Raw genomic sequence first — 101,453 nt, 5'->3', positions numbered from 1 at the left:
TGATACTTTGCTGATGTTTTGTTTTCTTTCTCCTTGCCCTGTAAAAGTGAGATGGAGAGGAGAGAGGAGCTGCTTAGCCACTGGCTTCGGAGAGTTTGAGGGTGATTTGAAAAAAATTGCCTGCCACAAGTGGATATTCAGTGCATTCATTTTGGGAGTCCAACAGCTTGGAGGAAATGCCTATCTTTGAGGTGAGGTCAGGCGGAGGCGTACCATGGCTTACAGTTCACAGGTGAGTAGCAGTCCAGATCAGTGACAGATTGGTTGCCACTTTGACACCAGCTTCTTGCTATGGGTGAAAAAACAGGAAAACCAGGAGAAGCTGTTTTCAAATTATGGGGAAAGCCAGATACACAGTGCACAGCTCCTAGCCTGTGCAGCCAGCAGTGCCTTTGGCCTGTTAGGTGAGTACAAACACTTAGGACATCTCCGCAGGCGTCTGACTTTTCAGCTCCCCCCACACCATCCTGTGCTCCTTTTTAAGCTAGCCTCCTCGGTGCTGGTGTGCCAGCAGGGCTGCACAGCGTGAAGCAGTGCGTGCCGGTGCCTGCGGGCTGCCTGCAGGGAGCCCCTCGCTCTGCACGGTCCCCCAAGTCCCCAGCCACCACCTGCTGCTAATAAATGCAGTGCCAGCACAGTATCTTCCTTGCGCAGCATTAGGGCAAGTTTTGCCAGCAGAAGGGGAGTAATGAGTGTCTGAATTTTTTTTTCATGTCAGTTTGTTTAACGGATTCAGAGGGTCCTTGCAGTCTGATTGTATGAATTCAATGGGTTGAATGTTCTTTTTAACCATTCTGTTCAATGAAAAGATGATCTTTTTTTAAAGATATTTAATAAGATATTTTCTTCAAATCAGTACAAAAATTTTAAATACAAAATTATTTGCTTTCGACATATCTCATATATTCTGGAAACATACTGAAGTCACCAATGTCTGGTAAACTGTCCGTTCCTGTCAACGTTCCATAAAATTTCTGAGATCGAGCACCACATTACATCACTGGAGTCCTTAGTCAATGTTAGACTGCATTAAACTCTGCATTTAAATAATGGTAATGCCAGTTAAATCCAATTTTAGTTCTGCATGAAAAATTCTAGTTCATTTTGAATCAAAAGCAGTAGCATTAGCTAAGACATTGAAGAGTGATGAGTACTTAACTTTTTCAACTAATATAACAGTGTGTGATATGCAGCACTGTACAGGGAAACGCAGAAAAATACACTGTTATTTTTAAATTAATCTTAATACTTTTGAGGTGAGATTAGCACCATTGATGAACAGATAGTTCTTGCATAAAAGTAGCTTTCCCCACATATAGACAAGTTTGACGCCTGCAGATTCTCCTAGACAAATTGGTAACATACAAATACGGAGCAGAAATGAGCTTTTTCATGAAATGAAGTTCTTGGGTAAATTTGCATGATCAGTGTTGCTGCTAAAGTTATTGGCTGATCTCAAGCAACAAATTAGTTAATTAGCAAATGGCTACTGCTGCTTTGCTACTTATTGAAGAGTAAACTGACTTGATTTTGACTAAGTTGCAGAATACGTGTATCCTCTTAAAAGGCAAACAGATTGCAGGTTCTTAGCACAAGTACAGAAATCCAACCAAATATATACCACTTTGCTGTATTGCCATTTGTTGGCCAAATTGTCTTAATCACATGGCATAAAGGGAATATGAAACCCTTAGATGAAAATTTTGTCTCTGATCTACCTCAGCTATTTCAACTTTGTAAATGCATATCAAGGCTTTCTGAGCGCTATTGCACTTGGAGGCGAGTCCAATGTCTGCTGGAGCTGATGGCAGTGGTCTGAGCCCAAGAACTGCTGGAGAAGGCTCTCAGGAATTAGTTATGCCATTAATACATACTTTCCATCATACATGTTCAGGAGAAAACTGCAGGAAAATTTTATAGGGGGGAGAAGGGAAATAAAGATCTCCAGCTAAGAGAACCTTTGCTTGTCAGGCAGTCCTGCTGTAAAAAACAACAACAACAACAACAACAACAAAAAAAACAAATAAAAAGCCACTCAAATTCTTCCGTATAATTTGAGGCTGACTTACTCTATTTTAAGTTACTGTTTTCATCTTATAAGTATGATCAATGCATCAGTCAAATACACAACAGGAGTGAGTGACATACACTGATTTGAACCTTAGTACTGTATTATTGTGAATGAAATGAAGTAAGCATGGTATCACAGAAATATATAATGTACAGCTAATATGTCCCCATTGGGTACAAAACAACTGTTTATGAACCTGATACACATCTTTAAATATGTTCACCCCACCATTCTTTTTATAACTAGCTGTGCATAAAGTTAAACTTTGTATTTATTCTTTTTGTACAAGATGGTCCGAAACAGTCATTAAATGCATCTTTCATGGTATAAAAGATTGAAGCAGAGAAGAAAGGTTTTGATTTTTTTTTTTTTTTGGGGGGGGGGGGGGATGTCTGATTTTTGTTTTACATGGGATACAATAAATATCCTGAAAAAGATGAGTGAACATATTGCCCGGCATAGAGTCCTGCTGCCTGTTCGGATGGCATTTGAATGTAAACTTTGTCTCCGTGCATGAGCTGAACAACGGCGCTGCCGGAAGCTTGGTCCAGGAAGCCTTTCTTGTACTCGTCGTAGGTGTACATCAGGGGCTCGTTGTTCTTGAACAAGGCCACCCAGACGCTGGCCCCTTTACAGTGAATGTGGTAGGCGAAGTAGTAAATCCCGGGGATCTCGCAGGTGAAGATCCCCGTCTGCGGGTTGTAGTTCTGCCGGCCGTTGTAGAGGAGCTTGTCGAATTTCACGGGCACGCCGACCCGGGGGAAGGGAGTGAGAAGCTCCGCGGTGAAGGCGGGCATCTCGTAGACAACGCCGCCGTTCTTTCCCTTCTTGCCGGCGTAGCCGTAGGGGGGCTTCACACCATCGACCCCAGGCCCCACCTCGGGCAGATACTGTCCGACGGCCGGTGGCGTGGGCGGGATGACAACGGGGGGGCCGGGGGGCCCAGGGGGGCCAGGGGGCCCCTGGAGGCCGGGCTGCCCAGGGGGGCCGAGCGCACCGGGCTTCCCCGGGGGGCCCTGCAGCCCTGCCATGCCAGGCTTGCCCACGCCGGGGAAGCCGGGAGGGCCGGGCAGGCCGGGTTCACCCTTGGCCCCCGGCAGCCCTGGGGGGCCGATGGGGCCACTGGCTCCCGCGATGCCCGGGATCCCCGGGGGACCCTGGAGCCCCTGGGCACCGGGGAGCCCCGGCTCGCCCTTGGGCCCCACGAGCCCCGGGACGCCTGGCAGGCCCGGCAAGCCTTTGTGACCGGCTTCGCCCTTGGGCCCTGTGGGGCCCGGCAGCCCCCGAAGCCCGGGGGGCCCTACTTCCCCAGGAAAACCCGGCTTTCCTGGGAATCCCTGTAGGCCTGGCTCCCCCTTTGGGCCAATAGGTCCTTGCGGCCCCACAGCTCCGCCTTCTCCTTTGGGGCCCGGGAAGCCAACGGCACCCGGGGGACCCATGATTCCTGGCAATCCTGGCTGTCCCGGCTCCCCCGGAGGCCCTCCCATGCCCGGTGGCCCTGCGTGTCCTTTCTCCCCCTTAGGCCCCAGGGGACCAGGCAGGCCACCCAGGCCACGCTCGCCTTTAGGCCCGGGAAAGCCCGGTTTCCCAACACCGGGGAGGCCGGGGGGTCCCGGTAAGCCCGGCAAACCTTGCTCTCCTTTGCCACCTGGGAAGCCAGGTTGGCCAGGGATGCCGTCCTGGCCTGGCTTACCAACCCCTGGTAGGCCTGGGGGGCCTTGGATCCCTGGCACCCCTGGGGGCCCCTGTAGCCCCTGCTCCCCTGGGGGGCCTGGTTTACCTAGAGGTCCCTGGGGGCCTGGAAACCCAACCATTCCTGGCTTCCCAACCCCCGGCAGTCCTACTGGGCCTGGAGGACCAGGTAATCCGGGTGGACCTTTTAACCCTGGTAAACCTGGAATCCCAGCGCCTTTTTCTCCTTTTGGCCCTGGGATCCCAGGGACTCCTGGGGGCCCTTTCATCCCAGGCTCACCCTTTGGTCCTGGTTGTCCTGGTAGTCCTGGAGCACCTGCTTTTCCTATGCCAGGAAGTCCATGAGGTCCCGGTGGTCCTTGGGGCCCAGGTATTCCCATGGGCCCAACCTCTCCCTTTGGTCCCATCTCCCCTCTCTGTCCTGGGGGCCCCATGACTCCTGGTTTCCCAGGCATGCCAGGCAAACCTGGCTTCCCAATTCCTGGATATCCTTGTGGACCCGGTTTTCCTTTGGCTCCTGGCACTCCATGACCTGGTAATCCTGGTGGTCCTGGTGGCCCTCTTGGTCCAGGCTCACCGGGGGGACCTTGTTCGCCTCTCAGACCAAGTACAGGCATTTCTGGGTTGGGGAAGAAAAGAAAAAAAGGTGAGGGGAGACAAGAGGTTATTGTAATCTCATCTTTTGAAAAAACACAAAAGCAGTTTTGAATTGAATGTGCTTGTTGTGATACTTCTTGGATTTGTTGTAGCTGGGCATGTAGACCTGGCCAGCAGCTTACTGCCTGATGTTTCAGATTAAGAGGATCTTCCTACTGTTTTGCATACCACAAATTTACATGGATGCTTTTGTTTCTGTGAAATAATTATTTTGCATCATCTTTGCTTATTTTCTGCAGTGTAAAGCCATTTGCACTTTACTACCCCTTTCCACAGACCAGTTTTCAAGACAGCTTCTAGTAAGTGATGAAATGCAAAAAAAAAAAAAAACCCCAAACAAAAAAAAACACGGAAAAACCCAAACCCTAAACTTAAGGGCATTCTGCTTTTTGTCCCATATTAGTATAGGCTAATCTACTTTTAACATTTTAGAAGGACAAAGAAGCTGTTTGATGCTCTCCTGTTACATGAGGAGTTCTGGCATAAAAGTGCTTTTGCTGGAGGGGCTTATGTTAGCCTGATTGATTAAATAAGGTTATATCAGCAAGAAATTTATATGCAGATTTGACTGCATTTTCACCAAGGCTTTAGTTTACATAAAAATGCTGGTGGAAACATACAACCTTTACCCAGCATTGCTAAGCTACCAAAATTTTTTGGCCTAGCTGTGGCTAATTAGAGCTGTCTCTGAAACACTTCACAAAATATGTTGATTGTCCAAAACCACTTTTACTTGTCTATGTGAACACTTAGCATTTGGGGTCAGGGTAAGGGATCTGCTGCTTGGGAGTGGTTGTGTTGAGGGTTAGCTGGTTGCCTTTCAAACTGCAGATTTTTGTGTTAAGTGGAAAGTCTGGTTCTCCCTGCTCTAAAATGGACAAAGAAGCAAGAAATGTGGAGTCTGGGGGAAGGGGACAGCTGAGATTTCGGGGCAAGAGAATTAACTGTTCCTTGAGAGGCAGAAACCTCCCCTCTCTGCCCATTTTGTGTTTTATGCACATTGGAAACCTCCTTTGCTCACAGGATGGGCGGTTTTGACTACAGCGAGTTGTGTTTGTTCAGAACCTCCAAAAATAGACCCTGAATTCTTCCGTTTCCCACTGAGGCCAGTGGAGACTGTGGTTATTCCAAACCCTTAAAAAGGCAAAGAGTTAACCAGCAAGCCCAAGGTCACGGAGGCACTCACTGTCCCTGCCAGGATTTTAGGACAGTGAGAGTTCCTGATTGCCCTTCGTATTTTAAACTTTTTTTTGTTTTCTTAAAGATTCTAATAATTTTCAAACCACCTTTACTGAATACTGAAAATACTTGTACATGCAGGCTTGTGCAGTAATACACTGTACATATTTACATATTTATATACTCAATTACTCCCATACATAACCTACAGAAAGCTAACTTCAAACTCAGAAGAACACTTCTGTGTTTTTGTCTGGGAACCTGTGAATCAAAGGGTCTGGACAAAACTGTAATATTTCCATAAACTCCAAGGTGAAGTCTTGAGGCTCTTAGGTCTTATTTTGTGTCTGGTTGCTGCAGTACAGTGGCCAGCATCCACAGCCAGGGCCTTGGCCCGTCTGCCTGGGACATCATTTGTCCCTGTCAGAAGGGTATTCAGCAGGTGGGAGGATTTCTGAGGTTTCTCCTAGTCCCAGATGAGCACCTGAAAAAACCTTCCTCCCATGGCTCCTCAGGCACTTGGTCAGCCCTCCAAGTGGCTCGGTGTTATGTCAGGCTGGCAGCAGCCCTGATCCCCACTGCTTATTTAACCAGGGCAAGCAGTGCGGTGGGGAGATGCACATGAGCGTGCAGGGTTGGCGCTGGCCATGCCAAGCCTACCTTTTTCTTTCTTTGGAGCCATGTCCTTGCCGAGCAGAGGCATCTGTGGGACCTCCTTCATGTACTGAGGCAGATGGGGATACTCTTTCCCGTACTGCAAGTGCGGCACCTCCTTGCCCATGTGCTGCATTGGGATGCCTTCTTTGCCCAGCGGCATGTGAGGTACTTGTTGGCCGAGGGCTTGGTACTGGGGCACCTGGGGTGGCAGCTGCTTGATCCCATAATAGACACCGCCCTGAATGGATCTCACCAGCTCCAAGTAAATGGTGACAGCCACCGCCAGCAGCTGCACAGGGACTAGCAGCACAGCCATGACCTGCAAAAAAACACACCACCACCCACAGTTGGCAGAAAAGGTTTTTGCACTGTGCATTTCCCATGGTGACCAATGTGGCCTCATATTCTGCAGGAAACTGTGCCTGAAACTCTGCAGACTCTCTCTGGTTTGTGCGTCGTCCTTATGGCTACCCATCCAGTAGGCAGGCCTGCATCTGTTTGTATTGTAGACTCTTACTTGGATACTACCATTACCGCAAAGGTCCTTATCCATATTTAGTTTTATATTAAATCTGGTTCCTCTACTATTGTTGCCACCCCCACAGTTTGTTTCCGTTGTGCTGTGTGTCTCGGTAAAAATAAGAGCTGTGGGCGTGGGGGACTGGAAATTAAGAGCAATCTGGGCTGGGCTGCTTGGGGCACGCTGGAAGGAGCGGGAAGGAAACGAGTGGTCATGAGCTGCGTGTCTTAGCAGCGTGAGCAGCAACGTTCAGGCAGTAGAGAAGAGCTAATTGTGCCGACCCTTACCTACTGATTTCTAAATTTCTGATTCCTGCCGCACCCAGGTGAAGGGGGTAGCTCCCGGCTCTCAGAGCCCTTGCGGTACGCTGTTTGCCACCTCAGGAAGACACCACTGCGTTGCTTATGCCCTGCCGCAAGCCCACAGCAGTGGTTCCCTTTTTGTTTTCCCCCCACAGGACCCACTGCCTCCCACCCCCAACTGCGATTTGCTGCTCTCTCACTTGTGTCAGTACAGCAGCACACAGTTTGTGGAGCCCTGCAGCGAGCTCCCGCACAGGGGAGAGCGTTTAGAGGCACGTGGGGATCTCTTAAATGCTTTTTGCACAAGGAAAATAAATTATCAACCCCACTTCTGCTGTACTTTCCCTAGCAACGAAAGCTCAGTTTCTGCAGCTTCAATTTGCATCGTGGCTGCAGAACAGGCAGGGCTCTGAGTGTCACACACTTCTTGCCAGTTCTCCTAAGCTATACTTTAATCCTGTTATAACGTTCAGTCAGAAAAATAGGGCCACCTAGGGGCTGTCTGGTCCATCACTGCCTCATGGCAGGATCAGCTAACCCCGGGGTTTCTTGAGAGATGTTCGTTTAGGTCTCCTCTGCTGCAGGACCTGTCCTTTCCCCGGACAGTCTTCCAGAGCTTCACCAGCCTTTCTGCTACAACAGGGCCTTTTTCTTTCTCTTCCTTATCACAATTTAAGCTCGTCACTTCTTGTCCCAGTTAGTCTTCACTTTGCTTTCTGCACTAATGGCATTAATAACAGGTGAGCAGTAAATCAGCAACTGGGAACTGCCTAAAAAGTGCAGATTTGGGGGCAGGCTGAGGTAGCAGGCAGACTCTCTGTGTGTTACAGTTTGATTATCTCACAGTTTGTCCCACCACTTTAGCATGGTAGTCAAGTCACACTCTTTCAAAATGCACAGGTCTGATGCCATTCACTCCCCCTCCCCGCCTTCTGCCATTTAAAGATGTTTTAAATCCAAGTTGTACACCTGGGGAAAGGCCCCCCCACGTACGCTGGCAGAGCTTTGCCAAATGGCTTGTCAGGATTTGGCCCCAGCAGCTGCTGAGGGGTGACCTGGGGCCTGCTGAGCACAGGTGTAATGAGACAGCCCCGAGGATGCATTTATTATCCCATCCTCCCACAGGGTGCAGCTGAAGGTAGCATGCAGGAGATGAAAAAGCCCATTAATCTCTGCACAAAGCAGAGTATGTTCAGTCTCCTGCTCCCTCCATCTTGTTCCCAGTGCCTTCAGAGGTATCTTTTGCGGGAAACTTTCTTCCCTCTCTGCCATGGCTGAGGCCAGCCCCAGCATGAACTTGCCTGCCTGCAGGGCTGGCAGCAGCCCAGGTGCTGTGGCCTGGGTTCCCCTACCCAGAGAAAGCTGCAGCGGCAGGCCGGCCTCCTCCTCCTAACTTGGGGATTGCGGCAGGGCTGGGACTAGTGGGGCACGCAGAGAGCCTGGGGGCAGAAGGGCCTGAAGCTTGAGGCAGTTGCTGTGCACCTCAGGGCACTTGCAGGCAGTGGTGGCACCCCCATGGTGGTCAAAGGTGGCAGCAAGCATTGCTCTCCCTGCAAAGGGTTTGGTGACACATCCTTGGAAGAGCATAGGGGCAACACGGGAGAGGTAGGTGGCATTCGGGGAAGGAAGCGTAGTTATGGAGGAGGGGGCAGCAACTACCCTCTTTAATACCATGCGGTGTACGGTGTTTCTCCTGAAAGGACCTCAGCATATTTCAGGAGGGTGGGATTTCAGAGAGGGACATGCACCTGGTAGCAGAGGGTGTAAACAGGCCACAAGGCAATGGCAAAACTTGCTGAGCTCATGAAGTGAGTTGGTGACATTTCAGGAATCAAACCCAGGGTTCGTGACTCACATTTTCCACACTAACCACTGTACAGTTTGGCTCAAATACTGGGAGTTTTGCTGCTGAGTTTCACAGAGAAACCTTTTCTCTGTTTTCTGCTATCACTGAGATTGCTAACTGGATGGCACCATTAGCTTTCATGTAGATTTTCTCCTTATATTTTGCTCTTGCACCTGTACCATCTAGAGCTTCAAGTTTTCAGTTAATTTTGCCTTAACAAAGCATTTGGTGAATTTCTCACTCTTCTTTTAAAACATTTCTCCTTTATTTAGCTCTATGAAATATATTTCATCTCTCAACAGGAATTAGTGTATGATCATTACTGAAGATGTAAATGGATGCTAAATTAAAATTGTATAGGAAACCATGATTCTGATATTTTCCTATTTGTGTCTTTCAAAACGTTTTTTCCTCCAATAGATGTTGTAGCATCGCTGTTGTTCTTAAAATAACCAGAAGAAGGCAGATTCGCTAATCTTCTCAATAATGATCCTAAATCGATAAGGAAACTAGACAAAGATGAAATGTTGTTGTAACAGCAAAGAAGCTGAAATACTAGTGAATGAGCACTAGGTGGAGCACATGTTACACAATTGAATTTCCACAGTTTCGCTCCTAGGAATTTTAAGGTGTCGGATGTAACTAGCTGCTGTGTGGCGAGGAAGAACAGAGCCCAGATATAGAGGAATTTATAAGTGTAGATAAAACCCAAGCTCAGTTGTTCATCCTCGTTCAGTGAAGCATTTAAGTGCTTCATCTCCATTGAGTTTAATGTGTCTTTTAGCACAAAGCTGGATGTTTTGCTCAATTAGGGCCCTAGGATGAAGTATTTTTGTTTAAAACTCGATGGCAGTTGCTTGCAAGAGCAAAGGGCCTGTGGCTCAGCTGATAGGTGATAACTTGTTATCCTACTGTAGCTGCACCTTCTTTAGTTTTAGGCTATCTCTGCTCTCTCTTCTGTCAGCCTTTCTATTCCTTTGCTTACCATAACTAGTAATTGGCCACATCTTTGACTATCTGTATTTGGTTAGGGTACCGCTTGTCTCAATTTGCAGGGAAAATCTCAGCTACTGAAACATTTGCAGCTTTCTCTGCATCTGTTCTAAATGAAAAGCTTTGGCTGTGTGGAGAGAGAAAGGCAGTGAAAACTTATAATATATTAGAAGACATTGGGTAATTTGGGATTGTTATTGAAACCTAGAAATACAAAGGACAGGGTGGGTTTTGAAGAATGAGGATATTAAATTAATGTCTTGTCTGCTTTGCTGTTCTGGTGGCCAGTTATTTTTCTTTTTTTTTAAAAAAAGATAACTTCAGTGGAATAAATGGGGAGAGAAATAGGTAGAATTCCTTTGGATTTTGTTTTCTCTTTGTTTTTATTATAAAATGTGTTTTTTGTGTGCAAGTGGGAGCTGTTTAAAATAATTGAAAAAATTCCTATGGAGAGACACCAGTCTGTCCACAGTTCAGGGTGAACTCAACTTCCAAATGATAGTGACTGAACTCCTCTTACCCTGCCAAACATAATGCAACCCACCTGCAATTTAATGGACGTGACCATAGAGCACACTAGATGTTTTTGTGTGTGGAAATTTTGAGGGAAATTGGGCAAGACTTTTAAGAGATAGGAAGATTCCAGAAAATGGGATGATCTCACTGCATCTGTGTTTCCTTTAATGTTTTTTGACTCATCATAACGAAAACAGCGTGGCCTGGAAATGACAAATTGGTTCGAATCTATTGATTTTGGCCTGGCTGGTGCCTGCGACTAGCTTGGGTGGAAGGTGTGGGGTTATTTACTGAACAGCCTGGGACTAGATGGGACTTGGCCGACGTCTCTGTGGAAGTCGGAGCCTCTCTGGTGTCCTCGCATGAGCTGCCTGGGCCTGGGGATCTGCCGCAGGTCACTGGGAGACGGGTGGCAGTGTTCGGGTTTGGCCCTACAGCTGGTCTCTCCCTCCTGCCCCCAAAGGAAGGAGGGATCAGACAAAATTAGCCTCAATGAGAAATGTGCTCAGGTAACGTGTGAAGCTCCACACCATTACCACTAGCTGCCTTGCTGTGGTGGATCTAGCTGGAAGATCACTGTTGGTATAAGGCAAGCCTGCACGAGGGATTTCTAGGCTAGGCCTTCAGTGTTGCAGCTCTTTGCTTGTTTCATCCTAGTCAGCTTCTCTGAAAAGTTATTTATATATGTAGAGGGGGAAGTTGAAGAGTGTGTGTGTGTGTGTGTGTGTGTGTGTGTGTGTTTTTTCTGCCCTGCAGGTTGTTTCCGAAAGCCTAGGCGTGTAGCTGTAGTTTGAACACCTCACTAGAAGACTGTCAGCATCTTTAAATGCCTAAGATCTACTGAAACTCTTGTTCTTGGTTTTTGAAAGGAGCATATAGGACCCCTCCAATATTTAGGATCTACAGAACTCATAAATAGCAAAAATAGATTTTCAAGCGGTGACAGCACATAAGGAAAATACCAGAGTGTGGAGGAGAAAAATCTGTATTGAATATGCAGCCAGAGTATGACTTCCCACACCCTTCACCCTAATCCCAGCAATTTAGGGATCATCTCCAAACACGTTTGTGTAATATGATCCAGTGAGCTTTCAAAGGTATCTGTCAGCAGAGCAATAAACTAGCTTTGGAATGGGATTTTTCTGGGTTTCTGTCAGAAAGCGATGGGTATGTGTCTACATGTTTATGGCAGGTAAATAGGTGCATGCATGCACCTTTGGAGAAACCAAAGACTTGGAGAAAATAAAATCTTATCTTAACTCTTTGAATGTCTGAAGAAAGAGAAAAAGTTCACTGCCTCTTCACTTACTGCTTCGGAGACAGCATGTATCTCTTGCTCTAGCAGATGCAGTGTGACACGTCATTTTGCTCTGATGGTTCAGATTAAGATACAGCAAACATATTACTTTACCTAGGGTGGGGCAAGCAATTTGAAGGCAGAGAAAAAATAATCCTAAACCACAGTGCTCAGCTGGTTGTGTGTGAATGCATGTGGTTTGCTCTCTGGGTGAGAGAGACTGCTGGTCCCTGAAAAAAAGCATTTTTATGTATGAAGCTCAAGTGAGAACATTTCTCAATCATCTCTTTGGCAGAGCTTTTCTTCTGAGAAAATGAGAAAGGATCTCCCTCTGGCTATTTGCAGTTGTCAGTAGAAACTGAAGACAAAACAAAATGTACCAGTGATCATAATCCTTAAATTAGTGTGAAGGAATAATGGCTGTTTAAAGCTAACTGTGTAAAGAAGGTATGGAAACAGTGATGTTTGCCCACAGGGGGCTTGAAATCACAGGTGGTCTTGCAAAGCATGGAAGCCAGGCCTTGATTAACCAGGTGTTACAGGGAAGTAGGTGCTCTTCAACAAATTTTTGAGTTAAGTGAAATTTACTGTGCCTGCGAACCTCTGAGATATTCACCCTGAGATTAACTCTATAGGCTTCATTTACTATATCTTTTTAATCAGTGAATTGCTGTGTTTCCCAAAGATGCACGTGGCATGATGAGTAGATCTCAGTGACCTGAACTCCTCTACCCTGGAGTACCTTGCATGGGAGCTAGCTAAATCTGTGGGGACTCACTTCCCACTGCGCGGAGGGGATGGACTTGCTAGTGCTCAGGTTTCTGCATGGAAAATGACTGTTGCAAGACTCATGCAACAAATCATAGCAACTCTGCAGAGTCTGTGTCCAGAAGAAGGCTACTAAAAATGTTTGTTGCGAAAAAGCTAAATTTTCTATGATGTTTTTGACTTGAGAATATTGCTTTTGGCTTTAGATGCACAGTAGCCTCAGTGGGCATTTCCCTCACTATCCCCAAGCTCACAGACAGGTATGTGGCAGCGTGTGCTGAGTGCAAAAAAGTGCTTGTAAGAGGAAAGCTGTGAAGTCTTTTACAAGGTAATGACCATTTTTGCTGTTTTCATTCTTAGTATTACTTTGATAACAACCTGTATCGTTTCCGTTTTGTACAGTATTGTTCCCTTAAACCCCCTGTGTGTTATACATGCAAGCATGCCCACACGTGCATCTACTGCGAATTTCTTTGGTTACGGTCCCACAAGCTGAGAAGGCAATAGATCCACCACTAGGCATTTGTAAGGCATTTGTAGGCATTTTCTCCAAAGAAATTTAGCACAAGCTGATAGGAGCAGCTATAAAGAAGGAGCACTGGATCAAGGCGTTAGTTCATGTATTCCCACTTCACACCAATGAGTAGCTGGAGTGACTTCCATGGGGGGATGTCTTTATATATGAAAAGTCAAGAATGCGCTGTTTTCATTCTCACAAGTAGTACAGTAATGCATAAACAACTTGGGCAGTGATCTTCCTAGTAGCACACAGTTGTTCAGTTTTCAAAGACATAATTTCAAAACTTAATTTTAGTTAAAATTAATCTCTGCATCACTGAGCTTCTTTGAGGACTAATTTGTCAGTCACTGAGTACCTTCTGAAGGGATTTGAGGACACTCCATACTGCACGGAGACTGAACATTTAGGGGGAACTCATATTTCCAGAGGAGTGGAAAAACCCAACAACCTTCTACTGGCCAAATAATTTTGTATTTGCTCAGTACTTTGGTTGCCATTTAATACACATATTAACGTTTGAATGTAAAGCACTCTACTGTCTTTCTGTGCCAAACAAGATTTTATGTCACTTGGACGTATGTTTTCAAATTTGCAATCAAAATAATTAAACTCTTAGTTTAGGGATTTTCTTCTTGAAAGTTCAGCACTAATCCACATAAAACATGAAGTGAAGGCAAGAAAATGCAACTGGACACAGATTTCCTTTGTAAGTTGAGCACTTTCATAACACACAATAAGACTAGCTGCATTGATTTGATTTTATTTTCAACAATAAAGGCTGCAAGGATGGTGAGGAAGAGAGCAATCTCTGTGCTAGGGCTTAGTCATGCTTTCAGGAGAAAATGGTTGTTCTGTGCCTGACTTTAGCCCAAGCAAATTTGGGGTCCTTCATCATTTTACCTTTAACCATGCCTACAGCTGCATTGAAGGTAATAATACCTGTTTCTTTATGAGGCAGGTAGTTTGCCTTACTAATGGATCTGTAATGGTCTGTATATGCAGTAGGAAAGAGAGGTCATGGCAAACTAGGACTGATGGTAAAGGTAATCCTATGTTCTTGTCTCTTGTGAAATTTTTCCACAGAAATCAAGTTTCGTGTGTGTGTGTGTGTGTGTGTGTGTGTGTGTTTCCCCCCCACCCCGGCCCTCCTTCCTCCCCTTTTCACCATCCCCTCCAAGGAAACAAAGTAGTGTTGAATGTCTGTGTTCAATTTAGGTTACCAAGAAACAGCTATTATTCAGTATGTTAAAAGTAAATTAAATCATATTTTGCTCCAGGTCTAACAACTGTAACCGATTATTGTGTGGTATTTAGTAAATCTAAGACAGTCATAACAAGGATTGTCATAATAAACATTTTTAAATGCACACATGCATAAACCTGCTGCTAGTGGGGAATATTCAACATGTGGTGGATGCCTATTTCTAATTTTTTAAAATTCAAAATGGTGCCTAAAGTTACTTTCCTAGAGAAGTGTGAAAACATCTGAAATAAATGGTTTAATTAAAAAACAAACAAACTGATAAACAATAATCTAACTTTGGTTTCAGTGATAATTATATGGTCTTTTCTCGCAGTGCTGGGGGGATATCTCTATTTTTGGAAATGAATTTACAAATGGATAAAGCGACTGCCTCTACTGCAGTCTTCTCCAAATACATTTTTCATGTGCTCACATTGGATGGTCACCTAGCTATCCTTGTGAAAATGGCATCCCTAACTTCCTCTGCTTCTTACTTCCAAACAGCATATATATGCATGCATATCTCTGCCTCTACATATACATGAATATATTTGTCTGTCTGCATACACTTACAGATGTGTACATATATATGAAAACACAAATCTCAGGACTGGAGGCAACCAAGATGAGAAAGGAGAAATTAGGCCATGCAGACCTAATTATGCTGTCTTTAGTCTTCCTGCCATGGCCAGCCTGCTGTGAGCATCCCTATGTGCAGCCAGGCAGGCATCTCCATCTCTCTGGGCACGGTTAGTTTGGCATCTCCAGACTCGGTCCCTACCAATTAAACAAAAACATGGAGCTTGAGATCCACGATGGTATTCAGATGCCTGATTTGCACTGACCCTAGTAATTGATTTCCATTAGTCTCTTAAATGTCTTTGAGGATCTGTCCCAGAAACTGTTTGCTGGAAAATGCCTGAAAGCTGCTTGCAGTTGGACCGCAGGGAGCTGTGACAAGGACAAGCAAGTTGGGCAGAGCCGGCTGGGCGACTGCAGTCCCCAGGGCTGCAGCTCTTTTTTGCATGGTGGTATTTACTCGTTTGCACAAATTGGTGTTTGACCTTGGGGCGAGGAGGAAGGACCAGCCTAGCCAGTGGACTGTTGGCAGAAAAGCATGCAAGTTTAATTATGGGATTAGAATTAACTGTAGGTGAGATTTAGCAAATATCTGCCTTTGAATACACTTGCCTGTTCTCTGCCATACAGCAAGCACTTTTCGTCTGCCTGATGCTCTTTTCTGGGCAGTTTGCCTACGGTCTTGGTGGCAGCCGGCTTTAATGGAGGCCCTTGAATGACTGGCCACTAACTCCCTGTTTAGCTGTATGAGGCACATAAACCCGAATCCAATGATTTGGAACACACAAAGTGATCAAAGCGTGGCGCTGTCTGTCTGCTTATCAGCACGTAATTGCTCCTCTGGTGCCGTGCCTGGCACTGGCAGCCGAGGTGTTCAAGCGCAGGCTGTTTATTTAACGTGTGAACTGAACTGAGCTGAACTGAGGGCTCCTTCTCCAAAGCGATGTTGCTACTGTATCCTCCAGGAGAGGATCCCATGGGGCATGGTCACTTACACCGTCAGAGGAATTTGCTGTATCAGATGTGATGGGTTTGCTCTATGTGGCCCACTAGCAACGAGGCGCTTGCTAGCGTTTTCATGGAAATGCTTTTATAGTCAACCAGCAGTTTCCTGGGGGGCGTTGTTAGTTTGGGGATCGTTTGGATGAAAATGGCTCACATCTGCTGTCAGCTCCGTACCCCAAAATAAGTGCAAAGACAAACAACTGGAGGTGCACTTCAGACCGTAAACTGCTTGATCTAGTAGGCTGACCTCTAAGTGTTGATAACAAGCTATGGTGATTACTGGTTGCAAAACAGTGTGGACAAGGAACTGCAGGCGGTCTTTGGAAACCTCCTGTCTCAGCTCTCGCTCATCACTCTTGGTCTTACGCTGCCCCAAGACACATTTTGCTAGCAGCATGCAGTAGAAGTCCTTGCTGTTATTAAGGTACAACAGTTTGGGAACTGTATCACAGCATTTTACTATTCTAATACAAAGCACTGCATCTAGCACTCCTGCTAAAATTATGCTTACTGGTAAAAGCATAAACAGTTTCCATTTTGGTATCTCTCAGTCTAGCCAGCTACAGCTTTGTGAACAAGTCACAAACTAGCAAGTGGCTGTAAATGACAAGTGAATAATCTGATGTGGAAGTAAGCAAGGGCACAGTTTAATGTTATGCTTGATCCAGGTTAGCTGTGAATTGCTGCTAACGGAGGTGTGCTCTCTGCCTTTTTCTTCCCACTTCTCCATCCTTTGCAGTATATTCTGATGTTCGCACTGGCTCTGGTGATTGTTGTTCTGATGAAAGCCTTGTTTTGGTGGGTTAGCTTTCATGTGAGTAAATGAAATGCTCCATCTCATCAAAAGTATGGGAAGAGACAAAGGTGGGGGAAGGAGATTGTCACCTTCTGTGGCAATTAAATACAATTAAATATATCCTGAAACTTTACTGCAAATACTTAGAAGTGATAGAGAATCTTCTTCTAAAGAATATCTATCAGTTTTTACTGCTCAGAAAAATTCTAGTTGCTCATTTGATTAATCAAAGCATTGTACTGAAAGCCAAATATTACAATATATTATTTGTGAAGGTGCCTTGAGTCCTAAAGAGACACATGAGATCAACTCGGGCTATATATATTTTATCCTAATATAGACTGGTTTAGGGTTTTCTTTTGTGTCTCTAAGAAGACTGCTTAGAGGGGGAACACTGCATAAGCTAGTAGCTCTCATTACATTTAGGAAAGCTTACATGCATATGCAAAGATCCCATTCATTAACATCAGCAAGACACAAATAAGTACTAGAGTAAATACTTTTCTTAAACACACTTCTGTGAAGTGGCCAAAGAGGGCGGGGGGAACCCTCCTGATTATATATTATTGCTTTTAGTAATGACAATAATTTATCTTCCTTGCAACATCTGTAGCAATCATAAGGCTAGGAGTACAGGTATCCGTGGCTATAAAATTCATGTAGACTTCCCCCCCATCACCTCCTTCTGACTGGCTGAGCTATGCTTGGCACCAAACCTGAAGAGACTAGGCAAAAGGGGCCAGAAACTGGCTTTGTGCATCTTCAGCTTTTGAGGCTGTAACAAATATCGTTGCTGGTGCTGTGCGAGGCCTGACTCGCCGCACACAGCCTGTCCGCCGTTCTCAGGCAGGCTGGCACAAACCCAGATGGCAGAGCTATGTGCACACAGCTGCAGCACCTGCCCTTAACGACAAAGCACTGGAGAGATGCAGAGTGCCTATGTAGGTTAATGCCACCAGAAGAGCACAGTGCACAGGGGCTCCCTGCGGCAGTGTGGCATCCTGTGATGTTTGCTCTGGCATCTCTCAGGTCCCTGCTGTGGGCAGGAGGGCTGATCTGTTTGAAAGGGGTAAGTTTTAGTCTCTTTAGTATCAGTGATGAAACAGGGACTTCTCTGACATTTAGAGCTATAATTCCCTTCCTCTCCCCCCCTCTTTTTAGCAGTGCACGTATACTCATTCAGTTTAAGTGCTTTACAGAGGTCTAGAGGGAAGCAATTAACCCCTGACAAGGCATGAAGATCTCAAAATCGCCTTAAGAAAAGGGTTTGATTCTGGGCAACTAGCTCTTTGGTAGAGGTCTTTGTTACCGAGGAACTTGGTTTCCTCCGCCCCTTCACAGTGATCATACTTTAGACTTTGCAACCTGGACAGCTTTTGCTTGAACAGTCCTGGGAATTCTTCAGCAATAAAGCAAGAAATCTGTGCAGGAATCTGAAGTACTTGGCCTGATCCTCATTTGAAACAATTTATTGTTCTTTGTGACTCCAGTTGCGATCCCGGGGCCTTATGCTTTGCCTTCTTGCCATAAAATTTGCTTGATTGCCTCTTTCTGAAACTGGCAAAGCACAGCATTGTCTGTTCATTTTCTCACTTTGATGGTGTACAAAACATGTTCTCTTAGCTCTCTCCCTCATGCTGCTTCCTGACTTTTTTTTTTTTTCAAATAAAAGCAAAAGGCTTGGAGAGTATTTCAGAGATGAATTGATACCACTTACAATATTTCTGCTCACTGTGCTTTGATGAGCCTGTCAAGAGCAGCTTCTCTCCCCCTTATTTTCCTTTGCTGTGTTCTGACTTTACAGCTCCTCAGAACCCCAAAGCCCCAGTCCAAGGGAGATACGAAAACAATTTTAAAAAGTCTGCAAAATGTTTTTCTTGAAGGAAGAAAAAAAAAAAAACCAACCTCTCTCAGACAATTATTTTACAAGGGTATTTGCCATTAGAAAGAAAGATTCCTGCCCTTTGCACTCTTTCCCTACCTTTGATCAAACGGTGGAAGAAATTATCTTGCTTTAGAAGTTTAAATGTACTAGATTATTCCAACCAGATAGAAATCAGTGGAGGATGTTTTAAAATTATTTAGCATCAGTTATTTTGCTGTTTTATTGTCAAATGTTACAGATATTGTCATATTTGTTAGGATGTGCTGATCTTGGTCATGACCTGACACTGTTCCTTTCACACAAATCAAGCAGATGCTATCTCATGATCCTATTTCCTAAAAAAATAATTTTTTTCATGCTATTTGTCTCAATGAAGACAAAACAACAACAAACCCAAACACACATTCAGTTAAAACTATTTAAAACCTGGGCTTTTAATTTTTTTAAGGGCATTTGTTCTGTGGGCCAGATCATGGGCTGACAAACTGCAAGCTGCTGGATCTTTGACAGTGGATCTACAGATGCAAATATCTTATGATCTGTGTGCAATCACCGCCAAAAAATCTAGTATACTCCTCTATGCTGCCACCATGGCTGAACTGCATATGTACCGTGTCATCTCAGACAGATCTGCCCATAGAGACCTTCTATCTTTCCATCTTGCATGGCAGGTAAAAAATGGTTCTTATTCAAATACACTTAATCACATAACCACTTAACTAGTCAACAGGCAGAGAGACAAAGAGTGAAATCATTGGTACTTGTTAACATGTACAAACCCTACACAGAGGCAAGACCTCTTCTCAGTCTGCAGATGCAGAAATAAAGGTAGCTTGACACCACCAAACAACTTTCAAGCTGAGTTTTGAAACACACCACAGAGGTTTGAGTCAGTGAATACTAATAGCAAATGTTTGGCTTGTCTCTCCAAAGCACAGCAGAGAAAAAGAATAGTTCTGAAACACATACTTTTAAAAAAAGACAAAAAAAACCCCCACTTATCCTGGATCCGTGCAAATATACACTGTCACTTAAGTTTGTGTGAACTAAGAAATAAATCAAATTAGGGTCAGATTATTTTCACAGAATCTCACCGAAAAGAAATAAGTCAAAGATGCCATGAGACACAATCTGCTTCCTATATGTGATGCAATGTGCTCTGGTTAGAAGCATTTGGAATTACTGTAGTCTTCACCTTGGAATAACCCAACCAAGAGCTGAAAGAAATCAAAGCCAAGAACTGAACAGTTAATACTATCACTCACTTAAGTTTCCCAGCTCTGCTCCAAGAGAATTGATATAAAATTGCGTTCAGTATAGCCATATGGACCCATGATCACTGGTAACTGTGAGACAAACAAAAATAAAGGAGATAAAACCAGTCAGTGCTCAGCTCTCCTGTTGAACTTTCATAAAATGCCTGCATTTCTGTGGTATCACAGCCAGGATGAAGGACTATTCGAGTGGTGATGGGCTGAGGAGCCTGTTGCTACACAGCTTCTAAATTAGATCAAATGGGGACCTCATCCTTCTTGCAGCTGCCTGCAGCATTACAAAGCAGAGGTGGGTTTTGAACCACACAAGGAAATAGGATTGTAGGGGGGGGGGGAACTAAAACACTTCAGTCCATAGTCCAAGTCCCCAGTTAGCCGTTATCTAAGCCAGCAGGCACCTAAAGTCCTCCACAAGGGACGTTTGGTCCAAATGCACAAACCTTTCTGGGTGTAGGGAGTGAACCGGAGGCTCCCTTTGCCTGCTGAGTGCCTGGCCAACTTTGAGATGAAGTCACATTTCCTCATGTCCTCCTCCCCAGGCCTCCTCGCGTGTGCTGTGCATTATGGCAGCTCATCACCCAGCTCCTGCTAGTAGTCAGCTGTAGCCTGGTGCCCAGGACATGCTGAGGAGGTAGGACATGTGCCCTTGAACTCCCTTTAATAAAGGGAGGGCTTAACCCACCCTTCTGCAGTGTGAGTAAGTTATTTAACTGCTCCAGCTGCTGATGGCTGCTCAGGTTTTGAAAGAAAAAAATTGGCACCCACCTTCAAAAGAGGTTTTGGGGCTGTGAGTTAAGAATAGAGGGACTTGCATCTGTGTGCTTCGTTCACCAGAAGGCACTTAAACCCATGGGAGAGCTAGGATTTAGGACAAACAGCAATCTCCAGCTTTTCCTATTTGGCTGGCTTAAGCAGCTCCCCAAACAGTGGCTTTTGTGAATCCCCCTCTGAGGCACTTAACTCTCCTTATGTGCATATATGGAGTCTCAGCATCTAATTCAGGCATGTGGACTCTATTAGGAGGTCAGATGCACACATCCCCTCACAGATTAGGATCTGAAAGAGTCTATATCCTCTGTTGTCAGTCAATTAAGGCCTCCATTTTCCCTGCCCAGTCCTCCTTTTTATTTTAAAATCCAGATTTTTTGAAGCAGATACTTTTTTTTTTTTTTTAATTTCCTTCTATCTATTCAAAGTAGTGGTTGAGGCAGGTGCTAGCTATTTCCAGGATGATGCAGCTAAGGCAACAGTGACTACCTTCATAAAATCTGGAGTTACAGAAATCAGTGCACTGAAGTGAAATCATGTTCTTCCCTGCAAGCTTTCTCCACCAGGTTCTCACTAGTAAGTTCATGGCTATGTACAGTCTATTCCTTAACCAAATCAAAAGCAAATCCACTAAGCAGACATTTCACTAGGAAGGAAAAAGAGAGTCTTATTTCTTCAGAAAGGGAATGGATATTAGCAATGCTTATAATGATGTTTATTTTGTTTTTTTTTGTGTGGGATGGAACACCTGTTTTAATTCTCAGTTAATTTTGTGTTAGGTCAAGAAACTTACATTTTCAGATGTTAGCAGAAATCATGTATTCTTAATAAAATGTTTCTAGTGTACTTTGTGAAAGACTTGTTTAACCATACTAAGGAAAGAGACAATCCACAGTACATAATTACAGCCCACAGCCTCAGAGTTGGTTTAGAGAGTTTTTTAGGGCTGAACTGTATTCCCTGAAAATTGCTGCAAAATTCTCAACAAATTAAATAAATAAGAGGGCAATTAGATCCTGCAGGACTGGGCTCCTTAAGGGACCACACTCATGAGCTGTGCTGCTGAAGTCAATCAGGGACTGATGTTTCCAATCAATGCAAGTGTCTGCAGCTTTGTGAGCTCCAAAAACTTTTGAGGTCTTGTTTGGCAGGTGCCAGTGCTTGGCGCAGGGTGCAAGTTAGGCTATGTTTAGGGTAGGGGCACTTTATTGGTGAAGGATTACTGAATGGCAACACGCTTCTAACTGAGAAGCAGCCACACCAGCACATTTGAGCACTACACTGAGGTAGTAAGCCCCTGCCTGTGCGCACATGCACACACATGCACGCACACACACGCATGCCCATGCACACAAATGAAACAAGCTGTAACAGTTAAATAAATAAAAAATCAGAAACTCCAAAGTCAGCTTTGCTGGAATTACTGCATCTCTGAGTAGCTTCTGCGGGAGTAGCATGTTACGCTGCTGGCCAACAGGACTGCAGAGCCAGGCTTCACTGCAGCCTGGAGGAAGACGTGCCTCGAGAAAAGTGGGATAAGAGCTGAGGGGAACGTGTGAAGGAATTAACTGAGATACCAGAGATTTAACAGCTGTCTGGTTAGAACTGAGCTGTAATCTAATTTCTTTCCTCCTCATTGATTTAAGCTTTAATAATAAGCAAGCTGTGATTGTTCTGGCCAAAAAAACAAGAGTCTGTGGGATTGTACAGTATCCATGTTTGCAATTTGTAGCTCTTTGTTTTGATACCTTTTCCATCATAGGTCATTGAAACCAACATTACAGAGAGGGGAAGTAAGGCAAACTTATGGGGAGTTTTCATCTGTTCTTTTAAAAAAATAGTAGGCAAAATATAGAAACTACTGCCACGTGGCAATGCCACTCCTTTTAAATGCAGATTTGGAAGGATACATTTAAAATAGTAGCTATAGAAACAAAATTATCACCTTCCTCTTTTTCTTTTTACCCCAAAAGGCATCACCAGTAGTCAAAGTGACTGAGAAATTAAAAAAAAAAAAAAAAGCAGTATCTTTCATTTTTGACAGTTTTGTGTCTCTTGCCTATTTAGGCTGCAGTTTGTTTAGGTCTGGGATTATCTGTTAATGTGTGTTTGTACAAATACCATAAATCACCTTTGGGAACTGCTTTTAAATTATACCCATGTCTCTCCTTTCCCCGAGTTCTTTATTTTACCACTCTTCCCTTTATGACTAATAGCTATATCTTGTTTTATCCTTTCTTGTACTTGAATTTGTTCCCTAAATGATGCAGTCTCTTAACAGTGATCAGTTGAAAACAATTTACATTTCTGATATTAAGATAATGATTACATACCATTATATCTTTGATTTGGAATGAAACCCTCATCTTAATCAAATGTGACACATGAAATATACTTGTCTTCAAAGGATTAAGACATACCAAATCATCCAGAGTAAGCAGAGAGATTTGTGCTTTCCTCCTTTCCCTTCCACTTGTAGTAATCAGTATATTGGGACCATACAACACTGGTATGGCGTTCATAATATATTGATCGAAGAAAAAGCTACTTATTTTTTACTTGGAAATGCCAAGTTATTAACACAGTACTGTTGAAGAATTTTCCTGGCTAGTTTTTCCTTGACACCTTCCAGTCTTTGGGCTGGATAAAGCTAAAAATGATTGTCTAAGCTTAACATTTTATGAATCATTCTGACTCTATAGAGGTTTAGTAATTCTCTTTGCAAAGATCTGTGACACAGAATACAGAAATCTAAATAGATATGAAGGAAAATTGTATGTGGTAATGACTAACTTTGAAAAACTGGTATCCCATCAGTTCTTGTACATCAATTACACTGGTAAATATATATTTTTTAAAGTAAAAAAAAAAAAATCCTAGACTTCAGTAATTCAGGCTTCCACAGTTGCTATTAAAAAAAAAAAAATCTGGAACAGATTTTTCTTAAGTGACTCAATTACATCCATCTGCCAATTAGCAACATTAGAAGCTTGTGAAATTCAATAATTGGGGAACTGGTCACTTGTGCAGATGGGTAATTTGACATATATAGATAATCCCATTAATTTTTAATGAGAACTATATATAACCTGTATATAGTTTGCTAATTGTTAAATATTTTATATGACTCTCAACCCAGACATTTATATACTCAGACAGTAGACCATCTTAATCAAGCAAAAACACAATGAGATTTTGCTCAATTAATAACTGTAGAATTTGGCTGAGCATTATTAAATTCTTGGCAGTAGGAAAAACTGGACTTTCCAACAGTAAGTGCCAATGCAAAATATATTGGCAAGGAACAAATGTCAGTTTAGATCTATGAAATTCCCATTTTCAAGCAGTAAAATTGGAATTAGTCTGGTTTGTATTAGCATAAAAATACCCAAACTCTGGTGTACTACTGCATAGCTAAGTAAACAGGTATCCATTACTGGCCCAAATTCTGTCCTCGTTTATGGTAACACATTGTCTGCAGTGGAGCTAGTTCAGATTTATAACCAACAAACAATAACCAATATTACTGTGTCCTGACTTTTCTATGTGCTCAATTTATTGATATTAATATTCTTCTGCTGTAGAAATGATTACAGCGGTTAAATGTATGTTTTGAAGTGAGCAGCAGTGGTTGTTACAGAGTCCATTTTACTGCATCTCAGCTCTCTAATGAGGATATTTAATGAGATGTCACAGATGAATAACTGTACCTGCCTAGCCCCTCCTATTTTAGGAAAGGAAAATTTCCTAAGATAGACGAGCTGGAGGATAAGTGGGGGAGTTGCTTTCCTTTAATTTTTGTTTTAAAAGTAATACTCTCAACTTGTTTTTCTTCCTATCATTCTTTTCATCTGCTCAACACTATCCCCAATTCTTCTTGGAATTTGGGCTGGAGATCTGATGAGAACAGACATTATTTCATGTATTTGGTATCATTTTTTTAATTGGTGACAAAAATCCCATTTAATTAAATGAAGGCCGCCTTTGGATATGTCCAATATACAGTCCTAAAAGCAGGAGAAGGAGGAGGTGGGAGGAATCTGTAAAGTAAATCTGTCAGATTAAAAATACATACTTAGGTTTGGACTTGACCATTGTTTTCCAAGGAACTCCCAAGAAAACACGCATATGGATCCCATTTCCTGCAGAAGTTTGCTTTAAACACTCACAGAATCAGTTCATTGTACTTCAAAGGGTTCTTAGTTTAGCTAGAAGTCAGGCTGTAAATGCTCTGTTCCTATCATTCACCATGGCTTAACTGATGCTATCAGCCAACCCCCTTCATACCTGCAGAAAAGACTACTTCTCTTTGGCCTGCTGGAGAGCTCTGCAGGCCAAGTGTCAGCACTGCAATCAGGTCTATAAATCTTTGAGGTTATTTGTGCGTTGGAATTTCTCTTGCCATTGTGATGAGGAAATAATTGGGTTGCAGAACTCCCCCAGTACATATGAAGCTCATTGAATTTTATTCTCTAACAAAAGCATTATTCTGTAAATGGAAAAAAAGTATAAATGTAAGCAGATACATATGTTTTTGATATTTGGACCCATTTAATTATATCATTAGTTTTGCCAAATAACATGACATGGACAAGTTAGATTTTAGCTTTTTTATAATTTAACCAAAGTGATCACGTATATTGTGTGCTGGCTACACACACTATTATGTTTGATCTTTGTCCAACCAAAGAAGAATGGTGCAAAAAAAGCATGGGAGGACCCAAGGCTTCTAAATGTGTTAAACTCATTACAAAAGACACTTTAAACTTAAACATCGTTCAGTCTTGTTGATGCTTGGTGATGATGCCTCATTGACTAAAAGCAAGAAAAAGAATTGCAGTGATGCTGTATTTCTTTTCTTGTAAATAGAATATAGATGATTCTCAAGGAAGACACAATTTGAAGGTTACCACATTTTAAAGTGCACATCTATGACCTTGCTCAGCTGTGTGCTGCCAAACCACACACTTTAGAAATGAGCTAAGGTGGCAGTGTCCAGGTCCAGAAAAGCCAAAATTCTTTACTTCAGATATAATGCAGACTCCCACAGCTGCTATCTCTGAAATGTGGGGCTGACGCTCTGAGTTAAGATGATGAAACATGCACATGCTGAAAGTTTACTGTCCTTCTTTCTCTCCAATGATGCTGGAAGCGAAGGGATTAGAAACTGATAATTGTGAAATACTGTTCCTGCCTCCCATGAGGGCACCCTATCCCTTGAGAAGTAAGGAAATATCTGGCTGATACTTTTTCCCAATGAATTCCTAAGGATAGTCTTAGACACACCAGTATCTCTGAAAAAGACCAAAGAAAGACTATAAACTGTCTGGTACCGCTGAGTTAAACAATGGATTGGCTCTAGGGAAAGCTCCTGCTTAGGACTTGAATCCTGCTGGCTTAGTCACCGGCTGGGGTTATGGTGTGGGGTGGTGGAAATCTGACTGTGATTGCTGGTCCTGTATTTCCAGACACTGGAGTTCAAGCAGCAGACCCATGTTTTAAAAGAACTAGAAATTATTAAATAGATGTGTAAGATTGTTCAAAGCTACCTCTATGTCCCTGGGCAAGTTACTTAGAGCACCATTTTATTCTTCCTTACGGAAAAGGCAATCCTGATCCACCAGCACCTCTCCACATACATGTACATACTGTCTGCTACTGCCCCCAACTACTTTTTGGCATGTTCTAATCCCCTGCACCCAAGTTTCTCCCCGCCCTGAGCATCACAGTTTGTATCAGAGAAGGAAAGGAGCAATTAAGAGAAGCGAACCAACAGCCAGTGGAGTTTCTTGCAGCTTCTTAAGGTTCCTCAGCTCACACACCTCATTTACGGCACATCTGCAGTTCAGGACTCCAGATGGGGTCGACAGTGCAGGAAGAGAAATAACTGGGCAAACTGACCTGCACCGAGCATCAGGGCGCCACAGCCTGACTGCTTCGTGGTATCCGTGCTACCTGGTTTAAAGATTAACTTGAATACCCCTGCAGTACATTGCAGTTGCTTTGGGGACTGCTGTATAGCTATTGCCACGGTTTGCCTCTCTGCCTCAGTTCCTCATCTGTAAAGTGGGGCTAAACCCCCTTATTTAAATCTGAGGGGTCTTGTAAAGAGAAGTACGTTACGCATTTCATTGAGAGCTACAGAATAAGTAATCCCTCTTCTCTTATCTTCCTCATGTTCAGGCATGTGTATTGCGCTAATTTATGGAGAGAAGAAACTTTTATTGGCATGAGCTCTTATAGCTGCTGCTACATTGTTTCTCACAGAGTCTCCAGCCCCTGCAGCTGTCTCTGTGATCCTCTAACTTTAAATGAAACCACACAGAGACCACAAGTCAGTCTTGATGACCAGACGCATTTATTCAGGTTCTCTTCAGGGCTATGAGACCCAAAAGAATAAAGTTTCATCAAAATGTATTTGTCAAGAAGATGAACACTCAAGATAAACAGTAAAGCTGAGGCCAAAAAAAGAAATTAAAACAGGACATTCCCTGCACGTGGTTTAAGCAAAATCAGATGGATTTGTCTCTGGGGACCCCAGGATTGGAGCTGCTTTGTCATGCTGGGTGCTGTATTTTCTCTGCCATTTTTTTTCCTTACTTTACTTTTGTGTATATGATAGTGTCTAAAGTGATTATTCATATTACTCATTCCACTTCATCCATGCAAATTAGAACTTTATTTCCAGTTCATATGAAACTATGGCTACTACCCACAGTTTTTCTGAAATCTTCAGTGTATTAGACAAATTCTCTATGCTATTGCTTCTTCTGCATTTATTGCTTGGTCTGAATAAATGCAGTGCATTAACTCTATTTAAACACACACACAAGCATCCTCCCTCCCCTTGCCTTTAATTACAACAGCTTTCTTGAACATTTGGTTTTTCAGTCTATGATGCTATGAAAAGACGGAATAGTACTTTATAATTAAAGGGATGCATTTCTTTGTCTTGACATTATCATCTACTCTGGATTGGATCACTGTTTTGTATGTTGTGGTGCAACCTAAACCTGGCTAGCTTCTGTAAGACACCTGTTAAATCCAGTTCTAAAACCACTAGCACAACCTGTCAGTCTTTTTTTGGTAGAGATGTGCCAATCAGAGTAATTTCCAGAAGTGTTTCTGTCCTGGAAAAATGTGTGTTTCACTTAAAAAAAAAAAAAAACTATAAAAAGGAATAGGTCTTACTGAAAGGAAACTTTACCAGGACCCTGCAAGTCAGAGACAGGACTAAAGGTTTGGGCCCTGATGCTCATCTCTGAGTAGTGTAATTTAGAAGACCCTTCATTTGTATCAGTGGCATTTTCTCTGCGTAACATGTGGGTAATGTGGCTGAGCATAGACACCAGCTGCTCTTTGATTGTAGCTAGTTCATCTCCTGAGAAACTGTGGAGTGTTACTTACTGTCAGCTTTCTAATATGCCATTCACTGAGACTGTAAAAGTCATGGGGAGAAGGGAGGTGAAGCAGGGAAAGAAGCACTGACTGAAAATCACATTAGCCTAGTGTGGATTAGTCCATTAAAAAGAGGAAAGAGTGCAATAAGGGTTGGAGGGATTGTTTGTTTTAATTTTGTTTTTTTTTTTCCCAAAAGTGCTTGTCATGCTGCAAGCAGCCCGGTTCCACTGAAGGAAGAAACAAAACAAAACAGGGCAGGATTTGGGCAAAATGCACCGGGAGGCCGTGTCTGCTGCATGCGCTGGCCTCCAGCCATGGGCTGCTCCCAGGGCCTCAGCTGGGTGGGGAAGGGATGCTGCAGCCTCAGGTCTCCAGCCATTCGGCCGCTCCTTCCTGCACCTCCACCCTGGCCGGGTGGTCGAGGGAGCCGGCGTGGGGCCTGCCCTCTGCAGCAGTTGCTGCGGGGAGGAAGGACTCCCCTCATCTTCAGCAACCCCCCTCTGAAAGCTTGGCAGCACAGGACCTTTTTTTGGACCTCACCTTGTGGGACTTAATGACTAGGTAGTGCTAATGAATGAAAAAAGAGCTCAAATGGCAAATCAAAGTGAGCCTCTGAAAGCAGGGGAAAGGCTGGCATTTGCATGGTTGTGTAAATGAAATATTTTTATTCCTAAGGGCAAGTTACTCTTTTTATGGCTATGATTTAACACATTTTTCTCATCAGCACCAAAGCCACACACTGGTGTACATCTAGGCTCAAAGCAAACACCCTGTGTCAGGCAGCTTGGGGACACTCAGCTCTTATGGGCAAGGTTAGTTTCGTAAGCCTTGCTTGGAGTCCTGTTAGATTTCCTACTGCAGTCCTTAGCAGACAAATGGACTTGACATTTAAAACCTGTCTTATATAATTTTTCTGATGCAAATCCAGATACACTCACTGAAACTAATTTGTGGCATTAATCAAGCAGAGAATCAGATATTTATGTATCATTATTTGTAACCAGGATAAAAAATGGCTTGTTAACAGATATATATATACAAAATAGAGCACATTGGATCGCAAATGTTGTAGGAGTGCATCTGGAGATAAATTTTTCTTACCCGTGTGTGTATTTAAGTACTGACAAGTACTACAGCCAATCAAAGTATCCGCTGGAGCAATTTTTGATCAGCATAGGAAATGAACTGGGTTTTCCTGGGAGGCTCTTTGTAAGTGCACACATCTTGTTAACGGAGCTGCCCCATAGGTGGCGTGAGCGATCCACTCTAGCACACAGTGCCAACAGTTCCCTTTTAAAAATGTTTTTTTTTAAGCAAAATGGTAAAAACATGTCCACATAATTGTCTTTTACATAGTTGCTACTGGTCATGGCTACACTTCCACCCAGCATTTACTGGGGCACAGCTGTGTCACGCTGTCTTGCAGGAGACAGAGCTACCATGTATATCACAATAAATTATAAAGATATTTCTTTATGATAAAGACATAAAATTTTATCTTAACAGTGTACATTTGAGCCTTTGAGGAGTGCCCTCTCTTCTCCCAGTTATTTCAGTTGTCTACAGACAGATCAAGCGTGCAAACAGCTTATTTATGGTACTGACCAAGGCAAACCTGATATGGTTTGAGCATTAACAAATTTTAGTCCTTTCCAGTGTCCTGTCTTTTAATCTTTGATTAATTTTTCAAAAAAATTTCTCTTGTTCAGCAAAGGCAATGAAGTCTATTTTCTAACTATAGAACAATCTGTCATGTTGGAATGTGCTTTGCTCTGAGTGCATAGAAACATGCACAGATTTTTCTGCCGGTTGGCAGAAAAGGGTGAAAACCAGCCCTTTGATCTTAATCTTTCCGTATTTAGGGAAGAAAGAGAATGAATTTTCAGTGTGTCTGCAGTTGATATGCAGTTATACCTCACATTCAGGGGTCAGTTTCATTCCCGTCTAGGTTTAATCCTACATGAAACGGTGTTTATATTCCACATGTGACCACAGCAGGAGGAGGTAACATACTGCTGTACTTTCAGGGATTTATTCTGCTCTGCTCAGTATTGCTACACCTAACAGCAAAATCCTCCATATGTAGCTAAAAACTGAGGAGGGAGAGGAAATAACAAGGAGAAGGAAGTCAAAGGAGGATTGTCTGGACAGACCTTCTATCTTTAGTTATTCACAGCCACTGAATATTTGTATGACTATCTATTACGCTTTTAAGCCAGGTAGAGCAGACACTTGGTTCCAGGTACTGTAAAGAGAATCTGATGAAGGAACCGGAGAACAAAATATGTTTTGTAACTCAAGATACAGAAATAGCTGTCTCAAGAAGTATATGTAGGAGAGTTAGAGAGTTACCCACATCCCTAAATCTCCTATTGGGGATACTGGTGGTGCTCAGGGGATATGGACCACAGAAGGAGCTTGCATGCACTCCCTAAACAGCATCTCCTTTTGTAACATTCAGAGAGAGACTACTGGGGAGATGGACCATTGGTCTGACTCAGAAAGGCATTTCTTATGTTCTTAAAGTTTCTTTTCTGATGGATCTTCCCCTGGTTATTTTTACTTGGGGTTGTTGTTGTTGTTTTATTATCCCTTTAAGAAACTCTGCAAAACTCATCACAGCCTACTTTGTGGATAAATGCTAGCATTGTTTGCTCCTGCTGTACTTGACAGGAAGGCTTCTGAATCCTATTTTTGTCCTTCAAGGCTAGCTCTCCCATCCAGGAATGAGTTGTTGATCCATTATTCTATTATTTGGAGGCCAAGTAACATGGTGTTTGGTTGCCCTATTTCAAAAACTCAGTCCTGATATAGACCCAGACATCTACATATTATTAGTCTCTGAGTAAGGTCTTGTGGGCTGAAACTGTTGAGGTAAATCTCTGTAGTGTTGAAGTACTAATCTTGTGTGCATGCATAGGAACCACAGCATAAAACTGAAAAATAGTTTCTACCACTGCCCTTTGGCTTTGTCATCCTACAGGTAGTCCTAAACCACTGATATGGTTTGTGTTACATGAATGAAACAAAATCTTTTGGATGTTCTCAAGAGCTATGGCAGGGAGATGTGCTATAGTTGAAGCCCAGTAAAGAAAAAAAAAAAGGCATTTTGGTCTTCACAGCAGACATACCTATTTTTTTGATACATTCTCCACTATTTTGGTTCTTTTAATTCCACAGCAGCTGTAGCAGGTATTCTGCCTGAGCTTGAAGGACAAGGTGTGCAAAGTATCCAGGCATTTGAAGTTGGAGACAGGTCCCTCATGGCACTGCCAGATGTGCCAGTGGGAGTTGGAATTACCTGGAAAATCCCACTTGGCACCTCTCAGCACCTGTAGGAACCAACATGGGCTTGAGCACTTGGCCCTCATTGTAATGTGCACAGCAAACTCCTAAGGTACAGTCACTTTGACATAAGTCAGGGGTTGCAAGGATAGGAACATACAGTAAAAGCCCCTTTGGAAGATTAGAAGAACTCACCTTACAAAAATTTAGTCCAAACCTGGATCACCTGTTCTATTTTTACTATTTAATCCCATTCACACTCTAAGATGTCTCTGAAATTTCCAAGCCCAGGGGAGACCCATTCTCAGAGAAGATTAATGTAGAAGTAGCTCACTGGGTTTCTTGCTTCGGCAGTACAAGCCTGAAATACTGAAAGTAATGATTTCACAAAAAGCATTGGTTGCACTCACTTCCTAGGTACATAAGTAATAAGAATGTTTTTTAGATTTCTGAGGTTATATACCTCCAGGAAAACAGACTACACTTGCTTAAAATTTAGTTGAGTTGAGGAAATACAAATGTCACCATCAGTGTTTCACAGACCAAAGCTATAGCTTTCCTAAAGGAGATGTTATAGTAATATTCAGAGGAGAGAATGAACTCGCTACAGGCAAAAATTGTAATAAAAATCATCATAAAAAATCAGCCCCCTACAAGTCGCCTTTGGTTCAACTGCAGACCACAGGAGATTTCTCATAAAAACATTTAACATTTTAATGTGACTATATATTGGATGGGAAAAGAGGAGTATCACCTGTGAAGAGTTAATATTTTAGGCCTGTTCCTCATCATGCTAAATCCAATACTGCATTTTCAGCAACAAAACTGCAGGCCACTTGGATTAACCGAGACTGGGTAAGCCTTTTAAATTGTCAAATGTCAGATGAAAGAATACCAGGGCAGTTGGGGCTGGGTAAGCGTTAAACCTTGTTCGGATGGTGTGTCCTCAAAGAATCGCAGAGTGCCAAACACAGAGCTTCCCATGTTCTTTTAGGATGAGCAGAGATGCCAAGTGTACAGAATTGGAAACCGTCTGTGAGAGTTTTTTCTTTGCTTGATGTTGTGCAGACAGCAGAGACAAAATACCAAAAATGCTTGAAATCCTTATGACCTTTCATTGCAAACTGTGAACTTTGTCCACTAACCTCAAATTTCTGTTTACACTGTCAGCAGAGACTCCTTGCTCTATTGCCTTTTCTTTCTCTTTCCAGCTTATCGTGTACTGAGTGACAGCTTCACAAACACTACACGGGAGGGGGGACCTGAGCACATTCCAGGACTTTTGCAGGTTCAGAATACTAAGTCTGCATGTTGTGGGTTGCTTAAAAATATCTGTAATGCAAGCAAAGTGGCACGAACTATGCTGTTTGCGCACAAAGCAAGTACTCTGCAGCAAGCTTTCGCCTCGCCATCAGCTGGCGTGGCTCGCATTCCCACACTGCGTGCCAACACTACGCTGCTGCTGCAAAGCTGCCCCATTTACACCGTCTCCCATTTACACCAGGAATACGCACAGGCTACTGTCGAGTAAATGGTCCAAAAATGCATTCAGTAAATACTGTGTCAGCTTCCTGGCTAAAATATTCCTGATTTCAGCATTGTGCTTCCGTATTCATCTACCCTTTGTAAATCATGAGCTAGACTGCTGCAGTGAACAAGTATAGGGGACATTTGAGATGTATCAAGCAGAAATTGTTCCTATGGAATACTACTATGAACTGTAATATTTCACACTGCTAGCATAGAATATTGCAGTTTAAAAAGGATAAAAATATCCTTAACCTGTTTCTTAAAGAAAAAACAACAACTGCATTGAATTCCTTTGAAAGTAAATAAAAGGTTGAACTATATAGGAAATATTTTGGCTGATGATTCATTTACTAACCTGATACATTCATGAACTATCATTATCAGTTGGGCAATTCTTCTGACTGTATCTCAAATTTTATTTCAATACTGTGATAGCAATCCCTGAACTTTACAAGGCAAAGGTATTAACAAAGGTCCTTCTTCTAAACTCTTTATGGTCTAGCAAACAGTATAGAAAGGAGGCATTTCCTGAGAGACTGCTGCATAGTAAATATACTGGTGTTTCCTAAAGAAACTCAGTGTTTTCATTAGGAATGATTCCTTTGATAAATTAGGTCCATGAGGCTTTTTGGAGAAGACTGTTCACTTAGTGCTACTTTTTCTTGGGCATAGAAGCTATGGAAAAATGTGTGGAGACATTTGCAAAGTGATAACTGCAACTATGCGCACTACATGTTGCTGTTACTGAATTATCTGTTAACAAACTACATCCTTCAGAGCTTCCTGGACCCGCTTGTCTGTTCTACACAAATAGGAGGATTTATGCTTAATGCAAAATCCATAAAAAGACTACTGTTTGGTACAACTGTTTCCCAAACCAGACAGGCATGTCCCTCTGGTCTTCAATGAACTTCCTGCTATCAGTGTAAAAATCTGCTGTCTACTACTTTAAAATATCTCTGTTCAGCCTAAGCAACTTGAGTGAGCTATTTCCCCTCACATTGCAAAGGTGCAGTCACAGCATGTCCCAAGTCCAAAACCCTGCCAATGAGCTTGTCTCCAAAGGTCAGAAAGGAGCATGTGGACGTGTGCGTGCACGCGTGGTTGTTTGGGGAGCAGGGGACTAGAGAAGCAGAGAACTGAAGGAGCAGCGGGTCCTCAGGTCTTCCCTCTGCACAGCCTGGGATCATAAACTTGTCATCATGGTCACTAACAGCAAGCAGCAAGTGTCTGTGGAATATCCGCAAAACTTCTGATTTGTGAAGGCAGGTTTATCTTGTTATTTTTCCATATTCCTCAGTACTAGAGCTTTCTGTGTCGAGTATCATTACCAAAACCCCAAACAAGCCCCTCATCTTCGAAATACAGACAAAAGCAACCATTTGGTTTACTCACAGTAATCTTTGGCTTAGTTAAAGAAGTCGCATTTGCCAACAGGAAAAGAAAAGTGAGTTTCTGAACTACTGAGTAACATTGCTACATTTGGAAAGGATTTTTCTTTTTGTAATTCCCCTTTAATCTCCTCCCATCCAGAACTGCTGAGAGGAATCTAAAGCTAGTTTTTCAAGAGTGGCTAAAGGAGTTAGGCAACTGACTCCTGTTTAAAATCAATGAATGTGTAAATACAAGATAACATAAGCGATATGAGGTTTAATTCCACTGAAAATCACCTAGTCCTTCCACCTCCACCGGTCAGACAGGGAAAAGGAAGGCTAGCAAACTAATCCTCATTATCAGAGAAGCAGGGATTGAATGGAGGAACATAAAGCACAGGAAGATGTGGAGGAAACTGAGGACAGAGAAGACGACTGTGTTGGTGAAGTTTGTACACTGAGAGGCATAAAGGGTAGTTCAACAGGAGAAAGAATAGAGAGAAAGAGTATCAGACTATATAAACTGAAATTTTACTTTCAGCCACTTAAGTTTTCTGTTGATTTTGAGACAAGACCTCAGTAAACCCACATAAAATTGTTTAACTTACATCACCTCACTCAGTCCCGATGAATTCAGCACAATAAATTTTTTCACTCTACTTGCTGATCAGATTAGTGTGTCTCAAGTTAAGCTATTCATTCTGGTAACCTTTCTGAATAGTTCTCTTTTTGTTCATTTCAATCGTCTTTTTTCAATTTAAAAATATTATTAAAATACCACATTTGGGTGGGTAGTGACGGCCATGACACTGGAATAAAGTGTAGAAAAGCCAAAGCAATTTGAAGCAAGCTAGACATTCTGAGTACATTTCTAAAATACCTTATTGCTTAAATAAAATAAACTTAAATCCTTTAGCCTAGCAATTACTTTCAGATGTTTGATTGTTTATTTTTAAAGAACTGTTGCATTGACCATTTAGAACTGACAACCCTACTTCGATATCTTCACAAGTTTTCTTTGAATATCAGCTTCCTGCCTTACATTGGAAACTACACACTCATCTTCATTGTCTCTTGTATTTATCTTCATAGGCTGTGTTTTATTTTATTGGAGGAAAATCTTAGCAGAGCTGTTTGTGGCAAGATTTAGTTACAGGAAACCCGAAAGCTAAGCCTCAGTTTCAGCTGAGACAATTAGATTGTTGATTTTGGTGGGAGCTCAGGACTTCTATTGGACCCAAATGCCTTTCAAGTGTCTTTGTGAGTTGATGCCCAAGTCTGAAAATTTTCTGGATTCTTGCTACAGATACAGGGCTTTGTTTCCTTTTAATTTGAGGGATATTTCTAACCAGATCTGAATGTTTTGCTGAAATGCTTTTCCCTTCACTGGAATAAATAAAATACATAAAATAAATGGGAAATAAAATAAAAAGAGAATAATACATTTTCCACAACTTCCCACTCTTTTAGGGTTTTTTTCTTAATTCTCTGTGCCTTGATATCTGTGAATTGTTGAGGACTGTGTGTTTTTCTCAAAGCAATTTTGTCATGCATAAAAAGTACTAAGTGCTAATTTGTAATGGCTAGCTTAATCATCGCTTTTAACTGTCTGGTAAGCGTATTTAACAGCTCGTATTACTGTTTCATCTGCTGTAGGTAAAGGACTCTAAGAAAAGTGAACACAAACTTTTTTTAAGTGATCTATATGATTATATAACACAGGAAGATCTTTATGGAAAGGTTTGAAGAAATTACTAATATAAAAAGCAATATTCTTATATGCTGTTTTAATCAACTACTATAGAACCTCTACAGCAAAGTTATCGGTGTCCACTACCACTCTTGGATGGATTTTTTATTGCTAGGTGGACTGGGCTCTAAACCTTTCTTATGGATGCTCAGGAAGAATTTAAATACTAACTGGAAAGGATATTGTTCTCCACTATTGCTTTGTGGGCTAGAACCTTTGGCTATACTTTTTTTGTTGTTGTTACCCTTTTACAGCATCCAGTCAAGGGCAGGTCACGCTAGCCAGTACTGGGGGCAATGGTTACCAGGGACAGCTCTGACAGCTGGCAACTGCCAGAGGTCCTAACGCCCTGGAGCTCTTCCGGTCCACCCCCGCGTCCAAAGAAGCTCGGTGGTTTCACAAAGCGGGGTTTTCATCACAGCTGCTGTTATGGAGCTGCATGTTTAGAGAATCGTGTTTATCGGACCCTACCGGTTTCGTTTCGGTTAAATTCAATAGGGTTTCTCTGCAAGAGGGAAGCGTGATCAAGCCTAGCTCATCCTCCTTAAAAGGCCATCAGAAGGCCTGAGGAATTTACGTGACTTATTCTTAACATGTGGAGTCTTTTAATTAGCTATCTAAAAACCAAAACAGAATGCAGGACACTACTGCAATGTAGCTTATTAAGCAATAATGCATTTTTTCTTCCAAAAGTCACACTTGAAAACAGACAATAGTCATAGGCATAAGATGACTGTGGATACTATGAGCTAATGTCTACTTGTCAGAAACTTTTCCGTTAAGGCTTGAAGTGATGTTTAACATATTCTTCCCACGACTGAGCTAAACTAAACATAGTATTAAACATGGATTTCCCAATGAATGTTACTGCTGTTTGCTTTTACATGCGCATATATCTGCAAACAGACATATGTGTTGATATGTTATTTTGGATATCAAAAGTACCTCAATAGCATATATTCTCAGGTTATAATGGTTTTGGCGTCTTTCTAATGAAACCTGTCCTTAATCTTTCCTGACTGTAAAAATAGATTTAAAACAAGATTCTTTAAACAAACATGAAATGCCAAAATTACATGTATTCTCCTATTAAACAATGGAGAATGACTGAAAGTGTAGGTTTTCTAAATTACCTAGGAAAAAAAATATGCTGCTGCTGATGATCACCAAAACAATATGTACCAAATATTTTTCCATAGGAAATTCAAATGCTCTCGTATATAGCAAACACTTAAACAACTTATCAAATCCTGTATCAGTGACAGCTTTCAGACAACCTCAGTTTTAATCCTTAGCACTTTGGTTTTGACATTATGGATAACTCACTAAGGATTTCAAAGTAGGTATACTTACATTTAGCTTTCAGGAAAGGGCAGAAGAAGGACAGTTTGCTTGCTTTTCACTTTGAGAGGCCTGGATTTCCTGCTTGCGTTAGTCCTTTCGGTATTTTGTTGATCTTCAGTTGGTCCCTAGAGGAGGAAAAAAAAGAGATTGTAAGAAGTGCATGGGCACACTGTTGGTATTATCCTTTTTTGCAGAAATATTACAGAATATTAGCCAAGATTTTCAAATGTAAGTGGCTTAACTTAGTCTCTTAATTCTACATTCAGGCTCCTTGTTCAAGGTCTGCTGTTCAGCAGTATGAAAACCTGGCAACTCATCCACTTTGAGTAGCATTTTCAGTTAGTCAGTACCTGTGAAAACTGATGCAGCAGTTTGAAGATGGACTAAAAATCCTGTTGTCAGGTACTTTTGCTTGGCAATCCTGAAACAATTAGGTCTTAAATCAAAAGCTGCGTTTTGATTTCAAGAAAAGCTCTTTGAGTCTTGTCCCCCCACTTCGGCTGAGACGCCGTGTGCCTCTCACAGAACAGCAGGTACAGGATTGGTGTTTTGAGGCACAGCTGAAAAACTTCTACTCAATCTCATCTTTCTTCACATGCATCGCCCCACGAAAACACACACACAAACCGCTTATTGCAACGTGCCATGTGAAGTCTGTGGTTCAGCTTGGGACTTTGTTGGGCTGCCCCAAGAGCCCAGGCTCAGGCCAGTGCCGGCCCTACATGCCCCTGCTCCCCGCCATGGCCGCTGACCCAGGCTAACCTTAGAGAGAGCATTTGGGGAGGGAGGAAAGCTGGAAAGAAATATTATCCTCATGTCCACATGAGGACACCACAGGAAAAAAAGCTTGAAAGAAGGAAAACAAGAAGGAAGAAGGTGAGTGATTCCATTTTATTTTTAAAGGGAATGCCAGCTATGTGTTACAAATAGCCAAGGGAAAAAGTGAGAGAGAAAAACAATTTCACACCCCATCATCAAGGGATAGGAGATAGTGCCCAAGTGCTGCGGATTTTTGTGATTGGTTTCATCCAATACATCTGAGTTGGATAAAGAAATGAGCATTTGGCGACTTTCCTGAGTGGACTCTAAAGCCTGGAGAGCAGAAATTGCCAGTGCCTCGTCCACAACCTCATTGCCATTTGCTTCCTGGTCTTAGGAAGAGCAGCTTTTTATCGTTTATCCTGCCAGTAGGCCCTCTCCTTTAACCAGTGGGTCAGTAATTCAGATCGCATCTACACCTCTTCATCACTTTTAGAGGTGGCTTCGGGCTCCAAAGCTCAGCTCTGGATGCAAACTTCTCTATGGCTTGAAGGTGCATAGGTTTGGGGGTTTGGCTCAGCCTGTCATGCAGGTGAAGGAAAATCACAAATTCAGAGCTAGCTTTGAATAATTAGCAAAACAGACAGCTGCCCAGTTATAAGGGGATGGTAAGCTGCTTTGCCTGTGCTTGAGGAGAGAGAGATTTGGCATTTCTGCCATCACAGCTCATTGCTGCCTGCTGTCCGCACAGCCCTGGTTGCTGCTGCTGGCTCTGTGGGATTACAGGGAGGGTAAAGGAGTGCCGGTGTGCCTCCGAGTGCCCCAGGACAGCAGCAGCAGGGACAGCGGCAGGAGTCACAGCTGCCCTTTCTACCTCCAGCCGCAGCAGGGTTTCTCTGACTTTCTGTCCTGGTCCTGCCCTAATTCCCGTTCTTCCAAAGCCGGACTGACCCCTCCTTGACAGTCCAGAAGGTACAGAAATATGTGTAGACGGTGATGGCAGAGAGTGAGGATTTTACTAAAGCTTCAAATATAGTAAAATGGCACGCATTCTCCCCTCTCCCCCACTCTGCTGGCTGCAGGTGTCAGCTGGGGGAGGAAAACAATATTTTGTGTTTTCAATTCATATGCAGAAAGGCAAAAGCAGAAAGGCAGAAAATCACTATATATATATATATATATTTTATATATATATATATTCATGCTCTTAACACAAACAGCGTGACCCCCAATTCAGTTCACTAATCAGAAAAATATAGGCTCTATTTGAAGCATGTACTTAAGTCCCGCTGATTCCATATTCAGCATAAATGCAAATGACTCCTGGGGAGTGAGGTCTGTGTTGAACTGGATCTACTTAGTAAAATATTTTGATCTGGTTTGGGGGAGAAATAAGGAATCTGGTCAGTTGCTGCAAATGCTTATGTAGCAAATTCACTGGTATGTTCAGTGTTTGGGCTGTTTTCTAATAAACTTTTTAAATTTTTGTGAGCAAACTACTGTGGAATAGAACTCTGGGTGTGGAGAAAAGTCACAGGAATGTGTACACATAATTATGTCTTTCAGAAGTAGCACGCCACACAGGATTTCCTAAACTGTACCAGAAAATGTTGACATCCTGGAACTGACATTTGCAATTTCAAATACCAGCTTTCCAAGCATAATTAGTGTCCTTGTAAATGTTTCAGTTAAAACTGGGGCTCACTCTGGACAAGCCGGTCCATCAGTTCTAAATATTTTTTTGGCATTTATTATTTCCTTTTCCAGTATTCCGTGAAATGACATCTGTGACATTTAAAGTGAAGAAGTAGTAAAGTGAACTTGCCTTTTTTAAAGTATTTCTTATATTTACAGAATCACAGAATAGTTAGTTGGGGTTGGGAGAGACCTCTGGGGATCATCTGGTCCAACCCACTCTGCTCAAGCAGGGTCACCTAGAGCAGGTTGCCCAGGGCTACATCGAGCTGAGTTTTGACTGCCTCCAAGGCTGGAGACTCCACAACCTCTCTGGGCAACCTGGTCCAATGTTCAACAACTCTCACAGTGAAGAAGTATTTTCTCATGTTCAGACAGAATTTCCTATGTTTCAACTTGTGCCCATTGCCTCTCATCCTGTCACTGGGCACCACTGAGAAGAGTCTATCCCCCGTCTTCTTTACACCCTCTCATCAGACATCTATAAACATTGCTAAGCTCCCCTCTGCACCTTCTCTTCTCCAGGCTAAACAGTCCCAGCTCTTTCAACTTCTCCTCATATTGATCCTCATAATGATCCTCCAGTCCATTAATCATCTTTGTGGCCCTTCGCTGGACTTGCTCCACTATGTCTATGTCTTTCTTGTCCTGGGCAGCCCAGACGTGGGCACAGCACTCCAGACGTGGCCTCACCAGGGCTGAGTAGAAGGGCAGGATCACCTCCCTCGACCTGCTGGCAACGCTATTCCTAATGCACCCCAGGATACCATTGGCCTTCTTGGCCGCAAGGGCACATTGCTGGCTCATGCTTAACTTGTTGTCCAGCAGGACTCCCAGGTCCTTCTCTGCAGAGCTGCTTTCCAGCAGGTCAGCCTCCAGCCTGTGCTGGTGCCTGGGGTTATTTCTCCCTAAGCGCAGGACCCTGCGCTTGCCTTTGTTGAACTTCATGAGGTTCCTTTCTGCCCATTTCTCCAGCCTGTCGAGGTCCCTCTGAATGGCAGCACAGCCCTCTGGTGTATTAGCCACTCCTTCCAGCTTTGTATCATCTGCATCTGCATCTGCATCTGCATCATTGCTGAAGGTGTGTTCAGTCCTATCGTCTAGGTCATCAATGAAGAGGTTAAACAATACTGGCCCCAGCATCAACCCCTGGGGGACACCACTAGTGACTGGTCTCTGGCTGAATGCTGTGCCACTGACCACAACCCTTTGAGCCTGGCAGTTCAGCCAGTTTTCAGTCCACCTCACTGACCACCTACCTAGTCCCTACTTCGTCAGCTTGCCTATGAGGATGTTATGGGAGACAGTGTCAAAAGCCTTACTGAAGCCAAGATAAACAACATCCACTGCTCTCCCTCATCCACCTAGCCAGTCATTTCATCATAGAAGGCTATCAGGTTGGTTAAGACCATTTCCCCTTTGTAAATCCATGCTGACTACTTAATCAAAATACATGCAAGTTGTTTTTATTTGTAATTCACCTTCTTTTCCTCCTGCCAGTGTTCTTTTTTCCTTTAAAATACCTATGATTCATATCCTCCCTTACACAAAATACATAGACACTTTTACATAACTATAGCTCTCCTCTAGTCACACACCAAAATATAGGTAGAGGATATGAAAATTACTTATGACAGATGAGTCACATTATTACTTAGTTCTAAGCCATGAGAAAAATGAGACAGAAGGGGTAGGAATCAGAACAGATCAAAACCCTTAGTGCTTTGTGATCCAAACCCACAACCATCTACTGAGATGCAAAATGTTCTTTTTTCACATAAAGTGTGAAAAAAAACATGAAGAGGTTTGTACTGCAAATGCTGGCAGCACACAATGTTGCAATTATTCTCAAGATTTTGAGATGCTTGAATCAAAACCAGGACTTTAAGCAACACTGTGGAAAAAACATTTTTATATTCCTTTGAAAAAAAGAAATTACCACAAATGCTTCAGAAATGGTGTGGCAAGTTTCTACCAGTGACCATTAAATAAAACAGAAACAGGTAATGCCATGACATCCTCTCTCTTTTTTCTTTTTTCCAAGATAGTAAATTCAGAATCATTCAGAGGATACTCCTGTTAGGTTTATTAGAGTTCTGTGCTGCTAAAAAGAACTTGCATGTTCTGTTCTGTGAAAAGAATAGTTCTGATGATCTTTTATTGGTACTTTACTACTACAGCACGTGGCTAAATTAGTCTGGGTATTAAACATTATCTTGCTTCCTATTTAAAGGGCAGTAAATAGGATCGGTCACATTGGGTACATTGACACTTGGTTACTGCTTGCTATTAGACTTCAGAAGAAACATTAATCACCCTATCTGGTGCAATCAGGTAAAAATGTCTGTAATTTGGGTCACCACTAGGTGAACTAAGTGTTCTGTTTCCTTAAACCTAAGTGTTCGTTCTTCTTATTCTCTCCCTTTGATCTAATATCCAAATGGTGAGCTCAAGTCAGCAAGACGCTAAGTATTTTGCATGAGTTCAACAGCAACCTCAAGCCTTGGGAAAGGATCTGCTTTTTTCAATGTCTGATGGAGGCAGGCAGGGCCCTCTGTCAAAATGAACGATGAGACTTCTTTCCTGCAGGCACAACGGGTGCTTCAGATGGGGACCTCATAGACACTTTAAACTGCCAGACCCCACTTCAGCAAAGTACTTAAGCACCCGGGGGATCTAAACACATGTGTGGTCACAGGGCTTTCCTTGACTATGATAACTTAAGTGCAACTATTTATGTGCCGGAAGTTCTGCACAAGTACCATGCAGGATGGGAGTTGAGCTGTGTTTCTCAACATGCCAGTGAATTAAGTGGCAAGTGTTAGCTCTGCTTAAAAGCACTTGTCTGTCACAGATAACACCAGGTACTGAAAGCAGAGCCCAAAACATGCCCAAGAACTCTGCTCCCCATTTCTTCTCCCAGCTACTAGTAGGAGCCCTGTTCCTCCCATTCCCCGTTAAAATCTGTCATTTCCTCATATGGTGACAAAAGTAGCTGTTCACAGTGCCACACCATGCTGGCCTGCACTGGTTTTACACCACTTTTTTTTATGCTGTGTAGCAGAGTTTAAGCACAGAAACTGAACATATGATTTATGGTAAATCAACAGGAAAGATTAAGGATTAAAATTTCAGAACTGAATGGGTGGTCTTATCCAGACAATTACTGTAGACTTTATTGAGAGAATTACCTGACTAAATAATCTGGAAACATCACAACGCTTTGATTAGTTGTAAAAGTGTTATGTTAAGCCAATGAAAGCAAGCTCTCCTTTTTCTCCACCTTTAATTTGCCTCATCATGCCTGAGGAATTTCTCTACCTTCTTTATTAGTTCAGTATTTCAGAGGTGTTCTATAGGTATGAAACACATTTCCTATCATTTCAGAAACTTCGTTCTCTGTGAGTAAGCTATTGGAGGTTACCAGGGTGTGATTGTAACTTGCTAGCAAATAGATATACAAGTTCCATTTTGTTTAGTCCATGAAAATTCAGTGAAACAATTTATGCTTGCCAGACAATGTGTGAGATACTTGCACTGAAGTAAACATGGATTGATACTGGGTAACGGCAGATGATTTCTTCAGTGATAATGGAAGTATCATAAGCTTTGTGTTTTGTTAAGAGTGCCTTATAACTGTGCTAACCTCCTCAGGTTTTTCAGCCAAAGCAATGCCTACAAAATCACCTACCCCAGAAAAAGTTTGTAGGAGCACACTGAACTGCAATTAAAGAGTAGGTCTCAAAGTGCCAAGATTATATGGAGGTATTATTGGTCCAGACTGAAATTTTGCCAGGTCTTCAGGATGGAATTAGGTATTACTGTGTGTTCCTCTTTGGTATGTTTCTACACCATAAACTTGGACAGAATTTCAAATTTGCAATGAAATCTAAGCCCTGAAAAGACTACTGAATTTCTTTCTTGAAAATTTTCCTGATTCTAACTAATACATACAAAGATTTGCTAGTGACAGCCAACACTAGCTATTTCTGGGAGAGGTACCTGTAAAAGGAAACATTGGATATAAAGGGCATGGTGTAACTTGAGTTGGGTTATTCATGCATCCCTCTTAAAAAAGAAAAAAAAATGAATAGAAAACTTTCCAGTTCCTTACTGCTGCCAATTTCAACAAATCAATTCTTTATCCATCCTGGAATTTTTATCGGCTTAGTCCCATGTTATAAGGAAAAAATGAAGCAAAATGTACATTTTTGATAAACCTAATAAAAAGTCAGAACATATTACTTGCTAGCATCAGTGTGCAATGACAAAGTTGCTCTACTTACTTACCACAGGCATAGGTAGTTTTCCCTACCCTGATTAGCATCAGCCAGTTCTTACTGCTTTATTTGTTTGTTTGTTTGTTTGTTTGGCTAAATGACCTGAACCACACCAGATCCTTTCATGTGATTTTTCTTAAAAGGCTGAGTCATAGCACTGTGCTACCTTCTGGACAACATATGCAAAGGAATTGTTCTAAACATCATGAATATAACCACTATGAAAGATCAGAGAAAATGTAATTTTCTTTCTGGTCTTCTAGCACTGAAAAATTGCACACTGGGTTAAACACAGAGCAGAGCAGAACCTTGACTGGCACACAATAGTATGTATGGGGGGGGAAAAGAAAGGTAAATCATATCCTCTATTGCTAACACACAGATAACTGAATATTAGACACTGTACATCTTTGATCTCTGGCAAACAAAGAAAGCTTAAAGAAGATGAAATTTCCAGGCAGGTTCTGTGCTGGCTTTGTAGAATCTCACACCATAAAGAAAAGGCAAAACTTCTCCATTTAAGTCTCTAGAGCTCTGAGTTGATGAAGTAATCAAACATGTATCGCATTTACTTTTGAGAGTAATTAAGTGGTGGCACTCATGTACCTTAAGTTATGTACATGCTTAGATTCTTTGCTGAATCATAGGCTTAAATTAAATGACTGGACATGGCCCCCACACTTGGCAGAGAGCAAAATATCATTTACAGGGAAGTGTATTTTTATTTTTCATCATCATTTTTTCTCTTAAGTAAAATCAAGGCAATTAAAAATTATGGATAGTCTCAAATAAATGTGTATTTTCTACTCAGGTTGCTGTAAGGAAATGAAGAGGAACCCTGTCTACTATTATTAATCAAAAAGTAGAAATGTATCTGTATATTTCATCACAGAGTAGAAATACTTCTAGGTTTATAGAGCAAAAAGTACTGAGAATATCTTCAAAATGCCACCCTTGTGTCTAAAATGCCTCTGTGGATTGTAAAATATGACCCCCCCCTTATCTCCCTTAGGCATTCATGCTACTTGTTGCCCATTCCTTTTAAGGCAAGATTTCAGGAGTTTCCCATCACATGCAATCGGGAGAATTCCTCTCCATGCTAATATAGTGCAGGATAAAAGCTTATGCCAGTGGCTTATTTGGTCACCATTACAGTAGTATCTAAATATTCCCATACTTATGTTCAACACCTTGTGAGGTCCCATTTTGTGGCTGGGGAGCTGAAGCACAGAGAGACCAAACCCTCTCCCCAAGGTCACCCAGGCAGCACACAGGAGAAAAAGGGCAATGTCAAGGGGTATTCTTGCCTCGGGGCAGTGCCCTCGTCGCTGGGGCAGCTGAAGGAACAGGAAGCCTTTTCCAAGGTCAGCAGTCCCAACACTATACAAGGGAACTTTGTGTGTTTGAGGAAATTATGGTGCATCCCACCTCTTGAACTGTGTTTGACTTGAGGTGTAGCCTGTGATCTCAGCCAGATCCAGTGTCTCCTTGCCCCTTGCCTCCCTACCCCTAAAAAGAATGGCCTGCACTTTTCCAGGCACTAAATTGTTTTTATCTTAAGAATGTAATCAGCTACTGAAAGCTTATAGCACATGCAGTGTTTCTTCCAAGTCTTACATTTCTCTTCCAAAATTTCATGTGACTGTATCAGTAGTATTTATAGAGGAGCCTTTACGAGGCTCCAAGCTGTACTGCTATGCAATTCAAAGGCTTTAAAGACACAGCAGCTATAAGACGAAGTGCATAACAAATCAGAAATGATGCTCAGACCTGTCAGGCAGGCCTAATAAAATAAACATTTCATAGACCATTGAACATATATAATTAATAAAATGGGCTGGTAAAAATGAGAATGTTAGCTAAGGACTCTAAATGAAGCATTTAAGGACTTCCTCAAATATTTACACAGGAAGAGACAGCTCAAGCACTGCAAAATACAATAAGTTCTTAGAATTAGTTGAACTCCCACAGACAATGTAGGAACAGAAAGAACGTTTGGATGGAAATATAACTGAGAGGAGATTCTGGAAACAAATCAGCCATAAAAAGCAGCAGGAGTCCTGGCTTTGATGGATTTCTGAGACAGTTCTATAAAGAATAAAAAGATGTACTAATGCTAAGGAAAAATACCTCCATCTGATTTGGGCAGAAACAACTTGGTGATAAGAATGTTCCTAAACATAATCCTAAAGCTTCTGAAACTACAAAAGAGGATAGAAAGAATAGATTGATTTCCTAAATAAAGGTGGATTGTAAAACATTGGCAATGCTCTGGCCAGCAGATTGGAAATAATCTTCTCAAGTATAAATTAGACTTACCACTTAAGAATAATTAAGAACAAGTTTATAATGATGTTAGATTGTTCATTTAATTTTAAATTTTCATAAATACAGAGCTGAGTCTAATGTCAGCCTTTTCTGGAGGTGCAAAGAAGGCTTTTGAGAGAGTGGATAGGTTTTTGGTAGGGCGGATTTACTGCACCCAGACTGTTCTTTGTACAGGAGCCATCTGAATGTGGCGATATATTCTGCCAAAAAATAAAAATAAAAAAATAAAAAACCTTCTCTGTGCTGGAGTTTGCACTGCAGTTAATAGTAAAATCAAATTTCCTTGCATATGGGAGAACAATGCTAGCAGGTAACCCTTCTTTCTTTTACCCCTGGCATTTTAACTTGAATTCATTTGAAATTGTATGCTCCATCAGTTATAAAACCATTTTCTAGGTAACTTCCACCTTTCTTCCAGATGACATCAGGGTGACACTAGAGTCAAAGCGATCTATTCCATTATCACTTCCAAGATGAATCTACCCTTACTTGCTGCTGAGATTTTGCATGTGGTAGAAAATGTCTGACTTCTATTTCCATGACTTAAACTATTGTGAATTTAACAGTCTTAAAAACCTTCACTGGTATCCAAGTCAGAAGGAGGTAGGGAATTCCTAGAGACTTAACTATTATTATTGATTTTCTGTGGGAGGACCTCAGATACCATGTCCAGAAGCAGTAGTCTAGAACTATATAGCTGATAGGAATTAAACAGAATCTTTGGCTTTTGGAAACTGGAAAAATACCAGCCCTTTCTCTCCTCAAAAAATGATGAATGTAAATGAAAATATAAAATAGGTTATCTTCCAGTGCAGCTGGTTAATGACTTTATTTTTTAATCTAATAATAGTACAGGGTTGACTGGGATAAGTTTTAGGTCTGGTAAATATTAAAAAGACATTCCAAATCTTAGCAGGATAGCTGGCAGGTTGAGTAGATGATGCTTAAGAAGTTAAAATAGTTATGATAACAGTAAAACAAAAGATGTGATTATTTTAATTCAAAAATTGACTCAAATAGGATGAGGTCTGATGAGGGAAGATGAGTCAAATTGCAGATCTGACTGACAGAAATAACTGTGTTAGTAATCTAAAACAGAATTCCACACCTATTAACATCCTATTTTTGTATCAGTATTTCCAGGTAAATTTTTACTGGGGAAAGAAGCATGAAGCTCCTGAATGTAATGGGATTGGTCTGACAAAGGATGGGGAGAATTACATATGCTTTGACTTCCAAAAATGAAAAGACAAAATGATTCTTTCATTCTAAAATAAGCACTTATTTGGAGAAAGATAGAAAGACATTCCTATGGGTTTCTTTTTCTAAAGAAAAATCTTCATTAATTAGAAGTATGAATTCTTGCAAAGGTCATCAGTTCAGTGAGCATCAATGTCTCTAGCAGAGAACGTGAAGTGTGATGGTTTTAAGAATCCATGTATCATCTATATGGTAGAACCTATTCTGAAACTGAAGAAAGAAAGATGGGGTATATTGGGCAGAACATAAAAATACATAGTTAGCCTATGTTAGGCAGCTTACGAACACATGAAAAATAGTCTTGTTAGACAAAGGAACCACATTTCACAGAAGCCAAATCAGACAGAGGGCAAGTCATTTAACAGCTCTGTGCTAATGTTTCTCCAGCTGCAAAATAGTATTAACATTCACCTACCTCACAGCGGAACCTGAAAGAGGATAACTTAATTAACATGTGTAGTTATTTCAACCTCTTGGGTTGGAAGCTGTGACAGAGGCCCAAAATACTTGTTAGTGTTATTATTTCTGTACCCAGATGACTTGTTCACGTTTGCAACACGCCAGCATAGAAACCTACTGGACGCAACACAGTATTAGCCAGTTCAGCAAATGAGAAGCTCAATGGCATAAACAATAATTCTAATTGGCAGGGTGCTTTGGAAGATCCACCTATCTTAAGGCTTTATTGCAGCTCTTGGGCCATATAAAATACAAATCAGCTTCAATTTATGATTCTATTAGCTGCAAAGACACTAAAGAGCAGACAGCTAAAGTCTGGAATGGAGCCGGGAACTCATTCCAGCAGTGTGCAATCACGTTTGCGCAGATGTCACAACCTCCACCTTGGACTGAAAGCTGAGCGTGAGCCAGCAGAAAGCACATTTTTAATATACTGGATAACAAAGCAAATGCCGATATTTGGACCTACCAGCAAAGACACCTGCTGACAGTTGGCATTAAAGACAATGACACCTGCTAGACACATTGCAGGAGGAGAGGTAAAATCCAGTCCTTGTTTACCATTGACTTCAGACAGGCCAGAATTTCTCCTAGAATGATTAATGATTTTTATGTGTATCTACAAGGTTATGGGTAGTTTATGAGACTTTTATTCACAAGCAGAGCTCCATAACATCAAATAATGGGGATGCTGAGATACCAAAGGAAAATGCAGATAAACCCCTTGCTTCCCTATCATGTTGTCTCATAGAGTGAGAACACAATACAAATTGGGTTCAGTACTGGACAAGCACTATTTGGATGAGGAAATGGGAGAAAAATGAATCAGTGTTTACTCCAGAAAAATACCACTTGCCTTCTCTCCCTCAGAGAAGATCATTATAGCACAACGGGCTACAATTAATACCTGGTAGAAAAATCAGATGGATCATAGCTTGGGTTAAAAATTTCTTGATGTCAGAGTTTAATGTTATCCTACACACAAGTTATAATACAGACTATTCAGTGGCACTGATGGTTGGTGAAAAGTCCTTTTGAATGCTTAGAAAGTTTGTAACTCCTAGTGCCAAAACACTGTCCAAGAACCTGGAGCAGAAAGAATTCCTGTGCGTTCACTCTACTCAGTAAATAAACCATGCCCACTCTTCTTTAAATTGGTGCAAATCCATGGGCTTTGATTGAGATCAGAAATAGTTTGTCTAAAACAAGCTCTGAGGAGAAAGATTTCTTCTTTTTTTTATTTATTTAGCCCAGTGTCTCTTGCCTCCTCTGTGTTTTAGTATTATCAGTCTCCTGTAAGTAACTACATTTTTTTTCTTGAAATTATATCAAAAAAGTTGAAACTTTTAATAAGCTGCCAATAAAATTTCTGCAGCTGAGTCTGCTAGAATACCCCTGATTATTCTCTGAAGGGAGTAAATTTGCATGTAGGTTTTTCAGTATGCTGAGAGAATGTTTCTGTTGAAGTAATTTTTTCCAGTAAACTCCCAGGGTGCTTGTTCAAGAGGCTGGTCTGACAGATGAACTTTCACAAGCTGCAAAAATTCAGACTCGTTGTGTGCTTCCAGTTTACATATCACTAGCTCAACATACAGACACACTGAGGCTTTTATGCAAAGTCTGGACAAGAGCCTCACACTTTATTTCAGACCGTTAACTTGCAGCAATAGGTGACAAATCCACTCTAACATACTGTGGCCCATGGACAAGAAACCAGCAAGACAGCGTTACTGAGCAGTGTCTACCTACGCTCCCTGCACAAGACTGGTTGCTTTGGTGTGGTATAACTTGCACCTTGGCAAAACATAACTGTCTACACTTGAGAATACAAGCCTGAAAGGTTTAGGTGGGAGAGTCACGTAATTCCCTTTCTGCAGAAGGGTCAGCAGTGAGGATCTCCCCCTCCTAGTGCTTTAGGACTCAGTTAAAACTCTCAATATCCTCTGTGCATGACCATGCCTTCTAGGCTCTCTCTTTCCCTCTGGTTGAAGATGGAGAGATTCTGGAGAAACTAGAGCATCTGCTGTGCTTAACTTCTACCAAAATCCTGGTTTTAGAAGAGCTTACAGTGACTAGGCAGTACCGCAGCACTTTCAAGACACTTCCAGACGGTGACTAAAGAAAAGTGAAAGCTATTGCAGAGATATGTAAACTAGCTTGTGTTCACATGAGGAATGGAAAGTGAGTTGACTCTGAAAAAAAAAATCTCCCACAATGAATGCTGAAAAGTGATCCCGTCTCTACAATGAAGGCACTTGACAGCGACCTCCCTTTAATTGCATTGCAGGTTGGTGCAATTTTGTGAGATAAATGAAACTGCTTGCACCACCCACTGAACTATGCTGAAGGTGCAGAGGTTGTATTTAAAACTGTGGCTCTCTGACTGTGTTACCAGTGCACTTACACATGGAGAAATCCCATGACAGGGCTCATTCAAATCCTGTGAAGATATGATAAAAGTGATGTTTAGAATGCTGTTTTTTCTGTCTGATTATATAAAGAGTTAACATTTAGGAGAGACACTCTAAACCCCAAAGGATCTAGATGCTTAACTCTCTGTCCAAAGCTTGGACGTTCATCTAGGGCTTGATTCAGCAAGGTGCCTACTGTAGAGCTTCAGCTGCTGTTGACCTCACACAGTTAGGACAATATAGGAATAAGCAGGCCTGGGAGCTTCAGAGGTACTTAAAACAGCTGCTCAGTCTTTATATACAACTGCAGTTTGGGGCATTTCCAGTGATAGTTTTCAGATATTGTATTTGGAGGCGTCATTCCTAAAGTGACTGTTGTCATTCTGATCATGCTCCTTAACTTTTTTTACTGTTTTGTGAGTACTACTCAATACCTGCTCTGGATTAGATCCCTAGAAACTGCACTTCAGCATGGAGTAGCAAGGCAAATTTTTCAGACCTATAAGCTTTGTAGCTGTGATTCCTCAGGAAATGCAGCAGCTGCTGTCCCATCACAGTGTATACACTGGTCCAGTTTCAGATGCTGATGAAAAAAGGTGATGGGTAATCTGCTGGTGTTTAGAAAAAACAGGACAGTGTTTTGCAGTCCATAAAAAGGAACAGAAGAGCCCCATGACTTTTGTTGGCTTCCCCTTATATAACTGGGTGTAGTAGACAATCAGGTTTGAAAAGGTGACTGTGTTTTAAAGCAAGATGTAACTATAAGCAGGTGTCACTTTCCAACATGCATTACATTGCATGTATAGGTAACACATTACACCTGCTCTTATCTGATGCAATCATGTCAGATGTCATAATCTTTTATGTTTCAATAAGTACACTGTTTAATTTGTCCTGCTTTATAGTCTTTTATTTCTAAATCTACCTCTAGATCCTGTAATACTCTTAACATATCTGCAAATCTACTACAGTAGCTACTTTATTTAAATAACAAGACTCCCCCTTTAGTGAGGAATTAAGCAACCTTTGTTGGCAGTGGTCTGGTAGGGTGCTTAATTCTGAAAAGGTTGTGCAAAACCCAGGATAAACCTTTGAAAGAATGTTTCAAAGAGTCAGAACTGAAGGTTTGCTCTGTTGCAGAGCAAATAAACTTGCATTAGCTGTTCAAAGCAGACTTCATTGTTCAGTGACTCTGAGGCAGCTGTTGCTTTGTCAGCAGAAAAGCTTGTGATACAGTTTGAAATAGTCTTCTGGCTTTTTTCAACACATAAAAGTTATATCAGGAAAAGCATTCTACAATATTTTAAGTAAGTCCCTCTTTACCACAGAGAGTTATCAGAATTACTTACACTGTATTTTTTTGGTGAATATTGGGACTTGCAATGAACTGCAACCTACTATGTTGAAAACTTCTGGTAAACAGGGCTTTTAGGAGGGACAAACCAGCTATCTCTTAGGAAACTATTGAAAAAATCTGTTGGTTTCCCATGCTATGATTATTATTTGGATTAGAGTTGCTAGCATCTACTGCTAATCTTCTGAGATATTTCTTTGAACTGACGTGCTTTGGCATTAGCTCTCGGTACCAACGATATTGAATTTTTACAACACACTTTAAAGAAATTTGGTCAGCAAATTCAAAGTGTATGCACAGTGTACTTCACATCACAGCATGCAAGATATCTGTCCTGGAGCATAACTTAACGTGGTCTGTTCTTCCATCTATCTCCAGCATCTTGTTATGTTGCAACAGGGTGTCAGATTGCCAAAGAAAAAGGCAATATGGTCTTTGTGTAGTAAAGGTAAGAATGTATTTAGGACTCTGTGGCCTATGCGATGGAAGTGAAGGCAGATCCACAGGAAGTTATGGAGACCAAGGAAAGACGCTTCCCAAGCCAAAAGACTATGGTAGAAGCTAAAGGACATAGTTGGCTAAGAAGCAATGGCAGAGAGGAATGCTGTGAAGAACACCTGCAGCTACTTAAGAGAAAAAGATAGGAAAGGGATAGAATGATGGGACAGGAAGACAAAACTTCGAGGACCAATGAAATATAGAAGAAAGTTATACAGGTTGAATATTATGAAAGCTTTTTCTTTTCTGATGATAGGATGTGTTAAATCAAACCTCTCAAGGAAAATATTGCAAGTCTCATGTCTGAGGGTAAAAAGAACAGTCTGCAAAAAGTATTAGGAAGTGACATAGGGAGATTATCCCTAATTGGCCTAGATGATCTGCTTGGTGTTTTGCATTTCTACATCCTACGACTATGCATGGACATTGTCACCTTTACTCAGGCTAAGCAGTCCTTCGCTTGTCAGTTAATCTCAGTGATTCTCATGAAAGAACTTGAGGAGTGATGAGTACAACCCAGTGCAAGCAAGAGGCACAATATCTGGCCTGAAAGACTGTGGAATTGTAGTATTGAAACAAAGCTATGTAAAGGTGGAAATAGGCCACTGAAAATAGTATTAGCAGCTATGTCTGCTGTTCTCCCCGGTGTCAGGGTTTAAAAACAGTTGGAGGTGGGTATCGCTTAGTTTGGGAGCACACTAAGAAACCACAGCAGGAGAAAATGAAATGATGTCTGTATTCTCAACAAAACAAAGTGCTTATCACAGCCAATTTCATACTAATGCAGTTTAGTGCTCTACAAGCATTAGCTTACACCCACAAGACTTTCTAACATTTTGTTAATACCATTTTAGAATTAGGAAAACAAAGCAAAATAGAAAGAATCATTTGACTGAAGGTTCTCAGTAAGTCACTGACAGTGCTTTAGGTTTCATGACTTGTTATTGCTCCGCCTTGTGTGGAGGCAAGTGTCTCCTTGCTCAGAGATGTTAGCAGTCCAGTCTTGTTCCCACTCAATTGGTGGAAAAAGTCCAGTTCATGTAAATTCATACTGTAACTTGGTTTAGCTCATGACTAGACACTAAGCAATAAATTATTCTTTTGGTACTGTTAATTCTGTACAAATAGCTAAAAAGCTGAATCAAAATTTATGTTTAATGTAAAGTGTGGGTAAACAACTACATATATGTATCAGCTTAGTATATATGAAAAAAGGCCTCAACTTTTTCATTTTCAAAGAATTTAAGTAAATGCCTTGTTTTTTGATATGCTGATCAGTCTTCCATTTACCAACATCTATATAAATGTGATAACCAGTATCATTAAGTAATGATATACATGCTACCTAGGACATATAATGTTGAAAGTGCATATTTACTCCATGTCCAGTTTCCCATGAATTTAGTTTAAATGAAAATTCTCAAACCTTAGTTCTCCTTCTCAATCCTGTCCAAAAAAAATAAGGGCTATCTGAAGAGCTGGTGGTATCAGATATTAGGGAGTTTAGAAGTGTGCCGTTGGTGTAGAATTATTAATGTCTGTCTCACCTGATCTCTCCTATCATCTTCAATTTGTCAACAGTATCTAGTAATATGTTTGATTCATCAGAGGTGAAAACAGGATGGCGAAAGCAAGTAAATATGCCTGATATCAGTTAGTTAAACCTCATGAGTATTAAGTCACCTCAATTTGTTTGTCTGATAAAAAACCTGGCCTCTCGTTGGGTGAACTGAGGCCAGCTTGGTTCACTACCAAAATGTGAATCTGGAACTGACATTGATTTTGCAGATGTGTGTAATAAAAACCCCTTGAGTTTTAAAATGATCAGCTTTAGGGGCAAGTGGGAAGAATGTAAACAGCATTGTTAAGCAAACTGAAGTTAATCACTCTCATTACTGCTGAAATCAGTCTCCTCAGTTTGACAGAGTGTTGATTTTCTAATTATTTTGTCTAAATAAAGATCAGATTATTTTTAAAATTCACATAGAATACACAAACCCAGGACATTTCTGAACAATCTTCATGCTTATAAACAAACAAAAGGAAGTGATATCATACATGAGATTAATAGCTGAGGAGTAAAGTTTTTGTGCATGCAAAAATGTTAATTTTAAAGCTTTCAGGGGAAAAATGAGGTATAAACTGAAAGAAAAAAGTATGAGTTGGAGCAAAGAATGCTGAAAATATCAAGCATATATTGAAGAATTCAAGCCTATATTTCTAGGCTCTGCTTCTAAAAAGGGTTATGTAATTGTAAATTTGAGCTTTTGGAGGTTATCATAAAAGGATGATGTAGTTAAAAAAGAACAGTGTCCCTCTTTCTTGCCTCTCTGTTTATGTAGGCTGTCATCCAAAGCTATCAAAGAACGAAGTCCTCTTAGCAGAGCTTTTCCAGGTGTTTTCTGTCTACTGGAAGTTTACATACAGACTGATTCGGAGGTGCAACAACTACAATTGAATTACTGATGTTTGAATTCATTTATGCTTCTGTTCTCTGGTATTCAGTCGAGCCACAGAGCATCTTTTGGGTCATTCACATCCTCATCTGCCCTTCTAATGGGAGTGATGTACATTACATGTCAACACAGACTAACTTATCTGGCTCATTTTTTCTCTCTTGGAATGCATGACTTAAAATAGGTGCCATTTTAATACTCGGCTTTCATTTAAAGACCCATCTGCTGATGCCTGATGGAAACACTCAGTTTAGAGATAATTTTGCTCTTATGTTATAGATTTCTTGTATCCACTTCCTCCAGTTCAAAGCAGGAGAAGAAGAGTATTTTGCATGATTAAGATTTCAGTCTTTTATTAGTGGTTCTGTAGGGCTGAAACATCCAGAGCAACCAATGATGCTGTCACAAACAGAAAACTGCAGTTAGGTTTTTTAAAAGTGGTCAACATTTGTCTCATACTCCCAACTGGCCTTTAACTCTAACTCTACAATTATACCTGATACAAATGCTGGCGATTTAGTTTTGAAAAGTGACCACAACTCAATCTGAGATACTTTAAAACAATCTTATTTTCAGTGGTCAACACTTGTTGAAGGGTTGGCCTCACTGAGTAACCTCCAGTAGGGCTCTTGGAAAAACAAACATCAAAAATCATTGTCTCTTGAAAATGTGTATTCCAGTCACCTGATATGTGTGGACCTTGAAGAAGCTAAATAAATATGTGCCCCCAAACTGCCAATGACTGATTGCAATAAGAAAAATGGACATCACTTTTATAAATGACTACTGAAGTTCAAATGAAAAAATCAGTTACAAGTTGAGACATTAAATTGAAAATAAATTTGTTTTCATAAAAATATCTGTAAGAATAAAAGCCACAGTGCTTTTGAACATGCAATTTGAAGAACTATATTGTGCTAAGCAGATTCTTTTCATTTGTGAATTCATTTGAGAGTGATGTAGGCATGGTCTGCAATGCTTAGCGTAACAGAAAACACCTTCATGCTGTATTGCAATATTACAGATCTACATGAAAAACCTTCTGAGAAAACTTAAGCCCCCTTTCAAGCAATTTTGTGGCATTTTACAGGCTTGTCACAGCCTTTCCTATAATCTGATACTTGAACATGCAAATCAAGTAAAGCTCACTGTAAAGTCAAGTCTACTGTAAAACCAAACTAAAGAAAAGATTCTTAAGTAACCCTGTAAACATGATTCTGTTTAACAACTTCAATCAATTTTATTATCAATATTGTGGCAAATGGTCACAAAATATGGAGATTAGCCAACAGAAAAATATAGTTTTGAGTTTAAAAAATGGTGAAAGCTATGATTTGTAAAATGAGATCTGTGCTTTTGGCAGATTGATGCCTAAAAAAATTTAGGAGAGAACCATTTGCTAAAACAGAGAAAGGGTCAAATCTCAAGTAAACAGGGCACACTTAGAGTGTCTGGGTCTTTTGTTTTTCTAGCTCTTCTAAAAATGTACTGTTTCATTATTCAAAGTGCTGCCTATCATGTTGGAAAAAAATGTCAATGGTTTATGTGAGCCCTGAGCTGTGTTATAAGGGACTTCGGATATTTAACCCATTGAGTGGCAAGAACAAAACTGGTGATGCTTAAAAACAGCACAAGGAAACATGACACATCAGCTGCAGGTGCATTTGTTTGTGTATCAGTCATCAGGTTGAACTCCTCTCAGCAACCTCAAACTAATGTTAAATTGCTAGTTGCACCCTTTTAAGCAAAATGTTCTTTTTGTGTGTGTCTCAAACAGTGCTGTTCTTCAGCCCACACAATGATTACTTGTCTGTTTCGTGTTTATGAACTCCTTTAACAAAATCCCTTGAGCTTAACTGAGGAACTTTGGCCAACATTTTCAAAATGTCATTGCCTAAAGCTTGGCACCTAATAAGGAACCTTCTTTTCAGAGGCTCTGAGTCTCAGGATCTTCTTAGAGATTTGAGAAAAAATTGCTGCTGCTCAGCACTATATTGCCTAAGTATGGATTTAGGCTCCTTGGTTTAGGCACCCAGTATTTACACCTTAGGGTTTTGGACTAGATGTTGCAGCTCTAAGCTACAGAGTTTCTATCAGGTGCATACAAATAAGGTGAACATTTAGGGTATACTCATGATTTGTTATGATGACAAGAACAGTAGTACTTTATGGACATGTTACATATCAATAAGATTAGTTTGGTTTGCAGGTATTTTTCATTCTGGCTGACTTCAGTGGAAATTGCAGGTGACACTTATCTGTCAGGAATGAGTTCATTAATAAGAACACATGTGCTAATGATGTCCCACAATGTCAAGTTTCATGTCAGTAGGAGGAATAACTGGCAATGCCCCCTGTCCCAGGCCTGCTGACTTCTTGTGTTAGGACCACAGCAGCTTGTGTGAATGAGGTTGGCACAGAGATCAGAGTGAGAGTTATTTCTTTGATTTATTCATCTTATTCTCCCTTGACTGGCTAATGAAAAAAGAAAATCCCTACTTGTAGTGATTCCATGGAAACCCAAAGCAAATCATTAGTACCCATATGTAGGTGGGATCAGCTCTTCACCAATCAAACACTGCCAGAAGCAGGATTTACATGGGTCAGTTTTTGCAAGGTCAGGTCTGGATTAACTATTTTATGGAACAGAATTAAGCAACAAACTTTGCTGTTGAGTCATTATGGAAGGAATGATGTCAGGAGGAAGGGACAGCTTGACTTCAGATTTCATGTCTGAAGCCAGCAAAAAGGGTCAGGATGTTTTAATGTGAAAAAGGAAAAGTAGAGTTCATGTGAGTGTGACTAGCTTCCAGGCTTCAAGCACATTCTTAACAAGGAAGTGCAAGGATGGAAAAATGTAGCACTAATCTCTATTTCATTCAGATTTCAAAGTTGGCTTCTCTTTTTGGACATATTTTGATTTCTTTTTTGATTTTGTCCCACAAAGTTGTCTTACTCGTATCAGCTAAAAGGGACCTTCTCTCAAATCGACCTACAAAGGAAGTAGGAATCAGCACCTTGGAACAGCCTTTCTTGAGAATTTAAATTCTGGGCATAGGCTCTTATTTTCATTCTTGTTAATAAAACTTCAAGCACCCCTAGTCTGCTAATAAATTTGTTTGACTTTGTTCCTTGTTCTAGCAGTCAAGCGGCTGCACCACAGAAAAGAGCTCTCAAAGGAAGACACCTAAGAAGTTTAGGTGCTTCCAGGCATAGGTTGCAGCTGAGTGGTGGTTTCAGGATTGCAGTTTCAGTCAAAAGTACCTCTGTTCCAGCTAAGTTTCATTTTACTTTCTGATAAGCAGAGAAACAAATTTTTGTAAGATAAACTGAGACTTCTATTCACAATGCCTGTGCAAATGTATTTACATACTACTGCCTTTCAAAAAATAAAATCAAAGGTCATTTTTCTATGTTTTACTGAGCGAAAAAGCATTTTATGTTTACTATAGAGTTTGTGCATGGGTGGATACCATGGAGCAGCTAAAGCACTGGATGTCCCTTTCCAAGCTAACCTGACAGTGATTTGTCTATGTGTCAGCGCCCTGACTCCTGCATTGAATTAGGCCTAACTTCACTCAATTTAGTCTTAAGAGATAATTTCCAGCTATTTTCCAAGAGTTTATAAAAGCTTGTTTACTCACTAACTAACATAAAAGGTATTTAATGCCTTGGAACTTGTACAGCATTTGAAAAACACTCAGAAATTGTTCTTGAGACTGAATGTGATAATAAAAACAAAAAAAAGTCTATGAAAACAAGGATGCAGAAAGAAACTTACACATTATAGATGATATTGTGGTGATATAAAACACTTGCTAACTCCTTCCATGCAAACCTAAGCCTTTGTAATGAGGTGTACCTGGTTTCTACTAACCTGTCCCACAGCTGATTTTCTCTGGTAGGTCATTGCTATCTTCCAGTCATTAAAAATGATTCAGTGGTGTGATTGTTTGAAACTTTGTGTCTGCATTTGTATGCAAATACATGTTTTAATTTAAAAGATATGGGTTCTTTTTGTCTGTCTGTTTTTGTTTCTGAAGCTTTATGATGCAGTTCACACACATCTGTCATTGCAGAAAATGTTTAAACATGTACTTTTCTATTGGTAAATGAAAACTAAGAAAGTCATACAGTCTCTTGAGTACATCTTGATCTTAATGAAAAATACCATGTAACTGAAAAGTTGGCAACACTACAGCAAGAATTTTGTTTCCTCCACCATGCTTTTTTTGCAGCTCTCTCTTCATAATTGGTGCAGCTGAGCAGCTACAGCCCTAGAAGGGCTATTTTGGAACAGATGGCAGCTTGCTACATCTCTTTCTTCCAACTGGTAAGTGCCTTTGATTCCTGCTATGTCTTTATACCTTTTTTTCCCTGACACTCTCAAGGAGACAGTGAGAATAGAAATAAGAGTTGCTGAACCAGAAGAAATGCTGAGGCTTTTGAAGAGGTTTTGTGTTTGTTATTAAAGTGTAATTCTTCTGGGGAAAAAGTAATAATGAGTGCATATATATTTATATATATATTTTTAATGGTTTTGCAGAATTGTGCTGGTAACATTTTCTGCCTTATCACATTTTGTGGAAAGTGAGGATTTTTATTTATTTTTTTTTAATTCTGGGAGATTTATACTATATCTCTGTGCCTATAAAATCAATTTCTTTAGTTACTAGGGACTTAAATGCGTATGAATGGAAGGGAATGAAAACCCAGATGTATTTGTTAGAATTTAAAAAAAGTCCTCAAAGTTATCTGAAATTATTTTCTGCTTGTAAAAATGTTGGTACTTAAAAACTGCTTTTTCTGTATCCTTAGGCCCCTCAAAAAGTTCTGGGTTTTTCTGTATACATTTGCCAGCTTTCCTGTTCTCTATGCCATATGTGTGTGTGTGAATTTACATATATATACACATATAATTATACATATAAATATATATATGCATGCATATGCCTACACTTTTTTCCCCTGTACCCTTACACAGAATTAAAGCAGAGATGTATCAAAGGTTTTACTTAGAGCCCTGTCTCCTGGAATCATGGGATTACACTAGAATTTTACCTCTTATTTAGTAAATCTGTTTAGATTTAGTAAATCTACCCCTCATATTTCAGGAGGGGTGGGAATCCCCCTGGAAGATACGATCTAAGTGTATCCCAAAGGCGATAGTATTTGAAGAGGTTAAAACAATAGCTTTGAAAATGACCAACAGCTTTATTAATTCCAATGGCATATCAGCTTCCCAGCCACAATCAGCGCCACATCAGCAGATGACCGTAGAAGGTAAAGAGTATAGTGAACTTAACCTATCATGCTTACTTGCTATCTTTGTCCCTTTCAGGGTTGAGAACAAAAGTAGTTTCTGTTACTACTCTGTGGAGTCTCTTTTGCCAACACCTATGAGCAAAGTAATCTTCATGATGTTTCCCAGGTTTTTCTGGATGATAGGGATGAATTTAATAAACACAAAGAGCCATGTTGCAACAGAGACTCTTTAAAATGCCTTGATTTGATGCCATCTGTCCCTTTTCTTTTCTCATTCAAGTTTAATAACAACAAATACTGTGAGGAGGAATAAAACATACTCATAATGATGATATCTCTTTTTTTAAAAGGGCATCATTCCCTGTTTCTGTTTTTCATCCTCCTAATACTGCTGTATGGACTGAAATCACATTCTTGAAAATAACCTCAGGTGGGAAAGCACAGTGGATACTGTGTAAGGTGTCCATACCTGACTGTGCATCTTAAGCAAAGCTGCTATATTTAAATAAGTAGGAGTTTTGTCTGAAGACAGAGTGGAAGACTAGGCCCAATCAGGATGGTTTTCATATTTTTGTTGAAGTGTGAGGACTTAATACAAATGAGTAAAAATTACAAAGCCTGAAATGTGTCTGCAGTGGATGGCATTGGGGGTTCTGAACTACAAAGGTAAAATGGAAGGGAATCTCATATTGCATTAAAGGAAAAGGTATGCATTGCTGTAAGAGGCACTACTGCTTATGGAAGCCTGAAGAACAGATTTTATGTATCGTCTTTTTCCCATACTCTGGCTAAACTCCCTGGTGATTATTTGTTTATTTCCGAATTTGTGGACTTCAATATTTTTAAGAATGTTCTACTATTTTATGAGACATTCTATTATTAACTCATCATGCTTAATTCCTAAGATGTATGAGTGGAACTGAATAAAAAATGGTATCACAGAGTCCGATCTTTTAATAATCCTACCAAATAGATTGTAAGATAAACTTTCAGGCTTTTACTACATGTGTAGCACGTGTCTGGCAAGTCTTCCTTTAGCAGCAAAGAGATTATTCCTCCATCTCTCCCTTCAATTTAATGTATGGTCTAGCTTCCGTTTTCCTTTCCATGGGATCTGTGTAGCTCAGAATGATGAGTTCAGCTCTCTGTTATTGGTACATTCCAAATCCAAAGTGTTTTAAGCCATCTGGCACATCAGAACACCTCAGTAAATGGGAGGTTGTACATGAGGAAAACCAAATGAGCAGTGAAAAACAATAATTCCACTTTTAAAAAGGCAGGCTCTTATCCTTCCTCAAATTCTGTGTTTGTGTTAGCATCTGATTTGTACCAGGTGATATGTGTCCCTGATTTGCCATGGTGGGGATGGAGAAAATATTCAAAGGACTTCTTAATTAAAGCTCTAATTGTAACACAATATATGTATGGAGAACTCGCTGAATCTCATTGCTGAAGATGGGTGAGCAGCACAAGATGAGTGAGCAGCTAGCCTAGGCACTGGAGAAGAACATAAATAATTAAGAGGATCTGAATAATTACTATTCCTTCTAACCAATTCAGTGGGGCACATATGCCACTGAGGCAGGACACTGGATGCAGATGGTACATAGGAAAGGATGCTAGACAGGAATGCAGCTACTCCAGCATGACAGCAGCAATGTGGTGTATACATTGAATAAGCCATATTCAGTGGCACTCCCAGAATGGCAATCTACTGTCCCATTCAACTTACCTGACAGGTCTGCATCTCTCAGGGGTAATACTTGCCCCCACTAAATGATTTTTTTTTTCCCACCACCTGTCTGACTTAGACTAGTTGACAAAATGGTCAAACAGTAGAAAAAATACATTCCAGAAATATTCATCTGAATTCTTTGACTGTCTTTGTGCCTCTTTGCTTGAGTTCTAAACAACAAATGTGTTTGGTGGGCATGTTGTTTAAAGTGGCCAGTTCCAGCTGAATCCTGCTGGCAGCAGTCTTTTAAATTTGTAATGGCAGGTACTGTTCCTTCAAATGGGATGCTAAGTATTCTCTTACTGAGTCAAGAAGAAAATGTCCTTGAAATACATGTATGCTATAAAGACAGATGATATTTTGAACACTGAATATCAGCAACAACTGACAGTGAACATGCTGAACAACAAGCCCTACTTAAAATACTGAATGTCCTATTTCTGAATCACTTGCTTTGATTACAAACAATTTCTTCATAGTAGGAGACAAAATCTAGTATGTATGAAGGGGAAAACTATCTTTCATCTGCTTCTAGCTAGGATGTTTTATGATCAAGGTTCATATTTTATCATAGTATTTATATAAAATGTTTTTTTTATATATATATATATAAACAAATGAGTCTTAGAAATGAGAATTCAGATCAGTTAAGCACCTTTGAAAACTTCTCCTTTCACCATAGGAAGTCTCTGTAGGTCATTATGACCTTTTACTAAAGAAAAGATGAAACCTGGGTCAAAACTAAGTTAATTAGTGGATTGAAGTAGGTGAGTTGTTCTGTCATGTTCAAAACTAGTGCATGTGGTTAAAATTTTAATCCCGTTTGTGAGCCAATGTTGTTAGTAAGAAGCAGTTTCAAAATGGAATATGAACTCCTAGCCTATTGCTGCTTTTTCAGACTGCTGCTATTTCTAGAATTTCTTCCCTTACAACCAGTCTGTCCCTAATTCCCTTTCCCACATCTCTTATGCTCAGTCTAGAGTCTAACCAGAAAAATATGCCTGTTTTGTTAACAGGAGTTAACTTTAGATGAGATCCCAACAGCTGTAGCTTGAGTTAGCCAGCAGGAAAATTCTGGCATGATTTTGCATGACAAGTTAGAGCAACGAAAAGTGTTGTAGTTCATTTTATTTTTTGCTGTGCAGATCACCCTGGAGTGGAATGCTTGCTGAAACTGAGTTATGTGTTGACCATTGCCATTTGGTGTTATTAGTTTAAATTGATTCCTGCAGGGATAGACTAATAAAGCAGATGTCCCAGATAAATAGATTGTTCTTTAGAGAATATGTAACTGTCCTGTGCCTTTTTTTTTTTTCTCCCCTCTAACCCTGATCTTTGGTAGACAGGGAGTCAGAGAAGACTAGAACAGTAAATTCTTAAACTGTATTGTTTCAATGTATCTCCACTGAGATTCTCTTCCTACCTCAATCAATAATGAGGAAGCAGGATTGGATCCTAAGGTTCCTTTACTGTATCATCTAACTGGCTTGTCCGAGGTGCTACCTGAGCAACAAAACTAACAAATTCTGATTTCTTCTGGATTTGCATTCTTTACTTTCCTGAGGCGAAAATGAATGACAAACAGACGAGTCTTGTCTGCCTTTCCCTCTGTGGGGATACCAAGTTTGGTCTCTACCCACAGCTCATCCACTGATTTTCAAGAACTTGTGCAAGAACATAATTCTCTTCTAAACTCTAGACCTCTTTCAAGATGAGTTTCAAACAGCTCAACAGGCTCAAAAGTTATTTTGGGATGGGGGGAGGGAGGAGTAGATGAATAGAGAAAGAAAACATATTGATATAAACATCACTTTCTTTAAAAATAATAAAAAACATAAGCTCTGCATGCAGTGCTTCTCAGGTGTAACATTTTCTACAACAACATTAGGGACTTCTGGATATGAAGTCCTGAAATCCAGACAGGAGGCTGAAAATACTAGGAATGCTATCTGAAACCAGTGAAAACAAAGGCTCAGCCAAGCAGTATACAATCAGCCTCCCCTAGCATTTTTGGTAGGATGGTGAGAAATTACAAATCTTACTGTTGGAAGTGTGTGTATACTGTTTTGAATCACACCTAGGTGCAGAAACATTCCAGATCTACTCCAGAGGTGCCAAAGCTTTTGCTATCTGTCTTGCAGGATATATCATCTTTTCACTTATCTCCATGAAGTAAATTCTTGATTTAGCTTGCGTATACTATACAGTGATTTAGCACTTTTTAAAAAACTGTTTTTAACATACTGATGTAATTATAAAAGCATCTGTGTATCACTTGTTCCTTTAAACCTTTCCACTGAATTGAAATACTTATGATCACTTGAACACTGCATATAAAAGAAGGTTTCTGCAGTAAATCAGATGACTTGTTGGATATCTTTTCTTTTGCTTCTCCTTCAGAATAAATTCCTAGTAACTTTGAAGAAGTGACAGTATATGCTTGAGTGAAAAAATATACTTGCAAATACAATGAATGTAGCAAGCAGCTGCTCTATTAATCCACTTTTAAAACGTTGCTTCAGGTAAGGATTATTTTGGTCCTGGTTCTGATCCAAGCTTTACAAGCAATGATCCCTTGAGGTAGGGGAGATGAGTAAAGACAGTGTTTTTTGTGACAAAAAATGGAGTTCTAACTCAAAACCTTCCAATTGTGGGAATGTATTTAAAGGAACAAGAGACATTCAGAGCCAAACAGAGCCCCTCCAAAAGTTCAGATCACTATCTCAGTAAGGTATTCATAGGACCTAGTCCATTCCTCTGCTTTACAGAGGCACTAGACTTTGACTTCCTACACTGTTCTTCACCCAACCAAAAAGCAGGGATGAGGTGAAAAGTTAGAATCATGAGGGAAAGATTTTGAACACACCAAGAGACTTCATTTTGAGGAATGAATTGCATTTCATCTCTTTTTGCAACCTTTTGTCTTTTCCTTTGGTGTTTAGATATGAATGTCTGATGATTACTGCTGGGAAAAGAAAAACACAGTAGATCTATAATGATACCAGTAGAATTTTTAGGGTTTATCCCCTCCACTTTTGTTAGTGTATGTATGTAAGCAGGGTGCAAGGCTGTAGGGAACTAGAATCTTTCAGCTCCAGTTTCATACCAGGGAAAGCTGGTATAATGCTACCTATCATATGAGACTGAGGAATTGGTAGGTGTTCGTTAAGTTTGTGAGGAACTCTGAGATCTGGAATAAAGTAAATGTTAAGGGTTATTGGTTAGCTAAACACTGAAATGACAAATTCCCCTCTTTCTGGAGTCTCATCCTCTAAAGCCTTGCTCAGCTGAATATGGAATAGCAACACAAATTAATTCTGTTGCTTTTTGCCTTTGGTATAGGTGTAATGTCATCAAGAATAATTCCTGTCTTTTTTTAGCTAAGTAGTTGAAGGCACATCCTGTATGTGGACTAAGAGCAGTTATGAGCATGACTGCAAGTCTGCTAGCTCAGTGTTTATTTCCTGATATCCTACTATTATTGCATTTTTAGCCATTTATCTTTTCCAAGATGTGACTCACTGAAGTATGTTTCCTAGCTCCACTGCAATCTTTGTGGTACAAATCAGAAACAGAACATGTCTGGGTTTTACTTCAAGCTTCATCTCATAAACATTGTGCAAGTACCCCATGTAAACACCCTAATTGAGTTAGCATTAAAACTCATGATAGATTTATCCTTTAATAAATTTAAGCTCTTACAGATGCCAATAAAGCGATCTGTTTCATCAGCAAATGAAAATGAAGTCTGGGTAGAAATAAATAAATGCTAAAATTTTCTAAGATTCATGTCCACAAAATACTGTGACTGGCATCCCAACAAAGGGAGCAAAAACCATTGTCTAAGCCACACCTATCACATTATTAAGAAGACGTTTACATTCTTTCAGGGAGCACTTGTCATAGAACTGTGCTACCCTGTTTTTGACTACATTTACAATTGGACATAACCAGAGTATCTAGTAACAGAACGTTTTGTTTTAAATGCAAAAAGACTTGTCCTCGCTTTCAAGGGTGGGATGTGATGCTGACGTGTTTGTAAAGCCCACTGGGATCTGATAGAGGCGACCTGGAAGATCTGTTTAGAATGCAAAGCCTTTTAGCTCAGAGGCTGCCTTTTTGTTATATATGTTTACAGTGCTATAAAGAAGTCTTGATTCATGACTGAAGAGTCCAATGTTACTGGTACTGAAATATTTCCTAGAATTCCATGCATTAAATTATCTCCCTCAAGGAATATAGCATGTGTGCATATGTATAGTATGCATGCCCCTTTTGTTGTCTTTTATAATTGTTTCTTATACTGTCTCATATTCAGCAGTGGAGGCAGAAAGGCTTGTTCCCTTTTTGAAGTGTGTTTTTTTTTTTTTTTTTGTCTGAACATGATGTCTGGCAAGGAAGTGACTTAAAACAAAAATGTGTTGGCAAGCCCAGTGACCTGTATAAGGGAAGTGAAATCAGTCAGAAATCAGATAAATCAGCTAAAGAATTAATTGCAGGAAATAGATTACAAAACAATAAAGCCTCCACATTGCTGCTTTAGTTGTTTCTTACTGCATTGGAACCTCTCCATGAGATGTTCATAAGAAAAGCAGAAGCTTAGTTCCTCTAGCAAGCCAATAAAACAAATGTGGACTATCACAGAAGAATTTACGTATAATTTAAGAGAAACACTTTATTTGAAATATTCAATAGACCTTACCATGGAGGGGGGACCTGCTCTAAGAAATCACATATCCTCTCTCCAAAATACAGGACAATTATGAAATTTTGACATGAAATTACATGATAAATCCAGAATGGTTTAAAAGAGAAAGAGAGAAAAGATTCAATTTAGTTGTGTGAGAACAGGATTGGAGTTCAGGTCTGTATGCTTTAATTTATTTATGCTCCTCACAGCTTTTGCATCTCAAAATATTCTTAAAGAAGAGAAAGTAATCTACCTGGTAGACACTTTCTCCTGAGGAAAATTCAGGTTGAGTGTCCATACCAAATAGACAACACAAAGAGGGAGTCAGAAGATCACGCAATTAACCACCCTCATATCTAGGGAAAATGCTTTATTCTGCAGAAGTAGATGGTGTTAAACTAAATACTAACATTCTTGTTAAAATCATTGGACAATATTCCTGCATACTGTGTGAGCTTTGGTAAATTAATGGAAGCAGATACAAAATCCAAGTCCTCCTCCTGTGCGTGAAAAAAAGCTACAGTGTTTCTTTTTCTTCTCTTTCTGTTGGAGAAACTGGTGTCCTGAAAGCATGGAGGGGGGTGGAGCAGAAGTGGAGACAGTGGACTCGCAAGTTGCACTGTGTATTTATTTTAGCAATTGTTATGTGGCTGGCAGAGTTTAAGTGCTGGATCTGACAGAGAAGGGAGGCCAGGTGTTATCAGCAACTCATGCCATGTTTGCTTTGTGAGGGAGTCAAAAATTCATTGGCATTTCTTGCAAGAGGACTTGGCTGTGATCTGCACAATCAAAACCTGCCCTCTGCCTCTCACAGTTAGGTGCTGTCAGCAACCGTGTTACACCCAAAGGGTGACTGCGGTCTGTGTTGCTGTATGTAGAGCTGGGAGAGGACTGGTCTTAGTAGCGTTACTAAAATCCCTGAGGAAGCGGTTTGGACTGAGCCGGTGCTGCAATGGACAGCACAAATGATAGTGTGTTTTCATCAACTTTCATAGCCTCTCCCACCTGACAAATTGCGCCCCTGATGGGCTGGTTTCTGGGGTGTAGAGCAGCTAACAGAGCAGAGAAATAAATGGTATGGGATCTTAACTGAAGCTTAAATGGACATGTTTTATAACAAGCTGGCTTCTGTTGGCAGGCGCATAGTCACAAGTGCTGAGCCACAGAGATTTTCAATTGTTCTGTTTAATGTAATCCCCCTGAGGCTTATTAAAGAAGGTGGTTTCCATGCACATGAATATAGAAGCATGTGGTTCCTGAAGTTACTCACAATTCAGTTAGAGGGCACTTGCCTTGCAAGTGTTCTGGCTGATGAATAGATTCCTGTACTGGCTGGATACGGAATAAAACAGTCTGCAGTCTGGCTCTGCAGTGAGTCTCTCCAGGAACAACATAATTACATTATAAAGAATCTATTTTACACTTAAAGTAAAAAAAACAAATTACAGTTTGTTACAATATTCACACAGTTTCATCCTCCCTCACTGGACTGTTTCAAGTCAATGTCATCAATGAGCTTGGAAGCTGTTGCAAAGTGTACGCAAGACACCTGATGTGCTCGTTCATGGGAATTTGGGCTTAGGAAGCTTTTTTCCCTCTGTTCTTATCAAAGTAGTACATTAGGCTATGAGATTATCCACCCTGAGAAGAGGAAGAAGTGCCATCCCTCTCCAGTACAAAGGAAAATGAGAACCCCCCTCCCCCCCCCCCCCCAAAAAAAAAAAAAGAAACCCCCTGTTCTAAGAGGTGATGGATTGGTTCCTAAACAGGCTTCATCTGTCCTGGACGTGCTAGCATGTGAATGGGCTAGCTCTAAGCAGTTTTATCTTACCCACCCACATCTCTGTTTTAAAACTGCTAAACTCAGATTATGGTATGTTTGGGGGTTTTTTGCTTTATAAATGAGCAGATACATGATTTATTTAATATCTGTGAGGTAGAAGAGACTAGATCTAGGAAAAAGGAAGCTTTTGCTGTATGCAGATGGGAATAGAAGCGGCACAACTGCCTAAAAATCCTCTTCTCCAGTCCAATTACATGTACCTGGCACCAGCTCAGACAAATATCTGAATGTCCTGGTGCTTACATAGGGAAAAAGCCCTCAAATCTGTTTCCTAGACTTTTGGGGAAGCTTGTGTTTCTACTAGTATGTTTTCTGATTGACTGTACATTTGACAGAATCGTTAAGAAATCCTATAGAAAGCAATTCACATGCATTGCTCTACGAAGAGGGTATTTTTTTTATTTTTCTCAGTAGCTGTGACTGTTTATTCAATAGAAAGCTTTTTTCATTTAATCTTGTCACTACTCATTGCTTGTAGAGCTACCGAGTAGATCTTAAAGACCCTGCATTATTATAGTGCTGTGGTTACCACAAAGTTTAGTCAAGCTGTAACAGGAGGTTTGCCCAAACTGCAGGCCTGTCCACAAACCTGACCTTCAACTGCAACTGACTGTCGGTCAGGCATATATTAAAACTTGGTTTAGGATACCTTATCACTTGCTGTCATAAACACTCAGTAGCGTGGATGAAGCTTGCTTCAAATGGGAGTAGTTTTTCAGTGCTTTGCTATAGTCTTCTGTCACGTACAGCCATGTTCTCCCACAGTTCAGTGGGAAAGAACTTGTGGAAAGCCTAAATTTACTGCTGAGCAAAGGAGCATCAATGTGCCTTATGGGCCTATATTGCCCTCCCCACAGGGAGCGCACTTCCAGCGTGAGCCCTGCGCATCATGTGGTGCCGAGACGTGGCTGTTCTCCTTTGGCCAAGGCCAAGCCAGGAGGAGAGTTCTGCTGGTGTCGATAGCCCCTCACTGAAGATAAAGTTTTATTCAGCAAAAGATAGGTACCCTCTGACAGTGTGGCCTTAGACAAATCACTTCTGTTTTGGCAATATTCATCTCTTTCAGTGTAGTTATATTAGCTGTACAATCCTCAAGGACTTGCCCACAGCCTTTCACCTTTCAAGTGTGGTCTTGTAGGTGCCTGCAGAACTGTGTACTTGGGATAGTGGCTCTTTGGTTGCATGGGCTAGATGTTTTGCCAATTGAGAGGCCTAAATGTTGGAGCGGGTGCCACCTATATTAAATATGTATGGCCTCCTGACTCTTCAGATGCTGTAGAAATTCTGCTAGTAATATCACTGAAAGCAGGGAGCACTGCCTGCTGCTGTGGCTGATGACGATTGCAATCCTGTGTTCTGCACTGCCAGATATTCTGAAGGATTTTTCCCTCTCTTAAAAGTAGCAAGTATACATTATTCTACTCATGTCACAATTCAAATTTTTTCAAGGCTTACATATCTTTAAAAATAAAAATTGCCTGGCAGTTGATGACGGTTCTATAGTTGAGGACAAACATCTTGTATTTCACAGAGGAACTTTCATTCTGCCTTTCTCCTTTCTGAATGTTATTAAAGTTCTTTAATTTATGTGCATAAAGACCTAATCTTTAGGTTAAAATGATTTTCACTCCAGATTTACTTTTCCTTCTCCACCTATTAGCTTTCGCTCCTCAAATTAATGCTGCTGAAGTAAACACTACCTGAGACAGAGTTACAGCAAAATGAAAAGTGAATTGACCTAGCTCTGTTATTTTAATAGAAACAAATATTAATGCATTTCTTCTTGCTATATTTTTTAAAAGAAAAAAATTATTAAAGTTAAAAGTAAAATTATTATGAATTATTATAAAGTTCCAGTTTATAGATACTTTTCAGAATTACACGAATCAGCTCTTTCCTTTTTTTTTTTTTCCTTCCTCTCCTCTCAGTGCTTAAATGCCTTCAAGAACAACTACGTTATAAGAGAAAGTTCCTTTGCTGTCAAAGGGATTTTGTCGCAGACAGTACCAGGACAAATTGGGGCTGAGATGGTTTGGGGGAAGTACTATTTCACCTTTGCCCTTCAATTTGTAATTGGTATAAATGTGTCAAAACAAAGGACACATCCAAGAATATTTCCATCCCTTCAAAGACAAATAGAGTTAAAACCAAATTCTTTCATCGTTTTTGTTTTATATTTGGCCCATCTTTCAAATTAGGTAATGGAAACCTAATCCTTCCATGCTGCAAACTGTTTTGCAAGACCAACCAGTAAGAAGTCCACCTGCTCAGATTAGAAGAGCAAAAAGAAACATAACATTTGTTGTTCTTCTACAAAAGTATTCCTAAGTGCTTTGACTATGCTACTTGAAGGCAAAACTAAACTTCTAGTACAAGAATGACATTTATCATGACCTATAGTACAGTGTTTCTGTCAGGGTAGCAGACTTGGACTGCTTATGTTAGAAGCTATAACTCAGTCTGACAAGGTTAACAAGAAAACACTTCCACTTAGCAAACCACACTTAAATTCCTGTCTTGACCCGACTCTTTAGATGTCTAAAAACAGTCAGGTCATATTTGGCCTGTAGTTCCTCATGAGGCACAGCTTTTGTGAGAACTACAGAGGGATCTCTTCACAAACACACATAAGAGTCTCATATGCTCAGTTTGCAAATAGCCTGCTGAATGGCAATAAACCTTTTTTTAAGATTGCTCTGTTAATAACAGAACTGCTTGGAATGAATTTGCATGGACTAGTACATCTATAGCATGACTGTTGCATGTGAATATTATACCTGTATGTGATACTGTCCTGAGCACATGCATCCAGCACAAATGGATACTTACGTATTCAGTCACCATTTGGCCAAGAACCTCTCTCTAATTTTCTGCTCTTTCTTCAGGCCTCTTTCTCATGGCCACTGATTTAAAGGGACAGATCAAAAGTGACATGATATATGGTGAACCTATAATTCACTGCAGGACTCTCTTCCAGGGGTCTTTCTAACATGTCCTGAGGTAGTCAAGCTTTGGGTTTAACAGATGCTCACTTTGACGTTCATATTAAAGAATTATCATGTAAAAATGCTCAAACGTGGTCAAGCACCTTTCAGATGCGTTCTTGCAATTTGGCATACACAGAGCAGTAAACAAAAGGAGGGTACTGGAATATTTTTCTAAAATTTTCCACTATAGATTTCCATACTGTGGAATATCCTACTCTGGGAACACTTATTCCTATCAGCACAGTGCATCCTTTGGATTCATGAAGGACACTGGCACCGAGGAGGAGGAGGAATTTTTTAGTGTATGATATGAGGAAGTGAGTAGGATGAAATGAAGAGACAGGAAATGCTTGGCTGAACAGAGGGAGGAAAAACTTCCCTGTTAGAGTGTGCCAGGACGTGTCCAAAGGAAATGCTGGAATCTCCCTTCTCAAGGGACTTATAAAACTAAGCACTAGAAAATGTACTGCAGGGAACAATACTGCATTGGCAGGGAAATGGACTGGATGATCTAATTATTTTCCATCTCTAACTTCTCTGTGTCTATGAATAATCCAGATCTCTCTAGCTACTTTTTTTCCTCTACTAATTTCGAAAACAGTCAGCTGGGAATTATTTTTTTTTCAAAGAAATAATTATATTCAAATTTTCAAATCAGTTAGTCCCAAGGCTCACCAAATTCTGACCTTCCCTATAATCTCTTATTTTCCCAAGCTGTGAGAGATTTAGAAAAAATGCATGTTATGCTAGGTGTAATGTTAAGCTCAGATAAGTTTAAGAATGGATACAGTTTGGTTTCTGCAGTGCATGCCTGCAGATTTTTGGGGACAGTCATCTGTAAGTTTCTGGTGGGCTTTTATTCTACAATGAGCACTTAAATAAGATAGAGGCCATGTTTCAGTCTTCCATGTTTCAGTCTTCCATGTTTCAGTCTTCCATGTTTCAGTCTTCCATGTTTCAGTCTTCCATGTTTCAGTCTTCCATGTTTCAGTCTTCCATGTTTCAGTCTTCCATGTTTCAGTCTTCCATGTTTCAGTCTTCCATGTTTCAGTCTTCCATGTTTCAGTCTTCCATGTTTCAGTCTTCCATGTTTCAGTCTTCCATGTTTCAGTCTTCCATGTTTCAGTCTTCCATGTTTCAGTCTTCCATGTTTCAGTCTTCCATGTTTCAGTCTTCCATGTTTCAGTCTTCCATGTTTCAGTCTTCCATGTTTCAGTCTTCCATGTTTCAGTCTTCCATGTTTCAGTCTTCCATGTTTCATTAATTCCCGAAGTTTGAGGAGGCAGCATTCAAAAATATAGAATGTGACCGTAACAGATTTTAGGATATATCTGTTAGAAGGTCAGAAGTCTCTCGAACATTGAGTTCCTGTCTGAACTTTAGAGTCTGGATTACTGCTGCTTATAGCATTCATGACATGAGTAGCTTTGTCACTTGTTCTGATGGATACCTTAAAGAAAAGCTTTTTAAAAGGTAGTTGTGCCAGTGTTGCCAACTGTTAACATAACGGGCATCCTCTGAGAACGTGACTTTCATTTCAAAATAAAATGTGGACCAAAGCTTGAAAAACATCAATCTAATGGTTCAAACATCAGTAAGCAAAGAGCAAAATATTTTTATCTCATGACCTATAAGCCAATTTTATTATGTTTTCCTACATTTGAATGCCTGGAGTTACCAATACTCTGGTATGTTCAATAGACAGGAAGAGTGATGGATTTATGTTGTTTGCAATAAGTATGTCCTGGACATGAACACATGAGTGAGCTTGAATGAACTGGCATGGGCAGGTTCCTGCTATGAAGGCTTAGCAGTTGACTGACTGTACCTCTGTCACGTCCCAGAAAGCTATTGCTGGTGTTCTGTCAAAGACAGATGTCAGGTGAATTATAATTCAATGCTAAATTCAAACTGCATAAATAAGAGAGGGAGTTAGGAAATGTGTTGGGTTGCTTTTTCCCTTCTTAACTTTTAACACTTGAGTGTAAATGACAATACAAGCTGCCTAAAAATGTGTACAAATAAATCCAATTCATGTGAATTCTGAAGAAACTCTAACACAAGCGAAGTCCCAAGGGAGGGTGTCCAGTTACATGTGTTCTCATTAGGAAGAAGTTTTACTGGCTGCTTACTGGTTTTGTGGGCAGGACATTTTATTGGTTTCTTGGAAGTATTTATAACTTTTACAAGAAGCAGAAAGACTTAAAAGTTATCAAGCTGCTGGATGTCCCATAAACAACATTTAGCATAAAAGAGGGTTGCTGAGTTGTCTGGCTTTTAAAGATGATGATGATTTAAAAAAAAAAAGACATTATTTCTTTAGGCTAGATTATCTACTTCAGGGAAAAAAAAATTTCTACAAAATGCTGACACAATCTCTGTACAACAATACAATGGGCATCTCTAACTTCAAAAGGGCTAGAAGTGCCCTTAGGCTTGTGACAAATTAAAAAATCAGAGTTTGAAAATCAAAAGTTGTTACATATGAATGATCTTTTTTTTTGGTAGATTTGTGTGATTTCCTTTTATATCATTTCACTCTGAAGTCTTACAGAAAAATATTGGAAAGTAGATAATTAAGATGAAAAGGGAATAAAGACATCAGAAGAGTGTGGTGTTTGAAAGAAGAAAACTGCAGCTTTTGTTCAAGTCAAATGATTTGGTTGACAGAAAGGTGATCTATGCTGACTGGAATTTGAGGCTCACAGAAAGAGATCTTTTCTCTGGTCAAACTTCCATAGAACTTACATGTTGCTGGGTTTCTCCTTCATTGCCCCACCAAAGTTTTTTCCCCGAAAAAATGACAGCAATTGTCTTAATATCTCTATGGATGTGAGCTAATGTGAATAGAGTTTGTTAAAGGTAGTCATACACCACCTCTATGTCTTTTGTGGACTTGGTACTTCTCATTCATTTAATAGGAAACACAAGAGGTTTTTGTTGAGCTGTAAATATCATGTTTTTTCTGCTGTGCCATTCAGCTACCAGGTTTAATATCATTTACACGTGCAAAGAGCCTTCATCTTTCCTATCCCTAATTCATTTAGCTGAAATACAGCATAGATTTTTTTGTTTGTATACATCTTTTGCTTTTATTTGAAATGTTTCATTGCACTTTTCCCCAAAAGAAACATTTCTTCTATATATGAACACACGAACATACACTTGTGTATACAGGCATAAATAAAAGATTCAGTTCAACAAATCAAAGATGAAATATCAGCGTATACTTATTTGTGTTGCCAGTGTGAAAGAAATTATGAGAAAGATTCCCTTTAACCACATTGACCCCACTGACTGAGGAACACATAGTTGCTATGAATCAGGGTCATAGGATATATTACCATATCAGGTAGGTGAATGTCTCCTGCAGTTAAGTAGCAAATTTGTGAGTTCTTTAAGAAATAAATCATTCAGCTCTATCCTCAAGTTCAATGAGTAGTGCTAGGCAGTCTTTAGCATGTCATTACTTCACAAATACTAACCAGTTTTTCATCCTAACTCCCGTGTTAAAGGGTGTGCCATTATCATGTTTTTTACAAACAGGAAGCTGAGGCACAAAAAACCTTGTGCACAGATGCACAAAAGCAGTGGGTGGCCTGACTCCTGATTAGGGGTGCTCTGTGGAAGTTAAGTGCCTGTATAATGTGGGTGCAAATCCTGCAGCCAAGTCCTGCATCAAAATGTAGACCTTCCTGGGTAGACCTTGGTACACTTATAACTTTACCCTAGAAATGTCTTACTCTATAAACTACTCAGTAAGAAAGATAGCTCAAACTAAAAGCAAAATACAAGTATTAACTTTCATTTAGAAGAAAGAAACAGTATTAAGACATGATGTTCATGTAAGTATCTACCTGTAAAGAAGGCCTCTTTTTCAGACCAGAGATATTTTGACAAATTGTTTATGGTAGAATTTCAAGGCTGTAATTTATACTGACTGAGAGCCAGTTACTTTTGTTAAATTCATAAAATTGCTAATCATTTTGTGAATCTGTCATGGACAACTTGAGTTGCAGTGATCACATGGAAAGCAAAACTTCTGAAATGTCCACGCTAGCATTTATGATGCTATTAATTAATTTGAGAAAATAAGCTTACAGTTAGATCCTGCTACAGTGAAACTAGTACGATGCACTCAAAATGAGAGCACGTAGCAATAATACAGTATGTTCTTAATCCAGATGCATTTACTCTGTTGAGCCAGGGGTCACTCAAAAAAAGGAAGGGGAAGCTTGCAGCTCTCTTCAGGAGCTTGGTAAATCTGTCCATCAGCATCTGTTTGTGTTCAGCAGTTACTAATTTGAAAATATTCTGTATGTTATAGCAACACTTAAATGAAAATCAGACAAACTTTAATTTAGTCTGTTTTTTTCTGATCCATATGCCATATTTTTTCATGATTCAGTTATTGTGTATATTTTCTATCTCTTAAAATATTCTTTGTTTTAAATAGATATAGCTGAGAAAAATGTTGTTTCTAGGACAAGGATAGCTACATCAATAGCTACTTAATAAAAATGCAAAATTAGTGCTAATTCATCTTTCAGGCTCGGTATTAATAAATCACACCTGAAAGAGCTGAATAAAGGAAATAAAATTGCTGATTCAGTCTTAACTGGGTTTAACATTTGTCTAAATCATTGAACACTTTCTAAGAAAAATAGCCCTATGACAGAAATTCTGGGCTTGGATATTTGAACAGTTCTTTGGGTGGAGGGAAGATGTATCTGTGTTTTCCCCTAAGTTCAAAATATTTTTTTAGTCTTTTTTTTTTTTAATTCCTACTACTTTTGTCAAGCAAAAGTTTAACTATCCTGAAGCACATTGATTAAAAAAACCCCACACCTCTGCTTTGTCTCTACACATATAAATTTTAAAATCTATGGCTAGCCACTATGAAAATAAAATGTTAGTGAACCAAGATTTTTTAAAGTGACTATTATTGTGGTTAACACAATTATTGGATCTCTAAATTGGGCACCTCATAAAGCTGGGGGGAGCTATCCTAGAGTCTAGTCTCACTCTACAAGCTGGAACTCTTTAGGATGTTTGAAGCTAGATGCTCAAAATCTCTGAGCAGTTTGACAGTCTTATCCATCTTCTCCCTGCCCACTGCAGGACCACAAATTTCTTATTGAGGACATGATTCCACGTTCACTGAGCTGAAAGACTCTATTTGGATATAAAATAAGGCCCTTTAAATAAGTATTTACCCTAAAGAATGTGTAGAACCTTCCTTAAAATGTGTCTATGATGACTGAAACAAGGGTTTCAGTATGCGTACATACGAACTATTAAGTAGAAATGAACTATTTCTCCAAGTCTGAAAAAGGACTGCACTGAGAAACCTTGCCAGATGACGCCAGATCGTTAAGTGCCTTGTGAGAAAAGTCTTAGCCCATTCTAGTTACTGAAGTGGAAAGCAAGTTTTATCAGCAAAGCCAAAATTTCACTCTTGGATGATGTCCTAGAGATTAACAAGACCATGAACAAAAATTTCCCATCACCTCTGGTCAATTACCCAGAGTAACAAGTTTTTCCCTGGGCAACTTTATGTCTCGGCTATAGAAAAGCACTGCTAGGTGAATTTTAATCAAGTGCAAACTTCACAACAAGCAAGATAAATTCACCACTGCAACCATCTGACTTTATTAGTCACTGCTATACAATAAAGTAGTTTAACAAAATCTGTTGAGACTCCTATTCACCATTAAGTTAACACAGCGTTACCCAGAATGCTGGTCCCAGTTTGGGCCGTGCTCAATACACATACAGCTTAATGTTCAATGGTGGATTTGAGACAAGCAGTCCAATTGCAGAATCATGAGCAAAGGACAGATATCAAAATTTATCACTTTCCACTACAGACGTGTATGTACACATACATATGCATAGATCAGCTTTAGTATATGCAAATCTTCACAGCATGATCACAACCTAGGTTTTTTCAGGTACTATCATCCAGTCCTTGCCCACAGTGCTCCCATAAGCTCAGGAAAAATGAACATGTTCTTCCACAGTTAATGTGAAAAGAGTTCACAGAGAATTGTTGCTCACTGCACTCTAAAGAACTCTAAATATGCCTCAGCCTTTTAGCACCATGTTTTACTATACTGCCAGCATAAACACAAAGACAGAGTAACAGTCATTGTTCTCTAATATAGTTGTGCTAAGAAATTTAATAATTCAAGTTTATTTTGGGAGGTAGGGTGGGGAGAAGCACCCTAAAAGGGCTTTAGAAGAAATTAATTTCTTCTATCAGAATTATTTTGTAAAGGAACTCGGGGAACTATACTAGCAAGAAAGTAGAATGTATATGTAAAAATCTCAAATCCTTTCTATATAAAAATATCTTCTTTACATTTCTATTTACATCTTCCTACCAGTTAATGCATTTCAGGTATTTACTACTGTCAGTGAGAATATGTAGCCAATTATCCAAGATAATGTTTAAAAAAATAAGAACGAATGAAAATAAATTACTCATAATTATTATGATATGTAATCAACTCATAAAAGTTATGGTCACATTAGGTTAGTACACTAGAAATGATTGATAAAAGTTAGATCAGTTCGTAGATTTGGGAAGAAACAGACAAGTTTGGGGGGATATGAATCTTCCTTCTGTTGGTTAAATATTGCCTTTCCCAACATAACTTGCCTCATTTATATTCTCACAACAGAGAAAAAAGATGAAATAGAAAGAATGATGCTTGCTTAACTATGCAAATTAAATCTTATTCATTTGTGAGGAGCTTTTTCATTGTTTTCCTCCCTCTCTTCTCAGTGCTAAGTTGCAGTTGTATTTTTGGAAAGACTGACTTACCAGTACTGATGATAAAGGCAAATATTCTTCTTAAGAGTCAAAACACTGAGAGACTGTGAGAATAGGTTTCATATAGCTAAGCTATTATATCATCCTTCCGAAAATGGACAGATGTATGTCTATCATTTCTTTTGGAAAAAAAAAATTCTTAGCTGGGTCATGTTGTTCATGTATATACCCAAAAGGTAAGCCCCAAACTGAAATTGAAACTGAAGAACTGTGAAAATGTGCTTATTTTAAAATTGATACGGAATCTCTTTATATGTTTTGAACCTTTTCCTCTGTGCCATCTGCACAAAAAGTGTGAGTTTAAGAGATAGCTGGAATACTGGGGACACGAACGTCTCTCTTAAAAATCTGCATCATCTTAAAATTTGTGCATGGACTGATCTGTAATCCCACAAGAACCCTTCTGCAATGGGAAGCATTATTATTCTCATTTTATAGATGGATAAGCATACAAGTGGCAAAGCTACATAACTGTAAAAACAAACTTTGCAGAATATAGAGAGATGACCTGAAAAGGAGACTTGTGGGGGAGGTGTGTGTGTCTTGGGGGTGGTGTTAAAAAAAAAAATTGCCATAAAACCTACCAGGATTACTCCTGAGTTTATCCAGGGAAAAGTTTTGATGATTCACAATTGGCTCTTGAGCTGCCAGTCTTTTCACTTTGCTTGCTGTGCATGTAGTGCTGCCCGTCACCTGTTGTTAATTATTACATTCTATAAATCTAATGTTAGAAGGCCAGCAGAGAGACACAGTGCCTGCACCGGCTTAATGGATGCTCTACGAAAAAAATAATTCTTCAAGAGTTCAGTCCTGGATGAGTTTCTGTGAATCTGGGATTGTCGTGAACAGATAGTTTCATTAAGAAAAACCCAAATGGATGCCTTTAAACAAGTAAGGTCCTGGCTTTATATCATCACTGTGGTTTCAAGCACACATCAACAAATACTGTGACTGGAAGCAATCATTTCATAAATCAAAGTAGCTTGCCTGGTAATAAATATTTTTCTTAGAAACCACGTTATTCTCTTCTATTGATCATATGACTTCCCAGTTACTGCATTTTTTGACATTACTGGAGTAACAAAAGAATGTGGGAAATAACTCAAGATGGTGAAATCATTCCGTTTAGCAGTGCCTATGCTGTGTTTCCGAGACCAATTTAAAAATGTGTGAATTCAGGCAAAGGTGATCAAATTCTTCCCTTCTTCAGGTGACCACAATTCAACTGAATTGCACAGTGCTACCTCTCTGAGAGGAGGAAAGTATTTAGCTTTGACTAAACCACTTCAATTTAATTTCTCAGCTTTACATTCTGTAAAGTAGAGGAGTCCATTTCACAGGGTTGGGAATTAGTTTTTTGCCTCTATGGGCTTTGAACATCTACAAAAATTCTGCAAAAAATACCATGAATTATTACTATTGACTCTGTGTTCTTTGCTGGCTGCCGTTCAAGTATCTTCCACTTACACGGATAAATAGGCATTTGTAGTCAGCAGTGAAATGAAACCCAGCATCAAAAAATAAGGAACAAATAACATAATAGTTTGGAAAGAGGAAACAAATACAAAGATCTATGTTCTGCTGTCAGTGACAAGAGTCTAAAGCCAGAGTGGGTCTAGGCATGAGTCCTGCAAACACATATGCACACAAATAGCATTATCTATAAGAAAAGTACTATTGCATTTAAACAGAAGTATTCACACATGTGAATTAATTTGCTGACATAAAAGTTCAAATTGTTTGGGATCTATATGTTGGCATTACCAAAGACTATAAGCTGGTCAAAAATATTTAGTCAGACTTTACTAAAAACATAGATGCCGTTGCATATGTATGTGTGTACTTGTATACGAAATCATGTGTATGTTTTGCTTTAAGAATATAAGCAATGAACACTTTTCCCATAAATAATAGTGCTTTGCACTAAGTCCTTCAAGATTTCTAATGTCTGCTAAGAAGGTCATAAAAGGTTTATAAAAGTCTGAAGATTCAACTTGCTTTACTGGGTTCCTTTTATGATATGCTTATAATACATTGATCTCTGTATCATTCCTTTGGGTTTTTTTGTTCCACAGTTATCCAGTATTCCACAGCAAGTATTTTAGTCTTCCTTGGGTGAGAGATTCTTTTTATAATAAAGTGCAATGTGGGTATAAATATATTTATATGGCTTCCACAGCTTATTGGCTCTGCTTGCTAGTAAAAATATGGTTTTGATTACTCTTAAAACTCCTGCTTCAACCTACTTTAGGAAAGTTGAGATATATTGCTTTTCACTGTTCACATGACATACTGTGCATTCTAGCTCAGCTGAGATCCAAGGTACAGTGCGGGGGACTTGCATCAGAAGAGAGACTTTTGAAGCAAGCCTTGATTGCAATAGGAAATGTAACTTAAGGAATATCAGTAACAAAGATAACACAAACCAGTTCAGATTTTGGGCAATCAATTTCTAAGTGGTTCAAAATGATGGTTTAGGAGACAGAATAAAAATGCTGAAAGTGTAAAGGAAATATTATGAATCCTTGAAAAAATCAGAGTAATGTTTGTTTAACAGGCAGACTTCAAATGACCTCAAAGAATTCTGTGCCACGTTGGTTACTGCCCAGTAATAGAATTTCATTGCTTTGAAAGCAATTCTGGAGCCTGAGGCAGCTTGGTTAGATGTACTAAGAAGAATATTTCTATCCTCTAGCGGATCTTCCTGCACACCTATCTTTTTTTTTTTTTTTCTTTTCCTTTTGTCAGCATGGTGACTATATGGTATTCCACTTACTTATAAATCTTATCTAAAAGCAATTAATTCTTTGCACTAAAGGTGTTTTTCTTAGTCAGTTCACCATCATTCAGCTATATCTGTGTGCAATTCTAGACATGCTTTTTTTTTTTAATTGGAGAGGAAAAAAAAAAGGAGCTACAAAGTGAAAAGTGCAGCTTTCCTAAAATCCATCTTAATGGACCGTGAAAGGTGTATAATCCTGTGCTTAATTCTACTAGGGCAACGGACAGAACGTTGACAGTATCTTGATTACTGATAATACCAAGAGTGGAGGGGAAACACTGAAGTCGTGTGAGGGCAGAAGACTTTCGGAAAGCCTTTGCCTCAGTTCCTTTGTACCTCAGTTCCTAAGTTAATTGCGCTTCCGCATCCTCAGGGGCACTGACTAGTGGCCAGGCTGAGAGTCATCTTCTCCTTTGGGGATACGGTTCTGCAATTGGTTGCCTTTTGGTCTGCACCCTAAGTTGCACATTCCTATAGTTTACTTTGACTATATCAGGCCTGTGCTCTGGACAATTCTGTTCTTAGGGGAAAAGATGACACTTTTAACCAGTGACCAGTGAGCTTTCATAAATGCAGTTTTTCTTGCCGAGGGAGTAATAAGATAACCTATTCTATGCATGCCCACTTCACTAAGGACAAACTTATCTCAAAGTACAAGTGTCTGAAAAGCAATTGGTGTCCTCAGCAAAGCCTCTCTGTCTCAGAAGAATACTCTGATACCTTCTGGCTTTATGGAATTCTCTCCTCATCTCAGGCTTGGGACTGGTCTTTCCAAGAAGTTCCTAGCCTTTGTCTGTTTTTGACAAGATGGATCCTTTTCAAAGGTGATAATTTTCCACAGGTAATAAAACTTTGAAAGACTTGCTAATTGCGTTGTTTCAGCATTAGAGTTTTTCATTAATTATTCTCCCTGTCCTTAATGACTTTAGCCCTAATGTCCATGCATCAAAGAAGTCTCTAACATATCTGTAATGGTTGCACAGGATGTAGCATCTGTCATGTTGCTATTCTCTTTACAAAGGGAAAGGAGCAAACACTTATGATTGCTTCCAAAACCAGAATCAGTGTGCTCATGTTAAATAACGCATTCTTGCGAAATTTATATTAATGGACGGAGCCAAAATCTCTCTGCCTGTTAGCAGAGAAAGTCAGATTTCGTGTCTTTTGGGTCAAGTGATGATATATTTCACAGCATAATGCTCTGCCCAGAAATGTTTTTATTGGCATGGAATTTGGGGGAGGGAAAGAGTCTTTTATAGTGCTTAAAAAAATTAAATTATAGGAAGAAAATTACCTCAGATTAATAGGAGAGTACGTTAATGTGCTGGTTCTGATATCTAGACTCAACATCCAGTAATGAAGAGATCATAACAGTGCTGAATATCAAGTCTGAATGATTCTGACAGTCTGCTTTTTCTTCTATTTCTGGGAAGAGAGGGAAAGAAAGCATGTATGTTAGTACTCTCTAAAATATCAGGACAGCAAAAAAATATTTTTTACTTTTGTTGAATAAATAAACTACATAAAGTTTATATTGTTTTCCTATTTTAATATTTTTTAAGTAATCAGAAATTACCACATTAAATAAACACAAGACAGCACAGGAATATTGTGTTTAAAACTGTGTTGCTCAGGTTACAAAGACACCATGAAGGGCTCACATTTTTTTTTATGTTTTATTCTGAGTAATATTGTCTGTATGCCCACATTATGTTTGTGTGTAGCCCTATAGTTCACAGTAAGCTGTGAGTTATTTTCTCTTTGGACTGCTTTGTGTATTACAAAGGATCACTACTTACTTCCATTACTACAAAGCTGAATTTTCTCTCATCAACAGCAGTCAGTTTCAAGCTAAGAAATTATTCAGAGATTTGGACAAGTGAAAGCTGGAAAAATGAGAACGAAAATCAAAATATTACACTGTACGGTGTAAACTCCTCGGTTTATCATAAAATATCAGGACACAACAAATTGCATCAACCAAAGCCTAAAACTGAAGTAGTTTTTTTTTTTTTTCATAAATGAATAACAGTTGACAGTTCTGGAATGTGCACTCATCTCCCATGAAAACATTTTTCCACTCTGCCTTTTCCAATAATCAAAAGTTCAAAGCTAAACTACTACACGTTATAAAAGAAAAAATTTACCATGACACTTAAACAAAGACATGAGTCAGTGTATTCAGCTTTCTTGAGGGAAGAAGGAGTTATGTTTCTTGTTAAGGCAAGGTTTGATGTAAAAAAAATATTTTTGTAGTTTTATATATCTCCTTATGAGATAATTATTTATCCATGTAGATGTTCCATTTTATTATACAATTAAAGTTGTAATACATGCCATTTTTGTCACTGATATATTAATTTTTACTGCATTCCTCCAAAGTAAGCAAAATATTAACATCCTTGTTATACAAATGAGCAAATGCAATGGCAAACATTAAGATACTTGGTTCAGTATTATTCAGCATATCTGTGGCAGGACTGGGAACCTCAGTTGCTCTTGCCTTACTCTAAAGAGTGCTACCTTTGTTCTTGAGAATGGCACAAGCAAGGTGAGTAGTATGCAAGGAGACAGAGAAAATGAGAGACAGTTTTCACTGCTGTGGGTAAAATAACTTTTATCGGGAGTAAAAAGCATATGACTTGTTGTTGTCTTAAGTGTGAGGTGTGTAACACAATACATTAAGCAGCTGAATTGTTCTATTCAGTTTTTAAAACTGACCAGGAAATTTGGAACACCATTTGCTATTATTTGGAACGAGTGGCTGATTCGTTCTTCTGCCTTGAAAAGCCTCTACCTCTGTTCCTGATTTGAAATCAGGTGGGTATCCTGAAGGTCATTCCTGTTGTACAATGGGGGAGAAGTGTAAAAAGTCACAGAGCTCCTGCTAATGTTGGGCCTGGCCGTCCACAGACGTGGGGTTGACTTCGAATACGTTAAGGGATGCAAACTTCTGCTTGGTACTGTAGTAGCTTTAATGTATTCAGTTCTTTCAAGCAAATTGATACTGCAAAGTGTTGTGGTTCAGATCTGTGATAGATGCAAACTTTAAGGGTAGTAAGATCTAGATTCAGACCTTTGACATTGAACCTTACGTTCAGTAGAGTGGAATCAAAATCACAAAGCCCTTGAGCCTGGAGAAAGATGACATCTGAATCCATACGCAGCAGTCCAGGCCCACCATAAGGATTCATTTTTCCCTAATTAATATGTAAAGATTTATTAGGTCATCCTAAGGACAGTGTTCACTTACTGTAGAGAAGATATGCTCAAACTGAGGGACACCTGAAATTTTTTCTGTTCAATTTCTATTTTAGAACAATATAGCTGAGACATGAGGCTTCATTATAATTTTTGTAGTTGCCCTCTTTTTCTATTGTTTTTGCGAGATGACATGAGAGAGGACCTTACATGGCAATTGCCCATAGTTATAAGTTCTATTTAGTCTTTTTAAAATCCCATTATATTTCACAGGGGAACACAAAGAGAGTACAATGCAGTTGAAATGAAGGGTTCATTACCTTTAACTTTTAAAACAGAAGGGTTTGAATTTTTCATTGTTGTTGTTTTAAAGGTCTTTAACTGAGTAAGCCATTGGTTATGAATGTGAATGCAGAAAATAAACGGAGACAGTTTGTGGGAAATATTCCTCTGGTAAGGGGCAGGGTGCCTATTCTCCGTGGGGTACAAATCATATTAGTGACAATGACTAGCAGCATCAGGCAACTGAAGAGGGGAGCCTGCATTGTACCACCTGTTGGGTAAATGAACCATGTTTTGATAACCCCTGGAATAAAGACAGGTCAAAAACTAACACTCCTTAACAGACAAGTAACTCATTTCGTTTTCAGTCATGCATTGAATTATAAAAATTACTAAGATGGCCACATAGGGATATATATGTCATTAACAGCAGGGAGCAATTAGGTGACAGTGCCTTGGTAGAAAGAGGGGAGCTGATCAATAGGCAAGCGGCAGGTACGTTTGCTGGCTTTGTGCAAATAAGGGTGAGAAGGCGATTCCTTCTCCCTTCCTATGGAGCCAAGCATAGTCCTCGCTTGCGTGCTCCTTGGTTTCGATACACAAGCAACACAGGCAGTAATACCATGTACATTCCCAGTCAGGATCATGGGTTCAGCCAAACCTCACACTGCAGTATCACACAGGGCAAATATGTATGCTCCTGGTCTGTGCTTCTGCCTCCCATGTTATACAAGTAAGCAGGAAAGAGGTGCTCATCACAGATTAGGAAAACTGTGTGACTTACACCACTGCTGGCAGGTGGAACAGGAGAGACTGTGGGACCAAGGGATTCAAGTATTTTAAGCATCTGTTATAGGCCTGTGCCAGATGCAGGATACCAGACAAGATGCACCATTTGTCTGTTCTTGAATGGAATTTCCTATGTCCTTAATACCAAGCAAACTCTGTTTATTTATAATATAACTACTTCTGGTTTTGTAGAGATGATATACAGCACATTTCATCTTTTCGCTCTCACAATGATATTTAAACACTTAAAAAGTAATTTATTTAGCTGTGTAAATTCAGTCAGGCTTGGCGGGTGTTTTGCTTTGTCATGGGTGAATCTGTAAGGGCTGGAAAACTAAGGGAGGCTGAAATGTGTAGTTTACAGAAGTACTTTTTTTTTTTCTTCTAAAGCTTATCTGGGTTAAGAACTAGACCCAAGTTCTTTTAAGACCAGGGCCAGTAAGCACTGATTTTGAGTAGCCATTCTGATGGCCATGTAAAGAAGCAGGACTTGGAAAATGCTGATTCTCCTCCCCTGAATGTTGGTCCCATTTAAGGTGTTTCCCAAAGAAATAAGCAGGAATTTTCTGGCAAAATTTTCTTTCAAAATAGGTCAATTCAGAACTACAGCTCTTTGGTGGAAACACATGTATTAGTTGTAACAGGAAATATCTCGTTTCCAGACAAAATTAGAGACAAACATAACCATCTCACAGTAACAATATCTCAAATCGAGATTGTTTACCTGGGAGCTGGGTATTCCAGGTTTAAATCTCAGTGCTGCCATGTTGATGCCAAAGGCATGAGCCCTTAGATCAAGCAGGAAGGTTAGTGTTAATGTATCTAGGACTGGAAGGAATATGCAACAGCCCCACAGTAGAAGTCCTTGACTCCAGTATAAGCCAACTGTGCCAGGGTCAGTCTTCCTCTGCACATAAACCTTTATTAATGCAGGCGCCCCTTCCTGCCAGTGGTGAAGTGCCCCTTTGCTCTGCTTCAGAGGCACACAAGGCTGGGCCCTCTGAACCTGCCAGCCCTTTCCCCAGGCTCTTTCTGATGCCTCTGCTCCAGGGTTACAGTCCCCCGGCCCCCTACATGTCCTGATCACCTTGCTGCTCACCAAACAGACCTTTTTTGGATTGTTGCCAGTTTCTGAGTTCGGATGGGAGGACACCTAAAGATGGCCCTCTTGACCTGGGCCCTCAGCGGATGTGGCTTTTTTCACAAACAACTTAGAAATGCTTTGGCTTCTTGCACTGACAGGACAAGAGCATCAGGAAAAAAAACCCAACAAAATCCAAAACCAAAACAAAACTCCAGCATCGGCAAGAACAAAAAAGTGTCAAGTTCAAATCTGATGACCAAAAATGAAAGCCCACAAAATTACTAATCATAATCCAAGTTCCTCCAGTGAGATCCCTAGACCTTTCTAGGTCACAAGGTACATTAAAACGTGTACAATTAACTGTCTTTATAAACAAGCTGCATGAGGTCATCCCTTTTTGCCTCAGTTTTTCTGTCTGTAAAGCTGAGGCTGTAAAACTTGCCTGTGGTATTGCTCTAAGTCCAGCTTCTGACTATAGTTGTTATTACAATAATTACTGCAACAGATGTCAGAATCAAGCAGAAAGCACTGTCATTTAACAATTTAAGTGCAGACCACAGCTATCGCTTTCCTTGCTTTATTGCAAGTATATACGTCCCCAGAACAGAGAACAAATGTTCACACTTGCTTCTAGGTGTGGACCTTTTTTAGGACAATATCTTTATATTTTCCTCTATCAAAGGTTTTTCCAGTACACTTAGTTGTTCTTAGCTGTAACTAGAAAAGATACAGCTGCATTTTTTGGCATATATAGCATGAGCTCAACCCTCAGCCACAGCTTAGTCAGAGTTGTTTTATAGAACTATTCCTCGGTAAACATTTTCATTCAGTAGACGTGATGTGATACCTATGCTTTCTAAAAGCATATTGAGGACCACCTGTCTTATCCTCCTATTACCAGTCTGGTTAGATACCTACCTGTGAGGTGCTCTGAAAGCTGGGGACAGAAAAGAGAAAGAGAACACTTGCTGAAAGCTAGACGCAGAGATGGAGTCAGTCCATGATATGATATATAGTCCAACAAGTTGTTGCTGAGCAAGAGAGAGCAGTACCTTGAATGGCAGTCAGACCAGCACAGCCAGCTTGGAGAGGTATTGCTGAACTAGCCTCAGCTGATGGCTTTGGAGACTGTTGTTTGCAAATGGACCTCAAATGATTATGGCATAAAATACAGGATCCAGGTTTTTGCATGCATTCACACTTTGGGGTACTCAGGATCTGAAGGCATGTCTGCACTTGTGGATTTGGATAATCTTTAATACAGCTAAATCATGCTGCCTACAGAGACTCCTGTAAGGAGGCTGCTGCTACCCATAGAGGTGTAGTCTAGCCAAGAATAGCATGTGTTTCCTCCTCCGCATCTAGCACAACTGCAGCTAAGTGGTTGCTTACGTTCAGAAATGAATGAAATATTCAATGAAAACAAGAGCCTTCACTGACACGACCACCGTTTCTTAATCATTACACAAAATACTGTTGTCTTGCCCAAGCATGCCTGGCTCTCTAAGGATTATGGAGACAGTACAGTGTTTGGATAGCTGCTGTTTTTTTCTGAAAAGTGGGGAGAGTGCGCCTGTGTGAGGGCATGTTCACAAGAGTTTGATCCCAGAAGGAAATAGGTGCATCTGGAAACAGCATAATCCAGATTGCCAGATTCTGGCACTGTTAGTAGAAATAATCCCTTCTCAGGAAGGTACCGAAATGTGGCTGTCTGGTGTACCCACAGGTATCTGGGCATTTTTCTTGGCAGGCATGGGTACTGGCAGTTATTTGGTGTTTTAATTCCTGCCCCAACTAGTGTCTATTCTTTGCTTGCTGAAGACGGAAGGATAAGCCTGTGGTTAAATCACTGGCCTAGGGACTAGGCAAAGTGGGTTCTGTTCAGATTTTAGTCTGCATCCTTGGCCAGGTCACTTAAGCAAGAATTTTGAAAAGTGCTCAGCACCCGCAAACAGGATCAGATTTTTCAAAAGCTCTCTGCTTTCCACTGAGGCAGTGGCCAGATGATCAAAGGAGCTTTTCAGAAAATCTGGCCGCAAGTGTCACTAGCGAGAACTACTGGGTGCTGAGCACGCCTGAAAATCTGGTTCTCATTGAGGTGCCCTGATGGGAACCAAGCTCTCCTACTAGCCCCCATCATGACAGGAAGACACTTGAGAACCTCGCCAGGAGCTCTCTTGAAATGCTACTCCAGCAACTTTCTCTGTGCCTCAATTTCCTCTAAAGGGAAGGTGGTGTTGCCAGGGTGCTTGTAAGGATAAATTCATTAATGAACTGTTTGTGATGTTCTTGGATGCTTCTGCAGGAGAGGGAGGTGAAGCGTTTGTAGTATAATAGCTTTCCAGACATACCAAACATCTGCGTAAGCAGCAGTGTGTTAAAGGGACCGGAGCAGGAGACCAGGAGTTGGCTTTGCTCTATGTAAAATCTACAAGCCTTCAGGTTCAGGAGCTGCTCCTCTTTATACGTACTAAATCCCTGACCGTGAGTCAGGGCTCCACCATGCTAGGGGATGTTCAAATAGATAAAAAAGACTCTCTCCCTGAAAAGCCTTTATTCTAAACAAAGCGGTGTGGGGAAAATGCTTGGAAAGAAATGATAAAGCTGTTCCACTCGGCCCTTTACCTTCTGAACTCCCTAGTTCTATCATTTTCTTTCCTCACATGGTGTTTCTTTCCTCACATCCCACCAGTGTTGTGTGTTTCTTTGGGTGTTTCGGGATGCTAGAATTTCAGCTTTGAAAGACTGGCCATTCTTCTTATACTAGGTGCCCATACACAACAATTATCTTTGCAAGTGGGGTTCTTGGTTGTAGCACCAAAGAATCTTAACTGTGAAATGAGCATTTTTTTTCTTTTTTAAACTTACAGTGGCCTCCATTTTGCCTCCAGATGGGGAAATCTGAAAGGTCCTGTGCCTCCTGTTGTGCATGCTGGAGCAGCTGCCTTTTTCTTTTCTGAGCAGCCTCCCCCACCCCCCACCTGCCCCAGGATGCAACATTTTCTTTCCAGCTGACAGAGGAGCCCCTCCCTCACTTTTGGCCTTCCAGCACTGTCAGCATCTGCATGAGTTAATGCTACCCAGATCCTTCTCCAAGGGGCACGGAGGGCTGGCACACGGAAGAGTCGCCCCGGGGCTGTATCTCCGAAACCCAAGAAACCTCAAACGCATTGTGTTTCCATAAATGCTCCTCAGCTGACTGGGCTGCAGGGGGGTTGTGCTCTCCTCAGCCCTTGCCTCTTCTTCAGGAACAGGAGGCGCAGGCTTTAATCAATTTTCTGACTGTGTATGTGCAGAAATGGCGCTCATGTTAAAGTGGGCCGGGACCGCAGCGCCACAACACAAGACAGGAGGTGGGAAAGCAACACGGGGGGCCCGATGTCAGCAACGAGGGGCTCTCCGGGCCCCGGGACGGCGGGCTCGGGCCGAGCGAGCTTTCACTGCCCCACCGGCTGATGGCGCCTTCCTTCAGGGCTGCGGCAGCGCTGCTCGCCGGAGGGCGGGGCTCCACGGCGCCAGCGCGCGACTGTTAGCGGCGCGTAGCGACCGTTAGCGTCGGGTAACGGTCGCCGAGCGGAGCGAGAGTGCGCGCCGCGCTGGCCGCCCTGAGGGCTGCTGCGAGGGGGGCCGGGCGGCGCTCCCTTCAGCGACCTAGCCTGACACAAATCTCTGCCACCTAGACAGCTTTTGAGTGTTAGGTACGAGATCTCACATTTTCTCTAGAAAACCAGTCTGGAAGACCTTCAAGCAGTTAAGCAAGCCAAAATATTTCTCTCTGTAATAAGTGTCATCTTAAGCTGTGGCTCTGGAGAAGCAAGGAAGGATGGGTTGCTGTGCCCTGAGCTGAGCTGTGAGACGCTGAGTGCCCCCCAGGAAGTGCTAAGTTACTTCTTGCTTAGCTTCAGTTTTGGTGGGAGTTTAACGAACAGCACCCTGCCTTTCGATGTGGTCAGTATTTTGCAGGATAAGGCTGTATGTTATGAGTGTCCACCAAGTTAAAATTCCAGCTCTCAAAGTATGCTTGATGAATGGGACATTGAAAATATAATAGGTTTTCATTCACTTATTTTTAACATATTTGTTTTCATGAAATGAACAATTAGGAGAAAGTTGAAAGTAAACATAGCAGAGAAAATGTCTCTGAGCAGTCTCGAATTGTTTTGCTTGTGTTGTGTAGGCCTTTTGTATTGAGTTCCTGAGAGCAGTCAGCTTTTGAGTGACAGATGTTATGTTGAAAAGAGGGTGTTTCAGATGAATAATAAAAAAATACTTGTTGCAAGTGAATTCTGAACTCATGAAAGGGAGTTTTTATGCCTGAAATTTGAATCTAAGAGCTATCCTTCCCAGCACATCACAAGTTGTACCTGCAACAAGTATTCAGGTCTTGGAATAGATTTAAATAGAGGATGGTAATGTCTACAGCCCATTTTTGAAAGCCCAGCTGGGTTTTGCTAAGCTCTGCCCACCCTCAGCAGAAGTTTTCCCATTCATTGGAGGGCTTGTGCTCTGTTTGAGGGTTCTTTTTTTACCCTCTTTGAGTTGACCAAAAATTGGCTTTAGCCCTTTAAATTCTCCTCCCTATCTGCTCAGCAACCACAGAGGCAGTTTATTACTGAAAAGAAATCTAAGAATCAGTTTTGGCCAGCATTGTCTTGGAAAGTTCACTTTATTAACATGGTTTTGGGTTTATTTCAAAAACACTTTGACAAGCACTGACATTTTTGGAACCTGTAAAGCACAAGAGACTTACTCCTAAAGGCCTAAGCTTTGCATTTTTCTGCAGCAAACAATGTGATGTGCTACTATGGTAAATTCAATTCAAGCCACTGACTGAAAGGAAATAAGTACTGAGTTTTTTCTATTTCCTTCATTTTCTAAAATATGTTTTGTGTGAATGCTAGTGCTTGTGTGATTTGCTTGCTTAACTGCTCTTAACTTCTTTGCTTTCTATCCATAATGCAGGTGATATATCAATGTTGGCAGCATAAACTTCCCTTGTGAGCCTGCTTTTGTTTCTCAAGTTTGACCTAAAGTAACCACCTTTTGACTTTTTACTGAGATTTGCCAACAAGGGTCCCAGTTGTGTGTTTTGTATTAACGTCCATCAGCTGAGAGTTGGACTAAGATCACCTAATTCATTTACAAAGAAACACTGGGAAATATCTGAACACTTTATTTTTCTTTCTTTTTTTTTAAGGCAAGCTGAGAGAAAAATTCTCGTCTCAGCCACATAAAAGATCCTTCCTCTGATATTCTGCACTCACTGGAGCTCCGCATATGGTGGGAAGAATGGAAGGGCAGAACAGAGATAAATCGTGTGCTGGCATAAGCAGACTTGACTGCTAGATTTCCTCAGTGGTAAGTTGATTGTATTTGGATTGAGTGTCCTGGTGCTGTGCCATCTTCAATTCTGTCCCTTTTAAAATTATATCGAGTAAATCAGAGGCAATGTAAGCATCTCCATTTCAGGGACTACAATTTATTATATTTATTTGTTGTTGCTTCATCTTATGACATTGTGTTTTGTTAGAACCTTCATTTGCTCTCTGAAATTTTTAATTGCAAAAATGATCAAATGCTTTGCTTGAAAGTCCCTATGCAAATATACAATGTACTACTGTCTACCCCCTACTTTCCCTTCAGAGAGAAGAATACAGAAGTATGTTGGTCTAGAAAGGGTGGTTGCTCTTTAGTTAGTAGGAAACATATGCTACAGATGTTCCAAAAATCTGGCATATGATATACCTCTGATGCTAATGTGTCAAGCGGTTAGTTTTGACTTATTCTGCCTTTAATAGGATAGGTTCTGCCTGTCCTATATGTTGCCATGATAAATCCACAGCAGTTGAAGTGAGCTGGGGTACCTGACCCAAGAGTCCTTCATTTTTTAGTGCTATAGATAGTTATTCAAACTAAAAACTTTCTTGAGTTTGGAATATTTTTTCATCTCAACTTGATTTCAGAGTGGCTGAATAAATTGTATGACTTGTTTCTCCAGCTGCATAACCAGATTATATAGGCCTTTCCCCGAGAGAATGGAAAAGATGTATTTAAGTTTTTTTTTTTTTTAACATTGGGGTGGTCTTATCAGTACCATTTGTTTCTATTTTGAAAATGTGGAGTTTTCAGAAGCTGGCATTCTGAAGTGCTACAGTTTGGGAGAGCCAAGAATATTTGTGATAATCACTCAGACATCTCTAAACTGAGTGTAATGAGCACATGCACAGTTGTCTTGAAGAGGAAGAAAAACAAGGTGTGCATAGGAGGGTAGTATATGATGCAAAACAGAAGGATGCCCTAGTTGTGTAGTATTATGAAAGAGCTAGCTGCTAAGATGCTTCTCAAATCCTAACTGGAAAGTTTCTTACCTCCCAGGAACTTCATACTATTTTTGTGTGCCCTCATGTTGCTTAGTTGCTAATGAGACCCTGTAAAGAACGATGTCCGCATACGTGCACAGACATCACAATCATCAGTTTACTGCATTCATGCAGCACTGGCAATAGAACTTATGACCTTCGCCTTCACAAACACAGCTGCTCCACTGGCTGTGAGCTTTGTAGCCAGCAGAGGGAACTGATAAACACTCTCATAGGGCTGCTTTATATATATTTTTTCTCACCAAGAAAGGGCATTGGTTCTCCCTGCTTTTTAAAAAGGGTCCATTACATGTCACCCCTCAACAATTTCACCTGTCGTTCAACAGGTCAGGCAACCGACTTGTATTCATCTTGCTTTTGCTATGACATATGAACTTGCATGAAGAAGTTTTAATCATCAAAAGATGTCCCTAGACTACATAGTGGTATTAATCCCCTGCAGTGCAATTATGAGACATTAAATTCATTACATATCAAGACAATTACAGAAACACATCCAACATTTCAGGAGTATGGGAAGACCAATCACAATTGTTTACTGATGTGTACAGAGAATAGGCACAGCTATTGCACAACACCCACAGAAGCAGAACTCATCATTATCTTTTAAACACACAGAGCTCCACAACTTTTGCTGAAGGAGAATTCTTTTGGCACAAAGAATAGATCTCACTTTCTTCTGGAGGGAAAGCCACAAGAACAACATTACTTACACAAAACTCTAGCAAATGCACGTGGCAAAAGTAAGAAGCATCTGTACAGTTAAATGCAGGTATTTGGTTAATCTAAGGCAGAACAAGCCACCTCTGTGTTTTAGTCTGTTCTTGTCTTGGGTTCCTCACTACAATAAATCTATTGAACCATTGCTCTTTTGGAAACATGACGCTAGTGAAAACAGAAAATTATCTCTCTGAAGAAGGAAGGAACCCACAGCTAAGGATAATTGGAAGGCCAAAAAATAAGAAAAATATAGGGATATATTTAAGCTTCAGGCATAAAACTTAATCTTTCCTCGCTTGGGAAAAATAGCAAGACATAGAATTAAACGGGCAAAAAATTCTGCCTCACATGCCTCAAGAACCTGCAGAAGTTGTCATCCCTCCTACTGCTGGTAGTAATATGACAATCTCCCTAGTATCGGCCTCTCTAGTCTGGAGAATCAGAGTATGACCCTACACCACACCACCATACTTGGGCACACCTCCCATAATAGATGGCCACGATAAATGGCTGTCTTAACAACAGTCCATTCATTCAGTAAAATTTTGATGTTACCCAAAATTGTTAACGCTCATAATAGGCACAGGAAAGAAAAGAAATGAAACTCCATATGATTTCAAGGGTACTAATTTAAAGAATGTAGGCTAGCTCCTGGCAGTCAGGACAGCTTCTTGTAAAGTTCTGCTAGCTTATATGTCAAGGCTGTTTGTGCCTCTTAAACTTGCTCCTCTGTTTATGTTTCTGTACTTCAGAGGCATTAAGGTTCACAAGGTTCCTTAAACAGGTCACCTGTTCTCAACATTGGTCATTCTTTTTCTAGTCCTTATCACTCCTACTAGTCTTTCAGTTCCCTCTTGTGCCTTCATTATACAGACATTCTGTCTGTAAGCAATGCATGCTTAGTGGTAACTTTCAGTTTAAGAGTGAGAGACAAGGCCTCCAAAGGCTGCTAGGGCAATTACTCCAGATATCAAGCATCAGCATGTGTTAATTGTTTTTTAGACAACGTAGTATTTGCAAGGCCATAGGAGCAATTAAAGACTCTGTACCCTCATAAATTAGCTGAAGGGATGAAGACTAAAGGGATAGGGTAAGGCTGGTAGGGTTTTATTTTTTTCAATGGGTATGAAATTGTATCCTATGGAATAGGATACAATATAGAGGTGGCACCTGATAGTAAATGTAGAAGAGGAAAGAGAAGGATATTCCATGTGCCATACAAAAGCCACATGAGTAATTTTGGTTAAGTACCACATGCTCTTCTTTGAGCTCTAATTAAAAATTTTGATGTTACCAACCGCTGCTGAGTTACCAAGCTTGAACTCTTAGAGTCAGGTGTTGGACATCATTTCTGGTCCGTGGCAGTGGACCTGTACTTTGTCATCCTGCCAAGAGTGGGTTGGTCTCAGTAAACCACGTAGGGATTCAGAGGATAAGAAAGGGGGTGGTCATTTGGTTAAAATGCTCCCCCCTCCTCCCCCAAGAACAAGTTGCAAAACCTGTTAAGGGGGTTGTAAAGGGTTCAAAGGGACCCAAAGTGTTAGGGGTGAATACCTCTCAAGATTGGACACTGGAATTCTCCCTGCTGTTCCATCCTAAGGAGTCATGCAAAGACAGATCAGCTGCAAGGGGGTGGACTCTATAAACTTGAATACAAAAGGAAGCATGGGATGAAAGTGCTGACCTGGAACACAGAAGAACTAAATGTCACTCTCTGCTCTGCCATGAATTTTCAGTGTGACCATGTGCAAGACAGTCCATATATTCAGTATCAGTATGTCCAGAGGAAAACATACTGCTGCCTCACAGAGAGGTGGTGAAAATAAATTCATGAAGATCTGAAGGTCTTAAAAGCAGTAGTGGTGGCAGTCATATGAATAGGTAGGTGGTCAGAGATCTGTTTATCCTGTATTTCTGTGGATCTAGTATAACATTCTTGATAGCAGTGGGAACTATTCTAGTGATTTAAATGGGCATTAGTGCCCTAAATGAACACTGGAAAAAACTAAGTGTAACCACCAGGAAAAATGACTACCATGCCTGCTTAATAGTTAACTGGTCTATGGCTGAAAAATCAATATAGTCTCATGGCTTTTGTTTTGTTATTTTAAAATACTATGGTCGTTACTCCAAAAATCTGAATTATTCTTTTCCCTACTGACTCATTTTTTTTATTATGGTTGTGGTGCTATTTTAAAATGATAGTGTTTTTATCTTAATATCAGTACACTTTGATCTTATAAAAAGGAGTTTCAGATCATCACAGAGGTGAATAAATGCATTCCTGGACATATAAGTTCTGTTAGAGGCTTGCAGTGTTCAGTTTCCCTTCATCCCCTGCTACAAAGTGATGCTCAGCTGAATTATCTACTCAGTTTAAGAGAGAAATTGCTCAGAGGAGATTCTGATCTAAATTAGATGCATTCCTTTGACTAGAATTTTCTTAATATGCCCTGCAATCCATTTTTCAAATGCCAAAACATTACATTTCACAGCAGGCTTTAATAAAAGGTATTTTGCTATATGCACATTTCCTGTGGCAAATGCATTTTTTGAAATGTTCTTTCTTGAGAATTGCTCTGTTAGAAATTTTGATTTATCTGATAGAATAAAATTCTGTATGAAAAATGAGTCTTCACTGGAGGATTTTGGACCTAAATTTAGTATACATTACACTTAAAATCACATGTATATGTTTTAGAAGAGGGGTCTTTTTGGAGAGGGAGTGGAGCTTTGCTATAAAAACCCGATGTTAACTAAGGAATAAAATTTTGTAGCTCAGAGATAGAATGCCAGTTATGAGAAAAACCATTGGACTCTATTCCTACGGCTTCTATGGGCAATTTATATAGATTACGTTTCAAAACTAGTTTTACTGTAAGCCTGCTGTAGAAAGCACTGTACTTTGTTTTTGAATAGTTACCTTTTTTTTTTTTAGGATACTTATGTAATGTCCCAGTCAAATAGCTGTAGGCGATGCTTTCTTTTTCCCATTAGATGCAACAGATAACATTGAAAATACAGAAAAGATCTCTTAGACACACTGCACAGAAAATGACATTGTGTGCAGAGTTCTGCTGATGTTTTACAGAACTATAGCTTAAAAGTTTCAGCTAATGTGAGTAAAGCTATGTGTGGACATAATTCTTTTTAAAAAAACACTTTTTATTTGGGGAAAGAACAAAAAAGAAGGAAATATCACTCTAATTGCAGAATATATTACATATAGTACAAACAGACTAGTTACAGTCAGCATTCACTGTTTGGTTTTGGTAGTTCATGCTTTCCTTCATCTCTGAGCATTGCAAAGAGGCTTTCTAGGATTAAGGATTTCTGTGGTGGAATTTCTTTAAACAGGTGACTGTATGTAAAGTGCACTGACTCACACAACATGAGAAAGTGGTACTAGTCACTAATAGATTCATGTCTGTGAGGATGGATAGATGAACAGAGGGGAGTGAAACAGTTTTGAAACCACTTATGTTTTAGTGTTTCGGCTGTTCAGCAGCTGTTTTTTTGAGGGACTTACTATTCCTTCCTATAGCATTAGACATACCTATGTAGGGAAACTGTAGATAAAACATAGCTCAGGCTGATCTAGAAATTTCATAGATACACAAGGTCTGTTGTTCCAGGAAACAGAATTTTGCTTGTGAAAAGTGGAATTCACTGTCTAGTACCAAATATGCTTTAAGTACATCAGCCTTATTACTGTGCTTCTGTGAGGGCATAAGTTCAATCACATTTTTTTCAAGGCACTGAAACCTGGAAAGATGCACTTCAGTCCCAAGATAGGCTCAATCTGGCTTGTAAATAATAATAATAGTAAAAAAAAATTTCTTAAATTATCACTAAGCATTTTTTTTAAACAGAGCTTAAGGCAGCTTTAAAGTGTACTTTTTTGATAACTTTGACTGGACTATTCTTACCGAGATGGAAACTATTAGCGGGGATAATAAAATGTTAAAATTGGTCTGGGTATACTGATCTCCTCAAAATCAATCAGAAAGGGAAAGAAGAGCTTTTCTCAGCCACACAGTGTTTCCAGCAAGTTCTGTTTTTATTTCATTGCTAAAACAACAGATTGTTACTAACTTAAATGTCAGATGACACTACATCTGAAGAAAAAAAAGGAAAAAAGCCCTGCCAACACCACCCAGCAAGGCAGTGCTAGAGCGGTCATTAAGACTTCCTCAAAATAGCCGGTTAGAACAGAAACCTGAAGTAGCAGTAATCTTACCTTTAGTATACAAGATCCAAGGAGAGAAGATCACTGGCTCAAAACAGTGGAGGACTGAGAAAGTGCTCTGATCAGCTGCTGGTAGCATGCACTTGGCTTTTATGTGCAGGTGGGAGGAGCTGCTCCCTACGTAGGTGGGCAGTGAGGAGAGGAGGCAGACAGCCTTCAGAAGGCATTGTACAGTAGGGTTTTGCTCTTTGGGGGCAGAGGGAGGGGGGGAAAAGCAAGCTGATGGCATTTGCAGGAGAAGTGTCAGATTTATTTATAAGTCTTTTAATTATTCAGTTAACTAAAGATTTTTTTAGTATATTTGTTTCTCTAAACCTAGTGCATTATTCTAGTTCCAGTTATAATGCTACTAGGTCTTGCTTTGTCTTTTGGAAGGATTTTTACAGCAGTAAGATAATAATGCAAAGTAGTTACGAGAAGGGCTGATTTTTCTGTCCTAAGAAGGAATAGCTATGAGGAAGCAGCCTTTTGATCTTTAAAGGTGTCCAACTGAACTTCCTTTATATTTCAAATGTCTACGAGATTACCACTCCAGAGTAGTCCTGAGTTTCTCTTGTGCTGTGCTACCCAGCTTCTCCTAGATGCAGCTGTAACATGTTCCATCTACACACTGACTTTTGGGCAGTTTAGTTTAGAGCAGTTTTATTGTTCCCGAAGTTTGAGTTCTAAACAATTTTCCCAACTGGTATTCTCAAAAGGCAGATGTAGCCAAAAAGACAAACCAGTAGGAACACACATTCCTGGTGGTTTCTGTGTTAAATTATTCATTGTTCATTTTAACTCATTCACTACTTTTAGAGCACAGAAGAGTGGATGGCACAGTGTCTGGACACTGGCTCCTCCAGGTGAAACAGCCAGTTGTACCCAACTGGAATACACTGATTCTGTTTCTGCATAAATCCCTGCATGAGGGACCTGGACCTTGACTGGGACCTTTGGGTCTTACCGTAATACACGAGTAAAACCTGTGCTATATTGGAACATTAGTGAGTGGAGAAAGCCAGAAAGATAGAATAGGAAGGAGAGAAGAATGGTCTGAAATCAAGGGAAAGGCCAGAGGTGCAGTCTAATTAAAAACTGAGGAGGACCAGGCAGAAAAATGAATGAGTTCTGTCTTGCTCAGTGCATACAAGTTCTGAGCTGGTGAGGAAAGAGAGGAGTAGCACATGTCCCCAGGGAACAGGAGAGAAAGAGGATCTGAATTCACAGAGGTAAGATGAGCAAGATTGTAGTGAAGGTGGTGGAGATCAGACATGATACGTATGACTTCTTGCACTAATGGGTCCAACTGACCACTAGATGAGGAGATACAGAATGCTTACAGAACCTGGATACTTCAGTCAGTATCCTGATTCTTTTCTTAGTGTTAGCCTCTTATGTTTGTATTTAGAGATCTAAATATATCTGAATTCTGACATACTTATGATGGGGAATGCAAGTGAAGTCTTAAGATGGATTCAGAGTATTGTTCACTTCTGTATCTGTCATCTTTTCTCTTGAGTACAATGAATTTATTTAGAAAAAGGAAGAAGTATTGAGTGACTGAGGTGATCAGGACAAATTCAGTTGCGTGCATCTTGCTTTTGTCTTTTTAGTCAGGTGGGGCTTAGAAATCAAGCCTCCGTCAACTTGGATATCAGTGTTATGTGGCAGTTAGCTGCATTACCTTGGTGATATAGCCTCTGGGTGATGTAGCATCTTCAAGCTGAAAGGGACTGTGCAGATTGCTACCATTTCTTACAAGTATTGGGTTGCTGTTGGATAGCACAATTTCTACCTTCTTGCAACTAATCGTAAACAAAAATTATGTTTTTTTTTAATTCCTGTAGCAAGCAATATGTTTTTGCAGGTCTCATAAGAGTTGAGTTTTCTGCTCTGAGGAGATTACAGTGTGATTTTAGGCAGGCTACGCTAAGTAATGAGAACATAGGAAGGAACAGAGTCAGTAAAGGTACAAGCTACTGTGATAAGTTTATGTAATTAGTTCAGTTATGGGCACATCATGATGGCTCAGTTGATTAGATGATGCTCATAAACTGGAATTCTACTCAGCTAATGTCTAAACAATCAGATGGCTTTGTACCTACAGAAATCTAGGTCAAGATTTTCAGAAATCGGAGAGTAAATAGGTGCCCAAGTTCTTACTTAATGACTAAACTGTTCTTATTATCTCAAAATTGCCAAGCTTTCTGTAGGTCCCTTTTAAAACCAGTGTATGCTTCTGTAAGCTCAGTACTTTTTAAAGATCAAGCTATTTCTTTTCTTGGAAAACAAAGTTTGAATGTAGAGGAGTAGCTTTAGGTTGATTTTTTTTTCTTGTTTTTGTTTTTTTTTAGCTCTTCAAATGCTAAGTGCCATTTCACTTCTCAAAAGTGAGTCAGTACTCAAGTGGGCTCAATGTAAATCCTTCATACTCTGTTGGTTGTTCCGCATTGATCATGTGTCCTACTGTACTGCAGACTCAAGTGTAGCCTTATTTTTTTTTTATACCTTGAGAACATAAGAATTAAAGATTTTCTTTAGTTCTTTCCTTCAGGGAACATTTACAAACATTAAATTAACCTATTAACACATAAGATAGATCAGAAGCATTATACTGATAGTGATGATTATTAAAGCATCATCATGATCTAATTATATGGCAGATTACCTGATGAGACTAGAGTGTTGGGCACAGTCTTTGATATTCTAGTCACTGCATCACTTATCTTCCCTAATGAGATTTTTAATAGATGAAAACTTTACCAAAGATATCTGTGGGAAATTCAATTCAGGTTGTCACATGATTAACTGAATTTCAGGGCACACACTGCCGGGCTGGACAGTAAATACACTATGGACATGTGGCAGGAAAGGTTTTGTTCCTATGCTCAGAAGCAGTGTCCAACCTTTCTAAAACTGTCAGTTCCCATCTACCTTTTAAAGATAAAATTATCCTTCCAAGGGTCATTTGAGTGTTCCAGCCCTCATTCTCTTTTCTTGACCCAAAATGTCTGGATTGGTTTGCCATGAGTTTCCAAGAATTGTTTGAAGCAGCTTAAACTTTCAGCACATCCAAAATCTGTAATGGGTACTTGCATTATTTGATAGTAGGGCTACATCTGAGTGCAGAGTAGAATGGCTAATAAGGGAATCGGCTTCGTGAAAGTAGCTTAGACTTGGAGAGATCATTTTGCCACACTTTTGGCTCAGCTAAGGACTACTGTATTTATTCTGTGCCAGTGATGCTTCAGAGAGCAAGAAGACCATCTGGCAGAATTTGTCTAACCCTTTTATTGTGGCTCCCTGTAATGCTCTATACAAAATCTCCTGAAATCCACTACGATTCATTAAGGGACTCTGAACTTTTCCATGGAGGGTTAGAGTGCCTTGGCACTTTCTTACCATTCAGGAGATTTGGCAGTGATGCTACAACAGGATTCCCCTAGCCAGCCTTTGTAGATGTCTTACAGCAGAAGTGTTACTACATAGAGTGCTGGTATACCCAACAGTATCCATGTGGCATGTGGTGATTATGAACCAGGTCACAGTTTGCTAATGGGGACAGAAATATGATGGTAATTGCTACGTTTTTACAGTCATGTTAAACATATTTGCTCCTTAGTCTTTCTGTTAAATTAAATTTGCTCTAGCCTACAAAATGTATGGCAAAGAACAATTATTAACAGAGGTGGCATCATCCTTAAAATACAAGTAAAAACTATAGCTGTATAAACATTGAGGCAATTCACTGTGGATCTTTTAAATGCAGGTATACCATAAATTCCTGAATTTATTCCAATAAAGGAGCTAGGTATTATTCACAGTTTGCCCTGAATGTAACTCAGCTAAAATAAATGGGACTGAATGTGATGGCT

The 101,453-nt window shown here is 40.2% G+C and overlaps 1 protein-coding gene across 2 annotated transcripts; it reads right to left on the bottom strand.

Annotated features, from left to right (window-relative positions):
* Positions 1-2,448: 2,448 nt before the first annotated feature.
* Positions 2,449-97,650, bottom strand: COL8A1 (collagen type VIII alpha 1 chain). Of its 2 annotated transcripts, XM_067301411.1 has the most exons (6): positions 97,588-97,650; positions 82,186-82,316; positions 37,261-37,376; positions 19,792-19,872; positions 6,260-6,575; positions 2,449-4,382 (listed from the first exon to the last, which is right to left on the bottom strand). In XM_067301411.1, the coding sequence occupies exons 5-6, from the start codon at positions 6,570-6,572 to the stop codon at positions 2,476-2,478; spliced, it is 2,220 nt and encodes a 739-aa protein (XP_067157512.1). In that variant the 5' UTR covers positions 6,573-6,575; positions 19,792-19,872; positions 37,261-37,376; positions 82,186-82,316; positions 97,588-97,650; the 3' UTR covers positions 2,449-2,475. The 2 variants fall into 2 exon arrangements, with proteins under 2 accessions (XP_067157512.1, XP_067157506.1); XM_067301405.1 differs by lacking the exon at positions 19,792-19,872.
* Positions 97,651-101,453: the final 3,803 nt, after the last annotated feature.

This window comes from Apteryx mantelli, chromosome 1 (genome assembly GCF_036417845.1).
Source record: "Apteryx mantelli isolate bAptMan1 chromosome 1, bAptMan1.hap1, whole genome shotgun sequence".
NCBI classification, from domain to species: Eukaryota; Metazoa; Chordata; class Aves; order Apterygiformes; family Apterygidae; genus Apteryx; species Apteryx mantelli.
The sequence above is the reverse complement of the archived record's forward strand: the minus strand, read 5'-3'. Positions and strand labels throughout refer to the sequence as shown.

What these genes read in the sequence shown, in the direction of transcription:
- COL8A1 (XM_067301411.1), bottom strand. Translation starts at nt 6,572, where the DNA reads ATGGCTGTGCTGCTAGTCCCTGTGCAGCTGCTGGCGGTGGCTGTCACC. An exon ending in GGCTCCAAAGAAAGAAAAAG is followed by an intron (nt 4,383 to 6,259) that starts GTAGGCTTGGCA and finishes TCCCCAACCCAG; the next exon opens with AAATGCCTGTACTTGGTCTG.